General features: G+C 38.4%; 5 protein-coding genes across 11 annotated transcripts; 3 read left to right on the top strand and 2 right to left on the bottom strand.

Moving 5' to 3' along the window:
* Positions 1–13,746: 13,746 nt before the first annotated feature.
* On the top strand, positions 13,747–25,650 carry CCT8 (chaperonin containing TCP1 subunit 8). 3 transcript variants are annotated; one of them, XM_074902504.1, is made up of 16 exons: positions 13,747–13,877; positions 15,559–15,649; positions 16,240–16,319; positions 17,512–17,661; positions 17,942–18,122; positions 18,821–18,882; positions 19,596–19,733; positions 20,159–20,337; positions 21,269–21,335; positions 21,416–21,503; positions 21,614–21,729; positions 22,993–23,064; positions 23,266–23,430; positions 24,114–24,233; positions 24,667–24,765; positions 25,409–25,650. In XM_074902504.1, the coding sequence occupies exons 1-15, from the start codon at positions 13,818–13,820 to the stop codon at positions 24,757–24,759; spliced, it is 1,662 nt and encodes a 553-aa protein (XP_074758605.1). In that variant the 5' UTR covers positions 13,747–13,817; the 3' UTR covers positions 24,760–24,765; positions 25,409–25,650. The 3 variants fall into 3 exon arrangements, with proteins under 3 accessions (XP_074758605.1, XP_074758596.1, XP_074758615.1); XM_074902495.1 differs by having other exon boundaries at positions 24,667–24,791; XM_074902514.1 differs by lacking the exon at positions 24,667–24,765.
* A 2,609-nt stretch (positions 25,651–28,259) lies between these two features.
* USP16 (ubiquitin specific peptidase 16) lies at positions 28,260–49,062 on the bottom strand. Of its 2 annotated transcripts, none has more exons than XM_074902460.1 (18): positions 48,940–49,062; positions 46,814–46,909; positions 44,087–44,265; positions 43,341–43,444; positions 40,838–40,941; positions 38,825–39,003; positions 37,788–37,880; positions 37,010–37,140; positions 36,541–36,628; positions 35,574–35,652; positions 34,600–34,691; positions 33,738–33,794; positions 32,435–32,602; positions 31,169–31,835; positions 30,386–30,480; positions 29,119–29,205; positions 28,699–28,855; positions 28,260–28,588 (listed from the first exon to the last, which is right to left on the bottom strand). In XM_074902460.1, exons 2-18 carry the CDS (start codon positions 46,869–46,871, stop codon positions 28,464–28,466), a joined length of 2,463 nt encoding a protein of 820 aa, XP_074758561.1. In that variant the 5' UTR covers positions 46,872–46,909; positions 48,940–49,062; the 3' UTR covers positions 28,260–28,463. The 2 variants fall into 2 exon arrangements, with proteins under 2 accessions (XP_074758561.1, XP_074758570.1); XM_074902469.1 differs by having other exon boundaries at positions 38,825–39,000.
* RWDD2B (RWD domain containing 2B) lies at positions 48,832–52,666 on the top strand. The gene is made up of 5 exons (XM_074902483.1): positions 48,832–48,858; positions 49,531–49,749; positions 49,846–49,913; positions 50,598–50,963; positions 51,637–52,666. The coding sequence occupies exons 2-5, from the start codon at positions 49,543–49,545 to the stop codon at positions 51,872–51,874; spliced, it is 879 nt and encodes a 292-aa protein (XP_074758584.1). The 5' UTR covers positions 48,832–48,858; positions 49,531–49,542; the 3' UTR covers positions 51,875–52,666.
* Positions 52,667–53,230: 564 nt separating this feature from the next.
* On the top strand, positions 53,231–93,733 carry LTN1 (listerin E3 ubiquitin protein ligase 1). 3 transcript variants are annotated; one of them, XM_074902403.1, is made up of 30 exons: positions 53,231–53,339; positions 54,856–55,059; positions 55,379–55,477; positions 56,553–56,783; positions 57,521–57,573; positions 58,005–58,185; positions 58,830–59,003; positions 60,088–60,278; positions 61,512–61,659; positions 62,042–62,827; positions 63,320–63,361; positions 64,349–64,541; positions 66,997–67,236; positions 68,230–68,383; positions 68,635–68,785; positions 69,496–69,697; positions 70,641–70,800; positions 70,974–71,078; positions 71,350–71,492; positions 82,802–82,937; positions 83,794–83,938; positions 85,736–85,949; positions 86,237–86,474; positions 87,364–87,438; positions 88,320–88,506; positions 88,949–89,120; positions 90,248–90,468; positions 90,934–91,128; positions 91,774–91,941; positions 92,675–93,733. In XM_074902403.1, the coding sequence occupies exons 1-30, from the start codon at positions 53,298–53,300 to the stop codon at positions 92,735–92,737; spliced, it is 5,313 nt and encodes a 1,770-aa protein (XP_074758504.1). In that variant the 5' UTR covers positions 53,231–53,297; the 3' UTR covers positions 92,738–93,733. The 3 variants fall into 3 exon arrangements, with proteins under 3 accessions (XP_074758504.1, XP_074758514.1, XP_074758524.1); XM_074902423.1 differs by lacking the exon at positions 53,231–53,339 and adding an exon at positions 53,700–53,754; XM_074902413.1 differs by lacking the exon at positions 63,320–63,361.
* A 138-nt stretch (positions 93,734–93,871) lies between these two features.
* On the bottom strand, positions 93,872–102,736 carry HEMK2 (HemK methyltransferase 2, ETF1 glutamine and histone H4 lysine). 2 transcript variants are annotated; one of them, XM_074902438.1, is made up of 6 exons: positions 102,574–102,736; positions 101,480–101,569; positions 100,162–100,252; positions 99,156–99,239; positions 98,323–98,464; positions 93,872–97,282 (listed from the first exon to the last, which is right to left on the bottom strand). In XM_074902438.1, the coding sequence occupies exons 1-6, from the start codon at positions 102,714–102,716 to the stop codon at positions 97,176–97,178; spliced, it is 657 nt and encodes a 218-aa protein (XP_074758539.1). In that variant the 5' UTR covers positions 102,717–102,736; the 3' UTR covers positions 93,872–97,175. The 2 variants fall into 2 exon arrangements, with proteins under 2 accessions (XP_074758539.1, XP_074758547.1); XM_074902446.1 differs by lacking the exon at positions 99,156–99,239.
* Positions 102,737–126,453: the final 23,717 nt, after the last annotated feature.

The following is a 126,453-nucleotide window of genomic DNA, read 5'->3' as shown; positions in this document are numbered from 1 at the left end:
TGGATTTAAATGGCACATTTTAAAAGGTTCTCTACATTACTTCAATGAATTAGAGAAGATCTCAATTTTAAACAATGGGGAAATTTAGGTCCAAGGTGCTTCACTTCCATGACATGCTCAAATTAATAGTCAGAGGCATTGTTAATTTTGGGTAGAGATAAAACCCACTTCCTTCTCCACTAAGTAGGTGACTAAAATCTATGCATCTAAGAAAATTACTCTTCCATTTATTGCAACACAAAAAATACTTCTTTATAATAGGCTGCACATACACCTTACAGTCATCTCTGTGAAACTTACAGAATACTGATAACTCCAGGTTTTTTGTGCAGGAGCACAGCCTGCCCTGTTTCCTTTCCAGCATACTGGTAGTCATCAGATGCCTGGTACCCAAGCAAAATTCTTCCAATCCTGTATCATATTATGAAATTGGTGATATGCTAGAAGAGGATATAATGTTTTATTCATCAAAAACACCTTAAAGGAACATACTCTAAATTAGAAACTCTCAGACTCACTGATATTCAGTAGTAGGAACATGCAAGTTTGTAACAATTTTTAAGATGAAGTATCAGTTATTCTACAGATGTAAAAAAAGTCAGTATCTGCTATCTAATAAAACACCTGTTGCCTTCCCTTTTTTAGCTGTGCTACTTTCAATTCATCTCAGTTTCCCAGTATAAGTAGTATTTTAGTAGTATATGACCTCATTCATGCTAAAATGGTGTTTCACAGATTGTCAGTCGCTATTTAAAAATACACTTTAAATATTCTAGCATATGGAAGATGTTCCAAGAAGAAATTAAAAAAAAAAAAAAACAAAACCAAAACCAAAAAAACTTTACCTAAAACCACACACAGAGCAAATATCTTCATTTTATAGATTCCTCTGAGTACAAACAGCATCCCATTTTTTACAATTTCTGCTGAACTTATTTCTTACAGCAAAATTTGTTAAAAAAAACACTGTCAGAGGGATTTGGTCCCCTTTACTGACACTTGGGCTAATCAGGGTGAAGGTGCTCTACACTATGGAGAATTGATTTTGAAAGCATAAACATTGGTGCGTCACATCCTTTAACTCCACATTACCTGTAGAATTTCCAGTACCACTTGGATTGCATGGTTCAGAATTCACCAAATATTAAAAGCTAGATGCTATATTCCATTTGTCTGCCACAGTAATTGAATAAGTGCCCTCACATCAGCTGCAAAAATAGAATTTCTTTGTTGACTAGATATCTTCTTGCAATCCATAACTATTTTAAGTCTGCATGGAACTGGGTAGACAAGTGTTTTTTACTCCAGCAACCATTATCCTAGGTGAGATCAGATCATCCAATATGATGTGATCAAATTACAGTTTTCCTAGACAGAAATCTAGAAATGGAGAAGAATACTTCTTTCTTGTCTTTTGGATATTGGAAAGGTATAGATCAAATATACATTATTTAGTCTTGTCGCACCTCACCCATGACATAGCATCCCAAGTTCTGACAACTGGAGTAGCCAACAGAGCATTTCATTCCTGTTCTTAGATACTACCTCCAGTCTCCTTTCCTAGGTAGTATTTTAACATAGGTAAAATAATGTACTATCCCACAAGCTCTATACTCATAAATGGCTGAACCCTATCAGATTAAATTAAGTCATTAAAAACAGTATGGAATTCACATAGAGCACTGACTTAAAAACCAGCACATAAACTTTATAATTAAGGGCAAATTGATATGCAATAGCAGAATTCACTTATATAGGATTATACAGATCTAATGAAGGAGGTTATTGCACAGAAATTTAAAAATTGGCTCAGTCAAGGTAATGTGGATTTACAGGAGCTGTCTCAACAATTTTTACACCTGCCTTAAGACCATCTGGAAATAACATCTTGAATCATTTGAAAACCTGACTGGTGAAAAATGTCATCGCTTCCACAGCAAACTCTAGACAGAAACTGTGGGAAGCCGATTCCACTGAGAAGAAGAAAACTGAAGCCTTTGAGATATGATGCTTCCAAAGATCCTTGCACATCTCTTGCATGGAAAATAAGATGAAAGCTGAGGTTAGAAATATTACTGGAAAAGCTTCACTATTGTCAGAAATCAACAGCTGCAAACTTATATGCTTCACTCACATCGGCAGAGAGATGGAAATAACCTTTAGAAACTAATTATGGGAAGCATGATGGTGGGTCATCTCAAAAGGGAATGAAGGAGGATATGGATAGATAGTGTGCAACAATTCACTGAGAGATCAGCAGACAAATGTTCAAAGCTAGCAGTGGCTAGCACTGGCTAACTGGAAACACCAGCACTTTCTTGTAAGCACTTAAACACAAATGCATCAATTTTGCTTACCAATTGTGCCAATAAACCACATTCAACTGTCCTAGGATAGAAAGACAATTTTCTCATATCTGTGTAAAAGCAGAGTAATCACTCAATTTCAACTGGACTTACCATTCTTTAAGGGAATGCTTAGCTTATCTTACTTAAGAACTTACCTGAAGAGGATACTACAAGACATCACAGCCTCACTTGCTGATGATGGCTGAGGTCATCATGATCTCATGGATACACGCACAAGACTTTCAAGTCAACACACTCTTTCATGAAGCTGTGCTGCTCTAAGGAAGAAATCAGCATCCAGAAGAATGTGACAAAATCCCCAGCAGCAGCTGGTAATCTGCTCATACTTGAAACCTCACTGTTGATTCAGTGCCAAAACTACCTTAGCTAATAGTGCCAGCTGCAAACATAGAGGAGAAGTTGAGAAACAATAAATGCTACATTATTTATTAGCAAAAATTTTCATCAGTAAATGCAGTTTGTAATAGTCCAGGAAGTCTTGACACTTATCCTCTCCCTCCCTGAAGAGAAAACATATGATATAACCAGCAAGAGCAGAGCAGACAGTTCAGCAGTGCAGTAGATGTATCAGGCACAGCTATCACACAATGACAGATGTGTGTACATGAATTTATTTTGTTCTGTAGAATGAACTACATTAAACAAGAAATCATTATGGTTACTAAGTCAAATACTGTCAGACTTATGACCTGCCTCCCTATTTACTGTTGGTTTGGAACCCTTGTGTGTCTCTGATACGGTCTTTATTGAGGGATGCTCATGCCACTTTCCCCCATGAGCCCAAATTCAGCCAAAATTGCTTGTTCCAATGAAAGATATTAGATTTTTATAAACCCAAAGATATTATCTTCTTATAAAGGCACACTAGAAAAGAAAAAAGACTTTGCTCTGGCAGATAAAGTATACAAAACAATTTCAAAGGCCATCTTACCCAGGGACAGCTGCTGCCGAGAAAACAAGATTCTGCCTACTGGGACACTGACAAGACAAAGTAGGGGTAAGAACAGTAACTGCTTCTTTTTCAGAGGGGGAAAAGAGAACTTGAACTTTGTTCTTCCTAAATGATTACCCATGCCCCAGAGGCTGACGGCAAGTGAAGGACCAAGCACTACTACCATTTTGTCACTATTAATGCCACACTCTTCCTCTTATCACAGGATTTTAATAAGGAACAAGCAGATATTCTTGTAATCTAATACACAGGACTAAGCTAGTGATATTAATACTCTAGAATATTCCCATAATAAGTCACCCACACGATACTGTTTAAGCGCAATACTGACAGGAAAGACTCGACATTATCTAATTAGCATTAGTCAAGATGACATACTGCTTCTAAAACCGACATAATATTGATATTTCTCACAAGAAAGAAATGCAAATAGGCTCTGCCATCACTTTCTCACTTTAAAAAAAAATCGAGAAAATACCCAACTTTTCTGTTTGATTTTGAGTACTCCAGAGTGGAGAATTTAAACTGAAACATGTCTGATACAGGGTTTTTGGCAGCTTGGCAGTAATGACTCTGAAATACATTGGTTACCTTTGAAAACACATAATTCCAGACAACAGAGAATAAGCATTAATTTATTAATCACTTGCACCTACTCCATATGATGAATAGAAGCAGCAGTTTAGAGAGACCTGCTCTTCAATGCTGCCCCTTAGAGGACACATTCGAGAAATTCATCCATCTCATTGTCTCATATCTGAAGGCAATACAAATAAAATTGGATCAGGACAGTGTAATGTTGCACCATTTGAAACCTATTGACTATTTTGATACTGACTGTTCAACGGTATGACATAATAATGTAAAACTCATTAATCACTTTAAGGAATTGTCTTTGCTACTGCAATTTTTTGTCAAAAAACCCCTTTGATTCCCCATGCTGTATCCATGTAAGCCCCTAATAACATCCTGGGTTTGATTTTATCATTTTTTTTCGTGTGGTCATCCACAAAAATGCAAGAACAAAATGAAATCTCCAGACTAAACCTGTACTGGATATTTACTTTTTTTTTTTTTTTTTTTTAAATCTGTTGGCAATACCAGTTAATTGTTTTAACACCATAAACTCTATGCAGCATACTGTAGAACCTGCTTGAGGTCTCTAAATTCTGATTCTCATGTGAGAGTGACAGGAATGACACTTGTCTGGTAACTGTCCATTTCAGATGAAACATTATGAAACACAAGACTGAAGTCTCACATAGCTGTCAATAGCATCATAAGAAATTCTGTAAGATATGTGCGGTAGCACATACATTTTTTGGGGAAAATTGTACGTTCCATGTTACAGTTTTAGATCATCAACTTGTCAGCCACTTGAGTATGACAAGCCTTCAAACAGTGCAAAATTAGAAATTACTATTGAAATACCTAAAATGAAAATTACTGCCATTCCATTCACTTAGTTTCCACAGTTTTACAGTCATTAATAAAATGACACTGGTTTAAAATGACCAGAACTAGCTATTAATAAAGCCCACAATTCTTAAAAAGCTAAATCCAGTAATAGAGTGCTGTTTCCTAGAACTGGATAGTTTGTATTACCACATCTTAGTGGTTGATGACATTTCAATTTTAAAGCATTTCTGTCAGAAGTTGCAAAAACCATGGCATATAGACATGACAGAATGTTTTTGAACTTTTAAAATGCAAAAAGGTAAGAAAAAGAAAACTTTTTCAAACATTTGTTCTCTTAAAACTTTACATGCCATAATTTGCCATAATGTTTACAAAATAGTGAAAATTATGAAACATTGTCTAATTTTACTTGCTGACAACCCCCCCCCCCTTTTTTTTTTTTTTTTAAGTTCTGAATATCCAAATATTACAAGGCTTTTGCTATTCATCTTCACACTACCACTCACAGATTTCACCATAACCTCTCTTAAGCCTCCTAAAACAAGAAATAGACACAAAAAGTTAAAGCAGTAGGTTCCTATGAGACTAAGACTATAGGATGTTATGCAGAGGATCAGAAGATTCATTCTTTTGTCCAAGATTTCAGGGAGAAACATTGAAAGAACATATCCGGAATCCTTTAACACGGGCAATAGAGAGAGATTTGCAACTGAAAACAACCTTTTCTTCAGAGCTGCTGAGAAGTCTGCAGGAGGGCTCCTGGGGTATTTGGAACCTTTTGGAACCATATATCATAAAACAGGAAAAAAACCTGTAATCCCACTTGTTCTGAGTTCCCTTATTTTCACTCTGGGATAATTTGTTGTAAATACTAAGTCTGACCATAGATTAACTGAACAAGACACACCGTGACTAGTAATTTAACATATCATCAATGGTTAAAATCATAAGAAATGTTTTGGGCTTTTTTCCCAGTAGAAGTACTGTACATAGCACCTTAAATCATACACTCTGTATTTTACTGTTCCAGCTTGCCCTGGGATTACACTGTGTAAAATCAATTATGAGCTCTCAAATTCATAATCCTTTAGAAGTCTCAGTGGAACAGAGCATTTTCTTTTGTAGTTCTGGATGTGCCCGCAGTAACAGAAATTCAAGATCAAAGACAAATTGCTGATTAGACTGTATCGTAGAGGACTGGAGGCATGGAGGCACAATGAAGCACCTCACTAGGTGTGAGAGTTCAAACTTCAGGGACTCTGAAGGCTTGAAAAGCAGGCATCAAACTGCTGATGAGAGCAAAGGGAGTTACAAACGTTTTTAGAAGCACCATAAAAGGAATCATACACTGCTGAATGACTGCTTTGGGTTTCCCATCTTTCCCAAAATACATCTTTCTGAATCCTACTCCACTGTATTTTTCTGAGTTCATGCAAAAAACAAGTCTAATTGTCAAATGTCTTATTTTATTAATAAAGCAAATTAAGTTCAAATGAAGAAAAAACGTAGTATGGTCTGGAATCCTGTACACACTACCTTCCACTACTCTTTTCTGCAAAGGTGGTGTCTTCTGGGGCAACCTGTCTAAAGCCTTTGTAAGTGATCAAACAAGACAATTGCTTCCTCGGAGTTTCTGCAGGTGTTGGGAACATAGATGACTCCCTCCTAAACCCGTGACATGCTGATGTTCAAAGTAAGAGTGGTAGTATGGCTTGCTGCCACATATTGTCCCACTTCAAGCACTGCTTTAATGTCTTCTGCTGTCTGTCTGCCAGCTGGCTGACAACAACGACACCTGTTAATGGATCAGAATAACTGATGTGATGCTGTAGTATGTTTTGGACCATTTTCATGCAAGAGAATGATTAGCAGAGAATCTGTTGTGAATTTGACACATGGCTTACTGATGCCCATGTTTTAGACAACTCAAAACCTGGACCATAAAGTGCCTAACAAACATTTGGACATTCACTTCACTGTACTGTGTTAAAAAAAAAAAAAAAAAAAAAAAAAAAAGGCAGGCAGCTCAAATGCATTGCAGATAAAATCTATTCTTTGCTAAGCAATGAACACCTAGGCTGCAGAGTTGGTAAGATAAACATTACCAATGATGAAAAACAGCTGGGACAATTATCCTTCAAAAGCAAAAAAGGCAGAGATTTTTTTACTGCTCGATTACTATTTCAAGAATCTTAACTTCAATACAACGTTCAGAATTAAATCTGCCTGATAGCCAACAAGGAAAACTGCTGACTCAGGGATGTCATGTTGCCACCTTCACCTTGGAACTTTGATGTCTGGTAACATCCTTTTGCTTCCCTCAGCCTAGTTCTCTCATTCTCATTTCACCCATTCATTGTGTAGTATGCAAAGTGTCTGGAGATCAAATACTTCGCAAACACATGCAAATCTGAGCGAACAAGGTAATACAGTATTTCAGTAACTTGACATATATATCATCATAGCACAGTTCAAACATTAGCTCCTACTGATTAGATGTACATTAGGGTGATTTTCTTGTTAATTAAACCTCCAGGCCATTAACTTTTTTCTTATTACACATATTACTACACCGGTACATTCACAATTACCTGTTTTTAAGTTATTAGAAAATGTTCTCTGCTTATTCTTTATATGTAAACTGTGTTGCACTGCTTAAATGATACTTTGGTATCCATAATTATTTTATTCATATATGTATGTTACTTTATTTTTCTCTACTGTGGAACTTAAATAGCAACAGTATAGCCTTCATCTTAACAGGTGTTTTAGGCAGTAGGTAATGTGTGTACTGTTTGGATACAAGATCACACTTTTGGGTTTTAGCATGCAATACTGGGAACAAGTCCCATGCAAGAGTCCTAAGAATTAATCCGTCCTGTGGCCCACTATGGCACGAGTCCCTTATTGGTACAACATGGTATAGCATCTCCTGCTTTGCAGAAGTGCGCAGCATTTTTTCATTAACATCTCTTTAACCATTTCAGCAATCATGTAGGAAAGACTATGCATTATTGTGTGAGCTATGATTCTTAGTTACAGCTAGGAAGGTTATGCAGTGCAGAAATGAGGGCTGCAAAGGTGTCTTTGGAATTCTTTTGCTTCACAACCAAGCACAGATTCAGGCCAATTTCCAAGCTGCTGGCAGATACATGGAGCTGACAGAGTAGCCAGAAAATAACCGGACACACAGAATTTCCCCGGGTCATGGTGGTGAATCACGCTCTATGATGGCAGAAAGGAGGAGAGCGCTCTTCAGACCATGGGCCCAGTTCAGAGATGGGTGGGCCAGGAGACTCCCACTGAGCTGAGTTCTGGATTTCTCAACAGGTATATTCAGATGACACATGATTAAGAACCTAAAATTAATCCCCAAATAAGAATGGGGACAATATGAGAAACAAAAATTGTAGTTACTTGGCCAAGGTTTTTGACAGCATTTGAGTAGAGAAACAAAGTATTAAAAATTGGAAAAACCTCTGTCTTTGTCCTGAAGATCTAGCAGTGTTTTAAACCATTCTTAGAAAACTCCAGATTGGGCATCCAAGTCAAGCCATGATATAGTGAAGAAAGAAGACCACAGATCTCACTGGCCCATGTGCCAAACAACAGAAGTTGTGGTCTTGATCTCAGGATCCTACCTTTTAGCTGTATTTATTTTCTGTTTAGTGTCTGCAGAGCTGAAAGAAATGTAAATCAGGCATGGTAGTAGCTTGTTTCCAGGAGTCTGAAGACAGTTGTTATTTATTTTACTCTTCATGACTTCATTAGGGTGCTGTTTTGGCAGAAGTTTTCATCTATTCAATGCCGAGCCCACCACATTTTTCCACTATTTCCTATCTTTTATAATTACAGCCTAAAATCCCTGTTTCCCTCACTCCTCAGTTTAATGTTCTCCAAGTTTCCAGATCCACATAGGTACTGATAAATTCTTTCCACCCCAACCAGAACAGCTGAACTTTCAGTAGCAGTTTGTTTGTATTTCCAGGTATTCCCAAGCTCCTATGAACTCCACCGGAAAAAAGCTCCCACACGACCACTTTGAAAACTGAAGAGAGATGTTTCTCTAGCCCTCATCTGATCATGGATTGACCTCCTCATGCAAAACAGAACTCACACTCTAGAAGACATGCCATTTTTTCCCAGTTAATGCTTGCTTTCTTAAGATATCAAAACCAGAAAGACCTCAACAATTTTGCTTCCTCTCATGAATTAGAGGCTCTTGAATTGTATTTTGGTGTGTACTGTACCAGTGTCACAGCACAATTTTATGCCTTCACTGTATCCGCAATACAAAATCAATACAAGCAGCACTGATTCCTTTCTGAGACTATCATCATTTACAGTCTTGTTTGTTCAGAGGAAGCTCTGAATTCTTGCTACCTGTGCAGGCAGAATCAATCATACTGGATCCTTAGCTGGGAACTGTCATCAGTATCTTAATATGTCAATATTCTCAAACAGTTTAATCTATTGATCCCATACAAAGGCAGTCTCTAAAGTCCCCAGAAGTGCTTTCCAGTGACTTGAGCTAACTGGATTAGATATAGCAGAAAGCACATACACTGAGGTAAGAATACAAAAATGGTAAGGAAACCCAGCTTGCAACCCTCTGCATCAGCAAGCAAGATAAGCCCAGGACAAGGGCAGCATTTAATCCAGGAGCTGTGGACCAATGACCTAAGAAGAATTTAGCTGATTAGAATTACTCCAGTTGATTAGAGTGCTCCTTCTCATTATGCCACAAGTGAGATAAACACAATCTGGGAAAAGCTGATGTAACTGTGACTGATGTTACTAAGAGAGTTATGTTCACCCTGAATGTTCAGCCCGATGTGGTTCACAATTCTATTTCAGATATAAGCATGATTCTCTGCAAACTAGGTATGGTCCTCAGGCTTCCTTCAACATGTCACTCACATTTTTTCATTGGTCAGAAATCAGTGTTGTTGGACACAGTCAGGTGTTATACTCACAGCTTCATCAGATACTTTTCTATCCATTGTTTACCAATCGCTCAGGGTTCTGCTGCTGAATAAGCAAATAGAAATTAATATTCTGTCCTTTTTATGAACTTCCCAAGATCTTGTTAAAATTTTACTATCCAAGAATTTGTCAAACATCTGCCTACAGATAAGATGGGGATTTCCAAGTGTACAATAATAGATTTTGGCTGATGAAAGGGCAGCCAACTGCCAATAGCCTCTGACCTTTGGATGGTCTTTTAGCATGGCAATGTCTGTGCAGAATATAAATGGTGTAGATGAGCAGCTAAAAAAAGATCAAGGCCAAGTCAAAGTCATGATTAGACAGCAAGTCCCAAATAACTCCTGATTATAACAGAAAGAGATGTTGTAGTGATAGTTTAATATAAATTAATACAGATTAATATATATGTATATTGTATATATTCATAATCACAAACTGTCCCGGTTTCAGCTGTGATAGAGTTAATTTCTTCTTCCTCATAAATGGTACAGTGCTGTTATTATTGTTATTATTATTAAATTATTATTATATTTTATTTCAATTATTAAATGCTTCTTATCTCAACCCACGAGTTTTACTCTTTTTTTCACTTCTCCTCCCCATCCCACTGGGAGGGTGGAGAGGAGTGAGAGAGTGGCTGTGTGGTGCTTAGTTGCTGTCTGGGGTTAAACCACGACACAAATGTACATATACATCTTAGCTTTAATGTCATTCTGGTTTTAAAAAATGTAGCTAGCATAAGCTTCAATAAAAGCACTCTACCAACAGGGCAGTTGCAGGAATATTTGAAGACAGCATAAGACAGCACTGCTGCAGAGAGACTGCTCCCCTATCTCCCTTCATCTCACCTTGTGACAGCCCAAGATTTTGCACAGCCATGTAGTGATCAAGAAAACTGAAAGCTGGCCAGGCTTCTTTGGGGTTAATCTTAATGCAAATCAGTTCCCTAATTTGGTTCATCGAATGGGTGCACAAGTGTTTGGCAAGAGAGGATTTGAGAGAAGGGGAAGGAGAATGCACAGGTGAAACAAGCAGCCAGAGATGTGACTGCCTTTGTGGCCACTGTCCTTGCTTAAAATACTGCACCTGGAGTGTGGAATCATTGAGCAACACTGACTTTATGACTCTGCAATATTATGAAACAAACATGGGTAAATTTACTTTTCTAAGCAAAAGCAACACTTAGGAAGAAGCCTAAACTGGAGCGAACTGGACCGAACCAGAAGAGTTGAGGCTTGCATCCCCAAGTTGCTTATTTTAGTCAAGCAGAGCTGACTTAACAAGAAGTGCCACACAATGCTGCAGTGGTTACTGCTGGCCTGTGTGAACCAACTTTGCATTTTCCTGTAGTTCTAGCATTATGCAAGCCACATTTCTTGTACATAATCACTTGAGAGACTAAATAAATAACAGCATTTTAATTATTGAAGACTCAGAAAGGGAATGTCACCTTCTTAGTAAGTGAATGCTCACAAGGTTAACAAGCCACATTGCCAGGTAACAATAACCCTTGATTTAATTTCTGAGCTAACATTTACTAACATTCTTAAGAAGTGAGTGCTTTGGAGAGGTCATACCTGAAAAATCAGAGAACAGAGTTCAGAAGTTATGAAAAGATAAATATTCAGCCTTTCTTGTTACGGAAAGGTTATGATGAATGCAAACTTGAGAGTGTTTTTATTAGTAAAATCACATTTCTTTAGCATCCTACATACTATTGCCTTGATCCTTCAGTTATTTGACTTGGTGAAAATCAAGGAAGGAGAATAATACCAACGTATGCCAATGAGCTCAGAAATTTTTTTTAATACAAAACAGTATTGTTTGGGGCATCATAATTTAAACCCAGGTTGGCAATCCACCTAGGCAAGTAATAGGATCCTGCAGGAAAAGAATCATGGACTTCGTGGCTGAAGACTGCAAGATTTCTAGGAACCCATTTCATCATTTAACCATTCTACTTCCTATCTGAAAAAAAATGTACGCATGTTAAGTCCTGCAAGAATGAGGTAGCTATATCCAGATGGTGGCATTGGGAATGTAAAATATACAGTAAAAAGATTACGAAAGTGTTGATGAATTACTAGAGACTTGCCTGAGGTCATGCAGTGTATTAGTCACAGAGAGCTGAAACACATCCTGCAGTTACTGAGCAGCATTTAAACCACTTGAACCATCTTTCCTCGCTGCCCTAAAATGAGTATCTCTGACTAGAATGCATTCAGCTATTGATACAATGCCTGTGACTTCATGGTCATGACTTGAAGTCTTCTACATTGATTTAGGAAAGTACCTCCTCTGATCTCTGTGGCTAACAATAGATTATGGAAGCTGTTTTATAAAATACAGCTTCTGGTCTCTTGGCTGTAGCACAGGATGGACATTTCCTTCTTTCCTAGCTGCACCATGGTGCAGATACATCGGAAGAGAGGGATAAAGGGGGTTATGCCCCCTATGCCAAACCCCAGCACTTCCTTTTGGAAGTGCCCACACTCCTTGGTCATGATTGTCAGGGCTGAACAGGTTCGTTTCTGCTTCAAGTGGCATCTGCCTCTAAGTACTTCTAGCAAAACTGCATACAGATTTTTTGACGTTCATTCATGAGGTGCTTTATGTAGTTTTACTTTCTATCACTACTTTTTTACACTGCCATGATGGTTAAAAATTGATCAAATTCTGACTGATTGAAACAGGTTAAAACTGACTGAATTTTGAGGATTATAGGACGGTAAAACTAAAATGTGTTCTCCTAAGGTTGCTTAAGCAACACATATCAAGTGATTTAAACAACCTTGCAGGTGGCCTATCTGTGCTGCAGAGGTGGAACAACTCAGTCTCTGTTGCGTTCCAGGCTCAGATACCGCATGTCTCAAATGCAGCAGTATTTCTAAGGCCATGAAGTTCTCACCCTGAAACAGTATGTTTGATTTGGTGTGGCACAAAAAACCTAGAGCAGCTCCATATAGAAGCAGCTCCACTGTCTCCTGGTTGGACCTCAGCAACTAGAGCTGTCAAGGTGAGCCTTCAAAGTACTCTTCAGCATGTCCTGTAGCATGCACGTAGACGGCCCTGGATAATGAGGACTTGACTGCACTTAGTCTTCCCATCAATACATTTTGCTTCCATTTGAACAAACGAGGTAGGTACTAAGCAAAAATACTCACTGAAGTCTGCAAAGTTTTATGACCCGTTTTTGCCATCAGTGGCAATGAAGGGTCTTAACTGTTTCTGGGCCATATATCACTAAATGTACTCAGTGAAATGCCTGGGAGACAGTATGCTGAGCTTGACAGTGAAAGAAAGACTCTGAAGGAGCCAACATCAGCCACCGCCACAATACTGCGCATCACTTTACAACAGGGATGTTGCTTCCAAGGGAAGGCCACCACCAGTCAGTACAATGAATAAAACAACACTATCTCACCTACTACAGAGGAATATGAACTGAGCTCTTTTCCTTTTAAATAAATGACACAGACGTCACACAAATACTGAAAAAGTGAGATGACCCATCGACTTCGTTTCATTTATCGAAAATAAAACACACAGCCACAGGACAAGCCAGCCATCCCTCAAGTTAGCAGTCTCTAAATGCGACCCGTTCTGTCACCCTTCATCTTCTTTTAGAAGCTCGGAGACCTTTATCCGGCGGCCAGGCTACCGGCTAGGCGGGCTTCTGCCGGGCCCAGCCGGCGTGGCGAGGAGAGAGAGGCCAGGCGACACGGTGTTGTTACGGGCGCGGCCTGCGGGAAACCCTCCCGAGGGAGGAGCGCGGTCCCCGACGGAGCTGGAAGCCGCATCCTGAGCGCCACCCACCGTCACTTCTGCGGAGGCGCAGGACGCGCCCCGCTGCCCACCGCCGCGCCTGCGGCCGCCGCCCAGCCACCGACCTGCTCTGGGCGCAACTCCTCCCGCCTGCCCGGCCGCCGCACCGCGCCTGCGGCCCCCACCCCCCCATCGACCTGCTCTGGGCGCAACTCCTCCCGCCTGCCCGGCCGCCGCATCGCGCCTGCGCGCCGCTCCCCTCCCGTCGTCCCCTGCGCGCCGCCGCCCCTGGCCCCAGCGGAGCGAAGCGGAGCGGAGCGGAGATGGCGCTGCACGTCCCCAAGGCCCCGGGCTTCGCCCAGATGCTCAAGGAGGGGGCGAAGGTGAGGGCGGCGCGGGCGAGGCGCTGCTCCTTCGGGATGGACGCCGGGGGAGGCGAGGAGGGAGGTCTCCGCGTGGCGGCGCGGGGAAGGTTCTGGAAGGCCGCGGGGCCCGGCGATTCCACGCGGCCGGCGGGGCGGGGGCCTCGTGCTCCCGCCCCACGGCTTTGGGTCGCCCCCGGCGGCCGTTGCGGGACGGGATCTTCCCCGCGCCGGCGCCGCCGCCGCCGCTGGGGGCGCGGGCGGCCTTCGAGAAAGCTCTGCAGGGACCGGCATCCCCCCAGCCCGCCGGCCCCTCCTGCTCCCGGGGCCGGAGGCACTGCCCTCGCGTCTCGCCGCCCCGGGGGTGCTGGGCAAGTTCCCAGGTGGTGGCTGGGCTGCCTGCCTCCTGGGCGGCCGCTCTCCCCTCCGAGCGCGGTGCCGACCCGCGCCTTCGCTGTGACAGCCCTGCCGGGAGGGCGTTTTGTGGCGAGAGTTCTTACATAGGTGGTGGTCAGCAAAATTCAACCGGGCCCTGTAGAGGGAGTTCAGGAGTGTCCCACTTGTTCTGTACGTTCCGTGACGCTTTTTGTGACCCTTTTCCTCTTACTGTGCCCCTAAGAAAAGTATTTTTGCCACCGTTGTAGAGTAGTGTAATGTTTTTCATTTATTTCTTATCCACAGATCCATTTTCATTGTATTTAGGGTTAATGTAATTTAGATTTTGGTAGTAGTCAAAGACTGTGTCTGATAAAGCAGAAACTTTCTTTGAAAAAGTGGACAGAAAGCAAGCAGGGCTTTTTTTATTGCAGGGGAAGATAAAAGAAAAAAAATTCTGGTTGCTGCTACTTGGCAGAAAGGAAGGTGAAGTTAGCAACTCAGAAAGCCCACTACTTTTCTTTTGAGAATCTTCCTTGGAGACAAAGAATGGCATATGTCAAGGGCAGGGGGAGAGCAGGGAAACAAAGCGGCCTAGATGCTGGTTCTCTAATAGAGAATTCAAGGCCAGAATAGCAAGAGCTGCCTTCTACAAAACAAGGAGGCAGCTGGCATTCGGAGATGTTTGGTTTGTATTTAGAGAGTACATTTTATTAGAGCGTGCCTTTCTCCCTTTTCCTATGGGCCAGACCATACGTTTTACGTGCGCTTTCTTCTTGAGGCCCTTTCTGGGGATCCTCCTTTTCTTGAGGCTTCCAACTGAAGCCAGGCTGATCAGCTTCTCAAGTATCTTATGCATCATACTGCTTCTGAATTTTCCAACCACAGGTTTGAACATAGAACTGACTTAAATGGTTTTTGTGGAATGCAGATTTGTGAATAAAGCAGCATGTGCAAAAACGTGCTTATAAAACCCTCGTCCCTCTCCAGTCTGGTATTGGTTATTTTCTATTTCCCTTTGGCATGCCACTGACTTTTTTGTAAGACTTAAGGGATGCAAACTGCACTGAAAATTTGAGTCATTGTTCAGATTGTCTGTTCAGAAGCTTATTGTGCCTGCTGAGCTGCCTACTTGTTTTCTTATTGCCTTTGGGTAAGGTTTAGTTTCCATTTAAGCATTAAGTGAAATACCAAATCTAAATTAATCAAAAACTTTCATGGACTCAGAAGATTATTGGTAGTTTGAGGAGAAATGACTAGTTTCTACTAGTCATTCTGTCCTTTCTTTGTTTTAGCCTAATTCTGAGCAGAATGTTTTTCTTTTTAGCATTATTCAGGACTAGAAGAAGCTGTCTATAGGAACATCCAGGCATGCAAAGAACTTGCTCAAACCACCCGTACAGCTTATGGACCAAATGGTAAATAAATACTAAAATTATTGTAGTGTTTTTGAGCAGAATGTTATGTTTGAAGGCTAAACCTAGCTTGATGAAGAAGCGCTTGTTTGTTTCTTGAGGAAACACGTTGTGCTTGTTCTAGAAATCTAAATATAGTTTTTATGGCTATACAGGTCAGACTTTGTTTGGTTAGCTCTTAAGTTATGCACAGTGTACCTGCCTTTGCCAGGTTTTTTTATCAGTTACTGTGTCTGCTTTTACAGTTTACTGCTATATGGAAGACCTACAGAAATTAGACAGTAACTTGGTAGATAGTCATATAATGAACATGACCATACCATGTCTGGTCAGATACACCAAAAACCAAAAGGTGTTCTACAGTATCAGTTAATGAAATGATGTACTAATATTTTTGAAGACTGCTTATTCAGAAATTAGTGATTTCTCCTTAATGTAACACACTCGAGAGTTATTTTGCAAAAATCTTTTAGTTTTTTAAATTATAAATAGGGCTAACATTTTAATATGTGTATCTGAAAGTTATGAAACCATATCTGTGTATAAAATTATGCCTAATGAATTATTTATTTTTTTTTTTTCCCCCTTATTAGGAATGAACAAAATGGTTATCAATCATCTGGAGAAGCTTTTTGTTACAAATGATGCTGCTACTATCTTGAGAGAGCTGGAGGTAAGTTTTCTTGCTTCAGAAGATATCAGTTCAGAACTAGCATTCCTATTCATGGGCTGCTATGATTCTGAATGTTAATAAGGAAATACATGTCACACTACCAGATGATTTGCATATGTAATTTTGTAAATCATGTACATTTCTCACTGGTTTTGAGTAAAGTCAATGGGTTATATCCACAGTGAGAAGTAGAACTCTCGTAAAAAACAGCATTAAGTAGTTGCAGTGGTGCTTAATAACTGCCTACTTTTTTTCCGCAAAACCAGTGTACATTTAGAAGAGGGTGTGTCTAGACAATAGCGTGTGGAAAACTCTGAATGAAATAGCTGTCCTGTTAATCTCTCAGCGTTGGTGGTTGCCATGTTGTCCTGTCTACTTAGAAGACATTAATTGGATTTAAGAAGCTGAGGATATAGCAGCATCCTCCTGTGAATACAGTAAAAGTGTGGGAAGACTGACCTGTCCCAACTTTTCCTCTTACTATCAACTTCCTATTTTTATCACAACACAAATAATACTTTACTGAGTTCTACACTTACTCATAGAAATAGTATAAGTGTTAAGGATTTCCTTAATGCATTGTGTTAGTGTTTGGTATAAGTAGAATAACTGTGGAAGTCTCAGTTCTGGTTTTAAAATATAATTTTCAGACTAGTTACTTAATCTAATGAGTCTTGCCTGTTACTTGCTGAGATAAAATGGCAGCTGCTCTAATTATATTCAAGAATACAGTGTTTTTATTGCATTTCTTTGAAAGAAAGGGAAAACACTGCAGTCTTTAGAAAAAAAACACTAGAATTAAACTGCAGTTGAGATGTCTACTTTGCATATTACACCTGATTTCAGCTTGAAGGTCTAAACTTCAGGCTAGTTTCCTGTTGCAGAGCTTGATTGTGAAGCCACTGTGTCTTGTAAAAATAGCACAGAACCAATATCAAGGATGTCTAATTCATGTTGTAGTGGGAATGTTTAGTTCTCTGATTCTGGTTTTTTTATATATGTTTGTACTTCTGCTTATTAGGGAAGTTACCCAATTCAGATAATCCATGCTGCTTTGTTTTCCAATTTTGTATATTCTCAGTATATTTAGATACAATTTGAAATAAGAGAGCTTATACTGGATGCACAGAAAAACCTGGAGCTGTAGTCTAAAAGGGATGTTAGTAACGAAGATGTGTAACTTCTTTAAAAGGTCCAGCATCCTGCTGCAAAAATGCTTGTGATGGCGTCCCACATGCAAGAGCAAGAAGTTGGAGATGGAACAAACTTTGTCCTTGTTTTTGCTGGAGTTCTTCTGGAGTTAGCAGAAGACCTTCTGAGGATGGGGTTATCAGTCTCAGAGGCAAGTTGCATTGTTATTACAATTCACATAGCTTTAATTCAGATTGTCATTGGTCAGTATTATAGGGTCGTAGTATTGTGAACTGTCTTCTTGCTTCTGAACCAACTCTTTAGATAGAGGTATATGAATAACAATGGTGTATGTTTTGCTGCTTGTGACTGCTTGTCTGCCTCATAAGCTTTTGCATTTGTTAATGTTTTGTGGCCCTTTGAAAAGGAGATAGAAGCAGTATGGGTGCATAGTAAAGTGGTGTAGTGAGTATTTATTGTTTGTTGCACAGGTGATTGAAGGATATGAGAAGGCTTGCAAGAAAGCCCTAGAAATTCTTCCAGATTTGGTGTGCTGTTCCGCAAAGAACCTTCGAGATGTTGAAGAAGTGGCATCTTTGTTGCACACTTCAGTGATGAGCAAACAATATGGCAATGAACAGTTTTTGGCAAAGCTTATTGCTCAGGCCTGTGGTAAGTAGACAAGAACAGATGTGTGTATGCATCTAAAAAATTGAGTAGGTTTGCTTATGATCATTACTAATGTCTTCTTGTAAGATAAAAGGTATGGTTAATCAGGTTGAATTGGATGGAATGCTCTAACCTCTGAGTATAACCTGTCTCGTGTCAAAGTATTGGCACTGAGGCTCAGAAAAGGTCTGTGCTTTCTACTAAATGTTTATAGAAATAGCTTTCTAGTCTTTTTAAGGTAGAAACGCATCTTCCTCTTTTTTGTCGTTAGGAAGATGTATTACACTTCAGATAAGCTGTTACTAATCTCAGCCACAGAACAATGGAAACAAGATTGTAGTTGTGTTGTTTTCTCCCTTTAGATTTCCAAGAGAAAACTTTAGTTTAAATGTTTTCTCAAAATATTCTGGGTCAGACTTCATTCTTTAATATGCATGTATAAATGGATATTCAGACTTCATTAACTAAGCCGCCTGAATAGATGTTGCTTTATGGTTACTACAGCGTAAAAACAAAATTTTTGTTTCTCTTGATGTGGGTTATTGGCAGACTATAATTGCCTTAAATTTAGGAAGGCATCTCAAACCACTGAATTTTAGTACTTCAGAAAAACTCCAGGCAGTATTTGTGTCAGTGTTCTACTTTATTCATCAAGCAATATAAATTCATTCTTTTTTCTTTTTTTTTTTTTTCTCCACCAGTTTCTATTCTTCCTGATTCTGGTCATTTCAACGTTGATAATATCAGAGTGTGCAAAATTGTGGTAAGTTGGAAGTAGTTAGCTTTACTGTATTATTAAGGTAAACAGTTTAATGAAAGTTAATTTTTAGGTCTTTGAATTTTGCATGAAAGTTAATTTTTAGGTCTTTGAATTTTGCAAGTGCCTTTTATATTCTAATCTCTGTTGTGTTGTGGCATGCATCATAAGTTTTGAAAACTGGTCTTTACATTCCTTGTTTAGTGCCCGGTAGCAGCTTTCAGAAACAAAAATCATTAATACTGAAAGTCTACACTAAAGGTACATTATCTTAATTATACACAGGGATGTTGATTGTGTCATTGTTGTAGAAGCAATTACATGATTAGGCTAAGGTGCGGGCTGGAGGAAATGTAGTGGTCTATTCTTGTGTACTTTTTGTTGTGCCTCAGTATAGCATGTAGGACTGGAACAAGTTTATATCTAGTATGAATTTCCCCTGTGTCTTTTCCCTGTTAATAAAAACAACAAGTTGAGCACAGAAGATGAATGTCACAGGCCTTAACCTGGACCACCAACTGATTTTAAAATGGGAACCTGTAAGACAATGTTTGATGTTGCTAAATCAGCTTAAGTCTAATTTCTTTATGCTGCAATGAAAACTTAGGTTGCTACATCCAAATAAATGTAAGGACTGCTTTTCATAAAGGGTAGTGCAGCTTTCTGACAATAAATGATCAATAATATGACTTTCCCCCATTCCGTTTCTTTCCTTTCAGGGTGCTGGTATCTCTGCTTCCTCGGTACTGCATGGCATGGTTTTTAAAAAAGAAACTGAAGGAGATGTTACTTCTGTCAAAGATGCAAAAATAGCAGTGTATTCTTGCCCTTTTGATGGTATGATAACTGAAACTAAGGTATGTAGAAGTTCAGAATAAGTTGTTAGATATCTATTTATGCTCATGTGCTCTTATTTTTAGACAACTATAAATATTATTGACACTTGGTGATTGAGATATTTTTGTTAATATTGAGTTCACTAGATTAAAATTCATAGAAAACATCTGAACCTAATTTTGCTTTTACAGAGTTTTTGGAGTTGGGGAGTTGTTGATTTTGTTGGGTTGTTTAAGCTAAAGTACATGATAGGATGTCTGAACCTCAAGGTTGTCTAGAGTTGCCCTTTTTTGACTTGTTTTACCCCATTGCCTTGGAAGGGTGGCATTGTTATAAAAGGGGATGACTTAAGGTTTATGGATAGGCTGGGAGAAAAAATGGTTTGTCAGAAACTCCTAGGCATGTAGCTAATGCTGAATTGATAACAGTGTATGTGTTTTACTAGGGCACTGTACTTATAAAGAATGCTGAAGAACTGATGAATTTCAGTAAGGGAGAAGAAAATCTAATGGATTTGCAAGTCAAAGCTATTGCTGATAGTGGTGCAAACGTAGTAGTAACAGGTGGCAAAGTGGCAGACATGGCACTTCATTATGCCAACAAATACAATCTTATGTTAGTCAGGTAAGTACTAGTAAAGCATAAAACATTTGATCTACCAGGTTTATAAATGTACTTGCCATATTGTCTGTTGCCTCTCCAACGAATTGGAAAGAAAATATTGCAGACTGTTTGATTTTTCTAGTGGATCAAAAATGAGCTGCAATTTGGTGGTTTCATATGTTATGCTTCCTGACAGTATTTCACCTCTGTATGACAGCTCATTGGGGAGTAACTTGTGTACATGGTACTGTTGTTCTGGTTGAAGTGCCTTTATAGTACAACTGAAACCAAGATTTGTGGATCTAGTAAAAAGGGATGTGACCTCAAAGGCATATAAGACTATACCATAATGGTTCCATCTGGTCACAGTTCTCATGTGATGCTTTAGCAGTGGTGAGAGATGCCTCCGTGCATCACTAATGTATTGATGGATGGAAGAACTAATTCTTAATATTTTTCTGTCAGTTTTGTGGGCCTTAAATCTTATTTATAAATAAAACATGTTTGTATGTCCTTGCAATTCTACACAACATAAGGTCAGATTGCTAGCAGCAGCTCTTAAGTCTTACACTAATAAAAGGTCCTTTGTTGAAAACTCTAACTTTATTGGTGGTGTCAAAAAGTTTGAACTTCTGGAAATGGAGCATGATTCTGTAATCTTTTGCATAACAAAGGACTATTATAGAAGTGTTGCAAAGATCAGTTCAAGTCTTACGCACTAGAAGATAATATTTGACCATGTATTTGAACTACTTACTTGTTTTTAAATTCTTAGAAAATGGCCTTTGTGTATCATCCCTGAAAATAGATAAATCCACTCATCTTTTTTTGAGTTACAATTAACTTAATGCAGTAAATTTTGATAGATGTCATTAGTTTACAAAATGCTGCCAAGTTAAGAGAATGCTTATTCATATGTGTTAACATTTGTTCTGGAAACTTGTCTTTAAAGGTTGAACTCAAAGTGGGACCTGAGAAGACTGTGCAAAACTGTTGGTGCAACAGCCCTACCCAGACTGGTATGGACTTTTCAAACAAGGAGCAGCAAGGAGGGAACTGTTGAGCGGATACACATCCTAACTCTTGTTTTTCTTTCCAGACTCCCCCTACTCTAGAAGAAATGGGTCACTGTGATAGTGTATATTTAACAGAGGTTGGGGATACACAAGTTGTTGTGTTTAAGCATGGTATGTATGTTCTGTAGAACTCCTAATGCTACTGTTCTAGAAGTACAATGTTCATACATGTTTTACATCTAACAAACTTAATTGGGTAATGCACATTTCTGTCTGAACAGAGAAGGAGGATGGTGCCATTTCCACTATACTCATTCGTGGATCTACAGACAATCTGATGGATGACATAGAGAGAGCAGTGGATGATGGTGTAAATACTTTCAAAGTACTCACAAGAGTAAGTAATTAGAACATTTCCATTATAAACACTGATTGATGAATCAGTTTGAGGCAGGACTCATGCTTGCTTTGTGCTCATTTGCTACAAAGGCTATAGCAGATACTTATGCTATTGGCTTAGGAGCCTTCCTGAGGTGTAGAGAAGGCTGTGTAGTAGGGAGGAGTAGAGGACTGGGTAGATAAGGTTGCTGCTGATGTCCTTATGAATACGGTGTACATAAAAGATGGTGCTTAGCATGTACTGCACTCAATTTTCCGGTAATGCGGTGAGTTCTTGAAGATAGATTAGTTTTACCACTTTCTAATGGCAGTCAGCTATTTGTTGACTGTTTCCCTAAATGTTTTTTAATGTTCCTTGGGAACAAGGCACAGAAGAAAAACTACGTAGTTTTGTTTGTCACCGAGGATCAGGAGGAACTGACTGGTTGCAAAGTAAATTTTTAGTTCATCAGTGACGAGACACGCTTTTTCCATATACTACAGATACACTTTTCCAGATGGAAGAGCCAGTTTGTCAGAGTTATTTTCTGAGCAGATGTTGTGGACTTGAATATTATTCTTTCCTTTTTTAATGCAAAAGAAATTGTCTGTATTTACTTGGAAGGTGGCATTCAAAAAATGTCAAACTTTTGTTTGACATTTAATGTGCTGTACATACCAACACATGCACATTGATTTAGGGTACAGAAACATCCATAGACTGTGTATTTATTATTGTCTCTAGAATTTGTCCTAACTTTTGATTTATGATGATTACTCCCCTGTTCGAAAGACTGGGACTTAAGTGGATGCTGGTTTTGCCAAAGGAGATACTTAATTTCAATTTAATTTAAAAAAAAACCACACAAAACAAAACCACCCAATACCTGTTGACATATTAAACTTAGCGTACAGTAGATTTTTTTTTTTTTAAAGTAATTTTAGTTCTTTGATTGCTATTAATAGAACTCCCAGATTTTCTCATCTTTTACTGTGTTGGGAAATACCATGCAGGAAACAAAACAGACAAAAACCCAAGACACAAAACACACTGCATTATTATTTTCCTTTTTGCAAAAGAAGTCATTTTCTTCAAAGACATTTGGAACGAATGAGTATATTCTGGTACATTTCTAATTCATGCTTGTTCTGAAGCGGACTCTTAGTAACTATGTGGGGTAAAGTTCCATTGTGGTGTTCTTGATAGAGGAGATATATCTGAAAAGTAAAAAATGATATGATGCTTTAAGCTAAACTTCATTTTGGGCTGGTCTCTTCACAGGATAAACGTCTTGTTCCTGGAGGTGGTGCAACAGAGATTGAATTAGCCAAGCAGATCACATCTTACGGAGAGGTACAGCAAATGGGCTTTTTGTCTTTTATAGACACACATTTATGTACTTAAATATGTGTGAGACTTACAAAAAAATATACATATTGTTTTGTATCCAAAATACATATATATATTATTGCATATAAATCAAAAATATGGGGGAAAATACCTCCCTATCTTAGAGTTTTTGAAATGCTGACGTGGTTTTCAACTTTCTTTTAGACTTGTCCTGGGCTCGACCAATATGCCATCAAGAAATTTGCTGAGGCATTTGAAGCCATTCCTCGAGCACTGGCAGAAAACTCTGGAGTAAAGGCTAATGAGGTCATCTCCAAACTTTATGCTGTGCATCAGGAAGGGAACAAAAATGTTGGATTTGATATCGAGGTAAATAATTTCTCACATTGCTGTGTGCTCTGCATACAGGGTTATATTTTAAAATGGTTCTATCAGTATGAAGTATTTATAGGACAAGGGGTAATGGCTTTAAACTGACAGAGGGTAGATTTAGATTAGTTTTAAGGAATAAATTCTTCACTGTGAGGGTGGTGAGACACTGGCACAGGCTGCCCAGAGAAGCTGTGGCTGCCCCCTCCCTGGCAGTGTTCAAGGCCAGGTTGGACGGGGCTTGGAGCAACCTGGCCTGATGGAAGGTGGCCTTGTCTGTGGCAGGGGGGTTGGGACTAGGTGATCTTTAAGGTCCCTTCCAACCCAAACCATTCTATGATTAATTTAAATCATTAAAGCTCTGTGTTGCACAGTATAGAAGAACAACTTCTTAGATTTGTAATACTGAAGTGGGGTGGTTTTTTTCATCAGCAAGCAATTAAATTCCATGTAGTATAGTGGCTTATGTAGGAGGTGAAGTGAGGTACTGAACTAATGTGATGGAGGGTAAATCTTTAATAATTACTTATTTTGTCTTCCTGCTAATGGATTAGGAATGAAGGTTTTCTGAAGAGGGAAGATGAGATCAGAAAAGTGATAGCTTATTCTAAACCTGTAACCTTGAAAAACCTAATATCTTGCCTGAGAAGGTTTTGAATTATGTTTTTCCCCCTGTCTGATAGGCCGAAGCTGCTGCTGTGAAGGATATGTTGGAAGCTGGTGTATTAGACACATACCTTGGAAAATCCTGGGGTATCAAGCTAGCTACAAATGCAGCAGTAACTGTCCTAAGGGTAGATCAGGTAAGATTATAGGTAATTTAGCATTTGAACTGAAACCTTTAACTCAGTGTACAGAACACTAATGCAAAGTATGTGAATCTTTTGGGAATGCAAGGTAGAAAAATACGATGCTTGAAGATATGGTTTGTTTATTTCTGAAAGCCAGGAAGTAGTTCAAGAGCTCATAATTTGGAATGTTGTAATGTTACTGCTTCCAAAGGAGCACTATTAATGTTTCATTTTTCTTAAGATTTGAGAGTTGATACTTGTATCTAGAAAGTTATCCTAACTTTTGTGGGAACAAGATTTAACCCAAGAAACCTCTCAAATATTGTTTCTACATGAAAATCGAACATTTAGGAAGAATGGAGGTTATAATCTTAAAATAAAAATCTTGACTTATATACTTTGTGGAACTTCAGCAAAAATGTATTTGCATGTAAAATTTCTGTAGATTATTATGGCCAAAACAGCAGGCGGTCCAAAAGCCCCTAAGCAACAAGGACATTGGGATAAGGATGACTGGAAAGATGAGCCTGAAAAATAGTGTGCAGTAAGCTCTGTTTCTCTAGCAGAGAGGTATCTATGTTTGTGAGTGCATGCGTGAGTTTATTGACAAGCACATGGCAGATCAAGCCTTTCCTGAGGACACCTAACACTGCTGTCTTACGTGTGCTGATTGCTATGTTTTGGTTTTAGGAGTAAATTAATTTGCACAAATATAAATTGTCATTGAAGGGACGACAAGTGCAGTTTTAGTTTTACCCTACTTGCCACTATAGGAATGAGCCTTTAATGTGGTTGGGCTAGTGCAGTTTATGCTTTTAAAGTCTGATGGTTAGACTCAGTAATTCAGAACAACAGCTCTAATTCTGCTCTCTGTAGCAAGCATCCTGTAAACCAGTCACTCATTAGCCTATTTAAGCACTCACTTTCTGTAGACTAACTGAAGTCCTAATTTGCATGCAAAAATAAGGTAAAAGCCCTTTTTTTAATCAGGGTTCAACTTCTGTCATTTTCAAGAGAAAAAACAACTTATGTGTGCATATCTCGGATAATAATATTCACTGGTTTAGGTTTAGATTAGGGAATCTGCATGAATTTAGTGAATGCTGACAGCATCATATGGCTGTGTAAGTAAGAGTGGGGTGTTTGCTTCTAACCTTACCTTTTTCTACTTTCCTGTTGTCTTCAAGATCATTATGGCAAAACCAGCTGGTGGCCCTAAACCTCCATCAGGAAAGAAAGACTGGGATGAAGACCAGAATGATTGAACAATTTAACTGTACTTCTGAAGTGACATGATTGAGTTTTTTACTATTCCAGTTGGAATCTGTCATGATGTTTTGCTCTGTTGCCTTTAAATTATGAACTGTGTCCAGTGGAGTGCAGAACTTTAAGCACTCAAAACACTTCAATAAACATACTCACTGTTAAAGTGCTAACTGTCATTTTATTTGGACTTAACATGGTGGTTCCCAATATGTGAATATGCAGGCCTGGGTATGGGGAGGAAAGTGTGTGGGTGTTGTGGGCTGGCTGCCAGATGCCCCTTCCTCACCACACCAGAGGCAGAAAATAAGTAGAAAAAGCTCATGAGCTGAGATAAAGACAAGGATATCACTTACCAATTACTGTCTCAGGCAAAAAAGCTTCAACATGTAGAAAGTTAACTTATTGCCAATTAAAATTATGAGTTGGAGGGTGAGAAACAAGAACAAAAACTAAACCCCCTTCCTCTTCACCTCCCCTTCTTCCCAGGCTCAGCTGTACTCCTTCACTCCTGCCTCCTTTTACCTATTCCCCACCAGGCACTCTGGGGGCTGTGGTCAGTCCATAACAGCTCCTCGCTGCTGCTCCTTCTTAGGCACACTTTCCCCCTTGGCTGCAGCACAGAGCTCCTCTCTACAGGTTACAGACCATCAGGAACAACTGCTGCTGTGTGGTCCTCCAGGGGCTGCAGTTGCTGGCAGGGAAACCTGCTCTGGTCTGGGTTCCTCTGCACAGGCTGCAGCTTTCTCCAAGGCACACATCCACCTCGGTGGCTAGGGGCCTCCAGCTGCAGTGTGGAAGTGGGGCAGAGTCCTCTCTGAGCTGCAGGGGCACACCCTGCTCCAGGATGGTGTCTCATGGGGCTGCAGGGGATCCCTGCTGGGGTACCTGTTGCATCTCCTCCCCTCTTGGCTCAAGAGGGCTGTTCCTCACATTTTTCCCCTCACTCCTGGGCAGTGTTTTGCCCATCCTTACACAGGCTTTCTCTGAGGTGCCACCATCTTGGCTGAGGGGCTCAGCTGTGCCCTGTGGTGGTCCACTGGAGCTGGCTGTGCCCTACACCAGGCATGCCTAGCCTCTCCTCACAGAGGCCACAGTCGCAGCCCACCCCTGTCTTGACACCTGCACCCGGTACAGCCATGAGGGAGGCTGACCGTGAGCCTGCTGCAGGGAGTGCACAACTGCAGGGAAGCATCCTCTGAAATTGTTGCAGCACTTTGTGCTCTTTAATTATTCTTCTTAACCAGTATTTGCATGCAAAAAGGCAAATGAATATTGAAATAAGTATGGCAGCAGGTCTGTGGTCCATGCTCACATTTGGTTTTGTTACATGCATTTATTTCACCCTCACCCTTTAAGTGTCCATGCTACCAAAATGGCAGCCTGACAGCAGTGAACTGCATCTCATTCTAATAGCCTTAAAATAAACACTGAGCAGCAATAGCTAGCATGATGCAGTGATAGTATCTCTCAACTGAAGACCCTTGTTAAGATTTCTTGGAAAGTAAACAGCTTGTGTGTCTCAGTAGTTTGAAAAGAGAACTGTACCTGAAATTCAAGCCACTGCAATAATTAATCCTTTTATTACTCTTGCTAGTGCTAGTCTATTTCACAGCCAAAAGGGAGTGGAAGGCTAAATCAAGTCTGGAACTACCTTATGCCTAAATAAGGCTGCCATACACCAGCTTTACTAATGCTCACTTTATAGTCAGTTGCTGGTGTTGCTGAAAAATAAACTCAGCAAGTTTTCAGAAGGATTGGCATACTGATAGAGTCAGCTGCACAAGTGCTACTGCAAATGACTGCAAGGGTAGCAAGAACACATAAGACCACCCATTTCTTAGTAAGGTTGTGGTGAAAAATGCACCGAATGTGAGCTGCTGCTGCTCTAGCATGGAAGAGCCAAGATTTTATTTATGTGACATCTCATGTGAAGCCTAGCCTGTCAAAAAGACAACTTCAGAGTTACAAGTCACCCTAGGACCCATTTTCTTCCCCCTCCGGTGCAGAAAGGTTACACTGGAGCAGTTGTAGAGAAAGGGTGTCCTGGTTTCAACCAAGATGGAGTTAATTTTTACTGGAGTATTTCATACCATGTGCATAAGCCCAGGGATAGAGAGGGGCAGGCTCTCGCTCGGGCTTGGGCTCAGGAAGTTTGCATGTTGGGTCATGTTGTTGCTGGGGAGGGGGGTGTCACCCCGCTCAGTAAGCCACTGCTGCAGTTTACTTATTTCTTTTTGGACTCACTCTTATTAGTGTTGTTCTCTTGTTATATTTAGTAAATTCCTTCTTTTTATTCAACCTATGAATTCTCTTCTTTTTTTCTCCCTCCCCTATTTCACCAGAGAGGGAGAGGTGAATGCCAGCCACCTGGCGTCTGGCTGCTGGCCGAGTTCAAACCTCCACAAGGGAGAGACATTGGACTTCACAGCCTTGTCAAAATACCAGCATAAGGTTTCCATGCAAAAGAATTCCTAGAGAGTTTGAAAACTGAGGGTCCTCTGTTGGACATAAACCAACAGTGGAAAGAGAGCTGATGATGAATTTGTCTCAGCTCTAAGATGTGTAGGAAGAAACAGCTTCTTATGCTTGGAACCCAGTTCTAAAATACACATGGAACAGATGATAGCAGAGATAACTATAGTTCAAAATTATAGCTGGTCCCTTTAAAGTGAGAGCACTGCTGACTAAGATACACAGCACTTGCAGGAAACTAAAAGTAGCAGTTGCTTGACTGTGCCAACACACAAATTACTCATCAGAAGCTCAAAGCTGTACTTTTGAAAAAAACCCTTTTATTTAAAAGTAGTGAAAACACTGGAAAAAGTATAAGTTAACCACCTCAGTGTGTCTAAGAAGCACAAAGTATATTCCTGCAGTTGTATACAGTAGCTCCAACATGTTAATATGATTTGCAAGTCTCTCTTCTTTCAGACCACATGAAGATGGCTGCACAGACAAGAAGGCTTCTCAGATGAGTTACAGCAGGCGCTCATAGAACAGGAGATAGGCTTGAGAGCTCAGCACTTTTGATGCAGACACAGCTTGTACATAGGTATCACTGATGTGGAACCACTGCCCTTTTACTGGTTCAGTTTCTAAAGCTGTGAAAGGAAAAATTTAAGAGTAAAATTTATTGCAAAGAATTGAAGCAATCAATCCTGTTACTGTTCGGCAGTAAGAAATAAATCGTAAAATATAACTAACTACTTACCTTGAGGAGTTTGTCCTCGAAGGACAAGATCAGAGAGATGGTTGTTCATACTTCTCATTTTAGCATAAGCAGTGTAGTGCCCAGACCTCATTGTTCCACTATGTTCAACAACTCCATAGAGAGAGTACAATACTTTGGTATTCCCTTCAGTCACATTCTATAAAAGCAAAAGTTTAGGACAAGGCTAGAATGTAAACTCTTTCATTTGATTTGTTTGCTGATGAAAGGGAAACTGGTCATTACAGATTCATGCAAGCACTACAGCTATGATCAGTGGAAGCACACTGGCTCAAGTACAAGTTGCACTCGCCACTTATCCCGTGTTATCACGCAAAGTATCTGTAGAATGCTTGTCAAGCTTCAAAGATTCTGTCCTTTCACAATTAAGCTGCTTAGCCATCTGATTGTTTTCCCACTTACTTTACATTTAGCAGTACAGAAAGGAGCCAAGTCTATCACTTCTGGAAACTTGATATGCCTGTTAACCTTCCGGAGATTAAATCCAGCCTTAAACAAAGTAGAAGAAAACCCCATAATGTTAAAATGTAGCATATTAAAACCATGCTCAGTCACTAAAATTTCAGGTTAAAGTTTCAACACTACAAAATCTGCTTTACATTACACAAAATTGGGAAAAAGCAACATTGGGTTGTTTATTTTTTTCCCCAAGGCCCAAGGTTTTCCCAGAATTGCCTCCCTGCCCCAACATGCTCCACTGGACCACAAGTCAAGACAGGTCTTCAACTTACTCTTACGGTAACTTAGTGGTAGCAAAAGCGGAAAAAGAATCAGCTCTCGTACTATATGGACATCTCTCGTTTCTCAGATATTGTAATATGCCCAAGGATCTAATCTTACATGGTTAAAACTGATGCAACTTCTACTCCCACCTTATTCAAATAATCTTCCAGTATCAAACTGGAAAAATGAGAAGATGACAAATGTTATCTCCTTAATCATGTTACTGTCTCTTGGAATAGGCTATACATTTCCATTTTCTCTGTGAAATTGTTTTTCACCTAGTCACCTTGCTTATTCTTCAAGTATTTGGACCAAAATACTGAACAGCTTTAAACTTAGAAGCAGCAATACTGTCTCCCATCCCCATTCCTCTCCTCTTTCTTGAAAAGATAAAGCCCTGAATTAAATATTTTCCTACAACTTCGAAACAAAGTAAGCCACTTCAGTGTTTATAAGTAAGACTTAAGTTGCATCACTTTCCATTCAACCTCTCCACCTTGCCCCCTCAGTAAGGTCTGGAATCCTCTCTTCCAATTCTACTGACCTATTTGATACATTCATTTAGTAAGGGATCCTATCCTACCTGTATTGAAATGTAAGAGTCCATAAACTGCTGCAGTAGCAGAAAACAATTAATGCTAAGATACTGTAAACAATAACAATAGTGAGGGCACAGATTGCAGATGAACTCACAGAACAGTGTTTTCCAGATAACTAATGGAATATTCTTTCAAGAAAATATATACCAACTCCTCAAAGACCACAAAAACCAAAGCTGCACACCAACGTCTTCCAAACCTTGGGAAAAAACCCAAACCAAAACAGGCTTATAGGAAATGAAAATATGCTAACATAGTTCTAAGTTAAACTAGTATTATGTACATACATACATATTAAACTGATACCATATACATACACACTTTTGTAGTATCAGCCTGCTACTTACCTGTTGAAACCTCTTTAAGTGAAGAGTTAAAATTGGAGGAGCAAGAGAGATTAGCATCTGCTTTTTGGCGTTAGTATAAACATATGTCTTTTCACCTGCAGAAAAGAAAAGCCACCAACGATTAACATCTAAGCAAATGTTACAGCAAGAATTTTTTTATTTTCACTATTTAGATTGCTGTCATCTGCTACAACTGAGAAACTGAACATTCTGCTTTTTAACATGTTAAATGATGAACTGTACAACAGCTGCCATATCACAAAAGTAACCGCTCACACCATATCTGAGCAGTGAGCACAAGCAGGATGAATTCTTGCTTGTTCTCTACAGCTCTCATAGGCAGACACTGCATGTGGCTTTTATTGGCCTTTTTGAGCAAACACCAACATGATTACCCTATGAACGTCACAGCAGAATTTTCATGTTTGATAAAAGAAGAGTCACTTACTAAACAGCTACTCCCTACATTCATCCACATAAAGAAGTTTTAGATTGAAATGCCCTTCCCCTTCCCCTAAACCCACTCCTCTTTGTTCACTCTTCTTTTTCAGTCCTGCAGTATTCTGCACCCAACTTGTAGCCTACTAGTCTGCTCAGTTAAGAACTTACTTGTGTTAATGTGAGTGAAAGAGGTCCTCACAACCTACCCACTGAATACTAGTTCAACTGATCCAAGTCAAAATGACACAAATATGAGTTTAGGGACATTCTCCCCCTTGCCCACCCAAGCAGGAGAGAGGGACACATTTTAAAGTTCTCATTTAAAAGGTAACTTGTCATTACTTTTTACGTTCTTCTTTGGTCCATAACGTCTTTGTGTACATACATCACAGAGTAGTTTATTGGTGTCAGTAAGTTTTTCATTACGGGTAAATTGATACAAACAGTGATGGATTGAACCTTCTTCTGGGTTCAGATCTTCCCTGTTTGCAAGAGTACAAAATGCTGTTTCTGGATCTTCAGTCGACACCTCACATGTCTTGACGGGAACAGTCTGAAGGTCATCTAAGGTACTTGCATCAGATTCAGCATTGGCACCCAAGTGTAGTTTAGAAAAGTCAGTAGCAAACTCCTCCTCATCTTTATTTTCATCATCCTCATCTTTCAAAGATAGGTTGTCAAGGCCATTGACAAACTTTATAGGAGAATCTAAGCCTTCCATAGGGAGATCCGTGAGAGGTTCATTTTCTACACAATCTTGTTCTGGCTTTTGTGTATTTTCATGCATGCTCTGAACTTCTGTATTATTTCCCTGTAAACTCAAGTCTTTTTCAGTTAAGCAGTGATGATCATTTGGTGATTCCTCTTCTTGCTTCACATCAGGAGTTTCAGAGTTAATTTCGGTCTCTGATTCTTGGTTATACTCAACATCTTTTTCTGACTGTTCTGCTGCACAGATATCTGTCAAGTGAAGCACCTTTCCTTGAAGTTTTTGCTGGCGGCGCTGGCTCTGCAAATTGTAATACATTAATATACAAGAATACGAAAAAACAGAACAAGTTCAAATGATATTTTTAATTTCTTAATCGAAATTCTTGTAGCATGCCACAGACAAAAAGGGCAGGAGGGGGTAGAATAATCTATAATTTAATGATCAGAGTTGATCAATTCAACCAATACTGAATTTATCCTCACTCAGATATATTTCCCACCGCTCCTTATTACACAGTATCCTCAAAATACAGCTAATGATTCCCTTTATATCTTCCCAATCCTTTCCTATGTCTCTATTCTAAAGTTTTGTGAACACTCTTGCAATCAGTGACTGGAGAACAGCTGTCTGATACAAATTAATGCTACTTCAGATAGGTAACATAAATTTCAAATTTCTCTGGGTATTAGCTTGCTCCTAGCACAGCAACTCTTAAGAGAACATGTAACTTCTTAATAGCAAAGATATAGATACAACTGGTCTTTTCAGTTGTGCATTTGAGTGAGGAGAAATTCTAAGCTGTCTCCCTCTTCTAAACCGAGGAAGCAAAAAGAATTTGTTTTACCACAAGTAGCAAGAACTTCATTAATAAAAGTGAAATACTTATCAAAACCAACCTTGGCTTGTTTTTTGGCCTGTTTCTTTGCTTTTTTCTGAAGGTGCTTACTTGTACCAGGGGGCTCATCTCTCTGCTTAAGATAACAGTCATTGTTTTTATCCTCTTCATCTTCAGATTCCTTTTCTTTGTTTTTTTTAACATTTCTCTCATTTGTAATTTTTACTTTCTACAAAAAACAAAAAGCCACAAAACAACCACAGAAGTAGAAATCTTACGGTCCTAAATAACAAAACAGTATTCCAAAGAAAATTGGGGGGATAAGATGTTATCCAAGTTTTCAGCTCAAGATACCATTTTAGTGACTATAACATACAACTAACTAATTTATGCCACCCTAATGTTTCCAAAGAGGTGTCTTACCTCAGAGGGACTACATGCAAAAACAATGACTTGCAGAATGAAACAGTATGAAAGAGTAAGGCTACCAAGAGCCAAATTCTGAACATTACCTTTGGCTCTAACAGATGTCAATCTCATTAAATGCACTGAAGAGTATGTTTTTTCACAAGCAGAGACATTTTCAGTTGACTGCATGCCACAGAACAATTTTAGCAGAAGCAAACAAAAACTTGTTTGTTGCAGAAGATGTATGATACCTTTGGCTGAAGGGGTTTCATTTCAGTATTTACTCATTAGCTTTTGTGTGAGCAGTGCTACATAACAAATCTGAAATATTACATACACAGATTACCAATATGAAGCCCAAAGCAAATACTGTATTTTCCGTGTCTAGAGACCGATCAAAAAACCCAACATTGATCAAATAAATATTTACATATTATCCTACCAACATTTCTTATCTTTATTCTATAACCTGAATATTATGAATATTCTTGCACTCAGTGCAAATGGAAGAAAAAACGAAAGAAAAAACAAAACCCCCGTAGCATTCAAGCAACCACTATGTACCCATCACTGTCATGCAATTTAGTTCCATTTTACAACCGTGAAGATGAGTTGGGAAACATTGTTTTTTGCAACTCAGTCTTCTACAATAGTGAGATAACACTGGAATATACTAGATTATTCCCTAAACCAATCTCTACATTAGAAACATTAACTGACAAAGCAGCAAGATCACCACACACTATCAAGGATTTTCCAGAGACAGTTCGTGAGCCACAACTTAAAGGAATTACTCTCATGAAAATCTTATTCTCTATTTTTCTGGTCAAATTTCACTTTCAAAAGAGAAATTTAGAAAGATGCATAAATTCATTCCCTAATGATTATGTAATAAATGTGTTTCCTTATAAGCAAATTAAAACTAAGCCAAAAAGCAAGCACGTACAATTTCTTACCTGATCATCAAGTACAGGAAGTGACAAATCAAGGAAAGACTCATGGACCAAGGATACCTTCAAAATTAATATACAAGAGTCCAATTTAATTTTGTTTGGAAGTGACTGGGTGGCTGTCAATAGGCGTATTTGTACATAGCCTTGTTTGCATTCAATGTGTGCTTTCTTGTGTGCATACAAATGTAAGACACAGCTAATCTACCTTCACAAACAGCTATCCGTGACCAAAATCTAGCAGTCACATTATGACAGAAATAAGCAAGAAATACTATTATAAACTTCAGTTTTCTAGTGGCCTGGAGTGTGAGAACCCACCTTAGGGCCTATGAGATCAATATCTGTAATGTGTCATAACATTCATCTAGCCCACTCACTAATATCCTTACTTACTTCATTCTCAGGATGCATTATCCCAATAGTGCCTTCTTGCTTAACTATTCTCCTGTCAATCCCATGGTCATTCCAGTGTGGGAAAGGGAAAGACCTAATCTGATGAAAAAGGAAAGGGCCCCTGGCAGCATAATACTGGTAGTAGAACAATTCATTCACTCTACAATTTGTGCCACAGGAAGGCATTTACTATGAATCTGAGAGTGAATTCCCCTGGCAGAGGCAGTTTGCTGTTGCTGACCTTTTTCTGGAAGGCTTTTGAATGCAACTGAAAGATTAGCTTTATAACATAAGGGAAGAAAGATTCCAGCCACTCTGAAAAGCATACAGCTAATCAACTCTTAAAAGTGTATTAACTGAAGCAAGCCTTTCCAATTTCACTTATTTCCACATATAGTTACTTTGAGGTTCTCCTGAAGATTACATAAAATTATGCTCTAGACTATCCAAAGCAGGCAGTTCATTTACTCACGGTTCTGCAGTCCTCACACATAATTGTACTGGTTAATTCTCCACCAAAGATTCGATCTACAAAACTTCGTATTCCCTTTTTCTTTTCATATTCTAAGAATTGACAAAATATATAGTAAAGTTAATAATATGACATATACTATACTGGCAACCAATTTAGTTATGGCACACCAAATAAAAAAAAATACAGTATGCAAAAGGTGTGATGGAATGAATTGGTGTGTTTTAGTTTCAGGAAGAACAGCAAGATTCTTAAATTAAGCTTCTTTCATACATCAAAGGAATGGGGGCAAAAACACATTCGCAGAAGACACCTTGAATGAATCAACACCTTTAGCACTTTCTCAACTCAAATGCATTTCCCCATTTTCTCAGAAATACTACACCCCAGTAAGAGTTCCTGTTTTCTCTCAGGACTTCACTCAACTGTCTGAACATAAAAAACAAGCACCAACTTTTGTCTGTATAGGTGCCCTACAAACAAAACCAATTTCCTAAAGTTATGTTTTCAGTGTAGCACATATTCTAAATTTAAACTTGGTCTTCAGCTTCTAATGTAAGTCATGTTGCAAAGTTTAAATATTCTTCTGTTCACTGTTTGGGTTTTTTTATACCACTGATAAGTAAAAATAGACTATTAGGACTAAATAAATCATTATACTGATGTGCTAATATTTTGATTTCTTACATAATATTTGAATGATTAAACACTACACAAACATGTTTTAATGTATAATGTCTACAGAATCAAATCTCTTACACTGTTAAGAAGGAAATGCCACCAAGTTCAGTAAGACATTCAAATAAATACACTAACAGTATTGAGCTTTATATTCTAGATACACACATATTCAAGAGATGGAATAAAGTTGTACAGTTAAACATGTATCTTTTAGATGATACTATTAGTGTTACTTTGCGTACTTCAGTGAAACAGAATATTTTAAATTATCGCATCAGTAACATGTATTTTACCTTTAATTTTCTTTTTAAGTTCTTCTTCATTTTGTTTGTTAGAGTCAGTCAGTGCCTTCAGTATTCCAACACTTATTTGCTGAAATTTTCAAAACAAATACACACTGTAAAACTTCCTAAATTAATTCAGTTAACTAGTTCATTTTAGAAAACATTTCAGATGGAGGAAAAAGTTTAATTCACCGATTAAGAGAACCAATACAAAAAACACAAATGCCTGTAAAGACACAAAATAGTTCCTGTGGATATCAAAAAAATAACCAATCAAGAAACAGCTTGCAACCGTAATGCTAAAATTGGTATGTAAGAAAATCACTCTAAGGATGAAATACTTGCCCAAAGATGAAATACTTGCCCAAATTAAAACTGTCAAAAAAAAAAAAAAAAAAAAGAGGAATTTCCACAAATGAACTTTCAGGCATTTCAGAAATTAAGACATTCTTTAGGGTTACTACATATACTTCAAACACACTTTTTCTGTAGAATTTTTGGACAAGTCAATCAATTTCTGAAGGATATTTGTATTACAGGTGTTGAATTAACCAAAGACCCTTAGAGGAAGTAAAACTGAACCCTTCTACTTGATTTTATCAGAAAAGCATAGAGAATAACCAGTACACTGCTTTCCAAAAAGGGAGAAAATATCATTATGTTAGAAATCTAATCTAATCTAAACAGTGTGTGCAATATATGTAAGAGATACAGGCCACAAACTTCTTTGAATAGTTTTGTTAAGTGAAAACAGTAATACCAGTGGTTGTTCCTTCAGAACCCCATTGCTTAGAGGCTGCCTGGTTCTACAGCTCTGTTGCTAATATGCTTCAAGTAACTGCTATGGGCAGCACAAACCACTCTACAGAGCTTGGCTTACCTCAGAAAGAACATTCTCTTCCCCTCAGCAGAGGAAAAAGTATTGGTCTGGGGTGTGAAAAAGAAACGTATGCACAACTATGAAATTAGCACTCACTTGGATTTCTTCTGCTCTCATTCCATCAAGTAAATAACGAAGCAATTCATGACTGTCTTGCTGCTGATAACCTTTAAATCGTGTTGCTCTGTAAATGAAACAGTTAATTGTCAAGTATAACTGAACTTAGAGATGAACAAAGTAAAAACAATTCATACCAGACACAAAAGGATAGTCTCAAACATGTATGTATATAAAAGCAACAAGTGTCTACATATGGTATTTTCTAAAATTATGACATATTCAGAATATGTCACTGAATAGCTTTCATTTTACTTCTATTAATTTGTATTTTGCTCTTTATCCTCTTCCTTCAAAACTTAAGTATTATACAAATTTCATATGCTGTGATGTGAGCTCAAGAAAAAACTGGGAGAAAGCTGACCTCTTTAAACAACTAATGGACTTTTTAAATAACTAAGAAACTTTTGTTATACTCACTATGACATGCAATTGTACAGATACTTACTTTTTACAAACCTGAGCAAAAAGTTCCTTAGGAGTGACTACCCCTTTCTTTGTCTCTTGTATTTCTGTCAGGAACTGATACATGGCTAATGTCAAAGGACCTGGCTGATCTAGTTTTATCAGCTGGGGTTCCTGTTTTAAACAAAAGCAACAAAGTTGTTCTTTATCTAAACACTTCATTGAAACTAAAAACATTATTACAAGATAGAATACACAAAATTGCAAAGCAGCAGTAAGTTAACCTGACAAAAACTATCAAGACATGGTTTCTCATGAGATGATACCAAAACACTGGGCTAAGAACCATTAATTATTCATTGCTTAGTTGCAACCCTGGACTTCTTGCTTTTATTAGGAAAAAAATACAATTTCTTAAAATGCACAACCCTTCTTTCCCATCCAAATCCCTAACTGTAATGACAGATGCATTATTTAAATTAGCACTATAGACATCCCCTAGTCTCCTATTTTGCATTTTGACAAGTGAAACTATAGAAAAAGTTACACGTTTTCTTCCTTTAAATAACGTAATCATAATGTAATTATTCCTTTGCTGACAACTATTAGAGTACTGAATCACTGCTTATCATTTTGAATAAAATACCTCCGCTGCCATCAGAAGCAGCTTTATGGAAGTCAATGGTAAAATTCCCGATTTTACTTCTTCATCTTGTTAGTACTTAGCTGAAACAGCTTTAAAATCCAGAGATGAATATTGCTTTGTTTCTAACAGATTGGAACAATGGGAAGAAACACTACAGAGGTCAAAGCATATATACCATGGATAACTCAGGTGATTCTATTTTAACTGTTGTGCCAGGCATTTTAGCTTCTTTAAGCAGCTCCCTCAGGACTGGAGTCTGTGATAAATTCTGTCAAACATAAAAGAAAGAGAATGATTGGTAACTGGGAAACAAGAGGAAGGGCAGCTGAGTTCCACTGGTCGTGGAATTTGTAGCAACCACATTGGTAGCAATTTATTTTTCCCAAACACAGTGTTTGACAGTTAAGGTTGCATTCCCTATAGCTAATAGGAGTTCCAAGTGTCCTCTCTCTATATATATTACTTCAGATTGCAGAACCCCTAAATATACTGTTGTTCTAGACAGTATTCACTAGTGTCTGTTTCTAAAGACACACTTTTCTAAAATCAAAAGCTAAAATGCAGTCTGCATATTTGCTTGGTTTAAAACATGTTTTAAAAAAAAAAAAAATCAAACAGTTTACTAAAACCTGTAAGTACAGTGGGAATTTTGAGTAAAGCTTCAATATCAAGAGCCAAAGAGCACAAGGTTACATGCAAGTTTTAATATACATGAAAGAGCAAGTTTATTCTATCCAAACAGCTGAGCAAGACACACAAGACAGCAATGGAATATGCTCATCCTGTTAGCATTTACTTTATTTTGATTTCCTGTTGCTGAGAGAGATATTTTTGTTTCGGTAAACACCCATGGTCTCTGGGTATTAATCCCTTATATCCTAAGACATCAGCAAGGGTGATGTGCCAGGCTATTTCACTTTTTTTACTAAACTAGGAAGTTAGCATGCTTAATCTACATTAGTGAAAGATGCTGTCCCTCAAAGACAAGGCAGTTTGTTATATTTTTCCCTTAGAGCAAGTCTGAACCTGCAGTGCCATTTCTTCATGTTTCTCTGGGCCAACCCACTATTTTTAGAAAGAACCCATCATTCGTGGCAAATGAAAATGACATTCTAATTGTGTCACTGTAAAATACTGGGGCAGGGTTCTCATGGGCTGGTTCAGGGTTTTTTTGATATTCAAAGTTTTTAAGAGCAGCAATAGCTACTGTACCTGCATCACTGCATTAAAGAAACATGTATTCCCCAAGTTACTAAGTCCCTTCACAGTCACTTCCAAGTTACTACTCGAACGAGAATTCTCTTCTTTCAGTGAGACTTCTTTTTCTTGCTCATTTTTACTGTCTTTTTCCACTTTTTTATTTTCAAATTCTTTGTTCTCTTGTTTTTCTACTGAAATAATAAAAAAAAATACCACATATTAACCCAGTAACAGGGAATGGGCTAGGAAAGTTATTATAGGCAGCAGCAATCTACGTTGTTTAAAACTTAAACATATGATAATTAATTCTGTAATTGTATAAATGTAACACTACTCATTTAGGTTCTTCAACTGTCTAGGTAACAGGAGATAAAAAAATAAACAAAACAAGAAATAGCAAGAAATCCCCGAAATGCCATGTCAGATCAGCATACAATTTAAACATGCCACTTGGCCCACAAGCCATTCATGCCAACAATCTCTGAAACTCTGCACATGTTATCTGAAGTGTCATTCCTGTTGCAAAAACTGCCTATGCTAGGGCTTTATGCAACATCCAGCAAGATGGCATCTGAGATAATATTCCTTTTGTCACAGTATTACTGTCTGAAATGAAATGCACAGGCCTGCCACTGTCAAAGCATTCCCATGTTCATTTCATGAACCCGAACAGATGAACCTAGAAGGCTTATATTCTTCAAGATACATTAAATATGTTTTCCCCAAAATTACTCTGGGGTATAGCTCAAAATTTCAATGACCTGTTTAATAAAACCATAAGGGTATTCCAGGTAATTTTCAGAACAACACCCACACTGGTTCTGCCAGTTTGGCAGTTTACTATTGATTAGGTTTCTGATAAATAGGACTGTGAGCCAAGATGAACTTTAAAATAAAGTAATGCCACCTCAGAGAAAGTAAGGAAAACAGACAATAAAAATCTTTGCAAATGGACAGACAATGGACAGGACACCTGAAACAGACAACAACTGCATCCAGGTATTCATCCATTTTCCAGTTCAAACCCGAGAAGAAAATTTTGGCAACTAATATGAAGTTCAAATATTAAACGTAAAGAAACTACACATCTGCGAACGCCTGACCAAAATCACTCAAAGATTCTGGTCCCTGTGAGAAAACCTCAGCTGCTTCCTGAACAAAAAAGACAGGCACTTGGCATTGCTGGGTGGTTGTGATCCATTCCCCAAAGGGACTATGATTTCACTCCAGTGTAGGATGGTGTTAGAATTTTTGATAGCCATGAGTTACAGTATTTATTTTGATATGGAAATTTTTCAAAGTTTTCTAGTGAAAATGCCTTGTACGAAAACAGTTTTGACATTGTGGAAACCGGTGGGGTTTGCTGGGCTTTTTCCTTTTAAACAACAAGTTTCACAGGTAGCTTGCAGGCTGAATACACTATTTTAGAGATACCGCAGATACCTATATTAAACGTACAGACCCAGCAGATGAATCCTCTTGTATACTTCTTCTATTAGGAAATGTGCTGCAACAGCTGGAGACTTTAGTCATTCCAGCTGATACATTCACAAATACCTACAAAAATACTTTTAAAAAAAATCAAATCACCTTATCCTTAACCAATGACAAATTTCCTCCAGATGTCAAGACAGACCAAGCAATACTGATGAATAAACACAGCATTCCTAAGTAATGAAAGTCAACTCCTTACTCACAGAACAACCAAATATCACATTTTTTAAAAAGTCACAATAAAATTGTGGGTTTTTTTTCCCTCCTATTCCTGTATTTCTGGGCTGTAAAAGTTCACAGGACACTGAGCAAAATCCTGTTCCAATTAAGTCCATGGCCTAGGACATCACTTATGCTATCAGAATTCTAGAAGAGAATAAAAAAGGGCAGGGGGGAAGAAATTAGCTTTTTACTTTACCATAAGGGGCTCCAAAAGTTAAACTGCATTTTGTGTACATTCTGGATTTACAGTACTGTCTCCTACATTCAAGGGACCTTCAGATTTACTGTATGTATACTATAATTACTTACCTGTACGTGATGAGTCAATACAAACTTGTTTTCTAACATAATCCACAGTCTGGCCCAATCGGGTTGAAGTATTATATGGAACTTCATTATCGCATATGTAGCACCTGTCTCCACCCCACCCCACCCCCCCCAAGAAAAACAATTAATCCTGTTTTTTTTCTACTGGTTAAAGATCCTAAACTCTTTGCTTGATTGATACAATTCATTACACAGTTATAAAATTACAAGATTTATTTTAATATTTAGAAGTCTTAGAGAAGAGCTCAATCTAATTCTGATCAAGAAAATAAAAAGTTTAAAAATTACCTCTATTAAATTATTTCAGTGACTGGAAGTTGCAATTTACAAATCTAAGTAAGATTCTCAAAAGATGTGCCTAATTAGAAATCTTGTTGAAAGAAAAATAAATGCAGGGATAATTTTGCCAAAATCAAGAAACTAAGATATCAGGCTCTAAAGGAAATGATTTACAAATGTTATGGAGTGAAAAAAATATTCTGAGTATTTTAGCCAAGCAAGTACTTTGTTAATTTAAATCGGGTAAGAAATAAACCGGTGTCCCTCATTGCTCCTGCACACTTTTTATTTGCTCTTCCACTCCTGATACAAACCTACTTATCTCTATAAGCAAAAAAGCACATCGTTAAGCCACTGATCCGTTTTAAACAAAATTGTGAGTGAAGCTGTAGTGATAAAGGCTCAAGTAAGAGTAAAATTCTGCCAGAACACATACAGCTGAAGGAAAGTTGTATGTATCGATTTTGTAGTTCTTCCCAAACAGCTCTTTGAAGAGGTGACAAAGTTATTGAAGAGAACGTAAATACTTCTGCACTTTGAAACACACCAATTACAATTCTTAGACACAAATACATTTAGCAGGTTTCAGCATTACCCTAAATCAGACTATTTTCTGATATTAAAAGCAGAAGTCTGTAGCAAAGTACTTCCCTAAATCTCTAGCATCCCTGGAATTAGCTGCGATTTTCATATTTCTTCATTAAAAAAACTGGCTCAACTTTTGGATCCCTGAGTACATATTTATTGTCTGTCTGGCTAATTATAAAAATAGCATTCTCCCTCCTGGAATAACAAATGATAGTTACTTCCATAGGAAATTTTAACATCGTAACGTTTCATCCATCAAAAATTGTGGAGGTAACCCTGAAGGAATCAAGAAATTTGAATAAGTCTTTCCAGTGATGGCTGTTTGACCAGTGGGGGAAAAAAACATAAAGTAGATGCAACTGTTATGTCATACCAGTACTGAAAATGCACACAATCGCACTTGTTGTAAACCCAAACTGCAGAACTTAATGAATTACTAGAACTCTCCTCTTTCTCTCCAAGTTCAAAACAATTCTTTTAACTGTTTACAGGTACTATAACAAATCCAATTTCAAACACATATGCATGCATACCATAGAGAGATTTACTCACATATGCATAGCATTAATAAATTCTGATCAAAACTGCTTTTGCTTTTATGTGTTAGGCCTACTGTGAAATACGTTTCTTGATTGTAGGTTTGATTTATAACAATAATTTATGCCCAATATATGAATCTGATTAATTTCTTGTGCTAGTTTGTACAATCAAGAAATTCTAGAAGGAAGAAAAACACCTTGCTTAGACAACTTCCTCTCATTTGCAAGTACTTTAATTTAAAAACTATGTAAGTTTTAGAAGAGAAAACAAAGCACTTGAAAAACCATAATTTTAACGCTAATTTAAATTCACAAAAAGAAATTTACTGGTTCATTAGGAATACATGTTATTAATAACGCCCATTTCCATTCTAGAGTTCAATAAAAATACTGATTGTTACACATGTTGAATATGATCAAGTAAACAGATATTGTTATATAAAATGAACATAATGACAAATAGTAAGTTTAAGAAAAAGTTAATAATCAAAATGAAAACTCTTTATGTCAGACACTGTATATCACAGTTTAGAAAATTAAGGTTCCCCCTTATACAGTAACATACTGTTCCTTTTAAGAGGAGGAAGTAATACCAGGGAGATGGAATTTGTATTGGCTGACCTAGAAGCATCTTGTAATTCTACAGTTGTGCCTCTTAACTATACATGTGGTATTAAGAAGTTATAATTACTTTTATTTTCTCAGTAAATAAGTTTGTCATTAAGTGCATATCAGAAAGAAGCTTCTTCCAAGACTGGAAGTTAAGATTTAGAGCTACATATCAATATTTATTTCCAGGTGTCAGTATTCTGACCAAGCAAAAGCAGTAAAAAACAGTCAACAGCATTTATTAGTTGGTCAATTTCAACTACAATTATGAACATTTTCTAGTTATGAATTTTGCAATAAAAGTAATATTTATTTAGCAAATCTCAGCAAAGACTGCTGGGATTTTTGTGTGTTAAAATGCCTTATATACATCGAGATAAATCCTAGAATTCACAAAGAAAACTCAAATTATATTCCCAGCCTCTGTTGCCCTCTAGCTATGTTTTATAACTGTTGCCTGACAAACTCACCACACACTCCAGTTGTCCAAACTGAGAACCAAACAATGGGGATCTGATCTTGGCGTTGTATAATGCTTTAAAGCATGCTGTTCTTGAGAATTTCTGCCACAGCCCTACAATGTTGATAACCAGAAGCGTCACAAAATCCAGTTGACTACTGATGAAACATACATACAGTTAGAGTATATTAGAGTAAACAAAGTATTAAAATGAAAACTCTTTAACTACGTTAAACTAATTAGGATGAACAGATAGGTCTATTTCAAGACACTTCTGCAGAGAGAAACTGAGTACAGAATAACTATAAAGTTGCTCAGGGACTGAACATCTAATTTGCAAATTCCAGATTGAACTGCTTGAAGAATGGAACAGAACAAAAACCTCTTCAGCATGCAGTTTTAAGTTTAGTAAACTAATGCAAGCATAAGATCTTATTGTAAATATCACAAATTGAGAGGCTTAACACAAGCTGTTATTTTCTTAGCAAAATAATTTTGACTTTCTAAGAAAATAAGTCCTCAAAATTATGTTTTAGCCTTAAGCCTGCTAAATGCCTTTGTACCAAGCTTCTAAGTACTTTATCTGCAATTCAGAACAGGCATTTTTTAATTACACTACAGTACATAAAATCATTTATGTAGCACCACCTTTAGAATAAAAGGAGAGCGAATCTAAGAGTCTAATCAGAAGCTCTCTTGTTCCACTATGAGACACCGCAAGATAGCAAGACAAATTAACAACAAAACAAGAGATACCCTGTGGCCACATTTTAGACATAACCATATCGAAGGGCTTTCATCAGTCTCCTCCTCGGATTTCTCTTGTGTCTTATTGTCTGCCTTGCAGTCCTGACAAACATGCCATTCCACGTTCAGCAGTGCCTTTTTCAGATGACCTTGTTCCAATCCTTTACGAATATGCTTGCACACAGGTTCTACAAAATAAAAAGCACAAGAAGGATGTAGGTATCGTAACAAATGCCAATCTCAAAGACACAGGCAGCAATCCAGAAACAAGGATAGCCTTTCTAAAGTCAAAGAAACATTGACAATTTAGCAGCCATATCAGAAAGAAACCCTCTGTTACCCCCATTCACAATCCAGAGATATTATTGCTGCATCCTAAACTACTGCATTACTAAAAAAAAAATAAATTAAAAGGGTATTGCTCAAATCTACATCTAGTCAGAGAAGTTGACAAAACTTTTGGATACAAACCTACCTACTATGCCAGGCTGTGGGCTTCTATTATTGTGGCGTTACGATTCCCACACCTCCCAGGGAGCAGCCACAGCCCACTGCCACGGTTCCCAGTCACCAAGGCAGCACCTGGCTGGCCTATAAAAGTGGAGATTATGGAGGTTACGCTTCCAGCTGAGCTGCCTCAGTGAAATTATGCAGCAGACTATGGCAAAAAAAAAATAATGGCAGAGTCATCCTATCTATACCATTATCACTTTGCAGTACAATACTACTTGGAGATGCACCTTCTGGACCTGGTGTGAACCCCACCTATTTAACTAAACTCTGCTAAGAATGGTTACACCAAGAATGGGCATGTGTTGCTAAGAGCTATTACCAGTTTAATTATCTTATTTCTTTTCTTTAATTTTTAAGGTTGTTGGTTACACTGTCACTTGCACTAAGAGAAGTTGTCAGTAAGCCTAAATCACATACAGAGAAATTGCTATTGACAGACAATGCATATGCAAACTGATTCAAGTTCTTCCAAATAAAAAGTGAGGAACATATTTTATTCCACACCTCCCCCCTTTTTTTTTTTTACAGTGTAAGTTTCCAAGACATGTATCATCAGCAGCCTACAATTCATCACTATTCGCAGTTACAAATGTAAAAATTTATAAATACAGGGTCAAATATCTGACAGTACAAAGTTACCGTAAAAGCCAAAGAACACAGAGTAAACAAACCCATGCTAAAAGAAAAATGCTGTATGTACTTAATACGTAAACCAAAAAAAATAAAGAAATCACATTTTTGTGAAACTATTATTAAGAACAATTACACAGCTGTTTACATAATTCAACTATCTGAAGTCCTTTGCTACAGAGGTATTTTTATTGCTCAGATGGCATACAGCTCTGAATCTTTGTTGAGGACCATATGTAAGATACAGTCTCAAGATAGCAACATTTTCTTGGCACGATCTGAAACAGGTGAAAAGCTTTGTACCTACGGTTCTGTTTCTTTCCAAAATTATAGGATTTTACCACAGTAAAAATGCTAGCCAATAAGAACTAAATACAGATATTTACATGCATTCTTTAAGCCTTTATAAAAAACCACAAGCTTCATCTACAACTTCAGAATAGTCTTTTTGAAACAAACCTATTGCATACTGGCCACTACTATTACAGTGGAATTCACAATGATCATTCCTATTTTACGTTTGTGACTTTACAGGACTTTGTCAGGGTAACCTAGCCTATTTTTAGCCAAAGAAGCGAGATGCCACCAGAAACTGCACCATAACTGATTTCTTTGCTGGAGAAAAGTGAGGAAGTCACAGCAGACATTGATCTTGACTCCAAGGGAAAAAAAATCCAAAACAACAAACAAACAAAAACAAAACCTAAAAAGCCATAGGAGACAGAAGCTACCACAATATTAGGACAACCAGGAAACCAAAGTAAAGTAGACAAACATAAAATAAACAGGCCATCACACCAAGCCTCCTGCCTAAAACTCTCACTGCTACATTAGCATGGCTCAACTTGTTTCTCCAGTAAGAATCAACAGAAAAGATGGGCAAGACTCAATCTGTGACCTGGTAGACAAGGTGATAGAAGAGAATACTACACGGCACAAGCAGAAACAAGAGCTATAATAAACAACATAAAAAAGATAACAAATCAAATTTCAACAGAAGGGTGAGATCTAGTACAACTAGAAGGATAACATTAACTATTTGGGATTAGGAACAGAAGGTGAGAAAGAGGTTTTAAGCAAAAAGCACTATGACTAGACAGCTGAAGTGTCCAGCATCAGTACTAAGTTAGTTGCTAGTGTAAAGACAAATAAATGGTTTCACAGAAATATTTTAATCGCAATCTTTTTTGTGGAAGCAAGAATCTTCTGCAACAAAATTCTTCATTACGAAAATCCTACTTAAACCTATCATGACAAACTTAGTAGCTGACTCTACAAACTCTTTAAGTTCTGAGGAAGTTTATACAATTCAGTAAGATCTCTGTATTAGTAAAGAACTGTGCATCTGAGTTGCTTGAAAACCAGAAAATAATTATAGTTTTCAGGACAAGATTATTATTTTCTAGCATACTTAAAGTAGCAACACTTACGTTTCTTGGTAGATCTCAGTTTCAATTATACAAACTCACACTTTGTAAATGAGACTTCAAAGCCAGTGACTAATGTAAAGGCCTTCTAATACTAATGAGTTTTCAAGCTCCCTTTGAGGTTAAAACAAACACTAGGAACACAGACTTCTCTGAGGAAACATACCCAGTGTATCCAGAGACTCAGACTGTGCAGTTTTGCCTTTGATGCGTTTCTTTCCCATATTTGTAGTCTGTAATTTTTCTTACATGAAACAGTGACCTAGAAAAGAAAAATAGTAAATTAAAAAGTATGCTTTGGTTTTAAATGTTCATTGCTAAACAATAAATTATTTCTATGGCCAAGATATCCCTTTATGTGAATTAACTTGGTTTTATTTGATACTTTCAGAGGAAAAGAAATTAATTATACTTTAACATGAAACAATTGTAACTGCTGTATAAGCAAGATCACAGTGTGAATTATAAAAACCAAATGATTTAAAACCTTAAATCAAACGCATTGCACAAAAGAACAGGATAGGAAACTTAAGTATCAAAAAATCCTATAAGCCCTTAGAATTTGTACTTTAACTAATAGCACAGGTATTTTAGGAAAAAGAATTGGGTTTGTCCCAAATAAATCTTGAAGTTATTCGCAATTACAATCTTTCCATTTTCTTTACTGTAAATTCCTTGTATCTTTGATGAAGTCTGACACCCACACAAATAATGTATTTGAAAATATACAGACAATGGGAGTTATAGTTTTTCAGTTTCTTCATTGTGGGAGATTTATCATCAACTTCCCAACATACCGAGCAAATAATTCAGGTGCGGTCTGTTTATTTGGTATTTCTGTAGACCCTTCTAGACAAGACTGATCCACTGTTACAGCGTCCTAAACCATCTGCTTGCCTTCAAAAAGCTGACTACTGCACATACGGTCGGGCATTTTTAGCTTCTAGTCTGTAGTCTCTGTAAGGCCCTGTGCCTTATCTCACATTCAAAGGTCATTCAAAACTATCAGGTAAACTTAAAAATCAACATATGCTATAGTGAAAACATGCAAGCTAAAAGGGATCAAAATCGAGTCTCTGCATTCTTACACAGCCTTTGAAGGCTGGCCTAACCCCGCTGTCCATGCTGCATGTAAACACGTTAGCACAGCATTAAGTCTGACTTGTAACGTTTGTCCTTTCAAAACCATTTCTTAGCTTGTACTCAACAGCACACTGGCCATAGAGCACAGGTGCCTGCTTCAAGCTGTCACAGCCAAAAACCAAAGCCAGCCCAAGAGAATTGGACAGAAACTATAAAGATTTTAGGATGAAAAACTTCTTCGAAGCACGCTTTTAGGGCAGATTACCCAGACGTTAAGTGACAGGTAGTCAGCCGCTTCATCAAGAGTAGAATTACCACCTTTTACAACTTAGCATTCAATTTGTTCCGAAAAAGAAATGACAGCTCATCCAACACACTCCCTCTACAGCACATCTTCCCGCAAAAAAACTACAATATTTTATGAAGAACTCTAAACCATTAAAATCCTTTCCAAATCGACCTCGCTCCTGCCGGGAAGGTAGGACAGCACGAACAGATGTAGCCGTCAATTTAATCCACGCTGTGCCTGGACAGACTTGTCTGACAGGCTCTTCACCAGCCTTTTCCACGGAAGAGCCCACACGAGGAAAAGTGCTGCAGAGACCGAAAGCTAAAGCAATAAAACGACTGCTTGCTTTATTTTTATTTTTTAAATAAGACAGCGCAGTCCGCAAACGACCAAAAGTGCACCTGCGTCGGACGGAGACCCGGGAAAAATGCCTGCAGAGGGAAACCAGCGGGGTGCGCCGGTCGCCTGCCCCAGGCAGCAGGCTGGGCCCCAGCCGCCGGCGGGGAGCCCATACTCCCTATCCCGGGAGCAGCGGCGCTCCGGGACTCGACACAGCCGGGCTGGGCGCCCGACTCGGCGCCCAGCCGCTCGCCGGGCCACCCCACTCACTCCGACCCGCCGGCCGGGTTGAGCCGGGGCTGAGCCGAGCTGGGCTGAGTCAGGCCTGGCCGCGCCACCCACGTGCCGCCCGGTCCCGCCGCGCACCCCACCATGCCGCCCCGCCTCGCCTGCTGCCGATTGGCCCGCGCCCGCCTTCCGCGACTTCACGGACAGGCGCCGCAGCCAATCGGGAAAGCCGAGTGCCCCGGCCAGAGCGGAGGCTGCGGAGCGCCGCAGGAGTGAGTCGCGGGGCGGGGGGGAGGAGATCGGCCGCAGTGGCAGGAGCGCGGTGGCAGGACCGGGGGGCCGCCGTCTCTCACCTGCCGGCGTCGCAGAGCCAACAGCTTGGTGGCGCATAGCTCCGTCTCGGGGCAGCCCGGCAACTTCACCTCGTCTCTAGGCGGCGGGGCGACGGCCTCCGGCTGCCATGCGCGCTTCCGGCGCGTTGCATTGTGGGGCCGTGAGAGCACGGCGAGGGGAGGGCAGTGACGGGAGCGGGCATGAGGACGTGTCTGCGCATGCGCGGGCGCCTTCCGCCTCCCCGCGCCGCGGGCGACGTCGGTGGGAGGCGGGGCCGGGGTTGCTCGGGGCGGGGTGTAGGCAGTGGAGGCTCCCGAGGCACCGTAACGTCCACCTCTGTGGTCGTCAGCGCGGTGGAGGCGGCAGCGCCCCGAGCGTGCGGCCCTGCCAGAGAGAAGTTGATTTGGTGACACAGCACCGCGACCTGTCCCGTCAGGCCAATGGGAACCACAGGGACCGTGCAGAGTATCTCCGTGCCCCTAACTGCCCAACACACATGAGCTAGTTTTGATGGGCTTGGCTGTAGGGATTAATATGATTTAAGTGGGTGTAGTTAATGGACTTTGTCCAGTCTTCAAGCCCTGTTTTTCTTCCCTGATTTCTTTGCTTAGGAAACAACAGAAATGACTAACCGAGAAGAGGCAGAGATACAAATTTCAGAATTAGATTTACTGTCTAGCATGTTTCCTTACGAGGAAGAGTTCATTGTGACTGACCAGCTGGCTGTAGCTGAACTAAAACACTTTATTGAAAATGAGTCTGCAGAGATGCCATCTTCGAAAATTCAGTTTATACTGAACATAAAGCTAGAAGTCTCTAATGCCTCTATGGTATTGTAAACACCTTTCTTCTTTTTTTACTACTCATTTTTACTTTGTAGGATTTTAGAGCTTACTTGAACTGAACATTTGCTCATTTGTTTTTAGGTGGAATTCTCTATGGCCTGTGCTTTACCATTCAAATATCCAACTGTTCTACCAGAGATTACTGTGAGGTATGGCATTAAAAGGACGGCTAATAAAAACACTTAGAACCTATTGTGTACTACATAAATACAGTTATAATAGGAAAAAAGCAGTCCTTTTTTGATAGTTTACTGTAATTAAGCCAGATGGGCAACAGTGTTGAAGAAATATCTACAAGGTTATGATTTCTCTGGTGTCCTTAGCAAATAAATGAGGAAAATCAGAAAAGCATGGAAGAGTGCCATCTTCTGTACAGAGGGATTATATGTAGATACTGCTCATAGGTCTGATGCTCAAGAGAGGGACTGTTGTCCATTTTGACTAGGCTTAACACTAACTAAAGGAGTGACAAGTTACTCAATGGTCTTATTCTTTCCTTGTCAAAATGCTGTTACTCCCAGGCTTCTGTTATTTTTTATTGGAACATTTCTGTTTAAAGAAGTAGACTTGCATATTATAGGAAATTAGTTAAGCCACCATATTTACTTTTCAAGTACCTTTTTCTTCATTTACAGATTGGTAGTACTATATATGAACTCAAGAGTTAGCATAGACCTTTTTATACCTGATATGACTTAAATTGATCAATAGCAAATGCATACCATCTAAATATGGCCTGATTTTTTTTTTGGCTGCTTGAAGTAAAACTGTTTGAAAAACGTGCTAAGTTGTAAGCATATTACCACTGCATTTATATTTTTCTTTTTCTTTAGATCATCATTATTAAGCCGCTCTCAGCAGATTCACCTGAACTCTGATCTAAAAACGTATTTGACGCAAAACTGCAGTGGTGAGCCCTGCATGTTGAGTGCAAGGGAATGGGTTAAAGACCATGCATCTGCTTACATTGACAAAGAGCCTTCATCTTTCTCTGTGCCGACATCAAATGCCATCCAGCCAGAAGTCATCACATTCACTCGATTGTGGATCTATAGTCATCACATTTACAACAAGCAAAAGAGAAAGAATATTATTGACTGGGCCAAGGAGCTCGCTCTGTCTGGGTTTTGCATGCCAGGGAAACCAGGTGTTGTTTGTGTAGAAGGTCTACAAAATAATTGTGAAGAGTTCTGGTCAAGGTTAGTTTTCCTTTGTGCTTAAATACCATTAGTAGTTAGAATATTGCATTTTTCATGTTGTATGTGTGGCCAGAAGGTGGGAAATCCAACCTGTAAAGGTCTGCAAAGTATTTGTGTTTATCATAAGGTATTTACAGCTCTAAATACCTATTGTACTGCTGGCTGAAGCAATCAAAGCTACAAGTACCACATGGTACACACTTATTTCTATCTTCCTCTGTATTTCACTTGTATAACAACAGACTGCAATACCCCAGTTGTGTTAGATATGTATGCTGTTATATCGCTTTACATTCATGTTTTATTCTCCTACCATCATTTAGACTTCTAAGCGGTGCAGACTAAATGAACATTGTAATTTTGATTATAACAGCTAAGAGAGTATGAGAATTCTTGGCGCAGGCAGGGCAGAAGTGAGCACTGAAATCGAAACCACATTGCCATCAATTATTTTGTGAGGAATAACATTAATGTTTTTGAATCCTGAGGAGATATAAAGAAACAAGCTCCTGCTTATGGGAGCGTTTGCGTGACCAGCTGGGGAACCATTATCTTTGTCAAGACATATGTACAGAAAGAATTTGTTGGCTTCTGTGATAATAGCTATTTCATGGTATTCTCTAAAACAGTCTTTATTTTATAGACAGATTCATATTTCTCTGTTTTCTTTCAGAGTAAGGAGATTAACATGGAAAAGAATTCTCATTCGGCACAGAGAAGATGTTTCTTTGGAAGGCGGAGGACATGCTGAGATTCAGAAACAAAGAAAGTTCTCCACTTTGGAGGAAAAATGCTTTGATGCACATGGTGCCAGAGGAAATCATATGGATTTGGGGCAGCTCTATCATTTTTTAGAAGAAAAAGGATGTGCTGACATTTTTCAAATGTATTTTGGGGTTGAAGGTCATTGAAGGGGTTGAAGATCACCACAGGTCCAAGTGCCTACATTTGTCAGTTAATCCTTGTAACAGATTCCTTAGCTGTTCTGCAACAGTTGATCGGAGAGGGAATTAAGAATTTGTGGATAATATGATTAATCCAGTTTTCAATGAAAACAAGTATCTAGTGAAATCCTGAATAATGAAAATGACTAGATGAATGATTTGTTAGGCTTTCTGGTTTTAAGGACATTTAGGGTGCATACCTAATTACAATGAAAGAAAATATGTTTGATTACCTACTGGGCATTTACAGAATTATAGATGAATGGATGGAATTATGGTGAAGGAATATATGAATAAGAAGAGACAAGAATAAAGTGTGGCTATCTCAGGGGAGGAAGCGATATATTTATATTATTTGATACTGTTTACATACACTAGATGAAGACTTTTTTAAACAATCTTTCCTTCTACTTTCTACCTGAAAGTATACCAAGCCATGAGATTAATATTAAAAAAAAAAAAAAAAAGGAGGGAGAAAGTTGACAAAAGCCTTTTTCATCCAAACAGGACGAGCTAGGATGCCTACTCCAAGCCGTAAGAATTTTCTGTGGGTAAAAGTGTGTATGCAAGTGAGAGAGATACTGTGGAGGCTCGACTACATCTGTAGTCTGTTTACTGATGTAAAAGCAGAAGCTTAACATGGATTGGGCTCACTTACAGAGCACTCCAAAACACTAAAACAATTCTTACCACTAATTTAAAGTGCATTATGCTGCGTATGGTTTTGAGTCTGGTTTCAACAATTTTGTATCAATGAATTCCGCTTTGTTTCTTTGCTTATGGATTCTGTATCTAAGTCAAGTACGTGTCATAAAAAGCAGACGTTGGTTGTTTCTGAAGTTGATTAAATATTTCTGTGTAGAACCAGTAAAATGCCTAACACTGAGCTCACCGGCATGGACTGGGACACCTTTCGTAGTGACGTTTTGCGGTGGTTTCCTTCATTCAGGAAGCGCGGATTTGCCTTCATTGGAAACTGGCAGATCCTGAGGCCTTGTAAGCCTACAAGAATACCGCAGCCTAATGAAGGGCCCAGGGTGCGCTTGACGTCTCCGCACGTTTAAGTCCTATTGACGGGTACAAAGTTTAAGGACATTTCGACTCGATGACATCAACGCCGTGTTTCACAACGACGCGCTCGCAATGACTGAAACTGCCGGCAATTCTGCGGGCGCCGGCCCACCTGTGACAGCCGCCCTCCGGGGAGCGAAGGGCAGGGGGTCCGGGCCGGGCCTCCCCGCCAGGCCCCGGCTCATGCCCCCACCCGCCGCCGGGGGTTGAGGGGGGTGCCGCGCGCCCGCGCTGGCTCCGCCTTCCCGGAAGTGCCGCGCTCGCCCGTCCCGGCCGCGCGGCTCCGCTGCCCGGCGCCGCCGCCTCTGCCGCCGCCGCCATGGGGGGCAAGAACAAGCAGCGAACCAAGGGCAACCTGCGGGTGAGCTGCCCCGCCGGGCGAGCGTCGCCGTGCCGCGCCTGTGGGCCCCGGGTCCCGCGCGGCCTCCGCCAGTGGCTCCGGCGGGCCCTTCCCGCCCCGCCTCAGCGAGGCCCGGGGTTCCGGCATCGGCGGGAGGGTTAAGGCCGCCGTTCCCGGTGCTGTGGGAAGGGGGCTGTAGGCCGGTGAGGCGCGCCTCTCGCTGGGAGTCGGCGCTGCCTTCGGGCCGGGTCGCCGTATCTGGGGCCGAGGCCGGGGCTGTGGCCGTGCCCGTGCCCCAGGGGTGACTCTTGGCCTGGGCCTGTGCTTTAGGGGAGCGCGGCTGCAGCGTCCTGTGGAGTTTGCAGGCGTTTTCCAGAAAGGGTCAAGGGTGGGAGGCTGTAACTGCAAAATCGCCACGGGTGTAAGTTCAGCTAATGTACATTTCGTGTGTTTTTCTGTGGAGAGTCTTAGAGTGCGTCTGTCATGGTGTCTCCATCTTGCCACCGTGCCTGAAGCAGTGTGTCATCCCTCATAAGTGGCGCTTGCTCAGGATGGGAGAGTTGTGGCTTAAGCGCTCTGTTCAGGTTATGCGTTTCCTACAGATCTTCTAGTGTATTTAGAGAAGACTAGGGGACACTAAGACACATGTACTTATAGTTGAGGTTTCACACGAGAAAAAGTAACTTAATCTGTAGATATAGTAGTTGCTTACATACCTTAAGAAAATCAGAAAAGTGCAATGAATTTCAGCAAATTGTCACTAGTGTAAAAAAGCCTCCCACAAACCTGTAGGAAATAAAAGGTGTTTGGACTATTAAGGTATCATGGAGAACATTAAAGCATTACTCGGGTTTTGGAAGTCTTTTCAAAAGAACGTGGTTGAAATAAACATGAGCCACTGATACGATGAGCAAAGTATTGACTTAACTGGGGCAAGCTAGAAGAGATGCTGAACTCCAGAACACTCACTGTAATACTGATGAGATAGTATTATACTGTGTTACATACATACCCCGTTGCTCTATTCCTCTAAATCCTTCTTGGCCCCTTTGTTGCTGGTAGCATACTTTGTTTCATCTGTGTTTTTATTTTTCCCAGTGATAGGAACTGCATTCCTTGGGAGCTGTGTTGTTCCATATGCAGTAACGTTGGAAGAGCTAGTAAAAACAGTAGTGAAGGAGGGTAAATGGTTTCTTAATAAATTGTTCACTTACAGAAGGACTTTTCTGTTACACTTTTTTGTATGTATATAAAACCAATAATATTTTCTGTAAGTATTCATGGATTATGAGAAAAGAGAATGCTGGTTCTGAAGAGAAGAATAATTTTCAAGGTCAAACTTATGTGTTTAAGGCATAGGTGGCCTTTTTTTGTGAGACTTTGCTTTAAATAAAAGGTTAATCATATATAATTATAATTGTATAATATACATAAAACACAATAATATGATAAATAAGATCATTATTTCAAGTGCGTGATGTGTGCAAAATAAAATGACTGAAATAAATAACTGACTTATGTCCCTGTTTTTTCTCAGCCTTCTAGCAGTGGCCGAGCTGCAGAGCTCCTCGCCAAAGAACGTGGAACAGTGCCTGGGTTTATTGGTTTTGGAACATCTCAAAGTGATCTAGGATACGTTCCTGCAGTTCAAGGAGCAGAGGAAATAGACAGCCTTGTGGATGCTGATTTTCGAATGGTGTTGCGAAAACTTTCTAAAAGGGATATCACAACAAAATTGAAAGTAGGTGTATCCTTTGTCCCTCATTAAATTTTTTCATTGGAAAATAATACATTTTTCTTAAGGATGGGAGAGGAATACATCAAGGTAGCTAATACTAATTTGGTAGTGGTAGATTTGCTAGAACTGCGATCCAGGGTGTATTTTGGAGGACTTATAAAAAGGTCCATTATACAATACTGATGGAGCATTCGTAGAATTAACTCTATAGAAACTCCATTGCAAGAAATTAATTGATTTTTGAAAGAGAGTTGCAATGTCTGGTAGAAGCTGCTACATTACAGAACATACCTATGACTTCTTAAATCATGCTTGATTTTAGGCTATGCAGGAGTTTGGGACAATGTGCAAGGAAAGAGAAGCGGAAGTTGTTAAAGGCGTTCTTCCTTACTGGCCAAGAATTTATTGTAAAATCTCACTAGTAAGTATTAAAGTATCTAAATTAAAAACTTCTCTGGATACGTCCTGAGAAAAGCTTGAAGTCAGTCTTTATTGATATATCTGCCTTTGTTGAATTACTGACTTGTTCTAGGAAAAACATGAAGTTTAAGGAAAGTAGTGGTCTTTATGGTGATATTTCAGTATTGTCAGTGGGTGGAAGCTTGAACTGTTGATGCCTGGACTGTATTTGCTGGATGGAGATAGCTGTTTGTTAGACCTTTATCTTAAAAAGATGACAAGATATTTCTTTTCATGGGGAGCTCTTTTATGTAGATTCCACGATAACTAAAGAGAATGTACTACTCAGTTAACATAATTATAAATTATTTTGATCTAGGACTAACATCTGACTAGACTTAATATTTAAAAAAAAAAACCCTACCCCCCCCCCCAAAAAAAAACCAAAACCCACAAACAACCCAAACCTAAACATGAAGAGAGCACAGATAATCCATCATTTTCTGATATATTTTAATATATCTCCAAACTGTCTGGACTGGCTACTGTTGGAAATGTGATATTAGACAAAATGAATCACTATCTGATCCGTTAGAGTGATTCCTAGTATTTCTTTCAGGAGACAAGAGCACAGAAAGTCATGATGTTGTAAATTCATATACAGTTAATAAATAATAAATAATGATGTACAGTTTGTTTAGGCTTGTGGGGTTTTTTAATCCTAAAACCGTCTTCAAGGCTTCTTGCCTCTTGCTTTTCTGTTAAATGTTTGTATAAAATGGAAATAGAAACTGTAGTTGGGAATATCAGGAAAAGGTGTTTAATTCTGACTCTACAACACATCAGGAATATGATGCTGCTACGCTAGGACTCTTCCTTTATCTTGGGATACCAAGACTTTTTTGTCGCTGTTTACTTACTTTCAAATCTATAGAGCCCAATTCACTGCAAAAAATGGCTGAACTGTGACACAGCTTTTTTTTTTTTTTTTTGGTCAACACTTCTGCTTTGAAGTACCTGGCATCAAAGGTACATTTCTTAAAACAATAAACCTTTCTGATTTTCCTTTTTTTTTTTTTTTTTTTTTTTTTAAACAGGATCATGATCGCCGTGTTCGAGAAGCAACTCAGCAATCTTTTGAGCAACTGATTCTCAAAGTAAAGAAACACTTAGCTCCTTACTTAAAAAGTATCATGGGATACTGGCTGATTGCTCAATGTGACACTTACTCCCCTGCTGCTTCTGCTGCAAAAGTAGCTTTTGAAAAAGCTTTTCCTTCAAGCAAACAACCTGAAGCCTTAGTATTCTGTAAAGATGAAATTCTTAATGTGAGTTTATATTTTTGTATTTCTTTCAGGTGTTGTGTCGAGTAGATGTCAACTTTTACGACAAGTTTAAAACTCATCTTGCCTCCAGCTATCCGTCATGGTTGAATTTATTTCTCACCTGAAACTTTGCTCCTGCTAATGTGGAGAGAAGACTGGGGCAAAGACCCATCCTCTATTTTTTTGATGTGGGATTAGAATGACTGGAAGCAGAAGAATAAGTGAATTTTCATGTGTGCATTTCTGTGTAATGATGTTCAGTCATCATGTAATGTTGCTGACTGATGAAATAATCATTCCAGGGTATAGCTGCAGTGGCAAAGGATTAAAGAATGCTGAGCAGTGTTTCAGAGAGCCTCTACAAGTTTAGTTCTGACCAAGGTTAATGCTCTTGTCTAGTCATATATGAAACTGAATTGACTGAATTAAAAAAAGTGTAAGTTTGCATTGCCGGCCCATCATATACAGTTAACCATTTGGTTTTGTCTCAGTTTGGCTTTTTTTTACCAGAAGCATGTTGGCATAGGATTACCAGTACTATGAAGTCTTGATTCAAACAGTACCACGGGTACTATGTTCAGCAGGAGTCCGTTAAATTATGCTCCTGTTCACTACCATATCTAAAATGTGTTTAAAGTATTTGACTTGGAGGTTGTGAAGTTTTATTGTAGGGCTGTTTTTGAATAATGTATAGACCATGAATATTAGATTCTCATGTGTATATATCTTTTTTCCCCTAGGTGCTTCAAGATCACCTTCTGAAAGAAACTCCTGATACACTCAGTGACCCCCAGTATGTTAGCCTGCTTTAATCTATATTGTTTAAGTCTCTGTACTGGGTTCTCTGTCCTGGAGATAGTGGACTTAGTTTTGTTTCGACAGAGTAGTTATTTGAGTCCAGATCCCAGCAAATTTAATTGAGACGAAAGTATAAATGCTTTTGAAAGTGTTATCAGTTGTCTAATTCTTATTTCAGCTCTTTTAGGAGTAGCGTTTTTGAATAGCTGGAAGATGAGATGACTTGGAACTCTCTCTTTTCTAACACTTTATGATGTCATTTGGTAGCTTTAGAACCTATGGAAAGTTTATATATTTACATAGCTAACATCTGAAATCAAAAGAAGAACAGAAAAACTGAAGACAGTTTAGTTCAGGCAGTTTAGAAGAGCTTGAGAAGCCTATTGATTTATTTATGGTTCAATTTTTTTTGTTTTGTTTTCCGAGAACTGTACCGGAGGAGGAAAGGGAAGCCAAATTTTTCCGAATTCTGACCTGTTCCTTGTTAGCTTTAAAAAAGTTGCTTAGCATGTTGCCAAAGAAAGAGATGCATTCACTGGAGGAAAAGTTAATGTCACTTCTGTCCCAAAACAAATTTTGGAAATACAGCAAACACAGTGTACCACAGGTGACTTTTTAATTTCTTCTTTATTTTTTGTTGAGTTTAGTTAAAGATAATACACTGAACCTAAGCAAATATTTATTACTTGTCTTCTACAAGAATTAACTTTGTACTTACTGAATTATGTTTGAAACAACCTTCAGATTTCTAGGCCTCAAGTAGTCAATGTCACTCTAAAATTTGCCCAATAGGCTTATTTGTTATTCTGTGTCACCATCATCTACTACTTGGCACTCTGCCATCGTTTCCAATTCATGTAAAAGATACAGACTGTGTCAGCTTATTGCATGTGTTCTTAGTGCATTTGGATTTTCATGTTTTTACAACCTTTTATTGGTCTTTGGTCTCTAAGACCAATAGTGCATAGAGTGATTAATTGATTCTGGTAGTATTTTGTTAAAAATTTTAAGGTGCTTTTAGGAAAACACACCTTTCAAGAAGTGTAGTAAGATAAAATTTTTGATAAGCATTTTATCACTAAAAAATTACTTTAAAATATTAAACAGACCTGTCAATTTATTTTTCTTTATTTTTAATAATTAAACCTTTGCTGATGCGATAAAATATGGGGACCACATGTTGTAAGTTACAGTGAGTTGTCATTTGACTATTTTGTTGTGTTTTTTTTTTTTCTCTGTGGTCTGTGTCAGGTTCGCTCTGCTTTCTTTGAGCTGGCTTCTGCTTTTTGCCAGTACTTGCCTGAGCTGGTGAAAGCTGAAGCACCAAGAGCTTGTCCTGCTGTTCTTCTCAGCATTGATGACAGTGATGCAGTGGTGTGTCCTGCTCTTTGGGAAGCTGTACTTTATGCTGTCACTACTATTGAGGTAGCGTGGGAAGCCTAAGGGGCAGATATTTTACTGGAATTTAACTTTTTAGCAAGTGCCATTGTTCTCTGTGTAGAATTAGGAGGAATAGCTTAACTGGGTTTTCTTTATGATTAATAGCATGAATTTACCAATGCTACATGCTCCTTCTTCCTCCTTAGGGTTTCAGTGTAACTTTCAAATACATTGTGTCCAGCATGTTTGAAAATCAGAGTTGTTTTACAAGTTTAATTAACTGGAATCCCTTTGATTAAATAGGTATTAATAAGTAAAATAATATTTAAAACCTTTTTCTTGGTTAGAGGTGGTTACAAAAACGACCTGCAGTGCGTTTGCTTTGTTTGTTTTCCCTTCTAATATAATGGTTGGTTATAGAACCTTTTTACCTTTTTTTTTTCTTTTTTTTTTTTAAATATAAGTGAAATGCCATCTTTGAATTTATTAGCAGGATGAACAGTGTTGCCATAGACTGGGTTGTTTTGAGGGTTTAATGCTGCAGATCTCTTTTATACTGCTGGTATAAACTGAAACAATTTATGGGGGGAAGAAAGAAATCTTTGTTCAGCTTTCTGTAAGTATAGATATCTGGAACTTTGATAAATCAGATCAGATGACAGAAAACTTTGGGATGTGGAGGGAAAAGCACCAAGGTATTTTGTAACCATCAGAAGATTTTTGAGGGAAGTTTTGAAGTTAGTGATGCCTCTAAAGTTAGGATTTTGAAATAATTGTTTATTCTTAATAATAAGAACTCAGAATTAAATACAGGACCAGTTGAAATAATAATTTTTATGAAGCATCCTTAAAGTATTATTAAAAAGAAGCCTTTAATTACAGTTTGCTAACAAGGAAGGTCCACTGATTTCAAACAACAGAGAAACAGTTTTATCATGTTAACTTCTTTAATTCACAAGCTAAAGTAGGGGGACAGTGATTTTTAAAAATACTGACAAGTGAATTTAAGTTGTAGAATAACATGTTTCAGCTACAATATAGGCAGGTAGATTAAATGTCTGGCTTGGGAGTTCTTCCAAGGCAACATATTTTCATTTAATTTACAGTAAAAGTGTATTTCTTTCTGTAGGACTGTTGGAGTCATGTAAATGCCAAAAAGGGAGTTCTACCAAAGCTGTGGATAGTGCTTCGAGAAGGTGGACGAGGACTAGCTACCATTATATACCCAAATCTCTTGCCATTCATTAGCAAGGTACCTCCTGGCATTGCAGGACCAAAGATGGAATATTTCAGAACTTTTTTCAGCTCTATAATTCAAGGGTATGAACCACAAATTTATTTACTTATTTTTTTGAAATCAGTCTCTTTCACAATTGGAAATAGGAGAATTAATCTTCTTTAAGCATTTAAAGATAAGTAACATATCATTTGTCTTGAGATATAAATATGCATTAATTTTTTATTTGAGAAAAGACTGTTTTCATTATGATGTTTGAAAATAGTATTTTTAAAATACTTTTAAATACCCAAAACTAGATTCAGTCCTCTGTGGCTGTGCCTGTCGTCTTAAACTTTCAGCCGCCTTCTCGATTTTTATTGCATCTTCCTTACCTAAAGCATTTTTATCTTTCTTTGTCAAAGCTTTGTGCTTATTCCATAAGATTTTAAATGGGAAATTCATTTAAAATTACAAGTGGCTTTGAAGAGATCAGGCTTTTCTCACCACTGTGTAATTACTACAAAGGTTATTTGAGATTAGTATTGTGATTGAGGAATTTCCTGTATGCAGGAACTTTAATTTTTGTGTAACTGATTTTGAAAGGATTGAAATGGCTATCATTTTTTTGCCTTTAAAGTACATCAAAACCAACTTTCTGTCAAATCTAATTGAAATAGATGCATGTGCGTTGTGTACTCAAAAGCATATATAAGTTATTTTACGAAAGACTAAAATGTAACTTACTTAAACAAAAATAAATTATTGATTGATGTTGGTGTGGCCATTAGCAGAGCTCTTGGAGAAGAGAGTTATATATGGGTTAGTTTTGAAAAGTGTATAGACTTTTATTTAAAGTACTAAAATGGTCGTAATATTTGTATGATGATTGGTACAGTCTAATTTTCATTAAAAAGCAAACAAATCACAGCTGTTCAGACTCAAATTTGCTATAGTGAAACTGTCATTTGGTGGCTTTTTCTTTTTTCTGTAATGATAGGAAATTACTCTTTCTAAACCTCTGTGGTGTGTGTAAAAAATTGTGAAAGAATTTTCGCAATTTTTATTAATGCTAAAACTAGATGAGAAAGTTATTTTAAGGTAAGTTACATTAGATGTAACTTAGATTAGATTTATTGTTTTGACTCTTTAAATATGTCCTGTTGAATTTGTTTTGATCTGACTTATGTCGATGACTCTTGTGTTTCTGTATTCTCATATTGATGTTGTCTGGATAAGAACAGCGAAACCAAGGTTATGTTCATTACATACATACTGGGTTTCTCGGCAGTGCAGGTGACTGAGTGTGCCCTGCCTTTGATGTTGCCTTTCAATAGGTTGTCCAGTGAGCGAGCAATAGCCAGCCCTTCAGAAAGTTCAGCAATTGTAACTGCATTTATGGAATGTCTGCGTTTTGCCATACTGCAGAAAATAGATGAAGAAGATGACCAAAGAAAAATTCATCAAATGCTTATCTATGACCAGGTACTTATTAGAAATACTTAATATTGTTGTGTGTATATGTAATAATTCAGAGTTAAAGAAAACCATAAATTTATGTGAGGATTTACTTCTCTGTTGAAAGTTTCACTAGATTTTATGGAAAAAGTAACATTACTGAATTTAGTAAATTTTTTCTTTCCTATAAAATCATCCCTTTTGCTATACAGTTAAACTACTTTTTTTTTTTAAAAAAAAAGAGCATTCCACCCTTTATATTTTTAAGTCTTCAGGCATGAGTAATTCTGATGTTTTTGGAATTTCTTCCAGAATGTTTTTTAGAATTATAGAATTATCTGGTATTATAAAGAATAAAATGATCATCTAGCTGAATCACTGTTCTTTAATAATTTTTTTGTCTTTATAGCTGATTCCTCTTACCAATGCTGTACTTAAGGAGCCCAGGTTACAAAATGGACCATTATTTTATCAAATTGCAGAAACGCTGAGCTCCTGGGAAGCTAAAGCAGAACTCTCCAATGATGATAGCACAGACGAAGTTTTCCAGAAACTGTTGTCAAATTTTTGGGACCATCTTTTAAAAATGTGTGTACTTCACGTTGATATGTTGGATGCTGGTGAGAAATCATTGTTTGCCATATCTGGTATGCTAGAAATTCTTCAGAATCCAAACAGTGCTACAAAACCAAACAACAGAAAATCTCTAAAAATCACATTTACAGATGAGGATGAATCTGAAAGAAACACTGAGAACGGAAAGCTCACAGAAGTGAGAAATAGTGACTCTGAAATACAGGCTGACTTGCAGCATTGTTCGCTTCAAAGGAAAGAACCTTTAGAGAATTTAGTCTGCAGCCTTGCAGAACTGAGTATAGTGTATGTCAATGAACAGAAGTCAGAACAGCATTTGAAATTTCTCTCTGCCCTGCTCAAATCTTTTTCTTCAAACAGAGTTTTTCAAGTACTTTTAGAGCAGGGAAATGATGCAAGCACTGCTGAAGCTGAATTGCAAAATGAAACAAAAGCTCATCATGGAAGTCCATCAGTACAATTTCTATATGTGAATTTAATACCTTGGCTGAAAGAAGACTGGATGAAAGACACACATTTTCTGGTTGATATTTTGTACAGTGTGCTTAATTGTTGCAACAGTAACAAGGAAAGAAAAATTATTCTTGATGATTTAACAAAGGTATGACTCTTGTATGTTCTTTTACTAGTTTTTATCAGAGAGACTGCTCTTTCCGGGCTGTGGTTGGTTAATCATTTTGGGGCTGTGGAATGCAAGATATTCTACATGAACTTGGATAAATTCAGTGTAAGGAAGGTAGATTTAGGAAGGGTTGACATGACACTGTTGGGGTGAAAGGTTATGACATAGGTCCCTTTCTATATAGTGTAAATAAGTTTTAAAAAAATAATCAGTATTTCTCTGTTCTTGCTTCTTTTCAGTGTGCTTTTATACTAGTCATTGGTGGCCTTTCTTACAAATACAGTCCCTTATTGATCTCTGTGGCAGAAAAAGACTTGGAAGCCAAAAAGTTTATTTAATCAATAACTTTGTTTCTGAAACTTAGCAGCTTCTGCTTATCCCCTGCAGAAAATAGTTGTAAAACAGTTAAAATGGTATTAAATACTTCCTTTTCAGCAAAGAATTTAAAAAATATTTTTGTTTTCTTTTCAGATGGATCTGAAATGGATTATTTTCCTCCAGATAATTCAAAAGGTACCTCTTAATGCTTTTTTTGTTCTTGTTTTGCATAATTTTGAATATTTCTTCATTGAAGTAGTGACAATTTTCATAGTTTGAAAATCTTGTAGTAATAGTTTCTGAGTGTTGTTTATTTTAACTGTGTTTAAATCTGGGGGACAGTCTTAGAAATGAAATGATGATGCCAAAACAAAAGCATCTTTGTCACTTCTGGTTTTGGTCAGTTTGCTCTTTGAGCCAGAGAGATTCCGATTTGTTTCTGGTCATCCCTTATAAGCTGGAGAGAATGGAGTTGGGTATTACACCGGTAATTTAAATGACTGTTTGTATCATCACCCTTACATTGCGCTTACAAGAAAAAGATAGTATACCATTTTTTTCACACAGGATACTGAGACACTGACATTTAAGTGATTTCCTGGGATGAAATATTAAAAGTATTGAAAGTTTTTGGACAAGAACTCATAGCACTTGATTTATAATCCATTGTGTTGACCATAGTATCTTTCCTCACAGATACTGTGTGTTTTAGGAATCCTCAGTTTTTATGATTTTGTAACTTAAAATGGCTTGTCACCAAAATAATGTTTTTCTGATTTGTGACCTTCCGTTTATTTTTATAGAAATTCAGATGCTGTGAATGGATTTTATGTTGTAAAAACATTTTATTTCAGCCAACCTGGTCATCCAGAGGTTATCTTTCTAACTCAGATATAGGCATTTCCTGGGCACTGTAATTGGAGAAAAGGAAAAAGAGCATCTTTCAGAAGATGGCTTGTTTCACTGTAAAGTAGAGGTCTGACCTAGCCATAAGTTGCCATCTCTGACCAAAAAAGAAAGTTGAAGCATTGTTGCAGACGTAAAACCACCCGGACACTTATTGTTTATGACAGATGATATGATTCCCACTCTGTGTGTGCAGGTTTGACATACTGATCTCATGCTTAGTAATAAAAGTTAATACCCTCAAAAGATTATTAGAATAATTTTCTTGTGATTCAGGCATGCTCAAGCACAACAAAGCTTTCATTAGTCTCTGACTGGTTGAAAGGAGATACACTTGGAGAAAGACTTGTAATGCTAGCAGATGATTTGTGTCACCTGGGTTTAAAACCAATAGCAGCCTCATCGGAATCATCCCCTTCAGAAAGGTGGACCCTCCTGAGCTTGGTGTTATCACAACACATTAAAAATGGTGAGCATATTTATTCCTTGGAGTTTGTGAAGTGTAAATACTGCACTTAGGCTTTCTAGAAGGATGAAAGGAATTTGAGATCTTCCAGAATACTTGATTTGTTAATATCTAGGCTTGCTTTTTTTTTTTAGTTTTTGTTGTTGTTGTTGTTGTGTTGTTTTGTGGTTGGTTTTTTTTGTTTGTTTGTTTTTGGAGGGGACTTTGGCATTGTTTGGCTTTTTGGGGTTTGTTTGGTTTTGTTCTTTTGGTTTTTATTTTACCTGAGTCAATTAACTTTCACTTTAATTTTATAAACACTAACTTGCAGCAGCAGCATTGCAATTTTTTGTGTCTCTGTTGCTAAATAAAAGTTAGTATTTAAAGAACAGATTCAGATTTGCAAGCCTGTAAAACATGAGGAAAATTTAATTTTGATTTATTAGCTGATGTGCTATAAAATATTATTAATTTTTAAACCATACTGTCTGAAACTTCTCTTCAAAAGTAGAATATCAAAAATCAATGGTTATGGACCCATGCAGTGCCTTGTTACATGACCTATGGATTGCTTTGAGCCATTTTCAGTTAGTCATGTATTTTAAAAACTCTGTGTGTGTGCTTATGCTGTATATGTAATCTATTATTTATTATTAATAACTTCCTATGCATTTTGTGGTCTCTGTGATGCAGATTTTTAGTGGAGTTCGATTTTCTTGATGTTTTTCATGTGAACTTGTAATTTGTGTTTTTTTAAACTCAGCATTTGCTTTGATCCCTGAGGTAACGTATTTCGGTTTGTTTGAATGCTGGGTACATGCGTGGCGCCTTCAAGTTTCAAAGATGCACACAACAAGTTGACTGCAGTGGACATTCATAGATAGTGCATCCTGAAGGTGCTGTAAAATTGTTAATTCTGTTACTGGAACTTCTGATGTAGAGGACCATCAGGAAAACCTGTTCCCTCTTACCAGAGAGAGTTCAACCAACTTGCTCACTTGTGTCCTAGGGCTGATTGTCCAATGACTTGGCTTTTTGGCTCTGGAGCTGGAGGTATTGCTGAACTCATTTTGTGCTAGGTTCTGTGTCACCAGTTTCTAATGCATGTTGGATGAAGTCTAAGAGACCTTCAGGAGCTATGGTGGTTCTTGACTTAGGGATTTAGGCTGAAATAGAGTATGTGGACTTTCAAAAAGATTTTTTTATGAGATCTCCATCTAAATTTCTCAAGGTAAACTGTCATGGAGTAAATGGAAGGGCCTTTCATGGATAAGTAACCTATCAGATGATAAGAATTAAAGGTGAAAAAGGATGTTGAAAGGATGATAATTGTTTCTGATAAATTATTCAGAGTAATCAAAAATGAAACTTCATGGAGCTGTAGCAGTGTGGTGTGATACTGAATGATTAACTGATATAATTACAAATGAAATTAAAACCCAATAAATATCAGAAGTATACATGGGAAAAACATAATTGTAACTGTATCTATGCAGTGATAGTCTCTGAGCTGTTAAAAGTTAGAAAAGAGATCTTCAATCATTGTGGTGGTTCCCTGTAAGTGGCAGGTTTGTGCTCATCAGTAAAAAAGGAATACAAGTTATTAGGAGTGAAATTGCTGTGAAATGAACAGAAGACAAATGAAAAATGTTATATCATTGGTGTGTCCATATCTTGAAATACGGCCTGTAGTTTTGGTCACTGCAATATTCTTGTTCACCTATATGCTTTTGAAAAAAAGTGTAACAGAATTAGGCAGGCAGGGTTAGGCAAAAGCAGTGGCTTCTGCTTGTAGAGGCAATAAAGCAAACTAGATTTTTTTTAGCTTGCAATGGAAGTGATTGGGGATGGGGTTCTGAGAAAGAGCCATAACATCATAATTTGTATGGAAAAAGCAAATAGGAAGATATTTTTCATTGTTTCTTTAAATGGAAGAACCTGAGGTTGCTTACAGATGTTTAGATAGTAGGCTTCTGGAAAAAGTATACTTTCTTCATACAGTTCATAATTAAATCATGGAACTCATTGCCACAGGATACTGTAGAGTTTGAGGATAAAAATGGGATTAGCCTACTTAAATCCTGTGAGAAAGTGACTAAATACTCATGGAGGATTGGTCTAATTGGGTTAATTATATGCAATGGTGCAGGTGTAATCTCTGGTTCACAACTGATTGCCAGAACCTAGGAAGTCATAAAAGGCAAAGGGATCACTCTGCACTTGCTCTGTTTTATATACTTTTTGTCTAAGTTGCTTCAGCTTGTTTAGAGAAAGGATAGTTGGCAATGTGAAACTTTGGCTAGGTGATCCTAGATGACTGTGGAATAAGAGAATTTAGGTATAAATTAGACTGAAACTACTTTGCAGTTTATTTTACATTCAAAATTAGTCAATAAAAAATTAGTGAGTACATATTAATATGAAGTCTTTGATCATGTTTATCAAGTAAAGCATGCTGTCTTTTTCCTCTCCCCAATAGAATCTTTGATTGGTGAAACTTTTGTTGAAAGGATTATTGATAAACTTCAAGCAGCTTTGTCTAAAGCTAAGGATCTTTCTGAAGCCGGAAATACTGAACCATCAGTATCTTTCATCTGCGATGTAGCCTCAGGCTTCTTCAGCTCAGTTAAAGGGTGTTTACTGATGCCGTCCTCAGAAGACTTGCTGCTTACCATCTTCCAGTTGTGCGCTCAGAGGCAGGATGCTATGCACTTAACAGGTAATTTGGAAAAAGAACTTTTTTGTAGTTGATGGTTACATCTAAATTCTTCTTTTTTATGAGACAGATTCAAGTATATAATAGAATATTAAGTTCACAGACATTGAGCACTTGCAGCTGTACCTGACATGAAAATTTGTGCTTTAATTTACAATGCCAGTAGTTACTACTAAACATCGTCCTGTACACCTTTACAAGGATTTTAAACTTTTTTGATGTTAGTATCCCCATACTTCAGCTATCTTTGAGGCTGTGATGTTTCACACAATGATACGTAAATAATATAAGTATGAAGTACATGTAAATAATTTAATCTATGAAGTACAAAGAATGAGCATTTTTTTTCATTCATTCTGCAATAGTGGGGATCCTGTGAAAAAATGCGAGCAATCACTTCATTAAAGATACGTATATTTATTCTGAAACTGTTTATATTGGTCAAGTTGCTCTGACAAATTGTGACCCATTCCTGTCTCCACCAGAGTCTCACTTTCAGACTGAGATCCTAGTGTAAATTCTTTGAATGCAGAATTTGAGTGATAAATTTGGTATATGCATTTACTGACAAATATAAAGGAGAAAATAATTCAGTGTTGTTGTAGAAGTAAAGTAGGACCACACTAGACAGAAAACCACTGCTGCTTTGCAAATGGCTATTCATGCTGTGAATGTTCAGATTTCCGCTATTTTAAAAAGTTTGTGCTTTTTTGAAGACCGTACGGACACATTGTAGTAGACAACAGGAACATTGCTCTTCTCAAATACTGCCTGTGTGTCAGAGTTAGTTTACTATTGCTTTACACCAAGAAACCTGTGTATTTGCCATTGATAGTTACTGCATGTAACCACATAGAAAAGAGAGTCCTTTTCCTGTTCTAGGACTTTTAGAGCATGTTGTTGTATGCAGTAGGTTGTAATTTGAGTTTACTTGCTTGTGGTGGTTTGGATTGTCTGTTGATGTGTTGTGGTGTTTTTTTTTTTCCTCTACAATAGATTTACTTGTATGTAAATTAAAACACACTTGGATGTCTGGGGTAAATTCACTTGTGCGTCAGCTTCGGAGTATGCAGAAACAGAGTACATTTTTGCATAAATCTGCACTGTGGGTCAAGAATCAAATTCAGTCTTCCTCTTTGGATGTTAAAAGGTAGTTGTGATGCACATGTCTGTTTCATATGTTGTTATCCAAAACAAACTAAGATCAGTGCTATACTATGTTTAATTGACATTTGTTTTACTGGAAGATTTTTCAGCCTGTCAGAGGTGAGAACTGTGGGTATAGCACCTTAAAATGCCATTGGTCTAGCATGTGGATAGCATTGTATCAATGTAAAATAAATCAGCTTGCTTGTACTGGATAGTACCAGACTTGTTTGACGTGCTTTTGCCTCTTCTCAGCCTTCAGGTTTTGATCTCTGCAGTTAGTGATTTGTTGTCTAAGCTTATGGAAGCTGACGGACAGTCTGGATATCTTGTGGGAACTTATGTTGAGCATATCATGCCAAACAAAACTGAGTGGCAGAAGTTGCATGAGTCTCTATCCACTGAGGTATGAAAATGATAATGGACTTACATACAGTAGTCAATCTTACCTCAAGTGTCTGGCCTTTAGGGTGATAAGCGTTCTTTATTTTGACATGGCACTGCAGTTATGAATGTGCATATATCTGTGCAAAGGTCTTTTCAGCCTCTGTCCATGACAGGGTACAAAATCTGTATGTTTATGGCCCTATCTGTTACTACTGGAGAAAATAAAAATCTACAAAATTATCCTTCTCTGCATGGAGGACAAGCAACTTTACAATTCAGGAATTCTGTATGACAGAATATGCGTCATGAAGGTGTTCTTATCTTTAAGATTCACTTTGTGAAAGACACCAATATCTGCAGAGGAACATGATATGCTGAGATATGCTATCAACAACATGCTCACATACATACAGTGGAGAGTGGGGATAAGGACATAAATTTCCCATCCAACCACCAATCTTCAGTAACCTTTGTATTTCTTGTAAAATATAGAGTTCTAAAGATACATGTTTATTTCTGAGGCAGAAGTGTAGTTTCAAGTTACTGCTGTGCATTTAGGCTTTTTTAATATGCTGGAGTGGGTCATCCTCACCACTGTGCTTTTGGTGTTAATTTGTATCTATCTTGTTTATTTTTTTAATAATTCTGAGTTTTCAAGGTTAAACAGATCATAGCTCTTCTATGCATCATTAAAATGTTAATTATTTGTTCATACTCTTCATATTACAGTGGATGCACAAACCTCTTTTGGAAGGAAGACTTAGTATGAATTGTGAAACTTTGGGATCATGCGTTAAGCTGTGTGGCACAACTAAACTTCCAGGCCATCTGTGTACTTCAGCCTTATTAAGTAAAATGGTGCTACTTGTATTGGAAAACGGTGTAGTCCATGGAAACGATGATGCCGAAAGAAAGAAAATTGACAATATAAGTAAGTTACACTGGCAAAACTTAAAGGAAGTTCTTTTTATAGTATTTGTAAATTAACCTGAACTGATAATTAGAAATGAATACTTAAAGTTTGGCATCCCTCTACCTTTTGTTGTTTTTTTCTTTTTTCTTCAGTTCTTTAAAAGCTTAAGTATGTGCAAGTATAGTGTTTATATTTTGGGACCTTTTGTGATTATATATGTGCTATCTCAACAGAACTTTGAATTTGGAGAAGTTTGAATTTACGATGAACTTTAGAGTTGTTCCCTGCCAAAACACGTGGTGTGTTGGCATGAGTGGGCAATAGGAACTGTATCCATTTCATCAAATAAATGCTCTGAGTGTTTTGCCATAACACAAAGATATTTTGAGGCAGCATTTTTTCTTAATTGCACCAGTAGGAATCTTGTTTCTTTTTATTTATAGAATGCTCAGATTAGAGCCAGCATTATCAAATTCACAATTCTATCTCCAGAAGTCTCACCATGGTGAGAAGTGTAATTGTTCAGTGTAGGTCTTTGTAAACTAATGAAGAAACCACACGTTAACTAACTGCATAAAATTTGTTTGTTTTCTGGACTTACATCTTGGTTGCTTTGTCTGCAAGATACGTGTATATATATTTTAAGAAAAAGAGAATAGAGATATTTTAAGAAAAAGAGAATAGAGAAGAGTTAGGGTTCTTGACATGCTTGATTTGCTTTTAAAATTTTCTGAACATCTAGAATAGATTACTGTAGCTGTTTCTTCTCTTGTATTTTATGATGCAATGGTAGATACCCAGTTCGTGCTCTGAAGCACCTGAGATTGCATGTAAATATCATCTTTTTAATGCATTAAAAGCATTGTCAAGAAACCAGCAAAACCTTGATCTGAAACGTCTTGTTTATGCACTGAATATATTCAGCAGTTATTTGCAAACACTATTTTTGTTGTTTAATTAGTTGCAGAACTGTTGTACTCATTACAATGGATTGAAGAATTGGAGAATCCTCCTTATCTGCTTCTGGAATATCTTCGTATGTTAGAAGAAATGCACATCACATATGAGAAGTTCAGTACACTTAGTAATACAGCTAGTCTTCAGGAAACAATATTTGATAGGTATGTGAGAACAAGCAAAACAACCCTTAACTCTGTCTTCATATTTTGCATTGTATAGGTTGTTGAGTGCCACCAGATTTCTTTATGTGTATTGATTCAAATTTCATCCAAATGCTTTTGTTGTGAACTGTGCATCCGTATATATTAACCAGGGTTTTTCTTCTTCCTTTAAGATCAGAGGAACATGGAAGACTCTGGTCCTTAACCATGGCTAAAGTGATTCGTGTGGAAAACACTGTATCCTGTGCGATGAAACAACTCTTTAAGACCACAGAAGGGTATCTTAATACAGCTGCCTGTAAACTTCTAGTTTGTTGCAAATGCTGGTAACGTTAAATGATACTGATACTGTTGAATGACAACTGAAGACTGAAAATTTGGTAATATATGTAAAATTTGGTAATATATGGTGTGAAAAAGTGAGACTCTGTTTAGTGTGTGGGATTAGTTAAATCATAGAATATTAATCCTTATGAAGCAAATGACATTTTGTTTTCTAGTTAAATTTTTGTGCTTGTTTCATTCTTGATGTTTTGCTTGTATGAACAGGTTTCTGCCATTAACAGAGGGCAGATTGCATACGCTTCAGTGTCTATCACCTTTTTTAATTGAGGAAGCAAAGAAAGAACTTGTCTTCCACTGTGTGGCCAAACTTATGACATGCACACAGACAGAGCTTTCCAGCACTGATGGTGAGTATGTTCTTGCCTCAGTCCACTTGATTAGAATTTAAAAACATTATTTTGTAAAAAGTTCTAACTGTAATACTGCTTTTCCTAGAAAGAAATGTCTTCTCAGTTTGCATATTTCTTCTAGACCATTTGGCATAGTAGTTTTGTGCCTTATTAAGGAAGAACAAACTACATTGCCTGGTACAAAAATAGAACTAAAGGATTTAGGCTGATATTGTTAAAAGAATTTTGATGTTGCCATACTTCTTGTTTGGTCTATCTGATATTGCCATACTTCTTGTTTAGTCTATCTGACTTAAATACATCTGTTAATATTGACGTTTCCAATTAATCGTTTAGGCTTTACACAGCATGCAAAAATACTGCTATTGTCAACTGGTAGTGTAATGATGGTCTTTAGATGCTTTAGCAAGAACTTTTTCACAATTTATGTATAATTTTTGAGTAGTTTTTCTAGTGCATGAGGTAGTGTGCTGAGGCAGAACTGCTGTACATAACTTTCAGCAGCTTTTGAAAAATTACTTAGAGGTGATTGAGATGTGTTATAGCTTTGAATATCCTTTATGTTATAAACTGACTTCTTAAAATTGGCTGAGTCAGAGTTTCCAATTTCTTTATTTAGCAAGCGGCAACAAGCAAAACAGAGCTGGGCGGCCGGGGAGTCTCCTGCTCCAACAACCGCCCGCACCTTCCAAGGCATTTTGTGTCAATCTTATACTACAAAGCATTATATAGTCGTTATACACCTATACATATACATTACCTAAACCTGCCTACTCTCGCTTCGTATGGTAATTAGCTTATCAGTCCTTTACGCTTGTGCAGAAGTTGTTAAAACTGCAGGCAAGGGTGTTCAAATTATGGGCGGTGGTTTTCTGGGAGGAAGGCCGTAGGTCCTCCTCACAGTGTACTTTTCACCTTTTGCCTGGAATGTGATGATCTTCCAAGTTTGCAGTGTTCTTATCAGCCTAGGCCCAGTAATCTCTTTGAACAAGGAGATTTATGGTTGTGAACATCCTCCTGTTTACTTAATTAGGCGCCTGCATCTGTTCACACCTTATGAAGTACAGATGCTTCTTCTCTTGTTGTTCTCCCCCTTCCTTCCTGTCACCTTCTTACAAAATATTGTTCTATCATGTCAGTTCAATTGAGCATTTGCTGTTAGTTTTACACAATATGCAGTAGTTCATATGACAGTTCACTTTTCTGTTGTCTTCTTGCTGAATTTGATGAACAGACGGTTTACCACCTATCACAATCCCCCCCTTTTTCTTTTCACCATGTTGTTCATCAAATCTTTCGAGTGCTTGTTGGCTCAGGATGAAAGTTTCCTCCACTTTTGGAAACTCCCAGAGTTTCATACTTAGTTCCCACGATCATTAAATGAGTTGCTTCTAACTTATTTTTAATGATTGCTACTATCTTGTTAAATATACAAGGGCCAAAAGTTAAGGTTAAAATTAATAATATGAGCGGCCCTGCTAAGGTTGATAGTAGGGTACTTAGCCATGAGGAATGATTAAACCGAGATTGATACCAACTTTGTTGTTCTTCTCGTTCCTTTTTTCTTTTTTCTAGTCCTTCCCGTAGTTTGGTCATGGTATCTCTTACTATTCCGGTGTTATCCGCATATACACAACATTCATCTCGGAGTGCTGCGCATAATCCTCCCTGTTGTAAAAACATTAAGTCTAACCCCCTTCGGTTTTGTAGTACTACTTCTGATAAAGACCTGACAGATTTTTCTAAAGCAGTAATTGATTGTTCAATTCTTACAAGGTCTTCATCTACGGCCATTCTATATGTTTTAAATTCTTTGCTTTGTTGTACCAGTGAAGCCTTTCCAGTGTCTACTCCCGTCCCTCCTAAAATCATTAGAGTGGCTGTCGTTAATGCTGTGAAAGGTTCTCGTTTAAACAAGTGGTGTTCCTGGGTAACTTGTGAATTAAAAATAAATTCTTCAGAGTGGTAAAAAATTTTAGGGACAATTGCCACCTGAATACAATAGTCTGAGGATTCATTGAAATGTTGTAACGACAGGCAGGGTGTAACTCCTATAGTGGAGCAAATCCACTTCGTGTTTTTAGCAGGTAGTAACCACTTTGCAGGTTTTTCTGGTTTCTGCGGCCTCTTTCTATTATTATTGGCACACAGTTGTTTCTTGTGCTCTGGGACTTTGCCTACACACAAACCTTTTCCTGTTATTTGGGTCAATGTAATTCCTTGTTTCTCTGTGCCCCATATACACTGTGCTGGGTTAGTGCCATTTACCCGTTTGGGTTTCTTATTTACTCCTACAGCTTCATAAAAGGGTGGTTTTATTCCATAACACAGCCAACAATGTTCAGTAAGGTTTGGGTTGGTTTTGTTTAGTAATAGGTAACTAACTTGTATCATTTCCCAGAGGGGGTTATCCTCAATGGTTTCATCAGAAATTTGGGTGGTTAGGCTGCTATTGATTTTTGGAATTGTTGTTATGCTTTCTTCGGTTTCTTCAACCAATTTATCAGTCAATATCAGATTGGGCCCTACCAGTATTGGATCATTTGGGACCGGTTTCTTTGTTATTTGAATAAAATTGCCCCTATCTCTTCCCAACTCATAAAGTCGGATTCCCCAACTTTTTCCTACAAGCCAACTAGGATCTTGGGGTTTGGTTACATTTAACATGAGATATTGACACCATTTCTTGGGACGCTCACGAGTTTCTGTGAACCCTGTCCTTAGGAAGTCCTTAGGAGGAATGATACACTTGTCAGGTCCCCATTGTACTTTCAAATATCTGTCCAGCCCTGCTCCTGGTACCCAATCTGAGGCTATAGTCTCACATCCCCAATACTTACAATAGAATTGGTCAGGGTAATTGCAGTAGCTTTTTCCTGGGTTGGAACTGGGGCAAATATAAAATCCTGAGTCCTGTGTGCAAGGTGTTACGGGCACCAGTGTACACAGGGGACTTACAAATGATGGTGCCCCTGATGTTATTATAGTCTGTATTTGCTTTTGGTTACCCCTTTCAGTAGTTAGGGTCCATTCAAAAGGTTGATGGGGCTGGTGGTTCAGTCCAGCCCATGCTTGTGGTAGATGTGTTATGAGTAGTATGCTCAGAATGTATTGAGAAGGGTGGAAACTCCATTTCTTTGTTATCCACATAGTCCAATAAATCCAATAGAAGGTTGGTAGGATTCTGAAAGTTTTCACAACTTCTATAGAAGGGGGGCCTTGCTCCTGTAGAGTCAAGGTGCCTTGCACCCCTTTCTGGCCTTTACTTCTTGGGAGCCTCTTTCCTCTCAGAGTAGGGTTTGAAGTTTTTCCCCACCTGTGTACATCTCTGCCTACTCTGTTGTGTAGAGCAGCAGGGTGTTTCATCTTCTCGGCAGCAGTCGTATTCTTCAGGAGTACGTTTTACCTCTACTCCAGGATACATAGGCCTCCCAGTTAACCTCAGGCCTTTGACAGGGGATCCAGGGGATCTGCTCTCTGCAGATCACTCTTAGAATTTGAAGTTGGTATTTTTTAGGCCAGTTAGGGTGACTGCACTCTTTTTCAGGATTTATTCCTTTAATAACTATTTCCCACCAAGTTTTAGAGTTTTTCAATTGTTTTCTCCGTTGTTATTCCAATTTTAAGACCCAGTTAGTTAGTCTCCGTTCCAGTCAGTAACACAGGTTACAGCTAGATCGGAGATTATGAATCCACCAGCCTTCTTTACATATGTTATTCTCTATACACACAAAAGGGAAACACAGGTTTCGATTGGACAAAATATTAATGGCTCACTTACTGAGTCCTTTTGTGGTGTCTTGTACCTTGATTTTCACAGTGTTCGTTTAGGTCTTTCGAAGGTAAGTCGTAGATCTCCGGGAGAGCTGGTCACTTGACAGGACAAATCTCGTATAGGTCCTTTTACACGACTGGCATGCGTCCACCCCTTCTCAGCAGTTCGAATAGCAGTTTCTGTAGTGATAAGAACAACATAGGGTCCTTCCCAACGGGGGGTCAAGGAGGATTCTTTCCACAATTTAATCAATACTTTATCTCCTGGTTGAATCTGATGCATTGTTATATCCAAAGGAGGCCTTTGTACCACCATTCCCGGGGCTTGCAGTTATTTTCTCCTTGCCATTAGTTGTATTAGGTAGGATATTATTCTTGCATCTTTAATTTGAGGATGATCAGGGGGCATTTCCAAATCATAAGGCATTCCATATAACATTTCAAAGGCAGAGATCCCTACATCAGTTCGGGGCTGGGTTCTGATATTTAATAGGGCCAAGGGGAGACATTTTACCCAGGACATTTTAGTTTCTAATATTAATTTGGTAAGCTGTTTCTTTATTTCTCCATTCATGCGTTCAACCCTTCCTGAACTTTGAGGGTGCCACAGGGTGTGGTATTGCCACCGTGTACCCAGGGCAGCCAAAGTTTCTTTGGCCACTTTAGATACAAAGTGTGGGCCTCTATCTGAATCTATTACTTCTATTATTCCATATCAAGGTATAATTTCTTCAAGTAATATCCTTGTTACTGTATGAGCTGTGGCTCATGCCGTGGGAAAGGCTTCTACAAAATGGGTCAGGTGATCTATAATTACTAATAAATATTTATATTTTCCTACTTTTGGTAATTCGGTAAAGTCTATTTGTATTCTCGCAAAAAGCCTCTGAGCTAAATTTCTTCCTCCATGCACTTGTTTTCTTATCTGGTGTTTATTTACTTTTTGGCAAATGAGACATTCCCCCACCATTCGTTTGACTATATCATATATCCCGATACACATATATTTAGTTGCAAATTGATCTACTAACGCTTGGGTTCCCTAGTGAGTCTTTTGGTGAAATTGTTGTATTATTTTGGTAGCTACAGGTTTTGGGAGAACTTCTTGGCCATCCGGGAGTTCCCACTTACCATTAGGTTTTTGTTCAATTCCCATTTGTTTCAATTTTTCTTCTTCCTGTGTAGTAAAACTTAAGATCTTATAGGTTTCCCCATGAAAGAAACACCACTTAAAGCCTGGCCTTTCGCATATACACTCTATGCCATCTACTCCGAAATCTTTCCAGCAAGCATAGCAGGAGAGGTAATTATTTCCACAATTAACGCACTGTTTTCTGGTTTCAATGGGGTCGTCTAAGTGTAATGTTAACAAAGCTGGTCTTTTTGCCTCTTGATCAGCAAGGTTATTTCCTCTTATGAGGGGGCTTAGCCCCCTCTGGTGTCCTTTTAGGTGTACTACTGCTATGTCGGCTGGCCCCTGTACAGCTTGTAAGATTTGTAATATCAATTCCTGATGCACCAGACTTTTTCCCTGGGAATTAATTAAACCTCTTTCCTCCCAGATTTTCCCAAAGGTATGCACCACCCCAAAAGCATATCTAGAATCTGTATATATAGTTCCTACCTTTCCTTTCAACAACTGTAAAGCCTTTAATACAGCATATAATTCACATGCCTGCGCTGACCAGCCAGGACTCAAAGGTCCTGACTCTATCACTTCGAAGGTTTTTCCATCGATTATGGCATATCCTGATTTTCTTTTCCCCTCTATCACCTGAGAGGACCCATCTACAAATAATTTTTCTCCCTTTTCCAATTCCTCTTCTTCCAGATATGGCCTTATTTTAGTTTGTTCTTCTGTATTACTAAGACAATCGTGAAAGAGATTTTCATAAGGTTCTCCATATAAAAATTGGGCCGGATTTTGTAATGATGTGGTTTTAAGGGTTAGGTGGGGGGATGTAATGAGAATCGCCTCATATTTGATCAATCTCGCGTCAGTTATCCATTTGTCTGCTTTTTGTTGTAGCACACCTCTGATATTATGAGGTGATAATATTCTCAATTCACTTCCAAAGGTTATTTTATACACTTTTTCAGTTAACAAAGCGGCTGCTACCACAACTTGTAGACACGTAGGCCATCCCCGACTTACAGGATCTAACAATTTTGACATATATGCTACTGGTTTCTTTTTCTCTGCCCATTCTTGAGCTAATACTCCAAATGCAGTTTCTTCCTCTATGTTAACAAACAGGAAGAAGGGTCTTTTTAAGTCAGGCAAGCTCAGAAGAGGAGCATTTACTAGGTCAGTTTTTAGTTCCTCTAACCGTTCATCGTCCTCCTGGGTCCATTCTAATAATCCATCCTTAGTTTCGTTGTATAAGAACTTTACTTTTCTACTGTACCCCTCGATCCACTGTCTGCAATACCCAACTAATCCTAATAATTGCCGGACTTGCCTCTTGGTTTTTGGGCATGGTAGGGAAAGTATTCCCTTAACTCTTTCTGGATCCAGCTTCTTAGTTCCTTGGCTTAATCGATATCCTCAGTATTTAACTTCTTTTTCTACAAATTGTAATTTGGATTTAGACACTTTTAGTCCCTTCAAGCTCAGAAAATTTAGCAGCCTGATGCTTTCTTCTTGCACCATCTCTTCATCTTCCCCTGCGATTAACAGATCATCTACATACTGAACCAGGGTGAGAGTGTCTCCTATCTGGTAATCTTGTAAGATCTGTTCTAGAGCTTGTCTGAATAAGTTTGGGGATTCGGTGAACCCCTGGGGGAGGACTGTCCACCAAAGTTGGGTTTTCCTATGAGTATCTGGGTCCTCCCACTCAAAGGTGAAATAATTTCTACATTCCCTTTTAAGGGGGCACACCCAGAAAGCATCCTTCAAGTCTATTACACTGTACCACTGGTCATTCGGGCCTAATTGACTTAAAAGTGTGTGTGGATCAGCTACTACGGGGAATATCTGGTTACAGTTCTTTTGCTGATTTCTCTTAGGTCGTGGACTAATCTATAATTCCCATCTGCCTTTTTTACAGGCAATATGGGGGTGTTAAAAGGAGACATGCGGGGCTCCAATAATCCCTGCTTTATCAATCTCTGAATTTCTGGTTTTAATCCTTGCCTTTCCTCCTGAGATATAGGGTGTTGTTTAATTCTCACTGGTATCTTAGGATCTTGGATAGTCACCATAAAAGGCTCAATATTCAATTTCCCTACAGTGTCAGGAGTGTACCATATTTCGGGGTTTATCTTGGTTTCATCTTCAACCTGTAAGGGGCATAGTTTAATTTTAAGGTTTTGTTTGGTTGCTTCTAAGCTAATTCCCAATTTGATCATTAAATCTCTCCCCAACAAATTATAGTCTGCTTCAGGTACAAGCAGCAAAGATCCTATCCCCATTTTGGAATCTGTTTCAAGAAGCACATCTTTGATTACAGGTACTCCAAATGGTTTCCCTTTTGCCCCAACCATTGTACTTTTTCTGATGAAATTTCACAACCTTGGGGCAGTGACTGAACGGTAGATCTCTCTGCTCCTGAATCCACTAGAAATTCTATCTCTTGTTGTTGGGGACCTACTTTTAACTTTATCAGGGGCTCAGTTCGTTCTTTAGTCCCCAGTAAATAGAGCCCCTGACACCCCTACTCTTCTTTAAACATTTTCTCATCCATCATTCTCTTTTTACAGTTCTTCTTTGTGTGGCCTCTACCTCCGCAATAAAAGCAGGCAATAGCCCTCTTTTCTCTCCCGCTCTCCGATTCCTTTGATCCCATTCTTTGGCCTTCCTGTTTTCTCCCACCCCCATCTACTCTCTGTCCCTCTCTTATCGCAGCTACCATCATTCTAACGTGCCGTTTCTGAGTTTCATTCTCCCTCTGGACATAAACCTTCTGTGCCTCCCTAAGCAATTTGTCTAACCCCCGATCCTGCCAATCCTCCACCTTTTCTAATTTCTTTCTAATATCTGTCCAGGCTTTTGCCACAAACTGTGTCTTTAACAATGCCTGCCCCACCGGTGTATTTGGATCTATTCCCGAGTAGAGCTGGAGGTTTTTTCTCAGCCTTTCTAGCCACTCAGTAGGGGTTACATCCTTTTTCTGGTGTTCACTATAGGCTTTGTTTATGTTTTGTCCCCTAGGGACTGATTCTCTTATGCCTTGGACTACGATTGTCCTTAGGTCCTGCATGTGGCCTCTATCGATCTCATTCTGATTATTCCAATTGGGTCTATTCAGAGGCCATTTTACATCTGCTGCCGGACCTTGTTGGTGCTGTTGGTCCCAAATCCTCATTCCTGCTCTCCTGACCATCTCTCTCTCCTCGGCAGTGAATACTATCACCATTATAGCTTGCATTTCATCCCAAGTGTAAGTATTTGGTCCCAAGAACTGATCTACTTGTTCTGCCACACCCAGAGGGTCCTCCAGCAGATTCCCCATCTCTTTCTTAAATTCTCTGACGTCCCCTGAGTTAAGGGGAACTGCTACGTAACCTACGCCCGGCTGGGGTCCCCCCATAGCCACCTCCCTTAAGGGGTATAAGCTGGTATTACCACCTCCCCTTCTAGTTTGACCCCAGGTTATTCTTTTTTGCTCCCTTGGAGAATCTGGTGGGGAATCTAAATCTCCTAAGTCTTCTGGTGCGGTCGGGGGAGGTGAAGGTGCCGAAGGCGGAGGTGGAGGAATGTAAGGAGGGGGTGAGGTATAAGCTTCATCCTCAGTACGTTTCTTCTTTTTTCTGACCTCCCCTCCACCCTCTTTAAGAGGGTATAACTTTATTCGAGTATCTGATGCTATCCATACATGTGCATACTCACTTTCTTCCAAATTAAAAGGTTCCTTTGAATTAACATAAATATTTAAAGCTTGGCAGACCCACTCTTCAAAGGACCCGAAAACAGGCCAATAGAGGTGGTCGTCCCTAATTTGTTTGCCTCCCCAAACTTCCATACAATAATAAATCATTTTTACTTTGTCCTTACCTCGCCTAGAGGGGTAATTTTCCCAACTAGTTAACATCAATCCTAAAGGGCTCTCTGGTGGTATCTGAGGGTACCTCACCTGGGTTCCCACACCACCCATGGGATCAGAAGGCTTGTTCTTCTTTTGTCCCACCTTCTGGAGCATCTGCTCACACTCACACAATTTACTCCCCCTTTTTGTGGCCCAGTCCCTCGCGGGATATGGGAACCGCACTACCGAGGGGTCTGCACTCGCTTTGCCCTGCTGGGCATCTCACACACCACGCTCCAGGCAACCCAACCCCAACCGAACGGGAAACAGGCCTATACTCACGCAACCCTGTGCGTCTTCGTCCGGGACTTCATGCACAAAGATTATGGGGTTGACCAGTGTTCTTTTGCTCATTGCCGAATTTTAGGGTTCGTCGGTCGGGGCTTCGGTGGAGCAGTCCTCAGGCAGGGGCCGCCGAAATCCAGCGGGGCGCCTCCCCCATATGGGGCTCCATCTGGAAACCGCAATCCGAGTCATGGCACCAATTTGTTATAAACTGACTTCTTAAAATTGGCTGAGTCAGAGTTCCCCATTTCTTTATTTAGCAAGCGGCAACAAGCCAAACAGAGCTGGGCGGCCAGGGAGTCTCCTGCTCCAACAACAGCCCGCACCTTCCAAGGCATTTTGTGTCAATCTTATACTACAAAGCATTATATAGTCGTTATACACCTATACATATACATTACCTAAACCTGCCTACTCTCGCTTCGTATGGTAATTAGCTTATCAGTCCTTTACGCTTGCGCAGAAGTTGTTAAAACTGCAGGCAAGGGTGTTCAAATTATGGGCGGTGGTTTTCTGGGAGGAAGGCCGTAGGTCCTCCTCACAGTGTACTTTTCACCTTTTGCCTGGAATGTGATGATCTTCCAAGTTTGCAGTGTTCTTATCAGCCTAGGCCCAGTAATCTCTTTGAACAAGGAGATTTATGGTTGTGAACATCCTCCTGTTTACTTAATTAGGCGCCTGCATCTGTTCACACCTTATGAAGTACAGATGCTTCTTCTCTTGTTGTTCTCCCCCTTCCTTCCTGTCACCTTCTTACAAAATACTGTTCTATCATGTCAGTTCAATTGAGCATTTGCTGTTAGTTTTACACAATATGCAATAGTTCATATGACAGTTCACTTTTCTATTGTCTTCTTGCTGAATTTGATGAACAGACGGTTTACCACCTATCACACTTTAGAAGACCTTTCTATTTTCACAAACTTGTTGCTTTTCAAGAAATTTCTTTGGAAATACTCACATACAGTCCTACATGTTTGAATTAGATGTCATTTAAATGAGAGCTTTCTCTTTTTTTCTCAGTAGTGCTTTTGTGCTTTCTTGCACATACTCTTATTGATTGGTCTATATAAAAACTTTAAAGTTGATTTTGTATTTTTTAACAGGACTGTACTTACTTAAATTGAAAAAAAAATCTTTGTTGACTTTAAACTGTGGACATCTGTCCCTTGGCAGACATCCCTCAGGTTTCAGATGGATGTCACTCTTAAGTGTGAAAATTTTCACTGTTAGTGTCATGCAGCAATTGAGAGGAATTAGTTTCCCTAACCCTAAATCTGAAGAGTCTTCCCTAACTCTTACTCTTCAGATTTAGTTAAGCCTTCATGGCTTTCTGAGTGAACTGGTAAACCAACCAAATGTGTCTGTGAAACTTTACACGGAAAATGGGAAAAAGAATCCCCACTCCTCCCCTGCTGTGGAGTGTTCTTGTTTGTAATGCTGGTCTGCATTTTCCTTTCTGCTGCTTCTAATTTTCCTAGGGATTTCTGAGCAGACAATATATACCCAAATTTTCCTGTTAAGTGTGACATAGGTTATAGGCTTACCATTCAAGTTTTAATTTTTTTTTCAGATCACGGAAGTGCTGGTAAAGTTCTTGTAAATCATTGCACTGCTGCTTAAGTGAAGTGTGGGGTGGGGTTTTTTTTGTTGTTTTCGTTATGCATATATGGTACTTTAACTCAGGTCTTTGTCATCATGCTTGTAAGAAGTTTTCTTGTTCTCCAGGAAATCTAGATACATGCAGTTTGCCTTCAAAAGGACAAACAGTAATAATGCAACAGTAGTACTTCACTCTGAAAGTAAAACAACACTCTTGCAGTAATACTGGAATTCACAACTCGCAGTTACATTTACTCATCTGTCCAAATTACTGCTTAGCATACTACATTTTTAGCAACACAAATAGATTTAAATCTTAGCAGGTATTTTTCCTTTTTGGTAATTGTATAACCCAACAATTAATCTTCTAGGATTTTTTAGTTAATTTGAGGGCCTTGATTTGGGTTTTTTGAAGTTTGGATTGGATATAGTATTTTTGATTTAACAATGGCATCTCTGGTTTAAGTGCTCAAACAAGAAAGCTTAGTTGTTATCTAAACTGTCTTATGATGTTAAGTTCAAATAAAACGATTCAGTCAATTGACACACATTCTAATGTTTGTTTTGTCTTGATAATTAAGACCTATTGAGTATGATATTTTTATTATGTTATAGGAGCATTTGGGTGTCTTTCCATTTTGAACTCCTGCTTGAATGATGGAAGTATTGATTGTGATCATCTACTGCCTGGAATATTAAAAATCATAATATCTTGGAAAAACGATAATGAGGACAGCTTTCTCTTTAGCTGGTGAGTGCATCTTTGAGAATTTGGCTTTCTTTTAATTTCTGAAACAAGAGTTTAAAAATACAGAGTGGTTATTAACTCAAACAAAATGAACAAAATGAATTTGTAAGTTAAAACCACAATCCACTGCTATAATACTACATTTTTAAGGTTTTGTAGAACTGCATCCCTCCAGTTTAATATGCCTGTCTTTAGGTCTCTACCTGGGTGGTTGAAAGCTGGGAAACTAGGAGCTTTTTTATTGTATCTAGATGTCGTGTATTCAAAAGCATTCAGAAATGACCAGCTTTTGTAGGTATTGCTGGATATTCCGTTCCAAATTCCGATTGCTTATTTAGGTAGCAGAAATAAAATTTGGATACCAAACTTAGGTTTCTGGATCTGAAAATGTAACTTGGAAAGCTTCCGGTAAGGAGTGAAAATATACTGAAGTTCATTTGTCTTGAGTGTAGTGAGAAAAATCCAGGCAACAAAGGTACACTGCACACTTGAGGGCTTTTATTTTATTTTTAAAATTAATAAATCATCATTTTTCTTGCATTGATTTAGGTAAAATTGCTAAATTTCATAGATAATGTAAGTATATTACTTGAGTGAATATGTAAATTTCACAATTTTAGGAATCTGTATAACATACAAATGGGCAAGTAGCTCTCATAGTCTGTTTTTTACCTGCTGACTGACTGACTTAGACTTGGCAGCTAGTGTAGTATTCTAACTTTGAAAGAGTATCAAAAGCACATAGGGCAGAGCCTGGTGCAAGACTAGTTTGTTCTCAGAAGAGGAGTGAAGGTAAGAATATAAATACTCATATCTACAACATGAAGACCTGTAAGCTTCAGTTGTATTTTTGTTACAGCAATCTGAAAGAAACGAGTGCTCAGTTGCTTGGTTTCAACATCGAGATGATACGTTACCTTCCCTTGTTGCTGAAGTATTCCACAGCTCCTTTGGCCGATAGTGAATGGGACTTTATCATGTGCTCCATGCTGGCTTGGTTAGAGGTAATATGAAAGGGACTGGTAATAACTATTGGATTGCAGCTTTTCATAGGATCCTACTGGGCTGATGAAGGGGAGGAGAAGCTAAAAATATAGGCTTCAAAATAGCTAAATTTTTATAATCTTACTGGGCTGTCTGATTGACATTTCATCATTAAAGTCTTTGAAACTTTTGTTAAAAGTTCACCTACCTGTGTACAAAGTAGAAAGTTGGGTGTCAGGATGATACAGTAAAACGTTGTAGAAGCTATGCCACACAGCAGTTAAATTTGAACAAAGATGCAAGGATTGACAAGAGGAGTGGAAACCCTAATGGTTCTTTCTTAGATTTTTAGAACATAACGGTCTTAACAGTTTTACCTTTGTTTCATCTAATGCGTGTGTTAACTTTCTAGTACTTTAGAGTAATGATCAATATTAATAGCTAGGTATTTTGCATTTCAAAGGTAACTTTAAAAAGCATCTCAATCAAAATACTGAAGAAAATAAACAGTACCTACCACGTGAGTGCTAATGTTGCATCTTCACTTTTGATATACTTACCTTTTTAGATTATTCCCTGCATATGGCAGGTACATAGTCATCTCAGCTTAGCAAATATTTGACACAATATTAAAAAGAATTCCACAAAATCCTTTTTACATTGAGCTTTGACAAAGGTCACGTGTGGCTTAAAAGCACAAGCAATATTATATCTCCTGTTTCTTTTTGCATATAGAGATGAGATTACCTTACTCTTAAAGTAATATGCTGTTTAGTATGGTAATTAGTATTGGTAATTGGAGAATGATTTTGAAATATGTCTGCTATAGGTCTCTATGTTGAAACATAATATCCCTTTAAGACCAAAGTCTAATGTGACACATAAAAATTAACTGAATGAAAAGCAACATCTGCATTTCAATATCTAACTGATAAGATGAAACATATTATATTTTGACACTGTTAGAAAACAGGTCAGAGTGAACAGCTGACTACTTCTTTATTAATCAAATAAAGATACAGAATCCCTCATCTTCTAGCTTTTAAAATTTGTATTATAGGGCCCTCTGTCACTACATACTTACAAGGGCAGGCCGAAAACTTCCATGTGGCCTTTCTTGGTCTGAGGATTAATCTTCTTACCTATGTTGTATGTGCCTCAAAACTATATTAAAAAAAACAAAACAAAACAAACCCACCAAACAACAAACTTGTATGAAAAACTTGTTGCATAGATAAAGTGCTTGGGAATATTTTTAATATTTAATGGTATTCATTTTTTGGGGGAAAACTAGTAAGAATAAAAATAAAAAGAAGGAGCTGTATTGGGGGAGAGGAAATATTCTCCTGATAGCCACTTCAGTAATTTCCAATTTAAAATTGTATATTGTTAATTCCCTTTTGCAATTTGGAAATACAAGTATGATATTGGTGTGGCTTTTATGTTTGGGAGAGAAAATTGAGAGCGTTTCCCATATCAGTTTTAGCGCACTTGGCTGCACAAGTGCTACAGATAAGCTACAGCTTTGTACATTTCTATTTGAATCCACGTGGTGGCAGGTTTTTTCTGTCATTATAAAGAAGGTCATATAAGGGAAGTAATTCAGGCTTCTGAATGTCAGTGAGACTTGGAAAATCATTTCAGTGAGTCTTACTAAAGTACAGATTACTTTTTTAAACTTTTTTCCTCAATCGTTTTAAAATGGTCTTTGCAATTGAGTCTTATTTGAAATTACACTTTCTGGTTTCACAGGGAATGTGAAACATTTTAATGCAAATTTATGGTTAAGAAAGCTTCCTCTTATTTTTTCCTCCTAGACAACAAGTGAGAACCGTTCGCTTTATCACGTCCCGCTTGTGCAGATTTTCGCTTGTGTCAGTTGTGATTTGGCATCTGCCCTTAGTGCATACTTTGAAGCTGCAGCTCCCGAAACTACTGGAAGCCTTCCTGTGAACTTGATCAGTGAATGGAAAGAGTTCTTTTCTGAGGGAATTCACAATTTGCTGTTACCTTTGTTGGTGAAAGTCACAGGCAAGTATATGGCAAGGACTGTAATAGTGGTACCTGTCGGGCTGTTCTGAAACAGAACTTGACAGGCTGGTTTTTTTAATTTATAGGAATATTATGTCAACATAGTTTATAAAAACTCACTTTTTTGAACATTTACATACTAATTACTAAAGTAATGGCACTTAACATTGTGATTCTAAAGATTAGATAGATTCTGATAAGCACGGTCTGAGTTGTTTTTAGTAATGCTTGTTATGGTATCATCCACACATTCTGTATCATGGCTTGTCTGTCTTCATTTTAAATAGGAGAAACCAAAAATGCATCTGAAGGCTCTTTTCAGAACTCTGTATTAACGTCTTTGGGTGAAGCTCTAACTTACATCTCAAAGGACCAGCTGTTAAACCATAAATTGCCAGCAAAGTTTGTTGCAGGCCAGAAGACAAATCTTCCAGATAAACTTCAGACTCTACTAAATACACTATGTCCATTGTTGCTTTTCCGGGCTAGACCTGTACAGATTTCTGTCTACCACATGCTGTATAAGTAAGAATCAACAAATTTCTCACTTCTCTCACCTCCCACTCCCCCCTTTTTTTAAATGTGCTGTAGAACATGCACTTACAGATGTGTGTTTAGCAAAGTCATGTTCCATTATGGGAAAAAACCCTTAGCTGGGCAATTTGTGTTTGGTATTGGACGACAGTATCTGAAGCTATGAATCTAAATTTAACTGTAAAAGTAGACTAAATATTTCAGAAATTTTACTTCAGTTACATGAAGATACAATTTTATTTTCTGTACTGTAATTACATAGATAGTGGTATCATAACCATAAAACTATTTATTTTTGGCCTATTTTAACACTCTTAGAATCCTAAAAAGTAAACTGAAATATTCCAGGTTTGGTCTGGGTCTGACAGTGTCATTAAATAGTATTACCTTATTTTCACTAATTTAGAGAAGAAATTAAGAACATGAATAAAAATGTGTAGTAATATTGTGAACTTTTTGGATATCTCTAATACCAAAGGAGAGAATACAGAATTTGAAAAATAGTATGTGCATTTGACTGCCCAAAATGCAGATTGCAAGGCAGCTGGTTTAAGCATAAGCAGCTACTATTATCCTTCACTTAACGGAGGCATAAAGTTGCAATAGCTTTATTCTGATAGAGAAGTTTATTTTAGCATGACTCAGGAAGTGTAAAAGGTCTGGAAGAGAACCAAGCAAGGCTGTGTCCTTGTTGACTGTCATTCAGGAACCATCTTTGCAATGCTGACATGACTCTTAAAGATTCTGTGTGGTTACTAAGGAATAATTGCCATTATTTTATGGCTTATCATTAATGTTGACAGTGATAAGCAAAGAACTGTGCATCACATATATTAAAATAATAAAAACGAAATCTGTTTTTCTTCCCATATTTCTGTAGATTAATGCCTGAATTGCCTAAATTTGATGATGAAGATCTCAAATCTTATGGTGATGAAGAGGAAGAACTGGCATTGTGTGTATTTTTTACTCATTTTTTTAATGACTTTTTTTCATATTTTAAAAATATAGGAGTTGAGATTTGCAGCAGAGTAGTTGTCTGTCAGGAGATCTTAAAAGAAAACAAAATGACGTGGCTATGACAATAGGGTCATAAATATTGAAAATATTCAATATAATTGGTTAAATCTGCCTTTGTGCTAAAACTGGAAACTATTAGCCGTTGTTTTCTAGGTACAGTTACTAGTGTAAGTGCAACACACGTGCTTTATATTGTAAAATCTTGACAGATTTTTACTGGACTGCTGTATTCAGAATGTGTCCAGCTGCACAAATAACTTCAGTTTCTTGAACCTCCAAAATTGACCTGGGTGTTTTATACAGCTTGAATCTGATAAAGGCAACGGTTTGAAGAGGGTGTATGGTAACTGATTTAAAAAGAAAAAATAATTTTTTTTTTACCTCAGCCCAATGATTAATACCTTTCCTTACTATGGAGCTGCAAAAGGCTTTTTAATCCAAACCTAATGCATTCAGTGATTAGATCCATTGTTCGGTTGCTTGTTTGTTGCTGTGACTTGACAAACAAAGCAAGTAAGCAAACAGCTGTCCATGATGTAGGTTAAATCAGCTCAGCCATAGACCACTTTCAGATTAAGTGATCAGCATTCAGTTTGTATTTGTCTTGCAAGAGGTAAAAACACCAACTTTCCTTTTCAGGGGAAAAAACCCAAGTCTTAAAATCTAGCACTAATGTGTGAATCCAAAAGTAAATTTTCCTGTAATGAAAGGCCCCTTTTAGTTAACATGACTTTTCTAGGAAAGCTGTGAATATAAACTCAGTTAATGTTCTGCTCAAGATTTGAGTTTACTGTACCAGATAATGTTTTTCCGTAGATCACCTCCAGCAGCTCTTATGTCTGTCCTGGCCACTGAAGAACTCTTGCTAGAAAACATCCTGGAATGCATTCCAGTTGGAGAATTTGCAGTTATTCAGCCTCTGAGTGATGAGTTCTGCCTTGTTCTAGGATATCTTCTCACCTGGAAGTTAACATTAGCTTTCTTCAAAGCAGCTTCTTCTCAGGTATATGTTCAGAGTCTTTTCCTTTTAACTGAATCCCTTAACATGCTTACTTGGTTTGAATCTTGAAGTTTCATCCAGCCTTTTTATTCTTTTAATTATGTATCTTTCTACCTCTTGTTTTTTGTGGAATTAGTGAAATTCTGAAAGCATCTATAGATTTTTGCACTGCAATAGTTAAGGATGGTAATATTGGAGTAATAAAGAATTAAGATTCACTAATAGGTAATTCTCGCATTTTCAAATAAGCTTGCTACATTTTATGATCTTCTAATCATTCAAAATGGTACAGAGAGCTAAATCACTTTTCTAAATACTTGTTCTGAATCAGAGTCTTGCTTTTCCTCCCTACAGAAACATATTTGTATTACTTAAAGAGTAAGCTGTATGTGTTAAGTTTCATCTGTATTTTATATGTGTGTTTTTTCTTTTTTAACGCTATCAGCTGCGAGTTCTTTACTCACAATACCTTAGAAGAACTAAAAGCTTGAATAAACTGCTTTATAACTTGTTCAGGCTTATGCCTGAAAACCCTGTCTTTTCTGGGCCAACTTCAGAAGTTCAAAATAAGGACACAAAAACCTTCTTTACTGAAGAGCTTCATTTAGATGTCAAAGGTTAGTGAAAATTGTATTTGTGCATTTGAGAGAGTTTTGATATTGCTAAAGTTTTTAGGCAGAAAAGCATATTTAAAGACATATTTAGAAAATCTTACCAATAAAATAGATATACACACACAAATACATATGTTTAAAAATCTTTGGCTAATGCTCCCCATTTGAAGCTTAACCCAAGTTGGAATTTTTATCAGAAAAATAAAGGGGAAAAAAGACAAAACAGGAAATGCTTAGATTATTCTCTTAGGGCAGAAATAGTACATTGCTACTATCTGAACCCTGAATGTATGCAAAGATTCCAAAATACTAAAAATGTGTGATCTATTCTGGGACTTCTCCATTGCTTCTAGATTACTGGGTTTTTAATGCTAAATGGAATTTCTATTTTTTGGGGTTCCATTTTAATACCTAAATAAAAACAAATTAAAAATATATTTTAATACATTTTTTTAAAATGTTTGAGATGTTGAATTGTATGTTGTTTTCATCATGCTGTTCAGAAGACTCAGTTAATCAACCATGATGAGAGAAGATACAGTAGGTTTTTCCATTGAGAAAATTGAAAAGGAGAATTAGTTTTTAATGTTACTTCACTGAAATTGTTATTTTATGTACCTGTATAGATGTAAGCAAATATATTGAGTTTCCATTTCTTAATTTTTCACTTGAACATCACTGTACGTTTCAGAGCAATTTATCTGGATGACAGTAAAAAGAATTACTAACATGACATCCCAAGAGAAAGATTTCCCTTATCTCTTTCTGAAGTTCTGTAGAACACAGCAAACCTCAAATGTGCTCCAAACATCTTTATTGCTTGTTCACTACAAAGTGAGCATTTTGTAATTTCTAGAACATTAAATTATTCTTGATTTCTGGTAGTCCACTTGGAGTTCCTCTCTAAGTTAGAAGATGAATTTCCAGTTGTAAAGTGTTAGCCTAAGAAACTAAGAAACCAGCCTGATGGAGAAAGGCACTTACAGTAGCAAATATAGAAGGAGCATGAACATGAAATTCCGGTTGCTACACTTATGTTGATATCAAAAATTTTTGCATGTAGTGTGGAGGAACCAACAGTTGTGACTAACACGTTAAGAGTGTTTCAACATCCTTTCTTTCCCTCCCAGGGACAGGAGTCCTGTCATCCCAGATTCCACACTTGGCCTGCTCTGTGTACCACATAACACTGAAAGACTTGCCGGCCATGGTCAGGCTTTGGTGGAACAGCTGTGAGAAACGTGTCTTCAATGTTGTAGATAAATTTACAAGCAAATATGTCAGTAGCGTGCTTTCTTCACAGGAAATATCTTCTGTTCAGACTAGCACGCAGCTATTTAATGGCATGACGGTTAGTAAGATGCTTTGTTCTTTTTTTTGATTTACTTTAGTTTTATTGCAAACATTTTAAGAAATGTTACTTCTTAGAACCAGAGTGCATTACAATGTTTTATGAGATCGCATTTTTGTTGTTCTGAATGACTGATAAAAACGTATTGATATATTAAGTTGATGTTCATTAATATTGTGTTCGGAAAAAATTAGAAAAGAATGGGGTTTATGATGTTTTGAGGAGGTAAGTGGAAGACACTATCACTATACTTATTTTTGGTTTATTAAAAATTAATAAGGAGATTGAAAAACGGCTAGTAATTTCATTTTGGTGTGGCAGGATATGAGTGGATTTTTATTTTCTTTGAGAAAAGTGTTTACCTAGACTAATATAATTATTTAATGTGTGGTATATATTAAAAAAAAGATTAGAGATGATGCGCGTATCTCTGGAGTTTTTTTAAGCCCCTGATTTTTTCCATAGGTGAAAGCTCGGTCTGCAGCACGGGAAGTCATTGCTACCTATTCAGTTGATGATATATTTATTGAACTAATAATACAGCTTCCATCAAACTACCCACTGGGATCCATAACAGTTGAGAGTGGAAAGAGGGTTGGTGTGGCTGTACAGCAGTGGCGCAATTGGATGCTACAGTTAAGCACGTATCTTACACATCAGGTGAGTTTAGTTAGAAAGCCCCTGTTCTGAAAACTTAGAGAGTCCTTACAATAGAAAAATATTCCTAGTAATGCAATATTATTTAGATCTGTATAATGGATCTCATCAATAGATCTCAAAGGACTTCACAGAATTGGTCACCCTTACCATCTGCTTTTCTCCAGATGCTGAAACAGAGAGGTAAATTTATTGGCCTAATATGTCCTGTTAAATATATATCCAAGGTTGAAAATTTAGATCTAAGACATGGGCCACTGTTTGCCCCATGTGGCAATGCCATCTCAACTATAATTTGAAAAAAAAAACCCCAAACCCAAATCCAAAACCCAGTAATGAAATTCTCTAAAAGACTGGTGATTGCTGAAATTGCATAATCTGTGTTTAAAACAAAACAGTGATTTAAAATTTTATGATCCCCTTTTAAGTGCTCCTAAGTTGGTTCTTTTTGTTGTGATGAATGCTTGCATTTCTATGGATAGACTGTCATCTGTATTTCATGTGGTGGCTTCATAAATTATTCACTGTGTATATTGCATATAATTTCAGATTACAAAGCCTTCAGGCTTTGTTTCCTTTGTGTGCTTATGAATAACAGAATATTCTGAAGGAATTCTACAGTAGTAACAGCTCTTTTCTCTCTGTTAGAATGGAAGTATTATGGAAGGCTTATCTTTGTGGAAAAATAATGTGGATAAACGTTTTGAGGGCGTTGAAGATTGCATGATCTGTTTTTCAGTCATTCATGGTTCCAACTATTCTCTTCCCAAAAAAGCTTGCAGAACATGCAAGAAAAAGTTTCATTCAGCTTGCTTGGTAAGTACCTAGATGAAATCTTTTTTAAATAGGCAAAATATCCATTTATAGTTTGAACCAGGAACCTGTATTGTAATACCATCAATTGTCTGTTATGTTGTTGGAGTATCTGGGAGTAACTGAACTCATAAATTATTTGTATGGATGTTGTACTAAGCTGTAAGGGCATGTAATTGAGGGAGGGCTTGCTACACTTCACAGATAACTATGTGTTTCGTGTTCACTAAGACATAAGCCGTTAGATCTATGCGGGGTGTTCCAACAGCATCTTGTTATCAGCACAGATGTGGGAATAGAAAAGGTTGAATCTTAATTTACGGACCATGACATTTAAATGTATCCAAGTGATCACAGGCGTTGGTTGTATGGTTAGAGAGTATACTGGAACAGACTGGCATCTCTATGGCCATACAATGGAGGAATTGCTACTGCTTTAAAAATGCTAGCTTTTTATTCCAAAATGAGACTGGGTGAGAATTCCTTTGTGTCACATTTTTAGAATAGAATTTTAGTACTCTGTGTGTGTAATATCTGTATATACATATACAAAGACGTATGTATATATATATACGTCCATACACGAGTAGAAAGGTTGTTCTACTGTTTCTTGGGGTTTTTTAAGTATAATGTTTTGATAGTTATATTAATTTGTAAATAATGGTTGTTATTGGGGATAAACCAGTGTTCCTGATACTCAGCTTGCATTCATATATTAAACTTATTTCTCTTTCAGTACAAATGGTTCACATCCAGCAACAAATCCACCTGTCCACTCTGTCGAGAGACATTTTTCTGAAATAAGAGTCTGTCTTCTTTCTGTGAACTAAATAATAAATGAAGAGGAGGCCATAAATTGTATGTTGAATGAAGCTAACTACTTGGACATAATGGCAGTTACTTTAAATTCTTGGCTAGTGGGATATGGCACATACTTACCTCTGGACTGGTTTTTGTAAGTTTGAAGATTATGCTTTGATATAAAGAAATATATAAGAATAATTTATTTTGATTTGTATATTTTTAAGATATATTAAAATTTCAGAAGTAATGCAGAGTTATGTCTGGTGCATAAGCTACAGCAGAAGTTGATTAAAACTTCTTATTTTAGGTACATTCTAACACAGTATTAGATACTTAACCCAGATCATGACTCTTCATGTAACAGGTGAATTTAACATAGGTGGTGTAAAGATTTGATTTTTGGTTATAGTGCATTCATAATCGTTCCTCATATGGGGAAAAAATAATGTTGTTGCTGTTAGACATTAAGGCATGGAACTAGAGCGATAGCCTTCTGTTAAAAGCATAAAATTTAAACATAGCATGCTCTAAATTAACACATTTATAAACAGCTTTCACCTTTAACACTCTCATTTTCCCAAAAATTGTCAGCCATCCAGCTCCCTAAAAACATGAAAACTCAGAAGCCCAAGTAAGTAGAGAGAGTACAATCATTCCTGCATGACAATGAAAAAACCCTATTTATGGCTGATTGGCTTCTAACGAGAAGGCATATACACTGATCAATTCTTGTTCTCATTATTTTGGTTAACATCTTCATTAGCCAGCAAAGGAATTATCACTGAATGTACACTGCACTTCCACTGTCCCATAATAATAATGACTCTAAATGAACATGGCAGTTCTATCAGAATTCAGTATTGTCTTCAACTATACTTTTTTAATGCTTTTTTTTTTTTAACAGCAGTAGCATACTAGGATGGATTTTGTAGTGGATTTCTTTGAAAAGTCAATAAAAGGATGGGGAATAAATGAATTGTGAATCTCTGTAGTTTGTGGATTGCTGTCTCTTTCTCTGTGTGATAAATTTTCAGATGCCAAGTTGATAGCATACACAATTGGCTTTACCTCAACAGCTATTTTTTTTAGATTCTATGTTTTCTCAAATTTGGATCCCTTTTGAGGTGACAGCTCTAGAAATTATTTTTAGCTGTTGATAACTTAAGTCTGTTATTTTTAACAGGTAATAATGGGCTTCCAGAGGAGAAATTTCTTGACCTTTTTTTGAGAATGGAAAGGATTTAAAACTGGTATTGAAAAGGTCTAACTGAAAACACAGATTAAGGATCAAGCTCTATTTTTTTTCACAGTTACTGGTATTAAAACTCCAGGATTGTCTCTGTTGCATCACTTTATTTTAAATGACTTTGCAAGTTCAGTAACTGATTTGAAAGCCATCTGTTAACCAGGTATTGCTTGAAAAGAGCCGTCTTTAAACTCTTGTAGCAGACCCTAACTTGCAAACTGTCTACTAGGAACCACCTTGCAGAGAGCTTTTGTCTTGGTTCTGCTACAAGGAAGTGTAGGTGCTTGCAAAGCAGCAGTACGACTTCTGGCATGGGTACTTGCTGACAGAGCAGTGCCGAGGGGGCTTGGGGGAGCAGAATTTTTGCTTTCTTCTTCATAAGTGTCAAACTTATGTTGAATGTCTGTATCTGCCATGCAGCTTATTCTCATGTTCACTGAATGCAGGCATTAGGCTTCTTCCCCAAAACTCTCCAGAAAGTGGTGTGTTATTTGGTCTTCTAGAAGGGGATAGGTGTGCCCTGGCAAATGCTAAGGGTACATGCAGTCCTCTGTGTACACAGCAAATTTCAAAATAAATAAAAAAACCCCAAGGTACCTGGCTTGTCACTAGTTCCATCTTCACCAGAATGATGGAGCATAGTAAGAATCACTTCTTACAGAACTCACTTGTTCTTACTTGAATTGTAGTTTGACAAGTGCTTCCACTGAAGTTGCAGCAGACAGCAGTACAGTGGGGCCAGGAGAACTGACTCATGGTTTGTTACAAGTGGATGCATATATTTCCCTTGTCCAAATATCCAGTTGTTAAATAATCCAGTGTAATAGTTTTTTGTTGAAAGCACAGTAGGTTTTATTACACTTTCTGTTCTGATCGTTTTGATTTTCATTATTCTGTCCTCTATAATTCAAAAGTGTATACATTGTTGAGCATTGTGATCTACCGTGCCTGATGACTGCCCTTTATCTTTATTACCTCTTTTAAAACTAATTCTTTAGCTATAACTAAAAGCTAGACAAATTAAAACTTTTGTTAAACCTGCAGTTTGATTCCATTACATGTTTTGACTACATTGTAAAATCTTTTGATGTTATGACTTTTGCTCAGCAACCTAACTTTGTTAGCCAAAGTGGTTAACAACATAAAACTTCCAGGGTGGTCTAAGGATGACAGCATTTTGGTTCAAACAGCCCTGCAGCTATGCTTATAACCTCAGAAGCCAGGATTCCACATAAAAGCAAAATCACTAAGCATTAAAACCTCTTCTTAGTTTTGTAAGGGAAAAACTGAACAAAAGAGAGTGCCATCGAATCAAAAAGGTTCTAGAAGTAGGAAGCAGTCAAATGAAATATGACTTCTCAGAAATGACTGGTTGGTAAGCTGCAAGAACAAAACTTGGCTTAAATTCTTCAGTGGGAACACATTATTTCATATGGCCACAAAGTTTCCTCTGTTTCTCAACTCGGACATTCCTTAGACAAGTTATTCAGAAGGTAAGAATCTACAAAGTCCTGAGTCAAGCTACACTTTGGCCAATGAAATGCATTTATATTTTTTTAGAATGTCAAGTAACATTCATGTTTATCTAAATAAAACTATATTGACAGAAGAGTTTACTGAAGGGGATGCATTAGCTGTGTTTGAACTGTTGAACTGAATTGCAGTGTTGCTCTTCAGTGATCTTCTAAGATGAGGAATGGTGACTCAGGATCACTCAATCACACTTCCCCCCCACTTCCTTAAATTTAATCCTTTCTGTATTTTCCTCAGGATGGTATAAGGAACAACTTTTATGCCAGACCAGCAAAAGTTGAGTCTAAACCTGTATGACTCAAAAGTACCTTCTCACATTCCTTTGCAGTAAAATACCTCAAATGATCGAGCTAGGTTTACAGTCATGTGTTTCTGCTACCAACACCTCCACTTCTTATGTTATTCTGCCTGTGCAAAACCTCCTTTTTTTCAATTTCCTAGATAAGTTTTTTGGGTGGTCAGCTTAAAACATGGAAGAATTTAGAAAGTCTGCAAGCTGGGCAAGTACAGTCATAAGTTTAGTTCTGGTCTTAAATGGAGTAGTCTCTTCCCTGCCTCAGCATCCTACAAAAAACCCTTGTAACCTGTCTCTATCAAGGAGCTAACTGACAGTTTATCCTAACATCACTTGACATAAATCTTTAAAGATCAGCTTCTTTTGAAAGCATTTTCCCAGACAGCAGTAGTGGTGCTGCTTACAACTGTCTCTACCTTTGTGCTGCAAGTGAGTGAACACCAGTTGCTGCTGGGGCAGTGCTGTATTAGAACCTCCTGTGGGCTCTGGGAGGGGGAAGAGGCTGCAGAGCAAAGCTCTTCATCAGGGTCTGGGGGTCAGGAAATAGCTTCCCATGTTGGATAGTGATTTTGAGGGAGGACTTTCATTCCACTGACACTCATTCTTTTCAGGTACCCGTAACTAGCCTTTTTAATAGCATCTCATATACTTTCCCCCCCCCCGCCCCCCCTTAATACCATCCAATAGATGAGAACTCTTAATCTAATCTGCAGTGCTCCATAGCAGTACCCTCCTTGTAAAATGGCATAAAAGGGAGCACAATCACCACAACGTTGCCCAGAAGACTTCAGGAAGATAATAGCTTGCCTTTGCACCAACTCTTGAGCTACACTTGCTGCAGCTTTCTGTTCAGAAGTACACTGTTTCCTTGCAATAGAACCAGACTCAGTAATTGTGCCTTAGACTTGTAAAAGTGCCTGATACTATATCAAAATGAGTAACACTGATTCCAATTATTCATTTAGACCATGTGTAGGTATAGACTAGCTACTAGAACAGGAAGAATTATAAGCCATTATTTTAATAAGCCACAATGACAAATATACAAATACCTATTTATAGAGGAAAAAGTCTTTAGTGCTGAAGTGCTAGTGCAACAAGGCAGGGTATTTCACAGTTCCCCCACAACTGTCCTGCAGATAGCCAGAGGACAACTGTACCTCTGACAGCAGGTAACAGCTGGTTAACATCAAGAATAAAAAAAATAAATCCAGTCTTGATCAGTTTCACTGCAGTAATCAGGAGGTGAGGATACACCTTAAGAGGGTGAAAATCCTGGCTTAAAAATTCATTTGACAACTTCAGTAATCCGTGTTCAACTTTCCGTATGCATAGTATCTGGAAGGTTAAGAGCAGTTATCAAGACTTCCTAAATTTGAGGACAGTAAGCATCTCTTGTCCTGCTTGCCTGGAAAGTGCTCGTGTGCCTTCTAAGCCACATTTCTTCATCATTTCCAGAATTTCATCTGTAATTGAAAGTGTAGCGTTACAACTCAGTTTATATAGAAATCAGCTATAAGATGCAGTGCTTAAAGCATCTGCCAAGCAAGCTGTAAAGCAGATTATAAACTGTGTTCTCTTACTCTTTTGTACAGTAATTTTTATGCAAAGTAGTTTTTCACCAAGCACAAATGAAGTTTACAATTTACTAACTGAAGTTGTGTATTTTGTATTATTACTAGCAATGAATAATTCAGTTATGAAGCTAATTTGTAGGAGAAACTGAAATTTGTAGCACCTTCTCCCAAAAGCTGCCTAATCAATCTGGTGTGAAAGAATAATCTCTCTTCTTGAAACTACTTGATAATGTACAGCCATTAAGCATTAGATCACAAGGAGCAAGTCCAAATCTCTTCTCTCTGCATGTCAGAATGAAAGACATCACATTTCCAACTAAAGGCTTTTGCTTTTCAAGTTTACACCACCATTCTCTTTCACGAGAAAGGGTTGGCCTGACTTCATTACTTAGTTCAGAAGATTTATAATCACCTTTCAGACTTGGAACTGAAGTCTCACAGAGCTGCTGAGGTCAGGACCTACACATTACCATTTTCCAAACTAGCTTAGGGAGTTCTTAGTTTTGGTAAATTTGCTGATTTATTTAGTGTAGCTCACCATCCTATGGATGTACAAGACATTAATTCAGAAAAAGGATTCCAAAAGGCATCAGGTTATGCAAAAGTCCCTCTGTGGATTAGACACCCACACAAACTTGAAAGATGAGACGCACCAGAGTGCACAGAGATGCCAGGGTTTGTATGAAACATGCAGATACATTCTAGCCATCTCTAGCATTTCTAAATAATGACCTAGAACCCCTATATGAATTTCAATACATGCTGTCAATCTTCAGTTAGTTGCTATCATGTTAAAGATTCAACTGATGTTATGTACTACTTGTTTGCTAAAGTCTGATAACCTAGAGAGCACTGCCGTGATCAGCATTTTGATTAATATAGTGTTAAATCTGGTTTGGCACATTTAAGGGTCTGATAAAAGTGATCACCTGGATTATTTTCTTTAATTGTGACCAAGTAGAATAATCCTCCCGGTGAAAGTAGGTCTGGTACTAATGGAAAAACTCTATCCATTACTTCTCTGCCCTTTTTGCCCCCAGCCCAGGATGCTTCTATTCCATGGCTTTGCACCTAGGAAGAATGAAAGATTGTCATAATACAGAAGAATAAAAGTGTCAGTGGTACTTAAAAGAGAAACATCACCATAATCTCTAGCTTTAGGCGTCTGCTGTTAGAAATCTGACAACTCTGATTCAGCAGATTAGTTTATGCAGCAAAATCACTTCAAGACTACTTCCTACACCATGAGCTTACCACTTTTGTTTCAAGTTCTATTCTTAAGTTGAATTAAAAGAGCTATGTTGTCATGTGCTCTCTATGCATTTTCTTGTAATGTTTTATGAGCTTGTTTGCTAAGTGGAAGAAAACCCTTTAAGTGTTCATGGGTCAGATTCTGAGAGTAGGAGTCTGCAGAAGCAGTGGGTGTTTATTTTGCAGGGAACAAATGCGTTTTCCATTGCAAGTCTTCTATAAGAATACCTTTAGATGCCTAACAAGTCTTACATAGTTTATATTTGATGTAGAAAGCAAGCATTCAGAAGCAGCAACAGCAGTTAGCAATCCTTATTCTCATGCAGTCTTTATAAGCAATTCTAGTAAACCATTTTCACTAAAACAGTGATGTTGCAACAATGCTGGTCCTACCACAGCTTTTACTGTTTCCAAAAAACCCCTCCAGTTTTCATACTAGAGTATTTGATTTGCTATCTCTCCTCTGACAGCAGACATAACATTTTTATTGTGTATTTCAAATTTTTCCTACCTCTTCAGAAGGTGTTACAACGTATGGTGGATTAAACAGCAGTAGATCAACCTTCCCATTTAATCTTGGAGACAGTCCTTTGACCTGGATGAAGGTCAACCAAAAACCAAACCATTGATGATTGGATGGTTTGGTTTTGTTTTTTTTTTTTTAAACATAATGCAAACATTTTGTAAAAATACAGTTACATAGTGCTAGATATTCTGAGCATTTCAGCCTGACTCAGGAACATTAAACCTTACTTTCTACATGCAAAAGAAGCACCAAGAAGTACCCATGCATAGCAGAACAATTTCAGTAGTCTTAAGACTACGTTATGTACGGGACGCAGAAGAACAAGAGACATATATGCAGACGCAAAGGCAGTACTTTATTCTTGCTCAAATGTATATAGTAATATTGATTTTAAAAAACATATATAGTAATTTTGAATTTATCATCAGTTAATATTTATTACCCAAAATGACCAGTCTGTGACAACTTTCAGTTCTCAAGTATGAGCAGTTGTTAATCCATTTTAAATCACATTTATTGTTGCCTATCTTCATCATCTTCAGGGTATTTTAAACAAGTATCTTCCTAAAGAGATGAGAAACGTAGCTTTTCTTCATGTCAAACTTTGTAAGCAAAAAAAGTAAGAATACCTACAGTTCCTAATCAAATCAGAGAGCTGAGAACCAAGAACTGCATTAAAGGGAGGTCTGTGACAGGGTTGGGTTACAACAGTTTCTTGCACAGCATTTTCCAAATGATGTCTACATAATTTATTTTTCAAATTAATTCAGTGTATTGTTAAAGCTTAAATTTGAATTTCAGACTTAAGTAATTTGGTTTTCCCTTCTTTTAAAAACACTTTGGCATTTTGTTGTTTTCTTTTTTTCATCCGTGCTTATTAAGAGAATGTTTGTATGTCTCTTCTAGACTTCAAGGTTACTTCTCAGTATCTCTAAGTATTAAAAAAATTACAAAAACCATAAAGAATTTATTACTGAAACATCTATCTTACCAAGTCAGTAATGACTGGCTGGAGGTGAACATTGTTAAGCAGAGCTGTCTCCAGTGTACAGTAAGCTGCCAGCGGGTTGATATCTGTACATCTAAAAGCAAAATATTATCAAGTGTAAGTTACTGCTGTATCTGGAAGTTTAACCATATGAACCCCATGCTAACTTATGTACTCTCAATTAAAATATTCTTTCCAGCATGCTTTACTGTGCAAGTAAATAGCAAAAAATACCTAGTAAATTACACACAATGTATCCTCAGCTAAACCACTCAACTCTACACTGGAAGTTTTAATGACTGTCTGAAAGCTGAAACATAAGGATTCCTTTTCAATGTTAGCTCTGCACAAATATATATGCATACATGCCTATAATACAGTTCAGTTCAGTTACTGCCAACACTCAGGTAACTAACATCATCATATCTCAGTAAGACTAGTCAGTGACTAAAATTTAGGATTCAACCCAGAAAACACAAGTGTAAACTTAGTAATTTGTCTAAGAAGTGAGAAAATGGAATTCTAGCCCCACCACTACCTGTTACAGAACCTGAAGTAAATAGTTTAGGCTCTCTTTACTTTGATTTCCATGTCTGTAGAGTTGAGGTAGTATTTCTTTGTGGAAAGAATATTTTAAAATGTGAAAATAAAAAGTATATATGTGAGGGCTAGGTATTCTTTATTATTGCATGCAACAGTTTAAGTGCTATTTATCACAGAATCGTCTAGGTTGGAAAAGACCTTGAAGATCATCTAGTCCAACCATTAACCTCACACTGACAGTTCCCAACTACACCATATCCCTCAGCACTATGTCAACCCTACTCTTAAACACCTCCAGGGGTGGGGACTCCACCACCTCCCTGGGCAGCCCATTCCAACGCCTAACAACCCCTTCTGGAAAGAAATGCTTCCTAATATCTCGTCTAAACCTTCCCTGGTGCAACTTGAGGCCATTCCCTCTTGTCCTATCGCTTATTACTTGGTTAAAGAGACTCATCCCCAGGTCTCTTCACCCTCCTTTCAGGTAGCTGTAGAGGGCGATGAGGTCTCCCCTCAGCCTCCTCTTCTCCAGACTAAACACCCCCAGTTCCCTCAGCTGCTCCCCGTACGACCTGTGCTCCAGACCCTGCACCAGCTTCGTTGCCCTTCTCTGGACACGCTCGAGTCATTCAATGTCCTTTTTGTAGTGAGGGGCCCAAAACTGAACACAGGAATCGAGGTGCGGCCTCACCAGTGCCGAGTCCAGGGGTCAGATCCCTTCCCTGTCCCTGCTGGCCATGCTACTGCTGACACAAGCCAGGATGCCTTATATACTTACATGTACAGTGCATTGGATCCAATAATGGAAGAAGCTAGAAATGCTGAAACCACACCAGATCCAGATCCTATTTCAAGGCAGATCTCAAGTCTAAAGAGAGAAAACTCTGGATGACACTTACTTGTAACATGTAAGAGCACCTGCAACAGATGCAGAATTAATCAAGACAGTGTTATGGAACCTGCTGCCTTTCTCCCAATGGTACTGAAATACTTGATCATAGGGCCCTCAAAGCCCACATTATGTCATCTGTTTCATAATGGCTGCCCGGCCTACTGGTGCCCATACCGACAGTTCCTGGTTATCACAAGACACTTTGGGAAACACAGGTCTCCCCCATGCCTAACATCAAAATTTTCATTAACTGCACAATCTCAACAGTACAGGCTACATTTCTATAGCATTTATTACACATTTATTGCAGCAAGACTGAAGTCCGACAGAAGTTCTGAAAGATCACCACGAAGCCACACAACAAAAGCAAGACTCAAATGCAGAATAACTCAGGGGAGTGTCAGCCAGCTCTGGACAAACAGCAGCGGCAGGCAATTACAAAATAATCACTCATAAAATTAACTCCTTGGGCAATTTCCACAGCTGTCACGTAGCCATACGTCAGCTGTGGAGATGACTGACAGTGGGCAGCAACCTGAGCAGCTATGCAACTCCTACAGCTTCATCAGGGTTGAGATACGGCCCTTTTAACCTATTCAGGTACGTGCCGCTCCCACCAAAATGAAGTATCAGCCCTCCACGCAGCTGCTCGGGCATCACCTCCCAGCGTACCACCCTGCAGACAACGAGGCCCTCTGAGGCGAGCTGCGGGCCCGCAGCACCGCGCTCCCCTCAGCTCGCTGCTCGGAGGGAGGGGGGGGGCGGGGGTGCACCGCCTCTCCCCGCTCCGCTCACGGTGGGAAGGCGTCACCCGCCTCCCTCCAGGGCCTGAAGCCCGATTAGCGGCTGGGGGGGCGACACCCTGGGAACAAAGCATTTAGAAACCGAGGGCCCGAGGGACGGGGCAGCCGCTCTCCCCCTCCCCGCGCGCGAGGAGACCTTAGCACCACCCCCCCACCGGCCGCTCCCGCCGCGCCTACCGAGCCTCTCTCAGGCGGGCCGCGTCCCGCTCCAGAGCGTCCAGCAGGAGGAAGGTGTCCTCGGCCGGCTCGTACACATCCCGGAACGGCCCCCGCGCCCCCACGTGCTCGTACCGCGGCGTAGGGAGCGCGGGCGCCGCCATCCCGGCCGGGCCGGGGCGGGGCCCAGGGCTGCGCCTGCGCGGGGCCGCGGCAGGCGGGCAGGGGGCAGCCGGGGAGCTGGCTTCCGCCGCCGCAGCCAATGGGAGGGCGTCGGGCTGGCCCCGCCCCCAGCGCGGGCCCAACGACCCGTGGGTGCCGCCGGCGGCGGTGGCGGCGGTTTTGACCCCGTTGTTGGTGAAATTCAGAGGTTAACTTCCAGTGAACACTGCCGTTCTCAGGGAGATTCTGACGTCGGGGCTCATCACACCGCTTCAATTTACCGAACGTTTTAAATCGTCACAAAGTCAGTTTAAGTGTGTGCAGCAATCCCCACAGTAGGTGACCCGGCTGGCAATGAAGGTGGATGGGAAAGGGACCTGCTCCTCTTGTTTATCATTTTTGCATCAGATTTCCAAATTAATTGCTTTTTCATCGTGGCAAGTATCACCTTTGCACAGCAAGTTAGCAGGTAGCCAAGCGAAAGAGGTGCTGAGGAAGTTTCCAAGTCGCAATTCTACAGCAAAACACACGGGAAAGACTTAAATTGATACTCTTTTTTTCTTTCTTTTTTGAAGCTCTTTTTTCCCAGTTATGAAAGAATAGGTGATTCTTTGCCAGCAACACTTGACAGCATCCTTGGGTCCAACCCTATGAACTCCGGAATTCAAACAATGAGGCTCTGCAAAGCTAAGAATTGAAGAGACATTTCAGCGCACAGATCAGATTAATAAATCAGTCTACACAACAAAGCACTATCGAGCAAACAAATTCTAATCAAAATCAGGAGAGTGAGGTGTATGAGCTCTAACTCCCATGAAATGTCTGTGTTTAATGTTTAATACACTGAACACTCAAATTCTGAGAGTGCGATAAGTATCTAGTTCACTGAAGGAAAAGGGTGATGCTAATACACAGGCCAGAATCTTATATTTGGTTATTTTTATAACCATTTCAAAGAACATTAGTTTTGGGGAAAGAAGGGGAAAAACAAGAACATGACTGACACAGTAGATTAATCTTTGTTGCCTTAAGCACGTTTAAGGGTTGAGGTGTGTCTTGTTTGCTAGCCTCCATTTTTGGCTTTGGCACTAGAGAAGGATAAACCAAGTTCAATTTTTCACTTGCAACTGTAAATGGCGTCTGTAAAACAGAAAGTATCGTCCATTCCTACAGAAGAACAATTTCATTTTTGAGCATAGTTCATAAATGCAGCTAACTAATTTTGAAGCTAGGTTTATTCTGTTTTTTTCTGTATCCATCATAGGTCACCTTTGCCTAAGGATATAGGAAAACACGGAAAGGTAGCTCCTGCTTAACAGGGCGGGGGTCTCACCCTTTACCTTCCGTTGCAAAGAGCTGTGGAATAAGTACATTGTCCTGAAAGTTCACAGAGCATCTATTCCACATAACCGTGTGAGGTCATCATATGTCGTCATGATGTCATCAATATACTTAGTCCTTGCGGTAACAAGAAATTTGTTAAGTAAATTCTTAGAGAAAGGACTGTGTCCGCACACTACAGACAAAAAAAAAAAAAAAAAACCCAACCCAAAAACCAGCAAACTGAATCTCTGGGACTCTTACAACTGGGGACAGTTCCATTCTTACAGCAGATGTGGTGACTGGTGTTACCTGATGCATGCGCTGGACACCAGCTCACCAGTCGAGTATCTGGAAGACTCAGATGAAAATTCACTATTATTACATCCTGCCTTCCACCTGCCTTTAGCTGTGGCCCACCTTCAACATTTCCAAGTAAAAGCCAATCCTTTTTCAAGTAGCCAACAGAAATTATGGAGAATTATAATTAATATACCAGAAATACATGCAAAGAATTATGATCAGTCAGTAGTAAGCAAGTGTCTTTTATGTCCAATCTTTTGTGGTAAGTCAGTGCAACCAGATATTCAGAGATTAATAATCAGAGATCCAAAGATGACCTTTTAACTCAAGGATCATTTTTGTCCTGTCACAGAAATTAACCCATCAAGCTTTATCTTAAAACAGTAGCTTTCTTGGTCCACTGTCTAGCAGGGAAACTATTATAGAAACTCAGAAGTTCAGAGAACTTCAGTTTCCAGAGTGGATGTATTCATGGACCTGATCTTGTACTAGTATTACATTTCAGCTTAAAATGTTATTTTCTCTTAATTTATTCCCCCATACCTAGCTCAACCTTCATTTCACCAATAAAATTAACTGTTGTTGCCTCCTAATTTATGTCCTAATCCTGTTTGTTCCCGAAGCTGTTCTGATATCTGTCTTTCAACATGGTGTCCACATACAGACAAAACGAGATCTTAGCCTGTGAGAAAATACTAATGGTTTCCTTTACTGAGAATCCCTTGGCTGATGCAGAGTCGTATTATCACATTTGTGGCAGAATGGCGGGTTCCGACACAGGTTAACATTAATCAGTCTGCTCTTCCTAAATGACCTCGGTCATCAGTGGTGCACAGGCTGCTTCAGGGGGCAGTGGTGAGCAGGATCTTAACAGAAGACAATAGCATTTTTTAATGTAAAAGGAAACCCAATAGATAGTCCTTCATTTCATCTGTCTTCTCAGTGGTTTGCTGCTGCATGAAGCACTTGTAAAACATTAAGCTTGCATAAAATTCCATTACTTCGGCAAAATGAAGTCATATTAAGAGACAGAATTTTGCACTGTGTCCATATGAGGAAAATTAATTCTTTGGACATATTTTTTTAATCTCTACAGGTGGTCGGGCTTTGGAGTGCAGTAGAAGAAATGACTTCACCATCTTCAGCTGTCCTGGTTATTTTTGGCTGTTTCATACTTCATGAAATCTGGTTAATTATTATTGGTTTTTTAATACTTATAAGTCCTTCTGGGTGAATTTTATAAAACATTTATTTTTATTGCTTATATAACTACCTAAAATGTTTTTCTTGGTAGACAACTGTCCTGTTTTTGCCAAAACAGATTCTATTTCAATTTTGGGAAATTGGTGGGAAGCTAATATTCCCGTTTTCAGTGGTGCCTGTGCCATGTTATTAAACTAGGCTTTATGGAGATGAAAAATTGTTCTTGACAGGAATCATAACCATTTGTTTACACTAACTAAGCTGTATGGCTCTATCCCATTTGGAATTCAGTGCCGTTGCTCTCATACAGTGATGCTTAACCCATAACTTCCCAGCTGCCTGTCAGCCCTCAGTGGTCTCCACTGTAAACTCCTCAAACATTTCATGGCTGCTTCTGGCCCTCCGCATCCTGGAGGAGATGTAGGCCTGTGCTGGGCCCATGAATACTGCTGGTTTGGTTCGTCTGAGGAAGTGGATCCGCCAAGATCACTACAGAGTCAGAACTGCTAAGGGAGGTTTGGAAGAAAGCTCTTTATCTATGTAGTCCAGTAGGCAACCACTTCATGTGTTCTCCTTCCTTAAACTGAGCAAGTATCTTCCTAAAAGTAGCTAGCTTTCTTGCCATCGACATTTCTAATGAAAATCTATTGTAACATTTCAGTGCTCTCATGACTAGAAGCCTTGTAATTCCCAGCCTAAATGCAGTGGTGATAGGTTTTATACTCAGTCTTTGGCAAGTATGGAAGCTTATGTGGTTCTTTTCATAGTTTTTACTTGATGCATTTGTAGACAGAGAAAGGCTCTTATCAGCCTTTGTTTTGCTTGACTAAATAAAACGTGCTCTTAAAAGTTTCCTGTCATAAGACATTATTTTCATTTCTCTTGCCACTCTTTTAGACTTTGAGTTTGTGGTTTCAGGAGTCTGACCTCACCCCAGATGTGACTTGTATAAAACGCTCCAGGTAATGCCTTACTGATGCTTTGCAGAATTTACTGGCTTCATTATCTCTCCTGGAACTGTCCTGGTACATCCCAGGATCATGGTTGCATTTTCCTTGCAGAAATGGTTTGTTACCATTTTATGACCAGCTTTTTTTCCTCAGTTTTTTCCTTTATGGTTTCCAAGTAACTGACTATAAAGTGAGAATTCTGTAGCATTTTATTGTTTTTACTAGTCCACTTTGCATGCCTGTTGCTCACGTTACGGTCATTTTGTTCCCCCTGCGTGATGTCTCCTGACTTCATGTTGTCATCAGAGGGATGTCAAGGAGATTGATAAAGACACTAAATAAGTCACTAAGTAAAATCATCTCCAAGACTGATCTTTCAGGAAGTCATTAGTGACTTACTTTTAACCTGATACTATTCCTTTTCAGTATGATGTATGACTATCTAACCTTTATTCGGTTTCTTGTTCATCTCATGTTTCCTCTGCCAATTTCATCATATCCAAGTTAATTCATACTTTTCTACGTAACATCACATCAAAAGCTGCATGGGAGTCTCAGTAGATTCACTGTGCTTCATTTTTCTTGTTTAAAAATGGAGACAGACACTGGAGTAATGTAGCAAGATGTACTGCCTTTGCCATCATGGCCAAAATCATCATCCATCTTGTTTCTAATCGTTATCCCAGCTTAATGGTACAGAGGTCCTGCTGCTTTCCTTCTTGTCTTTTTTGACCATGTGTGCAAACGTTTTTGCTCTATGTTTTATTATCTTCATTAAGACTATTTCAAATTGATTTTAACAATTCTTTTTTTTTTACCTGGTATTTTCTATCTTCTAAGACATAACTTTTTTACTAATCAGACTTTTTGTTCTATTACTTTTTGACACTGCATATTCACAACATCTTGCTTGAGGTAGTTATTTAACTGGTTAGGTTTGAAGCCTATTTCTGCAGGCATTCATTCCCATGCTTCCACTTTTAACCACGATCAAACATTGTCATCCCCTTTTGACCTGAAGCAATTCGGACTTCTTTCACATTCACATCCTGAATTTTCTTCCATAGTTTGATTTATTTCATTCAATTATTCTCTTAATTATTAAAGCTTGTCATTTTAGAACAGTGAGTTTTAGTTACAGACCTACTTTTGTTTATCCTTTGTTTAATTATATTAAATTATTCCATGACCAGTCATGTAAGGTTGTTTTCCTTGACATCCTTGAAGTAACATGTTCATTACTTAGCAAAGTTTCTCTGACTATTAAGTGAAGAACTATGCTACTGTTGATGTGAAGAACACTTGAATGTTACTAATTTTTGGGGTTTGGATAATTAACTTATTTTTCCAAGTGTCACATTTCCCAAATACATTTCCCTTTCTAATCATATTACTGAGTTCCCTAACCATGCCAAAAACCAAACCCTGGAGTTTATAACTCCAATAAAAATTTTCTACTCTCTGTTCTCCGTAGATACTGTCAGATGAGTCAATGCTAGTTTTTACACACTTCTTTCTTTTGTATTTCTAAGGTGAATAGCTTGAATCTTTTTTCACTTCCTTGCTTCCCTACTGACTGATGAAAATTCTTGCCCTTACATCATGACATTGCTTCAATACACCATGGCATGGTAATGTTTAATCATCACAGCTGTGGAATGTTTAGACCCACTAAGGAAAGGTCCAGGGATGACATATTAGAGAGTAAGAATGATGGATACTTGTTTATAGCCCTTCCTGAAATGATCCCAGCGTGCATGCTAAACTTTACAAACCAATTACCAACTATTCTATTGAAGGCATTACATCACTCATCATTGAAATGCAACTACCTCAGGGAGAAGGCAAGGAACTTTTTAATAGTGTACAAAAGTATTTCAACACTTCAGGAGAGAAAATGACTAATATCATAATCAACTGAGCAGAAAAAGAATGTTTAGGTAAGTAGTCATATATAGTTGTTTTAACTGGATGTAGGCCAGAGACCTCGGAAAAACCTACTGCTAATGCAAAAAAATGGAATTGGGGTTTTTAAGTTGCAAATGATCAAGTCCTTTGGTTTACATTTACATCTTAAAACACAACACCTCAATCAGCAGAGTCATAAGGGAGTTTTCTTTTATAACTTGGTTGCCAACACTGCCTCCTTCAGTGGGTAGGAATGATGTCTGATTTCCCCAAGAATGTACAACCATGTGCCTGAGGGCAGATTGGCTCCTTCAGCTATTTTCAGGGCATTTTTGCTTTTTCTTGCCATTTTAAACTGCTAGGTTTTGGAGGTAAATAAGACTTTATTGCATTGGCTTTATTGCAAAGGCTTTATTGCATTGGTTTCTGACAAGCAAACTATCAAGATAAGAGATTCCCTTACTTCCTGCCTGCCCAGATACTGAAGTCTCTATAATGACGGCTAGTTTTGAGTATGCTTTCTTTCTTTGTCTCCGAAGACTTTGAATGGAGAATTTGGAGAGAAAGAGAGAAAACAGGAAAATTATGTGCAGTTACAAGGCAATACCTTCTTGACAGTTATAAAAGATCAGGAGTCCTTTTTAAAAAAGTTAAAAATGATGTGGATTACTCTAATCACCGTGTTAGTCTGTCAGCAGCACTCATGATTGATAGTCTAAAATGTAGCTGTATTCCTTGTATGTTTTAGCTAGAGCCATCAGGAAGATGTAAGGGGTGAATTTAGAATCTCTTACAAATAGCAAAATTGCAATGCAGTCAGTTTCAGTAGGATCATGGCAAGGAATTTAAAAAAGAAATAGCTGTTTTGAATATACATATACATAATACAGAGACTTTTACTGGTTTTAATTACATTATTAAGGGAATGTATATGTCTGCAGGGAGCAGTGTGACACAGGAGAAACACATACTGGCTAGAAGGGCATTTCTCCCAAGGCTGTATAAAACAAAAAAATCCAGGATACATGTTCAGCAAACATGTTCTAAAAGGGATGAAAAATCTTTCCTGTTTCAGAGCTCAGGCAGAACTGACATTTTCATTACATGAATAATGGGTAATTTCTGTATGTGTCAGTCCACTGGAACTGGAGTGAAACTGAACAGCTAAACAGAAGTGACTGAATACATTCAGAAGTTATCCCAGGAGGGACAATTTTTGCTGCATCTCCTTAAGAAGCTCTTTGGCCGCTAAATCTTTCTCTCCTTGTTTGACAGAACATTATAAGATAGCCAGAGATAACACCCTCCTTTTTGGCTTAGAGAACATTCAAGAAGGAAATAAAATAATATGAGCTCAATTTCCAGGATAAAACCAGTTTGACAAATTGCTCAAATTATCTGAAACAATTTTGAGGTCGTACAGGACTGTATAGAGAAGCAACAACACTACAGTCAGTTATTTAAATTAGTCAGTGTTAGAGAAGACTGTAATAAAGACTCATCCTGTCTTATTGTAGGTATTTGAGTAGGTATAAATACATCAGATTAAATCTTTACCTATTTTAAATTCTTATAATTTTATGGACTTCACCAGAGTCATAGCTACTCTAGTGTTCATAAACACAAGACAGAAAAAACTGGGCAGAGCAATTATAATTGTCCATATACATTTCGAATAAATCTGTGTCACTGTGAATCAATCACTGCCATGGAAATCAGTGAAAATCTGTGTAACAAATGCAAGAGATACCATAAGAATAGCTTAGAATAGGAGAGAAAATAAAATTTAAAATATTAAAATACCATTTATGTATTGCTGTTGATACATGTAAGCATACATATAAAAATGGTATTGTATATGCATATATAAAAATGGCATTATATAAAAATGGTATTGTATGTGCATAAATATATGTTACCTGATGATGTGTATATATATTTATTGTGTGTTGGTTTTGTAAAGAAGCTCATAAATGAGTGGTGGATAGAAAGCTGTTGAAGCCAGGAAGAGACTTTGACTTTCTGGAGAATAGATTAGGATGCTAGAGAAGGGAAGAGTAAGAATAAAATGCAACTGAAACTTTTAAAGCAGTGAGTGGTGAAAACTAGGTCGTATAAACTAAAGAAATTGAAACGTTAAGTTAGTTCTCAGGAACTCATAAAACTTAAAGGCGAGAGATATATTTTTTCACAGTATATAATTAAGTAATAGAACTAATTTTCAAAATATGTAAATGAAGTCAACAGTTTGAGGCAATTTATTTAAGGAACAGGCAATAAAAGACACCAACACTTTTGCTTCAAATAAAAAGCAGCTGTCCACAAATGGGCACTTAGAGTAAGATTTATTAAACGGTCAGGTTATTCAAACATTATGCACTTAGTTTTAATTCTGATGGGGTTACTCTACACTGAGTGACTACTGAGAGTCATTAGTAGAAAAAAAGTCATTTTCTGTTGACCTGCTGAAGCAGGTTATGCCAGGAATAGCAGGAGAAGCTCACAAAGCAAAGTGATTCAGTCTGAACTGAGTCATCTTTAAGGAAGAGGCCTAAGAAGAACCAAATATTGTGAGAAGGTTTGAGTTGATTTTTTTTTAATCTTACTATTTCTATTAAAAGGCCTCTAATTATAGAATCAAAGAGGTGGGAAGGGGCATCACATCTGTGGCCCAACCTCCTGCCCAAAGCAGGGCCATCTCTGGGATCAGACAAGGCTTGCTTGGGGCTTTCTCCAGGCAGGTCTTGAAAACCTCCAAAGATGGAGCCTGCACCTGGCAACCTATTCCACTGCTTGACTGTCCTTAGGGTGAGAACGTTTTTCTTTATATTCAGCCTGAACCTCTCTTGTTTCAACTTGTGCCCATTGCTTCTTGTCCTTCCACCACAGAACTGGTCCTCCCAGTTGTTCATCTGAAAACTTGCCTAGGAGTCCATTACAACACAGTGTGCTTGTAAAAAATTTGAGGAAAACACCCACCCTGGAGGAGATTTCATGTACCCTCTGGCTGACGCTGCCAATACTGATTACACAGACACTGATACCGGGTTAAGCAGGCTGTGGTTCTTGCGTTTGTAAGTGTTATGTCTCTCTCCTTTTGTTTGAATGTATTATGAACATTTTGCCAGCATCTTCTTATCCATACTATTTCCTGGACAATTTTAATGCGTTTGTGTCGTCAGTAAAGGAAGGTGTGACTATTAAGAAACTAAACAAAATCTGGATGTAATTATGTTTTGGGTTGCAGTTTTCCCTGTGTGTATTTTAGTATGAAAATCTAATAAAGAGACATTAAAAAGGATTTTCACTTCAAAACAACCTTGAAATGTCTTTTGATGACATTTGATAGTCCATTACAGTCATGCTTCAAAAGTGGGGGATTAGGCAGCTGTCTACCAAACCACTGGATGTTGATGTAGCAACCTTAGTAGGTACTGGATAGAACATGTTATCAGGCACCTTAGAGAAAACATTTTCTTGAGGGTTATATAAATAAAGCATCTGGACAGACTTAGGAAAAAGATACTAATGTTATACAAAATATATGTTGTCTATAGCTGTATATATTGAGGATGATTGATAAGTTTACATTGTAAAACTTCAGATCAAAAGTACTGACATAATGCTGTTAGAATCATCTAGTAATCACTAATGATAGTAGAATAATTTCTGAAATCACACATTGTTCAGTCAAAAAAAGAATAGCCAAATTTGGCCCATAATGAAGGACCTTATCACAGTACAAGATAGTCAAGATAAGATGACCACCAAAACAGTCTAACCTAATGCTAAGGACTATGGATGGCAGTCCACATTTGCTGTGGTTTCCCATAGCAACAAACATCTGCTAGCACTTAATAAATTATGAAGCAATCCTGTATTTCATGGGGTTTGCAGGTTTTCAATAACTTCATATCAGGGCTTTAATTACGTTTCCTATTTTTTTTTTCAGGAAATGTAAAAGGAGAAGATAGAAAAAAACAGGACTGAAAGAAGAAACTAAATATATTGTGGGAAGGAGCCTGAAGATTAGCTTATTTCTGGCTGAGTTAGCTTGATCTACAATCAGAATGTGAGATTTGGGAGAACTTTTTTTTTTCGGCTTGTAAGGCTACATAGTGTAACATTTTCATTGGACTACGGTCAAATTGAGTCTTTGTCCAGGAACAACAACCTCCTTAAGCTGTCCGTTTTTCACATGCACACCTGTTAATATATTTAAAAGGAAATACTAAAAATATGTTACAAATATGTCAGTAAGAATAAATGAGGTGATTTAGAATTGTATTAAAATCTTCAAGGTGCCTGTTTAGTGAGCCATTCTCTAAAGCGTTGCAGATTGACCTCAGCTGGAAAGAGGATATGGCTGAGCAAGTAAAATTGCTGCAACGGATCCTTGTCACTCCTGCTCTCTTTGTGTAATGCATTACAGTCTTGCTTTGGTCTCTTAGCGTGGAGCTAAACTTTGTAAGAAATGTTGGAAAATATTTTGTGATCTGTAGTAAGTTGGGTCAAACATAGTAAAGGCTCTGAAGATCTGTGTCTGTTGCACAGTTGCATGTAAACTTGGAGGACTGAACTCAAAGATCCATTTGGTCCCTTTCAGCACCAAATCTGCAGCTGGGAGCAAAGAGGGAAATAACAGACTGGGGATTTAAAACTGCCAAGTCTGAGAAGTTGAGAAGACACTCACAGGGACAAATTTCCTAGCAAGAGGAAACATTATAAAACAAAAGGCAAGCTCCACCCTGAAACAAGGAAAATGTTATTTGCTTTAGAATGATTGAAGTATTTCTTGTATAAGATAAATTGTTATTTTTTTTCTTGTTGCTGAGTCTATACATATTTTCTTCAACTGTCACCCATATCAGTGGTAAATTGGAACGTGCCAGAAGAGCTGGCGGAAGTTTTATCTCCTGAGGCACCTTTGGTGCCTAGACACAAGGACTGGCAGCACCAGTTTTTTTGAGACTTATTTCTGGAAAGTGTGGGGAGGAGCCTGCCCTCATGAAGCAGGCTGCTGAGCTGATGGCTGGACCCTTCCTAATCAAGGAGAAACTAAAGTCTTTTAAGACCAGCATATCTGTACTGATACAGAAGTAGAATGAATAGCTACAGAAAGGATTAATTGGCAGCATTAATTTAAATACTAGATGACCATAAATGCAAATGTGAATATTAGATATCAAAATTGGCATTTTATTTTTCTTCTAAAGGGAGTACTGCTTTCTAAAGGAAGTAAATTCTCCCTAAATTGTAGACACTCTCTAGTTGTCTACAATACCCTCACTTCACAATAAACAATCTTTTGGAATATCACTTTCAAAACTCTAATAACTTGAACAAATGTTCAGTCAAACAAATATTTTATGAGAGATATCAGTAAGTTCTAGGAGATAAAATTTGGGATGGAAATCAAAACTTGTAAATAGATATATAAACAAGTTCATTATTTAATAGATCCACAGCAATTGCATGTGGAAGAAAAATGTTATAAATCCTTTCTGCCTGTCATAGTCCAGTACATACGTTAAAGAAAGCAAAACTAATCAAACAGTGAAAGGTGGGCTGGTGGGCTGATTAGCTAATGTACTTCTCCCAAATAATATTAATTTTTTCTAAAATATGCTAGATGTTACAGTTAAACCTATCAAATAAAAATTCATATGGCCATGTTTTTTTCATTTACAGCTTAAAATAACAATACTGACCTTGGCACGAGGTAAATTCTTGAGATTAATGACCAGCTTGGGTTAATGATCCTTGGCTCTGCTGCTGACCTTCATATCCTCCCAGCCGGTCATTAATCCTCAGGAAATTTACTGCACCTAGATTGTTATTACTTACATAGCCCATGTACAAACCTCAGGAGCTGCGGCAAATATGTAAGAGAACTCTTACAACAGAAAACAAAGCAAAACCAGCTTCAAAACTTCAAAAAATCAGAAAAGCAAATCATATGACTTTGATCAAAGTGTTAGTAACAGCCTTCATTGTGCGCTGTTTTCTCTGTATGAGTCTTGGAGCAACTGTTGAAGAATGTCACAGAATATGAAAAATGTAGCGTTTGGCATTGACTATCTGGTTCAGGCATTTCTGAAACAGCTATCGACTTTGAATTTAAATGCCAAATACAACATTTTGCCTTGATGTAATTCTTCAAAGTACCATTCATTCTCCTTTCAATGGAAATGGTGCAAATCAGAACAATACTTTTATAAAGGTATAAAATGAGTGGAGAGGTTTTTGCTCATCAATTATTTTTCCCTACCCACCTGTCACATAGTTAACTCTTGCACTTAGGTCCAGCTTGTAGGTGGAGAAATTATGAGGCAGAGAGAAGATGTAATTTGCCTAACCCTACAAATAGCCACGTCTGGAGTTATAATTAGAAGATGAGATCTTTCTAGCTAATGCTGATGTTAGCGTTCATTCCTGAAGACCCTTTTTCCTTCTTTGTCTGTGCTAAGGATGTGATGTTTATACACCTGATGACAGTGTATAAACCAGGGTTGCCTTTCCTAGTCTGAGAACTTTATCAGAGTTCCAGGTATAGAAACAAATAGGAAGAAAAGTAGGTGATATGATACTCATTTCCACAGTTGTTTGAACTGGCAGTTCTGGAAAAATAAAGACACAAATAACATGAAAACCATGATCGAAATCAAAACCATAAATACTTCATGGTGTTAAAGATTGTTCTGTTAATTTTGGATTGAGCTAAACTTCCTTTTCCCTCCAAAAATGAACAAACAACAAACCAGGATTTTGAGTAGAAAGACATTCTTGATTACTTTAGCCATGTAAGACAATGTCTGTAGAATTTATTTAAGCAAAGACACTTTTCTTTACAAATTAATGGCTTTAAAGTCCAAGCAGGCTAATTATTATGGTGTGGACCACCCTCCTGTGGGACAGAAACCATATAACCTCAAACAGGGTATGTGGAACATCCTTTATAAAAACATGCACTGGATGTGCAGACGGCTGCCTGCCCTGCAGGTGGGGTGCAAGAGTGGAGCACGCCTTTCCTCGGGTGAAACAGGCGCCGGCAGGGTACAAAGTGCGTGAGTTTACCCTTCCCTCTGAAGTGGCCTGGCCGGGTCTCACACACGAGCCGAGGGCCCTGACAGGGTGGCGTGGGCAGGGCTGCAGCACTCTTCACCCAGAAATGCTGGGATGCTCATTAGAATAAGGAAAAAGCCCCCAACCCCTCAAAAAAAACCTCATTACTGGCATGTTTGTAAATGGTTTTGCTAAGGAGACAAGATCTTAATTTAAAATCGTATCGCATATCCTCCATCCTCTTCCATCCTTTGTGACTTTCTCTTTTCAGTTTTCTACCAATCTAGGCCCTCATTGCCTACCAGCAGTGTTCTGGCTAAGGAATATTGGATGAGAAACCGTGGAATTGCTGTGTTTTAACCAGCTAGGAAGAACACCGGTGAAAGATGTAAAGCTCTTTTTTTCACATAAACAATTGATCATAGTGTCTTCCCAGCATTCCCATGGCTGCCAGTCTGAGAGGCGAAAAACCCCAGGAACAGAAATAAAACAGCTACTAAATGTTTTATTTCCAGTGCAATTCCTGGCTCTGTGCAGATGAGGATGGAGCAAGCGAAGGAGTGGTTTTCCCAAGAGAAGAAAAAGCATCAAAATGCAGTTACTTTATAAGGACTGTTGTTATGGAAAAAGCACTTTTTAATGAGAAGGCGAAGAGTCATCTTTCTTCAGACGCTATATATAACTTTATACACCCTTGCTTTGAACTATTTGCATGCACCATAAGCTGCATCCAAAAATCCATGAAACTTTAAGAAGTTAACATTTTATTGAAAGTTTCCCTACTACATTTTTATAATAAAAAAGTACAAACAATTTGACTTTTCTCTATGTCTAAGAGGATTTTAATGAGATAAAACGAGAAGTTCAGAAGTTAGCAAAAAGTCTGGTTTTAGTGCAAACATAGTATCTTGTAATGGAGGGAAAGAAGGAAGAGAAAAGGTCAGGAACTGACAGGGTTTATCTTTTTATCTTTTGAAGCCCTGTGGTCTGATAAGGTAAAGACGGAATTCTTCAGTCAGCAGCAAGATGTTCAGAAAAACAGCTGAATTCATCTAAAGACTTGTTTTCTGGGGACAGTGGCGGATGCTGGAGGTGGCAGTTGGTTGCCATTACAAGGGACAAGAGGATGAAGATTTCCAGGGGTCAGTCAACACTGCGGGGAAAAGAAGAAGTGTGAGTGGAGGAATGATGAAGGAATAGGCACTCTCCATCTCAAATAGCCTGCAACACCTTTTTAATATACCAAGCAGCTTGATGTACCTCTTGGATTGCCAGCTCAAATGCAGATTTTTGCTTATTTTCATGGAGACTGAAATAACTCAATAAGAAAATGTGAAAGTAACAGAACTTCATTGTTTTGGCCAATATATAACATGAACTGAAATGATTTTTCTCTTCGTATCTCTTTTGACTTTGTGACATTTCACTAACATGAAGTTTATCTAAATATTATTTTTTCAAATATTTTTCTAATGTCACACTGACATTGGAATATGAGTGATATTTTTAGAAATATCAGTAATACGGGTAATAAACATTAATGATTTAACTAAAAGTAAAAAATTATGCATGGCTTGTCACCCTTTCAGCCCTTTTCCAGCTCAGACTCAATACCCCATACCAGAAGCAAACATCCACAAATATTTAATTATTGATTAACAGCAGATAGCTTGAAAAGACTTCTGGAGATGGAGACCTATGTAGACAAACAGACAATGAAATATACAGTTTAATTATGTCAACAGGGATTTCTTGCTTTACTCCTTACAGACAAGGAATATATTAATGAAGAACTCAGGTTACTAAGCATATACGACATACATATATTTAGTACTGACAGAATTAGCTTGGTGCCAACTGAGATTTTCCAAAGTCACTGCAAATCCTTGCTTAAAGGATTTTTATGCACAGTTATGTATTAAAGGCAGCAGTTTTATGATTTTCATTAAAAAACACATTGAAGGAAGAAGATGCAGAAGACAGAATAACTGTCCTTTTAATAGATTAACAAGGGGATTGAATTAAAATTACCTAGATTAATTTAAATTTTATATTCCTTAACATTTTAATGCCTCACTTTACAACTGTAATTTTATTTTAGTGTAGTTAAAATGCATAAAGTGCATGTAAAGGAAGGAGAAGAAGATGCACTAAATCAGTATACTCTAGAATCACCAGTAACCTCCATAAAAGTAATGGATATGTCTGCAGTAAAAGCAATTTGTCAGGAGATCTTCATGTTGGTGTTTTTCTTCATTGTTAATTGTAATGTTTAACAGGTTCTGACAGCCTGCTCCAACCAGTACAAATAAGTTTCATATAATCCCTATTATCATTTAACATGTTTTGCTGTGAGGAATTCACAGAAAGAAAAAGTATGATAAGAAACAAGATTCAAAGGAATAAAAGAGAATCTCACCTGAAGTTCATGTGTTAAGGCTGCATCTACATGGTGCTTATTCTGGTGCTGTAGAGGGGTTTTAAAATTAACTGCTTGCTTCTGTTTTAGCATACATTGATCCAACCTATGGAGCAGTTTCGGTGTGTGTGAATGGGCATTGCTTTAGAGGAAACCAAACTGGAAGCTCCTCATTAGCTGCATGCCAGGCCTTGATGGGGATACTGTGAGTCAGGGTGTAGGCTGCATCCCTCTGGGACATCCTCCAGGATCCTTGCTCCCTGCCACTCACATCCACCACTGTCCTGTGCCAGTGCTCCCTGTAGATGTGCAGCTTTTTATATGTTTTGTACCCTTCACCTGAAAAACTGATGGAGTGGGAGGGGAATGCTGGACGGCTTGAGGATTATTGAGGAGTTGGGACCTTTGGCTCATATCTCCAGTCCCGCTGGAGATGTGGGCTGCAGGAGAGCTTTCTGCATGGCCGCTGTGTACATCAAAGACAGCCCATCTCTGTCACCCAGGGCCGATGCCGAGATCCCTCCTGGGGGGCTGAGCCCATACAGCCTCCGTAGACATCTCTACACAGATGCTGCTTGGGGGTCTTCCCCTCACTCTGAACACGGTGGGAGATGGCCAGGGGAACGGTGCCACATCCAGCAGGAGCGTAGTGCAAATCCTATCTCTGTCACCACTCACATGAGAGCAGGATCAGGCTGAAGGCTTTCTGAGTATTCAGCAGTTACTGGCTGAGGAGGAGTAGCCAGTCATGGTAACTCTTCTCCCCCTCCTCTGCATTCCCACCAGCACGAGTTACATGGCTGCCCGCCTTCGGTGCCATCCACAGCAGGGGTGCAGGCCTGCCCCCGCATGTCCTCTGCCCTGGAAAGCCAGCATGCCACAGAACTCGCCCCTTGGCTTTGGGGGATTGGAGGTCTGCAGGAACTCAGCCTCCAGCCCACAGGGTTGCTTCCTATCCCACTTTCAGCAGCTGCCCCACAGATAGGATTTGCCAGGGGAGATCTTCTGAGAGAGCGGGGTGGGTAGAGAAGAGCTGCTGCGTTCACTGGCAGGCCGTTGCTGCCTGTGGAGCACTGAGTCTGGCTATGCTGTCCCCTCCACTGCAGTGGTGGGGTGAGCGTGCTGTTAGGTGCAGGTAGCTGCATGTGGGAAGGCAGCCCATGGTGTTCGGTGCCGTCCGTGTAGCACGTAACACCCTACCTCAGTCTGGATGGCACAGCTACCTGGTGAGGTGCTCCTGGCCTTGCTTGAAGGCACTGTCAACTCCCTGGATCAAATTCCTCTCTCTGGATGCAGACAAGAGCAGATGCCTGGACAACAGCATAAGAATAGGGCAGCTGTGTAGGGATATTCCTAATACACTGCCTTGTCTTCCAGTGCATAGAAGGGATGGAAGGAAGTGTTTTATTTTCTGACCAGCTCCTCTTGCCTAAAATTACCTGCCAAAGGCTTGAGCAGCATCCATCCAGAACAGGTTCTCTAGCCTTCCCCTCTTGATGGTGGGAGAGCAGGTCCATCCTTGGCACAGGGAAGTACAGCTTTGGGTGCTCTCTAGATGACCACCTGCAAATTTGGGTGCACAGGAGCCATGTAGGGTGGAAGGAGTAGTAAGAGATGGTTACACATACTGCTGAGCAGATTCAAAGCTACGTGGAGCACTTGACACCGATGAGTCTGGGACAGGCCTGTAGAGTTAGGGCCTGTACAGGGGTATTCTCTGACCTGTTTTCTGGTGAGGAAATAGAAAAGATGCTTAAATCTTCCATTACAACCACTTCCATCTACCTGAGGGGATTAGGTAGCCCATCCCTCACTCCAAGGCAGGATCAGCAGCACTGTGGTCATTCCTGACCCGTGATGCAGGCTCCATAGTTTGCTAGGCAATCTACAACACTTCTGCATTTTCCTTGAAATTAGAAAGGGCTTTACAAAATGTCTATCCTAAACAGTTTTCATTTTAGTTCAAGCCTGTGATTCCTTGTTGTTTCCACCAAAGACACAGAGAAAAAAGATTATTCCTTGCAGTAACCTGCAGTGAAAGATTGTTATCATGCTGTCACTGAGGGTACCCATCTTTGAGCTGTCTGCTCAGCGTGTGTATGTGTAGTGTGTCTTTTAAGGCATAATCTCTCGAAAAGCATTCCACTTGAGAAGTATGTGTAGAAATCTACAGCAAGGGCTGTACAAAAGTTCTGTCCCAAATGAAACTATTATTTAGTGCTTAATTGTTTGCTACCAATTTGAATAGATACTGCACTTAAATATGGTCACACCCGATTCACAACACATGTGCCAGAACAAGAGGAAAACAATTAGTCCTTCTGTTCTATTCAGATCACATTTACTGTGGAGAAAAAGTTTCTTTCTTCATGCAGGAAGATTTTTAAAAGGGTTTCTTTTTCTCTCTAGCTGTGCCAACATTCCTTTCACATTAGAAAACTTGAACAGATTTAAGCCCTCATTCAAAGCACGGTTTGTAGTACAAACATTCTACAGTTGTCAACACACAATGCACAAACACACGGGGGCAAAAATAGACTGAACAGAGCGGCCGCTAAACTGTATTGCTAAACTGCTTGTGGGAGGGGGCAATGAAACTATTTTTATGAACAGCCAGCCAAGCTCTTCGAAGTCTCAGAAAGTCTATATTTGGAGTAATTATTTGACTAGGTTACATCTTGGCTAATTACAGCACTCATGTTAAATAATGAAATTATTCAGCCATTTCCCTTTGTGTGAGAAATGGCCCCAGATGGTCACCCTCATCCATTTCATGCCAGTGTAGTGCAGCAGCACTACTTATTAAGAGCATATGGGGAAATATTTTAAGTGCAGTGTAACTAGCTTTATACTGCAGTTCATTTTAAAGAAATAAACAAACTGCAGTAATTCCTCACATTTTTTATTCCACAAATGTTCTATAAAATTCTTGTTATATCCGGGCTCTTACAACATAATTTTAGAAGTTGGCAAATTAAATAAGTGCTATAAATGCAAATCACTATTCTATGTGATTCACAATGTAAAAAGTGGTAAAAATAGTGTTATCAATAGGATTTAAGATATATACTCAATAATAAAAAAGTTCAGTCTCTGAACTTTTTTATTAAAATACACTTTACCTTAGCAGACTTTTGCTTCATCTGCTTGGATTACTCAGGTTAGCTTTATAACACAATCAAGGAGACAAGAATTATTATTGAAATTCCACCTGTCTCCAGTGGTATGTAACCCAAAATGATGCCAAGTCTAGCATGATGTCAAAATGAATTCACTCACACAAGAGCAGAATTAACCTAACTGTAAGCATTTGATATTATCCAGGCACTTAGAAAAGGGAGAAAAGCTAAACTGGGCTGAATTTAGATTAGGGAAAATATTATGCAAAAAGAAGCTGCTAAGATTTCTGCTGAATATTCACCTCTGAAAATTATTTCATTAGCCTTCTTAGTGCATAGGTGCACTCACACTGTTATGCAAAGGGATGACAGCAGTATATACACAAGGCTATCCTGTTGCATCTTGATTGAACAATACAATAAACTTGAAGTGCTTATGCACATGGTTAGAGAATATTCGTGGAACATCTTCTGGAAGCCTTACCTTCAAAGATGACAGAATCAGGTAGATGTATTGCAATATCAGTCCCAGGCTGGTTTTCTAAGAGAACAAAAAAACCTCTTTTCTTTACTTGTTTGCAGGTGGCCATGCATATTAGTTTTTAACCTCTTCGAGCTTTTGTGTAGGCTGCTTTTGCATAACGTGCCTGAAATAGGAACCTTTTGGAACAGGGGCCTGATTAGATTTTTCAAGATTCCTTACATTTGTCCTTAAAAAAAAAGAGCAGGTTATCTACATATAAAATGGCAGAGAGCAGAAACTGAAATTAGTGGGGTTTTTTTAAGAAACATTTGGAATTCATTGTCTTTAGAAGTATTATTTCCTGTAAGTGGAAGTCTATCTTCAAGAGGTGGCCCATGAAGTCATCTACGGATTCAGGACGCTGGGCCCTTCTTCTAAATGTCGACATCTTCTTCTTCTTCTTACAGTTGCTGCTCAGCAGTGTTGGCTGGTAGTTCCCTCCAGTCCCCTTCAGAAAGGAGCTCAGGCTCTGCAGACTGAGCAAGGCATCCCCTAAAGTCCCTGGGGAGGTGAAACCAGCCTCCCCTGGGAAAATATCACACTGTGTGGGTGAGGGGATACTGAAGGAACTAACTACAAGGGAAATGCAGGTGTAGCTGTGCAAAATTGTTCTCTGTGTGTGTGTGTGTGACAGATCTTGTGGAGAAAAAGTCAAGAGCAGAGGTGGAAATACATCAGGATGAATTTGAAGGGAGTTATGAGGTACAGTAGAAAACTTGAACAGATTTTGAAAAGGACACAGCCTTTCTTTTACCTAATGGGAATCACTTGGTGATTGAGGGAACAGTAAGGATGTTAACCATTAGCACATGTGCCTACTGTACACTGTTTTTGTGGCAATGGTTCCTCATATTAGTGGAGAAATAGGTAACTAGCTCATGGAAAGGCTGGAAATAACATGATGTACACAAGTCTTTTGCAAGGCACAAAAGATTGTCACCACTGATTGATTTAATGGATGATTTCTGTAGTCTATTGTTTTGCATTCAATTACTGAATCATCCCTTTTAGTGTCCATGAGGTTTATTAAGGTCAGAGCTTCTTTCTGGTGTCATATTGCAATTAAATTGCTTAATGTAATAGTTAACATGCAGCTCATGGATAGAAATTTTTCCCCTGAAAGATATTTAGGTGAGGATACTCAATTTAAACTTGAACAGATTTATCAAGAGGATAGAGGACAAAAAAAAAAAGGGGAAAAACAAATAGGAAAAGCTCCAGTATTCCCTTGCAGATAAATCTTTAATGGCTCAATGTATCTGATGGCTGTAGTAGCATTTTGCTAAACAACATTTAGAGTTTCTTTAGCGCATAGTTTGGCTGGACACTGTTGTTCCTTGAGAAAGTAAAATTCATATACCTAAATATTGGAAACATATTGTAATTAAAATTAGTGCTTTATTAATTGGTGGTTTATGGGCTGTGTGATACCCCACTCCAGCAAAATTGGGAATAGTACTAACAGCCATACCTGATGAACTGAAACAGAACCTAGTAATTCAATGTAAGTACAACCTGTTACAAAGTGCAGAAAGCATATGTATGGGTCAGAGTAAAAGCATGGATATAGATGGTGTTCTGAATTGAAGCTCAAAGAATCTTTATTTCTAAAACTACAAGTAGTCTGAAATCCACATAATTTCCTTTGCCATGTTGTACATGAGATCATCTTTTAAAAGTTCTTAAGAAAGCACTGATGAAGCCTGTTCAGAAGGACCTGTCTTTTAAGATTGAGCATTCCTAACACAATGCCATTACACAGGCAGTAGAAGGTGCTCTTGTAACAGCAAACAATGTTCCTTGATTTGACCAGTTAGAGCTCAGAATCATCCTGCCCCTCATGTAGCCCAGAATCGTCTATTTCAAAAGCCATGGAGCCAAATGATTGCACAACCTAATTGTTTTTAATCAAGCAACGACAGTTTTAGTTACATTGAAGTGTATAGAGAGCGCTACACTTATCAAAGCTTCAGCTGATCTCGGGTAGCTTCAGACAAAGATTTCTAAATTGTAGAAATACATCCTATTGTTTCTAGGATTGCATGTGGTTTTGTGTATGACGAATGGTGTGAGGGATTTGACTGGGAATAAGGGAATAAAGGTCAGTATCATACATGTACTTCATGCCATACTAATATTGGCACAGCCTCTATGGTCTCAGTACCTTAGAGGCAAGTTTTGTAGGGTTTCCTCACTATTGCTTGAGATAACAAGTTATTGGATAATAGTTTTCCTAAAGTGTATTCCAGGTCTTAACCTCACCTAGATCTTTCCATAGGACTTAACCACTAGCCCAGCCCTTCTCCTTAAACACTACCCCATGGCCTGATAAGATCTGCCTCTAAAACACAATGACTACTGGGTTTTCCACCTTGCCTTGACTCTCCCAAAAGTACAAACCTCCCATAAATTCTTCAACAGAACACCTTCATGATATGGAGACTTACCTTGTTGCTTTTGCTCACTTTCTCAAGTCCTCTGCCTCCAGTAGCTGGCTTGTCCCACACTCCGGCAAGTTCTGACAACTCTGATGGTGCAGAATATTTATCTTAAATAGAGTAGAAAAGCTAATTTCTACTATGCATGGTTTTTCTATGTATCCATTAGGATAGATCCGTATGAAGTAATTTTTACTGTTTCACAGTGTCAGCTGTTTGGAAATCCATGCCTGCAGTCTCCAAGAACAGGAGCTTTGTTTTTTCAGTTAAAGGTGATGGAGAAGAACTCAACCATTTTTCAGTTGTTTTGACACTCTATCTGGTAGCTGAGAGCATGTTTGTATCTGAGCATTGCTGCAGTTCTACAAGAGAGCTGATGCTTTCCAAGCCCTTTCATGTCCCTAGGTAAAATAAATTGTGAAATTGTGGAAAAGAGCTTGCGACTGAACAGTTGTTGAACATTTTTGGTTCCAATGGTTGGGACGTGGATCTCAGCACTTGAAGAATGAGGTTCATGGAAGAGAAACAGATAAGTAACACATGTTAAGTTAGCTGGAACATTTGAAAAAAATGTTAAAATTTTCTTTAGACATAAATGGATGAATTTCAATTCATGCCTCCAAGATGTAAAACAACTTACAGCTGTTAGTTTCTGGAGGATGACGCCTCCACTATTTTAATTCTGACTGTGCACTGGAAATGCCTGTGTATTTTCACTTGCATCTTAGTATAAGTATACCAATACTACTATCATTATTCTCTAAATAAGCCCCTTTTATGGATTTTTATAGTTCATGATGCTTCCCTGTGTGAAGAAAGTATGGTGCCTTTTTTTCAGGCTTCATTCTGCCAGAAGGTTTTAGTGTCATTTTGATACATATGAAACTCAAGCTAAAATGAAAACTCATCCTAATTATGTAACAGTAAGAAAATACTGGTAAATGCAATTTTATGGGCTTAGTAGATAGTGAAAGAATCCTAATTATTAGGTCTAAGGTGTATCAGTTTGGGTGATTACATTTCTATTTGCCTACCTAGATAAATGCAGCCTTTTCAGGGATGTTCATGCATCCGTAATGAGGCAGAGCGGCAGGGGGTCAGTAAGAGTGAAAACCTGACTGATTTATGGTGAGTGCAGATTGCCTGTGAAAATTTTGTCAGCTACATTTCACTTTCAGCCAAGGTGCTTATTTGCGTTCAGTTAATTAGGAACAGTTTAGTTAAAAGATTATTTACACAAATTTTTACCTAATACCAGTATCTTCCTGCAGAATAAGGCTAGCCTTTGCCATTTAAATGCATTAAAAAAGGTAGAATAACCTACCTACGGTGTTTTAACAATCTTGAACGAAGTCTCTTAATTCTCTTGTAATATGAGTAAGTGCTAGTGAGATTACATTAACAAGGTGATCCTATATTTGGTTGCTATCTTGTTCTGTTGTAAATTAAGACATTTAAATGCTGTAAACTTAAAAATGGTCCACCAAAGAGAGTCATCCAATTAGTAGCTCAGATGTGTCAAAGCAGTTTGGAAAAAACCCTGAATGAGGAGACGGACAATAGGTAAATTTTATCATGTTGTACTGAATGAAATCCCAGATTCTCTGAGCCAGCTGAAGCAGTGTTGTACCAGGTATTTACATCGTATATACTGCAGTGCTGAATCTGGGCTGGCAATCTGTGATAGACCTTTAGGCTCTTACCCCAGGCTGCATGTGACTGCCACTGCCTGTATTTCCACTTAGTTACCCTGCTTGCTTTTGTTTTTGTCTCTTACTGAATATGAGTGAAGTAATACAGCTTTCTTTTCTTGCAACTTCAAAGCAGTCTGACAGACCTTTCAAAAGTGACAGAGCAGTTACTGAAGAAACAATTCTTGGTCTATTTTTTCCTGAAATTTAAAGCTACACATTCTTAGAATCATAAAAATAATTATAGTTTGTGCTAAGTTACACTTTTTAAATTGACGCTCTTTCCCATTGAGTAGCACCATCAAAAGGTCCCTTAATTTCTTTATGTTTTTCTGCAGGATCTAATTTTAACTAATAAATGTACCTATCTACAATTAAATGAAAAGTATTAAAGTATTAACTTGGTTTTTTGTATTGACACTATTTCATTTGAAAAGGGGGTCTTTTCTGGGCAATGAGAAAACTATCCTGAGGGGTATTGCAGGGTAAAATATTCAAGGCATACTTCCTTTTTGTGCCAGTGAACTTGGAACAGTACTTTTAAGGATACAAAGTACTTCCCTTTCCTTAAACACTTACACAGTCTTTGTTAATATAGTACTTGAACTCTCACAGTCTGGGGTGTGTAGGAATTATCCACGTGCTGATAAGGCAGGGAAGGACGGTTGCCCCATTAGACCAATAGTGAAGTTCAGGCCCATAGAGATGAGTGGCCTTAGTTTAGGTTGCTGGAGACATCTGTGACAGTGCAGGATACCGAAATCACTTCAGATCAGATCAGCACATAGTTTGGGAGATGT

This window comes from Athene noctua, chromosome 1, assembly GCF_965140245.1.
Source record: "Athene noctua chromosome 1, bAthNoc1.hap1.1, whole genome shotgun sequence".
In the NCBI taxonomy this organism is placed as follows: Eukaryota; Metazoa; Chordata; class Aves; order Strigiformes; family Strigidae; genus Athene; species Athene noctua.
This window is presented reverse-complemented; position numbering and strand designations above follow the sequence as displayed.

Bases quoted from the DNA above. Each gene is read 5' to 3' on its own strand.
- CCT8 (XM_074902504.1), top strand. From the start codon at position 13,818: ATGGCGCTGCACGTCCCCAAGGCCCCGGGCTTCGCCCAGATGCTCAAG. The intron at 17,662-17,941 runs GCAAGTTGCATT...TTTGTTGCACAG, and splicing joins TGGGGTTATCAGTCTCAGAG to GTGATTGAAGGATATGAGAA. The intron at 24,234-24,666 runs GTAAGATTATAG...AAATTTCTGTAG, and splicing joins CTGTCCTAAGGGTAGATCAG to ATTATTATGGCCAAAACAGC.
- USP16 (XM_074902460.1), bottom strand. From the start codon at position 46,871: ATGGGAAAGAAACGCATCAAAGGCAAAACTGCACAGTCTGAGTCTCTG. The intron at 35,653-36,540 runs GTGAGTGCTAAT...TGAAAATTTCAG, and splicing joins TGAGAGCAGAAGAAATCCAA to CAAATAAGTGTTGGAATACT. The intron at 30,481-31,168 runs GTAATGACAAGT...TCTTTTCTGCAG, and splicing joins ACCAAAGAAGAACGTAAAAA to GTGAAAAGACATATGTTTAT.
- RWDD2B (XM_074902483.1), top strand. From the start codon at position 49,543: ATGACTAACCGAGAAGAGGCAGAGATACAAATTTCAGAATTAGATTTA. The intron at 49,750-49,845 runs GTATTGTAAACA...ATTTGTTTTTAG, and splicing joins AAGTCTCTAATGCCTCTATG to GTGGAATTCTCTATGGCCTG. The intron at 50,964-51,636 runs GTTAGTTTTCCT...GTTTTCTTTCAG, and splicing joins TGTGAAGAGTTCTGGTCAAG to AGTAAGGAGATTAACATGGA.
- LTN1 (XM_074902403.1), top strand. From the start codon at position 53,298: ATGGGGGGCAAGAACAAGCAGCGAACCAAGGGCAACCTGCGG. The intron at 70,801-70,973 runs GTATGTGAGAAC...TCTTCCTTTAAG, and splicing joins CAGGAAACAATATTTGATAG to ATCAGAGGAACATGGAAGAC. The intron at 90,469-90,933 runs GTTAGTAAGATG...TTTTTTCCATAG, and splicing joins AGCTATTTAATGGCATGACG to GTGAAAGCTCGGTCTGCAGC.
- HEMK2 (XM_074902438.1), bottom strand. From the start codon at position 102,716: ATGGCGGCGCCCGCGCTCCCTACGCCGCGGTACGAGCACGTGGGGGCG. The intron at 101,570-102,573 runs GTAGGCGCGGCG...TTCTCTCTTTAG, and splicing joins GCCCGCCTGAGAGAGGCTCG to ACTTGAGATCTGCCTTGAAA. The intron at 97,283-98,322 runs GTGATCACTTTT...TTTCAATTACAG, and splicing joins AATTAAAGAAAATAATCCAG to ATGAAATTCTGGAAATGATG.